The following is a 139,770-nucleotide window of genomic DNA, read 5'->3' as shown; positions in this document are numbered from 1 at the left end:
GACAGTCTAACGAACGGTTGGACGAACAAGGACATGTTTGCTCTATCTTTACCTAGGACAGTCTAACGAAAGGTTGAACGGACAAGGACATGCTTGCTTTATCTTAACCTAGGACAGTCTAACGAACGGTTGAACGGACAAGGACATGCATGCTTTATCTTTACCTAGGACAGTCTAACGAAAGGTTGAACGGACAAGGACATGCTTGCTTTATCTTTACCTAGGACAGTCTAACGTACGGTTGGACGAACAAGGACATGTTTGCTCTATCTTTACCTAGGACAGTCTAACGAACGGTTGGACGAAAAAGGACATGTTTGCTCTATCTTCACATAGGACAGTCTAACGAACGGTTGGACAAACAAGGACATGCTTGCTTTATCTTTACCTAGGACAGTCTAACGTACGGTTGGACGAACAAGGACATGTTTGCTCTATCTTTACCTAGGACAGTCTAACGAACGGTTGGACGAAAAAGGACATGTTTGCTCTATCTTCACATAGGACAGTCTAACGAACGGTTGGACAAACAAGGACATGCTTGCTTTATCTTTACCTAGGACAGTCTAACGTACGGTTGGACGAACAAGGACATGTTTGCTCTATCTTTACCTAGGACAGTCTAACGAACGGTTGGACGAAAAAGGACATGTTTGCTCTATCTTCACATAGGACAATCTAACGAACGGTTGGACAAACAAGGACATGCTTGCTTTATCTTTACCTAGGACAGTCTAACGAAAGGTTGGGCTGACAAGGGCATGCGTGCTCTATCTTTACCTAGGACAGTCTAACGTACGGGTGGACGAACAAGGACATGTTTGCTCTGTCTTTACCTAGGACAGTCTAACGAACGGTTGGACGAAAAAGGACATGTTTGCTCTATCTTCACATAGGACAGTCTAACGAACGGTTGGACAAACAAGGACATGCTTGCTTTATCTTTACCTAGGACAGTCTAACGAATGGTTGGGCGGACAAGGGCATGCGTGCTCTATCTTTACCTAGGACAGTCTAACGTACGGGTGGACGAACAAGGACATGATTGCTCTATCTTTACTTAGGAGGGGCCAACGTACGGTTGAACGAACAAGGACATGGCATGCTTGCTCTATCTTTACATAGGAGGGGCTAACGTACGGTTGAACGAACAAGAACATACTTGCTCTATCTTTACCTAGGAGGGGCTAACGTACGGTTGAACGAACAGGGACATGCTTGCTCTATCTTTACTAAGTAGGGGCTAACGTACGGTTGAACGAACAAGGACTACTTGCTCTATCTTTTCCTAGGAGTGGATAATGTACGGTTGGACGTACAAGGACATGCTTTTTTTCTTTACCTAGGAGGAGCTACTCACGATTGAACGAACAAGGACATGCTCACTCAATCGTGTTGTGTACAAGTAGTGTTAAACGGACCAGACCCTGCTTGCCCTAACATGATTTTATCAAGGAGTGGTAAACGTAGGGTTAAACGGACCAGAACATGCTTGCCCTAACGTGCTTTTATTAAGGAGTGGTAACGTAGAGTTACACGGACCAGACCCTGCTTGCCCTAACATGTTTTTATCAAGGAGTGGTAAACGTAGGGTTAAACGGACCAGAACATGCTTGCTCTAACATGCTCTTATCAAGGAGTGGTAACGTAGGTTTAAACGGACCAGAACATGCTTGCTCTAACGTGTCTTTATTAAGGAGTGGTAAACGTAGGGTTAAACGGACCAGACCCTGCTTGCCCTAACGTGCTTTTATCAAGGAGTGGTAAACGTAGGGTTTAACGGACCAGACCCTGCTTGCTGTAACATGCTTTTATCAAGAAGTGGTAAACGAAGGGTTAAACGGACCAGAACTTGCTTGCTCTAACATGCTCTTATCAAGGAGTGGTAACGTAGTGTTAAACGGACCAGAACATGCTTGCTCTAACGTGCTCTTATCAAGGAGTGGTAACGTAGGTTTAAACGGACCAGAACATGCTTGCTCTAACGTGTCAATATTAAGGAGTGGTAAACGTAGGGTTAAACGGACCAGACACTGCTTGCCCTAACGTGCTTTTATCAAGGAGTGGTAAACGTAGGGTTAAACGGACAAGACACTGCTTGCTCTAACATGCTTTTATCAAGGAGTGGTAAACGTAGGGTTAAACGGACCAGAACATGCTTGCTCTAACATGCTTTTATCAAGGAGTGGTAAACGTAGGGTTAAACGGACCAGAACATGCTTGCTCTAACATGCTCTTATCAAGGAGTGGTAACGTAGGGTTAAACGGACCAAAACATGCTTGCTCTAACGTGCTTTTATCAAGGAGTGGTAACTTAGGGTTACACGGACCAGAACATGCTTGCTCTAACGTGCTTTTATCAAGGAGTGGTAACGTAGGGTTAAACGGACCAGAACATGCTTGCTCTAACGTGCTTTTATCAAGGAGTGGTAACGTAGGGTTAAACGGACCAGAACATGCTTGCTCTAACGTGCTTTTATCAAGGAGTGGTAACGTAGGGTTAAACGGACCAGACCCTGCTTGCTCTAACATGCTTTTATCAAGGAGTGGTAAACGTAGGGTTAAACGGACCAGAACATGCTTGCCCTAACGTGCTTTTATCAAGGAGTGGTAAACGTAGGGTTAAACGGACAAGACACTGCTTGCTCTAACATGCTTTTATCAAGGAGTGGTAAACGTAGGGTTAAACGGACCAGAACATGCTTGCTCTAACGTGCTCTTATCAAGGAGTGGTAAACGTAGGGTTAAACGGACCAGAACATGCTTGCTCTAACATGCTCTTATCAAGGAGTGGTAACGTAGGGTTAAACGGACCAAAACATGCTTGCTCTAACGTGCTTTTATCAAGGAGTGGTAACGTAGGGTTACACGGACCAGAACATGCTTGCTCTAACGTGCTTTTATCAAGGAGTGGTAACGTAGGGTTAAACGGACCAGAACATGCTTGCTCTAACGTGCTTTTATCAAGGAGTGGTAACGTAGGGTTAAACGGACCAGAACATGCTTGCTCTAACGTGCTTTTATCAAGGAGTGGTAACGTAGGGTTAAACGGACCAGACCCTGCTTGCTCTAACATGCTTTATCAAGGAGTGGTAAACGTAGGGTTAAACGGACAAGACACTGCTTGCTCTAACATGCTTTTATCAAGGAGTGGTAAACGTAGGGTTAAACGGACCAGAACATGCTTGCTCTAACATGCTTTTATCAAGGAGTGGTAAACGTAGGGTTAAACGGACCAGAACATGCTTGCTCTAACATGCTCTTATCAAGGAGTGGTAACGTAGGGTTAAACGGACCAGAACATGCTTGCTCTAACGTGCTCTTATCAAGGAGTGGTAACGTAGGTTTAAACGGACCAGAACATGCTTGCTCTAACGTGTCTTTATTAAGGAGTGGTAAACGTAGGGTTAAACGGACCAGACCCTGCTTGCCCTAACGTGCTTTTATCAAGGAGTGGTAAACGTGGGGTTAAACAGACCAGACCCTGCTTGCTCTAACATGCTCTTATCAAGAAGTTGTAAATGAAGGGTTAAACGGACCAGAACTTGCTTGCTCTAACATGCTCTTATGAAGGAGTGGTAACGTAGTGTTAAACGGACCAGAACATGCTTGCTCTAACGTGCTCTTATCAAGGAGTGGTAACGTAAGTTTAAACGGACCAGAACATGCTTGCTCTAACGTGTCAATATTAAAGAGTGGTAAACATAGGGTTAAACGGACCAGACACTGCTTGCCCTAACGTGCTTTTATCAAGGAGTGGTAAACGTAGGGTTAAACGGACAAGACACTGCTTGCTCTAACATGCTTTTATCAAGGAGTGGTAAACGTAGGGTTAAACGGACCAGAACATGCTTGCTCTAACATGCTTTTATCAAGGAGTGGTAAACGTAGGGTTAAACGGACCAGAACATGCTTGCTCTAACATGCTCTTATCAAGGAGTGGTAACGTAGGGTTAAACGGACCAGAACATGCTTGCTCTAACGTGCTTTTATCAAGGAGTGGTAACGTAGGGTTAAACGGACCAGAACATGCTTGCTCTAACGTGCTTTTATCAAGGAGTGGTAACGTAGGGTTAAACGGACCAGAACATGCTTGCTCTAACGTGCTTTTATCAAGGAGTGGTAACGTAGGGTTAAACGGACCAGAACATGCTTGCTCTAACGTGCTTTTATCAAGGAGTGGTAACGTAGGGTTAAACGGACCAGACCCTGCTTGCTCTAACATGCTTTTATCAAGGAGTGGTAACGTAGGGTTAAACGGACCAGAACATGCTTGCTCTAACGTGCTTTTATCAAGTAGTGGTAACGTAGGGTTAAACGGACCAGAACATGCTTGCTCTAACGTGCTTTTATCAAGGAGTGGTAACGTAGGGTTAAACGGACCAGAACATGCTTGCTCTAACGTGCTTTTATCAAGGAGTGGTAACGTAGGGTTAAACGGACAAGAACATGCTTGCTCTAACGTGCTTTTATCAAGAAGTGGTAACGTAGGGTTAAACGGACCAGAAGATGCTTGCTCTAACGTGCTCTTATCAAGGAGTGGTAACGTAGGTTTAAACGGACCAGAACATGCTTGCTCTAACGTGTTTATATTAAGGAGTGGTAAACGTAGGGTTAAACGGACCAGACACTGCTTGCCCTAACGTGCTTTTATCAAGGAGTGGTAAACGTAGGGTTAAACGGACAAGACACTGCTTGCTCTAACATGCTTTTATCAAGGAGTGGTAAACGTAGGGTTAAACGGACCAGAACATGCTTGCTCTAACATGCTTTTATCAAGGAGTGGTAAACGTAGGGTTAAACGGACCAGAACATGCTTGCTCTAACGTGCTCTTATCAAGGAGTGGTAACGTAGGGTTAAACGGACCAAAACATGCTTGCTCTAACGTGCTTTTATCAAGGAGTGGTAACGTAGGGTTCAACGGACCAGACCCTGCTTGCTCTAACATGCTTTTATCAAGTAGTGGTAACGTAGGGTTAAACGGACCAGAACATGCTTGCTCTAACGTGCTTTTATCAATGAGTGGTAACGTAGGGTTAAACGGACCAGAACATGCTTGCTCTAACGTGCTTTTATCAAGGAGTGGTAATGTAGGGTTAAACGGACCAGAACCTGCTTGCTCTAACGTGCTTTTATCAAGGAGTGGTAACGTAGGGTTAAACGGACCTGAATATGCTTGCTCTAACGTGCTTTTATCAAGGAATGGTAACGTAGGGTTAAACGGACCAGAACATGCTTGCTCTAACGTGCTTTTATCAAGGAGTGGTAACGTAGGGTTAAACGGACCAGAACATGCTTGCTCTAACGTGCTTTTATCAAGGAGTGGTAACGTAGGGTTAAACGGACCAGAACATGCTTGCTCTAACGTGCTTTTATCAAGGAGTGGTAACGTAGGTTTAAACGGACCAGAACATGCTTGCTCTAACGTGCATTTATCAAGGAGTGGTAACGTAGGTTTAAACGGACCAGAACATGCTTGCTCTAACGTGCTTTTATCAAGGAGTGGTAACGTAGGGTTAAACGGACCAGAACATGCTTTCTCTAACGTGCTCTTATCAAGGAGTGGTAAACGTAGGTTTAAACAGACCAGAACATGCTTGCTCTAACGTGTCTTTATTAAGGAGTGGTAAACGTAGGTATAAACGGACCAGAACATGCTTGCTCTAACGTGTCTTTATTAAGGAGTGGTTAACGTAGGGTTAAACGGACCAGAACGTGCTTGCTCTTTCGTTTCTTTATCAAGGGGAGGAAACAAACAACTGAATGGACAAGGACATGCTTATTCTACCCTGTCTTTCCCAAGGAGCGGTAAACCTACTGTTAAACGGATAGGGACAACCTCGCTTTTTCGTAAATTAACGGGGCATGAATGTACTTTTGTGTATTAAACAAGGTGGTGGGAACATACGTGCTTTTACCAAAAAAGGTTTATAAAACGGTTAAACAGACAAGGCAGCCTTGATCTATCTCCTTCTGGGGCATGTTTGCTCTGCTGTATATTTACTTAGACGAGACAACAAACGGTTCCTTGGACTTATCAAGACAGGGCAAGCGTACGGCCCCAAGAGCTGGAACATGCTTGTTCTACCGTGTCTTTACCAAGGTTTGGCAAACGTACGGTTCCATGGACATGGACATGCTTACTCTATCGTGTTTATACCTAGTAGAAGCAAATATAGGCTACCATTAACGTGTCTGAATGAAGATGGAGCAGCTCATGCGTGTTCCAACGTGAATTTACCTAGATTGTTCAACCTTTATGTTCCGCGGACAATGACTTGCCTATCCTTTTGCATGCATATCTTAGGCAAGCATGCTCAAATTATAAAAAAAACAAAACAATTGCTTTACCACTTCTTGTGAACTGTTAAGTTATGTTTTATGTCTGAAGTAGTTTCCGTTTGTCTTTAGGTTATGGCATGACTGAAGTAGGTGTGACCCATTTGAACGGTCGAGGGGAGTTACGGTACAAATCTGTAGGCAAGCTGCTTCCCCTCACAGAGATGAAGGTATGACCGTCGTTTATGCTACAGTTTACAAACTTTTATTTTGTTTTGCCTTTTTACCCATCAGTTTTGAGTTTTCTTTAATGAATTAGTCGGTTAGCGTTAAGCACAAGTTTTAAGTGGTAGGCTGAAGGCAATAGCGAAATAGTGTAATGGGCGAAAGTGCAATAGTGCGATGGGCAATAGAGCAGTGGGCAAAAGTTTCATAGTACAATAAAGCAATAGTGCAATGGGCAATAGTGCAATGGGCAATAGAGCAATGGGCAATAGTGCAATGGGCAATAGAGCAGTGGGCAATAATGCAATGGGCAATAGTGCGATGGGCAATAATGCGATGGGCAATAGAGCAGTGGGCAATAGTGCAATGGGCAATAGTGCGATGGGCAATAGAGCAGTGGGAAATAGTGCAATGGGCAATAGTGCAATGGGCAATAGTGCGATGGGCAATAGAGCAGTGGGCAATAGTGCAATGGGCAATAGTGCGATGGGCAATAGAGCAGTGGGCAAAAGTGCAATGGGCAATAGAGCAGTGGGCAATAATGCAATGGGCAATAGTGCAATGGGCAATAGTGCGATGGGCAATAGAGCAGTGGGCAAAAGTGTCATAGTAAAATAAAGCAATAGTGCAATGGGCAATAGTGCAATGGGCAAAAGTGTTATAGTAAAATCCAAAGCTCCATTGGATTCGCGAGTAATAATGTGTGAGTTTGAACTAATACAGTATTTTTTTCATTGAGACAACTAAATGTTTAAGTTGATACGAATCATGGTTTTACAGATTGTGGATGTGGAGACAGGGAAGCGCGTAGGACCAGGACAGGAAGGAGAGATCTGGATCCGCGGACCGCAGGTATGTGGAGGCTACCTGGGGCTTCCCGAGCAGACACGTGAACTCTTCACCAATGACGGTTGGGTGAAAACCGGTAAGTGGAATTAACAAAGTCTCTGACTGAGTGGTTTATAACTTCAGCATAATAAAAAAATATTATGTGCAACGCCTGCGTTAGAGAATGGTAGGTTCAATAAAACGTTTTTTTCCAATTTATTTCAATCTTAGTAAAGTGACACGCTTATTCAAAATCAATAGATACACATGTATAACAAACATCATTTTTGACTGTTAAGCCTTCAACTACTTACTAGATAATGCTTTTATGGAAAATATTAATTATTGATAACAAGATTGTAAACGTGTATTTAATAGCAGAAAGCGCAAACATATTAAATGATTGGTAATTAACTGTAATCTACTTTAGTCTCATAAGGTAGAAATACTTTCTTTCAAATAAGACTCGGTTTCCTTCATAAGAACCATTGTTTTCGATGATTATTCATCCTTTTTGGAATACTAAAGCAATATTATTAATTGTGGTAAATCTTATTTGGGAATAAGAGTACATCTTTATGCAAAAATCGTCTACTTGAACGGGACCACTTAAGTAAACATGTTCTGATACCCCTGTTTAAGTTCCTAGTCAGTTTTCTTTGCAGAAATAAAGTTGTATTCACCAAATTTAGTATCTGTATTTGTATAAGTGCAGTGCAGACTCAACACTCTGTAAACCGTCCGATAATAGTATTTTGCACATACTTTTTACCCTGACAAACTTAATCTCCGCACGACTTCTGTACCAGGTGATATCGGGTATGAGGACGAGGACGGGTACCTGTTTGTGGTGGACAGACTCAAAGAGCTCATCAAGTACAAAGCCTTCCAGGTCGCCCCGGCAACCCTTGAAGATATCCTGCTACGCCATGACGCAATCGCTGACGTAGGCGTCGTCGGGATGCCGGATGTCGAGGCAGGTGAGCTCCCGCGTGCGTACGTCGTCAGGAAACAAGGCAGGGAAGCCAGTGAAGAGGAGATTAGGAAATTCGTTGATGGTGAGATGAGTTTAAATATAAATCATATTTTATATCTTAAAAACACATCCTTACGAATTTATTGACACTCTTTCTATAAAGTTATAAGTTAATTTTTGTTCAGTTTTAATAAAACATCAAAGTTAAAATATAATTTTACTTATATTTTATGAAATAAAGGTCCTTGCCATCGATTTAGGAGAACGATGAAGTAAGGGTGTGATTATCCAGTAGAACAAACGTCCACCCTTCACCCTAGTGTTCACATACTCGAGGTATCATGGTCAAGGTCAATCACAATGTCGAGGTCACTTGGTCGAGATCAGTGACATGGTTGGGGTCACATGGTCGTGATTACAGGGTCGAGGTCAATCACATGGTGGAGGTAAATCACATGGTCGATATCATATTGTCGAGGTCAGTCACATGTTCGACATAATAGGGTCGAGGTCAATCCCATGATCAGGGTCAAATGGTCGAGATTACAGGGTCGAGGTCAACAACATGGTGGAGGTAAATCACATGGTCGATATTATATGGTCGAGGTCAGTCACATGGTCGATATCACAGGGTCGAGGTCAATCACATGATCGGGGTCAAATGGTCGATATAACAGGGTCAAGGTAAATCACATGGTCGAGATCAATCACATGGTCAACTGTAACAATAAAGTAGAAATACCACCGTTGTTAGGCAGTGATGGAACCTACGCACAAACAGACGAAGAAAAAGCAAACTAAATAACTTCTTTTCATCTATATCTAATGTAAATGACTCAAGAAGTACATTACCTCGTTCTAATTTAAAAAACAAATTATTGTTTAAATGAACTACCATTAACGAACAGGATTTCATTGACATTTTAGAAAACTTCGACGTATACAAATCAACTGGTCCAGATCAAATAAGTCAAAGAATGTTAATAGAAACGCCAAAAACGCTGTGCTTTCCCCTCTGTATGCTCTTCAATCGTTCGATAAATACTGGGGTTTATCCAGAAATTTGGAAACTTGCACATGTAATGCCGTTATTCAAAAAGGGCAATAAAGAAGAGCCTGTCAATTATAGACCTATATCACTTATAAGTTGTGTCAGAAAAGTCATGGAACGAATAATTTTTAAACACGTTTATAATTTCCTGCATTTTAACAGTCTTATTTACTCAAAAAAGTCTGGTTTTTTACCAGGTCACTCGACAGTTTATCAGCTAATCGATATATACAATCAAATATGTACATCATTTGACAAAAAAGAATCTACATGTATTGTATTTTGCGACATTTCTAAGGCTTTTGATAGAGTCTGGCACAGAGGACTGTTGTTTAAACTCAAAGAAAATGGAATCGGCGGGAAAATTACGTTTGGTTAGAACAATACATAACAAACCGTAAGCAAAAGGTCTTTATCAACAATTCTTTTTCTGTCGCCAAAATATTACACGGCGGGGTCCCTCAGGGTTCGGTGTTAGGCCCTTTATTATTTTTGGTATATGTAAACGATATAGCGGAGTCGCTCAATAGCGTTACCAGACTCTTTGCTGACGATAGCTCTTTAGCAGTATCAAGTAAAGATACTCAGTTAATTCAAGAGACATTAAATCATGATCTTGATATTATTCTTCAATGGTCCAATCATCGAGAAAATTCAATACGAAGCCGCAAGAATTGTTACGGGCTTAACGCGATCCGTCTCCATCAATAACTTGCTTAAAGAAATCGGGTGGGTTTCATTAACGGACAGAAGGAAACTCCAAAAGCTTATTTTAGTTTATAAGGAGAAAAACAATATGCTACCTTCATATTTAAGTCAACTTTTCCCGCAGACAGTTCAAAATACTAGCAACAATTCATATTGGTTAAGGAATTCCAACAATTATCAGTCATTAGTTCGAAGAACAGAAATATATGCCACATCAGTTATTCCCTCAGCTTTAAGTATTTGGAATGATCTTGATCAGGCAACGAGAGACTCGGATTCCTTAGCAGAATTCCAAACAAAAGTATTATATAAAGCACCAACAATACCAACATATTACACCAAAGGTGAACGATTTGCTTCTGTTCACCATGCACGTATGCGAAACAAATGTAGCAATCTTAACGCTGACTTCCATTATAATCACTTAAAGCAAACTCCTTCATGTGAATGTGGAGCTGATATTGAAGACGCCGAACACTTCCTGTTCCAGTGCAAAAAACATTTAATAGAACGTTTAATAATGTTTAGGGAAACCCGTGCCTTCCATCCACTTAATGTCGACAAACTATTGTTTGGCCTCGACAATCTAATCGATGAACATAATGAGTTTATTTTTATACAAGTTCAAAAATACATAAAGAATACTAAACGATTTTCGTTAGAGCTGTCATTCCAGCAAATTAAAAAGGGGGTAATGGCGACAAACTTTTTCTTTCTTTTTTCCCTTTTCTCTTGCATTCTTTCATTAACATCGTATCATCGTTGAACTAAGCTCATTTAAATATAATTTGTATACACCAGAATTTTCTAAACATAGCAGTTTGTATCACAGTGACAATTTCAAACTGTTATGCCATTTCTTTTGTTGATATAAGCCTGACAAAACGGGGAGGGCCGATTTCTAACGTTGTAATAACTTGTGGCCCAACCCTTTTGTATATTTATACATATGTGCTGAAATGTTTGCATTTAAATGTGCTATGTAAACTTGTTTATATGCAATAAAATATGATTAAACTAAACATGGTCGAGGTCAATAACTTGGTCGAGGTCAATGGTCAATCACATGGTCGATATCACATGGTCGAGTTCAATCACATGGTCGAAGTCAGTCGCATGGTCGAGGTCAATCACATGGTCGAGGTAACAATGTAGAGATCAGTCACATGCATGAGGTCACTGTTGAGGCTGACACTGACTTCTACCCAGGAGTCTCGTCAGGAAATCAAGGCTCTCATTTATGGAGGGCCCGTATCATTGGTGGTTGGGATTCGTTCGGGACGATTAGTTGCAGCGATGCAACATAGCCAGAAGGTCATCAACCTTTATGTTAAGTGTTGATACCTGGTGATCTCATGTAATTTGGTGACATCGTGCTGAAATTTGGTGAAATGTCCGAAAGTATGACATACATATTTTTTATTTCCGAATGTATATTGGCTCTTAATTTCTGAAATCGAGCAAAAATGACACACTTTACAAGCTTTGAAGGTCAATTAAACTTGTTTGCTTTATTTTTTACGGTTGCTATTTTACATTTTCATTTCTTCAAACAATATTCTCACAAATTATTCCAAAATAAAATTGACTCACTTGGCATCTACAGTTCGTGTATTTTGGGGTCGGATATCTTTATGCTAAAGTCGATTTATGTCTTTGAATAATTAATTAAACTACTACATAAACTCAAAGTTTTCCATTTTGGGGTTTTGTTGGCTTTTTGTCGTTTGTTTTAACATTTTGAAATTTGTTTAACATTTCAGACCAGGTGGCTCCCCACATGAAGCTGCGGGGCGGGGTGGAGTTTATACAGGAAATACCCAGGACCGCCTCCGGTAAAATCCTCCGGAAATCACTTCGGGAACTCGCGCGGGCGCTTGCAGCAAAACGACCGCCTGCTTGATCATGCTATTTATTGGGCACTACGTTTTGAAACATTTCCATGTGTCAATTAACCCTTTCCCAAATCTTGATTATCAAAAACATAAATTCCTTACAGAGTCCAAAACCCTTTCGGAGAACATTGTACATATGTTATGGTTATATACTTGCATGTTTTAAGACGTTTTCAAAAAACGTACGTTTCCATAGACTGTGTATGACCAGCAATAATTTAGAATAAAGTAAGATAATCAGCTCTTGTTTATTGCTTGTTTATTTCTTTCAGTTATCCTGTAATATGTGTGCGAGAATGCACCAACCAAATTGACAAACATAATGAAAATGTGAAAAAGTAAAGTTAAATATGTAAAGATACTGAACTGGTAACAAGTGGCGGATCCGTGGTTTAGTGGTAACACACTTGACTTTTAATCCAGGGGTCGCAGGTTCGATTCCCCGTCGCATCACTAAAAAATACTAATCGTCTTCCGAAAAGGACGTTAAATGGGGGTCCCGTGTGAAAGTGCTGTACACTGGTACACGTTATTGACCGAGGGTAGCTCTAACCAGGGTTGCAGTCTGCCTGTGCACTATGCTCCAAAAGCCTAAAATGACTAACACTCTTAATGGAACACTCACCGAATGGGCAAAGCCCGCGAGGGAGTATAAATATGCTTTAGTAACTGTTTGGAATTCATTGTTGTGTCTTGTTACAGGATCTTGTACAGGTTCGGTATTGTATTGAGTTTCTTTCATGTCATTAAGTTTTCGGTATTGTATTGAGTTTCTTTCATGTCATTAAGTTTTCCTGCATTTCGGTTTATCATTATGATAAATCTGTGTTTGGTATAGTAGTTTTATATCTTTCAATAAAATCATAAGAATAAAACAATTTATTACCTCATTAAGACATTCTTTAAGATGTTTAGAATATAACCAATGTATTCACTCAGCTAAATGAAATATAACGTCATAACGTCATCAAAACAAATGTGACGTCACCATTTGGCAAATTGTTTTTATATTCTACTGTTTATGTTGTGACGTTGCAGAATTTCATCTCAATATTTATTGTTTCAACGTTAAAAAATATGTAAATATGTAATTCGTTTTAAACTTTAATGTCATGGTTCTTTATCTATACAATGAATGCTGTTTGGTAAAAGGCATCGCTGTGTAGTGGTCGTCCCTCGGCGGTGCAGGTGTAGACAGGTTAGTGTATTCGTTATTTCTAACCGAAAGAAAATATACATGTATGAGAAAAAGAAATCTTCAGCATGTAATCTACAATATGATTCAACTCGCCATGTCCTATATATAAATATATATTACTGTTGTCCCGTCGTGATGCAGTAGCCTGACTCGGAGACATTTCTGTTCAAGTCCACAAGTAATGACAGAGGCAATTATAACTTTATTTTGCTGATGAAAAAATTATATTTTACTACAGTGATCCTCGTTGGCTAGACTGGTTCCCTGCTTACTAATATTCCATACAGTACCGATAACGATAGTGTTAGGGGAAGGAACTCCAGACTACCCGTTGGCTCGCTTAGCTTGAATTTATCGTTAGCTCGAACTGAATGTAAAGGACCGATTTATTCATACTGAAGGTAAGCCTTTCCGCTTGACTCGAATTCCTCGTTGCCTCGAACTGCATTGAAGGACCGATTTATTCATACTGAAGGTAAGCCTTCCCGCTTGACTCGAATTTTCCGAGGCTCGAAGTAAATTCGCCGGTCCTTCGAATTCGAGCCAACGGGGTTCGACTGTGTATTTCTTCTAACTCCCTTTAATAGAAGCGATATCAAAAGATATTTATCAAAGTTGACATAATTTTATACGATTTATGTTTTATATGCATAACTGTGATAAAAGTGTTTTTGTTTAGAGAGAGACGCCTTCTGGATACAGAAATATGCCTATAGGATATCATAATACAATGTTTACCATGTAACGACCTTTAAAACAAACCAGCAACAAACTTTAAATAACAACATCATTTATTAACGAACAGCTCTACAAAAGAAATTTCAAAGAAGTAATGCTAAAATTTAGATACCTAGAATAAATAATGTGAAAACATTCATAAAATATCTTCATTGATCCGGGTATTTTGAATGTCCGCATGATGAAATCCACCTTGAATATTGAACACACTGCATGCTCACATTTTAAATCCAACAGTTTTTTCAAACTAATTCCCTCAAAAGGTTGAAACGTTATGCTCATAGAATAACTAAACTAAATCCAATATTTCAGATATATTTAGAATCTTTAAGTTTACTCAAGCACAAAACATCCTTAAGAAAGTTCTCTCAAATCTTCTCGAATCTTGTTGATTCTAAAACTTCTATGCATTGAATGAATTCTAAGCAAATCCTGATTAATGCATTAAAATCACCAAAAAGGGAACAACAGTCTATTTATATGAATCTAGTTCACCTAACAATAAAACTAGTCAATTAAACAATGCAGCAATATATCTAATATGAATACAGTACACAAATAACAACAAGGGCAGGGATGGACAAACATTAGCCACAAAAGGTTATGAGGTGACGCATCCAACACTTCGCGCACAACCCAAGCACCGTTTGACGTTGTTTTTTTCCGAACACCTTTTAGGAGAGTAAATGTGTTGATCAAGATCAGATCACTAGAGGAAAAAAATATTGAAAGAGTTCAGGAAGCAATAGGGGCTCCTTAATATTTCGCTTAATTTATTTTATCTTTAGTATATTTTAACCGTTTGTTAATTTGCCTTTTTGATCAATTTAATCTGAAGGGATACTATTGTAACGAATGCATTTGTTTTGCAAACTAAGGTTATCACCAAATAATTTGCTGGAGAATTTAGGTTCTTTCAGTGGATGTTGATAATGGATAATCGCAGAATAAGGTAAGCGTAATTTACATCCTAGATTATAACGTAACTTTTACAAAACAAGTTAATTTACATATGTTGTCAAAGTAAAACTATTTCTTTTATGCAATGAGTGTCGTAATAGTTTCAATACAACAAATACAAACTATTAGAAAAGCAAATAACCGGCACCATGTATTTAGGGCATGCAGTTCAACAACTACAAGACACAAGTTTCTGTGTGAATTTTGACGAATTGTTTCGATGCTGATCTCTTTTTGCTCAAAATACATTGAGCAAGGGTTTGTATCATGAAAACATCACTGGTAAGAACTCATAGTGATAGAAATCAATAGCTGATAATTTAGAAGGAGATATGATTTGTTTTAAGGATATTCAATAATACTTGACTACTGAGATTTTCCCTGTAGTTTACATTATAATAGTTATATTAGATTTGTCTAACTAAATCTTCACTTTTTTTCAAAAAATCAAAATCAATATGATGCTTTGAGAATGCGAGCCCTAAGTTTTAATGGTTGAGTCCTTTGTCGGTTAACGTATGCAACTTGGACGTAGTTTTTTGAGTTTTGTATTATTTTTTTTATAATACATAGAAAGTGCTTTGAAGCAACATTCTTGATGCCAGATGTTTTGGAGTTTTTGTCACATATAGTCAAACTTAAGGTACAAACTTAACCAACAGACAACACATACTGTCACCACAGAAAGACACACACCCAGCAATTCTAAATACAATATTCGTACAAAGAAAGTCCCTATCGCGATAAGCAAGCACGCGAGTGATATGGAAATGTGTGAAATAGTTGAATGTCGTTGACACTAAACTCACTTTAGAGATATAGCACAAACAAATTCATTAACGTTGTACTTAAAGCATGTTGTGTTCCATGTTTAACTCGTTTCCAGCTATCAAGATATGTTTTGATTCTTGAAAAATACAAGTTTATTCTTTCCGCTTGATCTGAATATCTCAGAGCTTGTGATCTATAGTGTTGTTGACATTGTTTTGGCTATTGTACATACTCGCATTACGAATCAGGCATATTGCAAAGGTCTGCATGGGTAACAGGTTATACTAAAGACATACTACATACAGTCTGAGTTTTAAAGCAGTCTATGTTTGTAATTACGCCTGGTTATCCGAGGTATGGTCATTATCCGCTCAACTAGTTGTACTATCGAATCTAAAATAGTATTCTTGTTTTCCTGGTTAGCCGAAGTAACTATTATGTATTCTCTTTGCTAGTCGTACATTCTGATCTTAGATAATGTGCGTTTGTTTTCTTGGTTTTTGGAGGTATGGTCATTATCCGTTTTGCTAGTCGTACTATCGGATCTATAATAATGTGTGTTTGATTTCGTTATTATCCGAGGTACGATCATTATCTGCCATACTAGTCGTGTTACTCGGTTACAGAATGATTGAATCAAATATCCGAGTAGAACTTTTTTTAAAGTAGTCCATATTTATTCCTTCTACTGATAATCCGAAGTATGGCCATTGTCCGCCATGCTAGTCGTACTATCAGTTTTAGAACGGTGTGTGTTTGTTTTCCTGATTATCCAAGGTTTGGTAATATTCAACAATTATACTAGTTTTGATATCCCAATTAAATAATAATTAAATTAAATGCCAGACAAACTTTTGATTTTTAAAGTGGTCCAGTTTTGTTCCTTTTACTAGTTTGTTTGTGGTATGGTTATTCACCGCTATACTATATGTGTTATTCGATTCCAGAATAATTAAATGAAATGCCCGACCAACGTTTGTTTTACCTAACAATCCTTGATAAACATACTTAGTTTTTTATATATAGTATGTATGCACTGTGCTGTTTGTAGGGTTTTGTGCTGTTCTTTCATGTTTCTTGTTTGTGATTTTTTGATTTTGTGTTCTATGTCTTTGACGTTTAACCCAGTGCCATTAAACCTGCTAGTCGTGAAATTCGTTGCCTTCATGTTTAAATGAAATGCCCTAAATGTTTGTTTTTAAAGTTGTCAATGCTTTTTCTTCAACTGGTTATCCGAGGTAAGGCCATTATCCGACATGCTAATCGTGTTATCCTCTCCCAAAATTATTAAATAAAATGCTCGACGAACATGCGTTTCTTAAATAGTCCATTTGTGTTTCTTTTACTCGTTATGGTCATTAACCGCCCGGCTAGTCCTGGTATCCTGTTCCTTAATGATTAATTGAAATGCCCGTCCAACTTTTGTTTCTAAACTAGTCATTGTGTGTTACTTCTACTTGTTATACGAGGCATGGTCGTCCCCACTCTTAGTGTTAGTTGCCGATCTCGACCTGGTATTCGATGCGGACATGCCGGTATTTTGTACTTCGATTTCCACCTTTGAGTGAACGGCATGTATCTGAAACAATAATAAATGTTTTAATTTTCAGTTTGATAGCAGGCTATTTTGAAACAATCAACATGCTTAAACGAAACATGTGACATAGTCGACAGCCAGGTGTTATTGCTATACTTCACAAATTTATGGAATTGGTTATACAATTACGGGAAATAATTTACTAAAAACTTTATTATTCTTATGCTCATCTTAATAAGGCACTGACATTCGATTATAAAAGTTAACTCTATACAAATTCAACTCCATTTTTCAAACGTTCGTGAAGTGAATGGGATGGGATATTTATGGTCATCTTAATAAATGCCTGACAAATAGCTTTTGCTTATTTGTAGACAATAATACAACTTCACAAAATCCTTTCCATTAAGAATACAACGTGAAACATCAGATACCAATTTTAACGAATTAATAATTGAATGAATAATCAGTAATCTTCCTAACAAAAATATAATTCAATGGCTATGCTAATGTCAGCCGTTATCCAATGATATCGCTTACCTTTGGTAGAAACACCACGTGCAGTGTGACTGTAGTTCCAATGATATCGCTTACCTTTGGTAGCAACACCACGAGCGGTGTGACTGTAGTTCCAATGATATCGCTTACCTTTGGTAGAAACACCACGAGCTGTGTGACTGTAGTGCCAATGATATCGCTTACCTTTGGTAGAAACACCACGAGCTGTGTGACTGTAGTTCCAATGATATCGCTCACCTTTGGTAGAAACACCACGAGCTGTGTGACTGTAGTGCCAATGATATCGCTTACCTTTGGTAGAAACACCACGAGCTGTGTGACTGTAGTGCCAATGATGAGACATCCGGACGTGATCCCATAAAGCATGACAACCTCATTCTCCAGGAGAAGAGACAAGGTGAGGCCAACCGCGCTCAGGACGACCACGTTGTACAGACAGAGGCCAATCTGGTGAGAGTCGTTCAGGGCCTCGATCTTTACCTGAAATTTTACAAAATGTTAGAACCCGAATAACAAAGGTCCCGTGTTTGGAATGCCAAACTGCTAACGAATTAATATACACACCACAAATTGCTGAGCTTATGTTTTTCACTGAGTGAGCACCAACGCCATATTTCACAAGTGGTGGAGCCATGAGTAAAGTATTTACTTTTCGTGATCACGAGGTGTAATATGTGCGATCGAACACTGAAACTAACATATTTGTTTATGATAAGCCTAAGGGATATTAAATGGCATTTAATTGCAGGTTGTAAAAGAAATCGCGCCAAATTGTATGCGATAGTAACATCATTTAAGAAATGACGTCGTTGAAATTTGATCCCAGCCCTGTGCGTGCTGATGTTTGATTTAGACGTGAAAACTGTTTAGAACACTGAAATATCAATTTTGTGTCTCTGTTTACCCCTTTAAACCATCTGAAAGCGTATAATAGATATTGTTTCTCACATCCATTGTTGTTTAATACGAAATTTATTTAACTTGTATACTGCAATTGGTATAAATAAGACATGGCTCGTTTCCATTATTTAAGGGCCTTCCACAGTGCAAAAGTGGGTAGGGAAGGGAAACAATGAAACGTTTTAAAAAGTCATGTTTTATTTAGTTTTGAGGGACGATCTTTTTAAGGAGTAAAACATACAATCTTGGTGACATGTTTTGGGGTAGCAAGGTGTTGAACAAATTTACAAAAGAATTTTATTAACAGATTTGGGATAAAAAAAACCCATTTACATTCTTTCGGAAAAGTCTGTCGACATTATTACTTTGTTTTTGTGTCAAAATGCCCCAGACTACCTAATCAAAGCTGTCTTGAGAGTTCTTGATGATATCGTTTCAAATAAAAAAGTAATTCAAAAACATAATGGAAAATAGTGGATGTTTTTAAACATTTTAAATTTTGGTCCTTCGATCGACGTTTGCATTGTGGCCGACCCTTAATGACTCGTTTAATTAATAAATATCACCTTGAATGACGACTCATGTTATATTTTCTAATTATGAAATTTATATCTCATGACACTTTTTTGCCAAAAAAAGAAGTTTTTACTTATTTTTTTAAATAAAGGTTTGATATATATATGACGCTTAATTGTTAGGGCAAAATCACGTCATTTTCAAAAATACGTAAAATATGTTATACACCAGAGAGAAGACACATTTCGAAATAAAACATATACTGAACTGGACTAGACCAAAGAAATAATGTCGTGTAATAATGTGCCCTCGGCACATCATCTCAATATGGTGATTATTTGTTGCAAGTTGTAAAATCCTTCAAGCGGTTCAAGAGATATAGAGCGAACACACAATATAGTCATATGCTGGTTGTAACATGCGCTCTTCACGTAGTCGAAATATGGGGAAATATTTCAAGCGGTTCAAGAGATCTAGAGCGGACACAATTGGTGGTGGAAAGACGGAAGGACAGACGCCCCCCCCCCCCCAGATAATTAGAACAAAAACAATATGTCTCCCCGCTTTTTTTTTCTTCTTTTTTTTTTTTTGGGGGGGGGGGTGGGGGTGGGGGGCATTAGGTGTAAAAAAAGAACTCTCGCTGCGGTATACACCTGAAACAAATATATATGTATTACCAAGATCCGGTTAACTTGCAAGAGGTGGGTTTGTTATTGAAAGTATTTCAATTAAAAACACCATCATTTGTAGTTTGTTTTTAAAAGTATTTCTATTCGATGTCAGTTATATGTAAAATATTAGTTTAACAATTAATTTCAACAATTATAACCTTTCCATTTACATACACCGAGCTGGTTTATAAAAAATGACTATCATAAGAAATTGTTTGCGTCCCAAACCATCTCTGCAATACAAAGCTGATATGCTAGCCCGGTCGAAACTTTGCCTGCTCATATCTCCGCCGACGGCAGTCCGATCGGGCCAAACGAGGTACCGTTTGAAATAGCCGTCACGTTTGCGTGTCCAACCCGGGGAGCCCGGCCTTGGAACGTGGTCTAAGTTCCGGCCGGCCGGGCTTCTTTAAGTAAATACCGCTGTCAACCCCGAGAAATTATACTCCGTCTTTAAACTGTCTTGTACCAGCTGAGGAACCGGGGAACTTATTTTATTCTATGTAGCTACAAACTGTGTGACCTATACGAACCAATTTTAAATCACTTTTAATTATCCTAATAGCTTTTCTTTTCAAAAAGCTAATTCCTTTAACGTACAACTCGTGCAAAGCTTTAAAGATACAATAATTTCTCCCATTGAACACAAATACTAATAAATCAATTAATGCCCCATACTGGCAAAGCCTACATTCCCTTTTCTTATACCTTTTTTAAGTAATTGATATAACTCAGTTATATCAAAATAACTGTTTCAGACCTGGATTTATTAATTATAGTTCATGACACATATAATACAGATACTCATTGGCGCAGAGCATGTTCTTTGTTTGCTGTTATGTTCTAAGATGTTGCATCCTCGACACCCGACTCATACATATTTTCTTAAATGGCATATCATTTACTCCTAACCTATTTGTACGTTCTATAAAAATGCTTCCCGGATACCCGACTTGTATACATGGTCTTAAATGGCACCTCCTTGACACCGGACTTATACGTATGGTCTAAGATGGCACCTCCTTGACACCCGACTAATAAAATGGACTAAGATGGCACCTCCTTGACACCAGACTAATACATATGGTCTAAGATGGCACCTCCTTGACATCCGACTAATACGTATGGTCTAAGATGGCAACTCCTTGACACCCGACTAATACATATGGACTAAGATGGCACCTTCTTGACACCCGACTAATACATATGGTCTAAGATGGCACCTCCTTGACACCCGACTAATACATATGGACTAAGATGGCACCTCCTTGACACCCGACTAATACATATGGTCTAAGATGGCCCCTCCTTGACATCCGACTAATACGTATAGTTTAAGATGGCAACTCCTTGACACCCGACTAATACGTAGGGTCTAAGATGGCACCTTCTTGACACCCGACTAATACATATGGACTAAAATGGCACCTCCTTGACACCCGACTAATACATATGGTCTAAGATGGCACCTCCTTGACATCCGACTAATACGTATGGACTAAGATGGCAACTCCTTGACACCCGACTAATACGTATGGTCTAAGATGGCACCTCCTTGACACCCGACTAATACGTATGGACTAAGATGGCACCTCCTTGACACCCGACTAATACGTATGGTCTAAGATGGCAACTCCTTGACACCCGACTAATACATATGGTCTAAGATGGCACTTCCTTGACACCCGACTAGTACATATGGACTAAGATGGTACCTCCTTGACACCCGACTAGCACCTCCTTGACACCCGACTAATACATATGGACTAAGATGGCACCTCCTTGACACCCGACTAATACATATGGACTAAGATGGCACCTTCTTGACACCAGACTAATACGTATGGTCTAAGATGACACATCCTTGACACATGACTAATACGTATGGACTAAGATGGCACCTTCTTGACACCCGACTAATACGTATGGTCTAAGATGACACCTCCTTGACACCTGACTAATACGTATGGACTAAGATGGCACCTTCTTGACACCCGACTAATACGTATGGTCTAAGATGACACCTCCTTGACACCCGACTAATACGTATGGTCTAAGATGGCACCTCCTTGACACCTGACTAATACGTATGGTCTAAGATGGCACCTCCTTGACACCTGACTAATACGTATGGTCTAAGATGGCACCTCCTTGACACCTGACTAATACGTATGGTCTAAGATGGCACCTCCTTGACACCCGACTAATACGTATGGTCTAAGATGGCACCTCCTTGACACCCGACTAATACATATGGACTAAGATGGCACCTTCTTGACACCCGACTAATACGTATGGTCTAAGATGACACCTCCTTGACACCCGACTAATACGTATGGACTAAGATGACACCTCCTTGACACCTGACTAATACGTATGGTCTAAGATGGCACCTCCTTGACACCCAACTAATACGTATGGACTAAGATGACACCTCCTTGACACCTGACTAATACGTATGGTCTAAGATGGCACCTCCTTGACACCCAACTAATACGTATGGTCTAAGATGACACCTCCTAGACACCTGACTAATACGTATGGACTAAGATGACACCTCCTTGACACCCAACTAATACGTATGGACTAAGATGACACCTCCTTGACACCCAACTAATACGTATGGACTAAGATGGCACCTCCTTGACACCAGACTAATACGTATGGTCTAAGATGGCACTTCCTTGACACCCGACTAATACATATGGACTAAGATGGCACCTCCTTGACACCCGACTAATACATATGGTCTAAGATGGCACCTGGTCTAAGATGGCACCTTCTTGACATCCGACTAATACGTATGGACTAAGATGGCAACTCCTTGACACCCGACTAATACATATGGACTAAGATGGCACCTTCTTGACACCCGACTAATATGTATGGTCTAAGATGACACCTCCTTGACACCCGACTAATACGTATGGACTAAGATGGCACCTTCTTGACACCCGACTAATACGTATGGTCTAAGATGGCACCTCCTTGACACCCGACTAGCACCTCCTTGACACCCAACTAATACATATGGACTAAGATGGCACCTCCTTGACGTCCGACTAATACGTATGGTCTAAGATGGCAATTCCTTGACACCCAACTAATACATATGGTCTAAGATGGCACCTCCTTGACACCCGACTAATACGTATGGACTAAGATGGCACCTCCTTGACACCCAACTAAGACATATGGTCTAAGATGGCACCTCCTTGACACCCGACTAATACGTATGGTCTAAGATGGCACCTCTTTGACACCCGACTAGCACCTCCTTGACACCCAACTAATACATATGGTCTAAGATGGCACCTCCTTGACACCCGACGAATACGTATGGTCTAAGATGGCAACTCCTTGACACCCAACTAATACATATGGTCTAAGATGGCACCTCCTTGACACCCGACTAATACATATGGTCTAAGATGGCACCTCATTGACACCCGACTAATACATATGGTCTAAGATGGCACCTCCCTAACACCGAACTTACGTATGGTCTTAGTTGGCGTCCCCTTGACACCGGGCACATACGTATGGTCTTAATTGGCGTCTCCTTGACACCGGGCACATACGTATGGTCTTAAATGGCGCCTGATTTAACCTCGACTCATAAGTGAGGACTAACATTGTGTCTCCTTAACATCCAGCTCAAGTTTATGGTCGGAAAATGCGCCTTAATGATACCCGACTCATGTAAACAGGGTGTTTAATTATAGCTGTCCCCTATAGAAACTACGTTTATGACGTATGGTTTCAAGATGGCATCATCCAGAGAACAGTCTAAAAAATTAAAATATTATTTAATAAAAGGAAATCACCAATAACAGTTATCAGAACCTCGAAAATAAGTGTTCAGATTTAGTGAAATTGAACAAGAAACAGATAGTCCAAAATATTGAAAGGTTTGAAGATACAGGGTCGGAAGACGACAGACCGGCTGCCTAACAACCTTTGACGTCTACGATCCGTGCTAAAATAAGGTGTGCATGGAACAGATGAAGACTATGCAATGTTAAACCTGACAGGTCGGTTATTCGGTTGGTAATTGACATAAGCATCTCTACAAGTCCTAGCAGTGTTTTATAATGTTTATAAATTGTAAGAATGCTTTAAAGCACACACCATACACTGTTTCCATGACATTCATCATTTGAAACGTAAGGGCATTACAAGCAGACAGTCATTTGCAAAATGAATGATTGCAAAAAGCCACATTGTTGAAAATGTATGGCTTTTAGACGAAGCCCATTTTAATGCCCAGGAAAACAAGATGATATTGTAAAACTAAAAACACAAACTATTACACTGAGAAATCCTTGCACGTTGAAATAGTTGCAGTCTGGGTAGCCGGGAATAATAGGGTCTTTCTATTTGAGAATGATGATAACAATGCAGACACCATTTACAAATGTCGTTACATGAGTGATTTGAAGGATATTATTTGCAAAGGAGCATTGCGAAGGCAATCTAAACTAATTTATTGAAATCATTTAATTGCAGACAAATTGTGAATGGCGATCCCACTTTCCCGATATGATCTCACTTGAGAGTGTTTCCTTTGCTGATATATTAGAAACAAGGTATACATACCAGAAACTATCTTCGAATATAAACTAAAAGCTTTTATCAAAAAATAATTGTGTATCATTTGTAGTACTGGTGACATAAGCAAGTTTCAACGAAGACTTGCCATCGTAATTGCAGAATATGGACGTCATGTATAGCATATCTAGTAAACTGACTTATTAACAAATAATAATGTAACGGACGTTGTAATGGTAAATTATATGAAATACACATAACACAAAACTGGTTTATTTCTGATATAAGGGTAGAAAAACTGATTTGTACTGTGTTTGGCTGTATTAAAGATACTAGTGCTACATTACAAATAGGGTCAGAAATTATGAAACGCACATTTATGGTTTAGCGCCCACCTCACATGATTTTTTCTTTGTTTTAAGAATCGGCCCTACCTATCAACTCTCAGAAAGTGTTTGGGTCATGCTTTAAACGTGAGAAGGCATTGTAAAAGAAGACCTTACGTGTCGTGTTTCCCAGGCAAGGAATGCTCCAAACGACAGAAGTGCGCCCTCTATAATGTAGACGGACCAGCCGAAGTACGCCGAATTATCAGACCTGCACATGCGCACAAACGGTCGAATTTCGGCGTCGTTTTCATCCATATGTATCTGAAACAAAAATAAAATCAGTTCTCATGTCTGTATCTTGACGCTGGGTATATGAAGCTAATTAATCAGTACTTCGCTTATGCTGAAGATGTCTTTGTTGTTTATGTTGTTAGTTAGTTTTTTTATATGTTGTGCTAACTAAATATTATAATGAGCATGTCCCTGTTGTTTTAATTTCAATATATGTCATAATAATTACAATATTAGAGATTGCAAAGTATTACACGACGGTCACCTCTTTTTCCAGGTACTGCACAACTACTGAATGAGGCCCAACTGCCTCCCATGCAATAAGGACGCCGGTAATCACAGCAACTAGGATACCGATTATTGCAAGAAGTTGGTAGTCTTTAATTGTCTGGAAATGTTTTGAACAAGTGTTGAGTAAATGTGTTTTTATAAGCATGGTTTAGGGGTAATTTAGCAAGTAAGAGTGAACTAAGTCGAAATTGAATAATAGATGCGGATAAAAATGTGGTTTAATAATGTTGACACCTGAGTCAGATGGAAACGAAAGTGGTCAGAGTGTTTCTTGTTAAAAGTAGATTTTGTCAAATTCTTAACAATTGAAAGGAAGGTATAACGAGTCTTTAAAAATAAGAAGCTGTTTATGCTTTTTGAGTAGTTGCAATACAATACCATTTAGATGATGATTAAAACTCTTACCATTCTAAGAAGTTTCTTGTTGGTGAAGATTCTGTAGACTCGCCATGTTTTAGAGAATAACGCACCAAATGTCACTGTAAACCCGATACAGAAGAGGCAGACGCGAGCCTAAACAAGTAGAAAAGGATAAACTTACAGTACCAAACATTAACAAAGTTAAAGAAATTAAACACTATAATAAAGTCCCGTCAATTCCAACATCAACTTATTCGTGGATGTGTAGTAGTTCCTACGTTTGTGTCTCTCATTATGAGTCGTTTTGACTTTACCTTGTACATTTTAACTGCATTTACTTTTTTGTTTATTGGTTTATCCCAATAGTTATTAGTGCATAATTGTGACTTAGTTGTTTGAATTGTTTTACAAATATACACAGTAAATTTCAATATTATATATTAAAATTTCATTTTACATGTGGTTAAATCAAAATGATATTTGAAAATTAAAATAACACTTATCCATGGATGCTTTAAAAAGAACTACAGTGCTGCTTTAGACAAGAATTAAATACCCACGGAGCAATGCAAGTTTATAAATAAAATGGCAAACAAAGCTTAAATAGAAATTGCAACAATTCCATACGAATGACATTTTGTGATCACATATTTTCAGAGGCGGTATGTGACATTTCATTGACAATGCTTTAAGTGGAACAGAATCAATCATCCTTCGCACTACCCTACGTGGTGTTCTGGACAAGAAGTACATTAAAAAATAAACATAAAAGTACCGTAACTCTGCATAAAGCCACATTGCCTAAACATAGCTAAACCGTATTTTCTGTAGATTCGATGTGAACGGTATCGGTTTGATTGGGACTGTTCATTATTAAATAATATGTGTAACGATGTAAACGATCTATTCATATTTTACATTTACAATAATCATAAGAACCAGCAGAATTTTTAAAAAGTAATACAAGTGCGCCGCATAGAGAGCGCAAATTCTTGTACGTTGTGTTTCTTAGTTGAACGTGAGGCAAAGCCGAATGCTTAAATTATTATCTCCAGAAATATGGTCCTCCCTAGAAATATAAAATGGTCACATGCATCGCATGTACCAAGGTTTGAATGAAAATATTGAATTGGTTTTAAGTAATGTGCAAGAATAATGTGTTTGCATTGTTTTTCTCAGACAAACTAAAACGGACCACAACATCACCTTGCAAACAGATCCATGCGTCGTTTCTGTCGGTTTCAGAAACACAGTTGAGTAGCACATCATACATCCAAACAGTAACATGTTGTTAATGTTCGGGGAGGACATCTTCACTGTTCTAGAAAAAAAGAGTGAACGAAATGTCGACTACTGGTTGACAGGTAAGATTTACTTGAATTAATCATATAAAATGATACTAAAACAATTATGAATATACGGTCTTTTAATGTTTTAACACGCATGATCGTCAGAAGATACAAATAAATATTACACTTTTTCAATGTACAATTCACATACTACAAAACTTTTTGGAATTGCTCTTTAAAATGGTTATGTACTTATAAACTTACACATCTCAAAGAACGATATCATGATTTTTTCCCATACATAAAAATACATATTTTTAAATACACCCAAAATGCCCACATATGTTTATAAAATTACATACTGACGTTGATCATAATGTAAAGAAATAAACTAGCTGGCGTGTGTTTGTACTTGACACTAGACATCATGGAATTCTATGACTTAAACTCTTGTTCATTGTCCATTCTAGAGCAAAGGAAATAGTGTTACACCTGTTTTTTATGAATACGTGTTTTACACTGTGGGTCTCTCGTGAAGGGACTGTTTGGCATTTATCGGTGTTTATCTAAACAGGATCTTTGTTTAATTTTGGACTATGGTGCCTACCCCTGAGGTTTCAATTAACACATTTGTATCCTTGCGTATTTTCAAGACATAGTGTATTGTTTTAAAATACTTGTTGTTCCTGAACACAATGTTGAACCCAAACAAGGAGAGAGCCAGGATGATCCCACAGGCTGCCAAGGTGCACAAGGTTATGTACATTACTGGAGGGATGGTGATCTCTCGGTAGGTCACGTATGTCGAGTCACGTGGTATTTTGTTGTCTGAAAGGAACAAGTGTACACTCTTTTTAAAGGGCCGTCTTGTTAATACAAATGAGTAAAGGGGTTCGTTATAAGCTTTTCTCCTCATTCCTATACTTTTATATGTACTGTTATATAAATATTACAAAATAAATATTGCGCTGTTTAAACCAAATGAGTAATTACAAAGACAGTTATCTACAGCCATGACGTAAGAATGATTTTAAACTGAAAAAGTTACACGCATCCGCATGTGGGCGATATAATTGTTTAACATGTAGTAAATGACATCAAACAAGCCAATCAAAACGAAGTATTTTTGGCCTACGTGGCCAAATATATTTAAAATGTAATTTGGTAATGACGTCAAACCTAATGCTCTCTTTAAGATATTCAGTGTACAAATCAACTTGCCATCTCATCAAGCGATTAGCAATAATGTTACATTTGGATGCCCCTTAGTCAATTGATATTATTTTAACAGGAATTTCTCGCTTAGTACTTCTATGTAAATTGACCGTTCTAATAATAACAATTATTTGTAACATTTTAGTATGACATTTACATAAACCTTTTCAAAGCATTAACAATTTAAAATGACACAAAATAATCTGGGATTAATAGGCATCCCAAATCAACATACTTGTAAATAGAAAACCTTACGTTAATTTCAACGATAATATATGGGTCGGTTATAGCTCATGTAACTATAAGAAGTTAAATGAATTTATTACCGCGGTCGCTATCATTCCCTTGGAATGAATTCGTTTATTGTTTAATGCATGAACTACATCCATTTTATGCTCATTATTCCAACAGAAATGTTATACGGTGAGTAGAAATGCTATAACTAAGTTTTGAAAGTGTTAGTAGGACACGCACTTTTTCAACAAATCTTTTTATTTCACATTAATTATATTTTCATACCTAGGTTTAACAATAATTATTTACAATAAAAACATTTTCACTTTCCAGATATGCAAAGACTGAGCGCATAACAGAAGGATGCCTCTGGCAATAATACGTGAAACGTAGAGAGTCAATTGATGTATGTTCAAAGCATAACAATCAAAACAGACTTGAAAAAGAATCTTTGAAGCTTATGTTATGTTCTGTCAGTAGTTCAAACTGCTTGTACTGGTGAAAGAAATGTTAGTATTTGTTGACTATTGTACTGGTAATAATGTGGTGGATAGGTTCAACAATGACATGCCTTTCCATTTCAGCACTCCGTCAAACCAGTTACTTTGCTTGTCAATGGTATTCCGTGTCACATAGCCGACTGTCACTCTTTGGCCTCCTGAAATAGATGGTCGAAGGATTTTTTTTCATTAAGACAAAGGTAATTGATCAAACGACGATGCATTGTATTATAAGTAGGAACAGTTATTCAAATATAATTGTAAATATAAAGCGTTTTACTCTTTGCAGTGACTGTTCAAAATATTAAATTTTCGTAAATTAAGCATACGCAAACATTTGTTTTTATTTTGAATCCAGACGTTGTTTTTTTTAATTGAATCGGATGACCTAAAACTGAAACAGCAAGATATACAAAGAAGAAGTTATTTTCATGAATGTCTGGTCTGTTTATGGTGTTTGTATTTGTGTATGTGGTGTTTGTATTTGTGTATGTGGTGTTTATATGTTTGTGTCCCTAGTTCATTGTCGTTTGGGCCCTTGCATTATGGGTAATATAGATGCTTTCACTGGTCTATCGGCCAAAATGTGAAATGTTTTCCCCGAGGCGTGATACAAACTCCTTTGGAAAGGGCATTTGGTAATTTTAGCTAAAAACTTTTGATAAGTATACGAGTGTTTTGATTGAACTGTAAACTAAGTTGGTCAATTGATTTAATGGAATCCCTGAGGCATGTCTTAGGACAAGGATAATACTTATATTTAATACGGTACACGTTGAAGCGAAAATCAACATAATTACTAAGTACCTTGTATGCGTTGTACCACCATACTCTTGTCAGGATCAGCGCCTCCTTCTGCGAATGAGAGGCGGCCAGATATTCCGACGAGTGACGAGTCGGCCATACAGTTGAATATGATTTCGTTAATGTCGCCGTCGGCGTATGTAAACTCGCCGAGCGTTTTCTCGTAGCCTGTTGAAAAATATGAATGATACACCATGACAATGATCATTCACAGAGACTTATTTGAGCACAATGTTTTGTTTCAATTGTGCAATGTAATTACAGTCAAATGCATGGATTAGCCAAGTACAAGCTCACTCTGCGAATTTATTGCAAACAGAAACCTTTAACTAAAACATTAGCCAAACAAAAAGTTTATAAATTGTGAAACAGTTCTTTGTAATGGTAAGACATGAAGTAAACTCTAAATGATTAAGAATGGGCGGAGTGAGCGTAGCCCTTCCTTATTATTTAGATTTTAACTTCAAGTCATCTAACAGACTTAGAACACATCCTTATTGACTGACGCATCGTGAACGCAACATCTGACGCAGAGCGTGTGTATCGGATGAGAGGCAGTAGGCGAATCTTAAACACCCGCAAAAGGTTAAAATTCTTATTGATTAACCTTGGTACTATTTACACTTTCGATGGCTGAAATGTAGGTTGTATTCTACATCATATTAGCCTTTAGATAACATTGAAGAAACGCAAAGTATAACGAAAGAAAAACATATAGTTATAGACATTGGTCTACTTAATGCAATGTCCATGTGTGTCGTGTCCTGGTTGGTAATTCCGTCCTTCAACCTGGGCGCAAACATTGCTCTATTACCTCTACGTCTTAGTTCAGTGTCGGTGCAGTGCAGTGCTAAGGCGGCAATCCAGATGTGGTCGTACGACTGGCCGAAGGCAACTTTGTATATTTCAAGGTCTGGGTTATAATCTGGGTCTTTGTAGTAGCGGTCCAAGAATTCTGAAACTGTAAATATTTGTTTTTTGAAGGTGACTATCACATTTATCTACATAATTGTTTAACATCATGGGACATCACAATCATATTATGTACATGTTCATGAAAATAATTCAGGCCTGTTTTTTATAAATGTTGTTTGATAATGAAATTTGAAGAGCCGTAAACTAAACTAGCTGTTTTACCTATTAGTAAATGGACACAGGTCGCATTTACAATATATCCTATACTAGAGTTTCAAAAGTTTTGCTTCATTATTACGGTTCATGAAGTGTTCCAAATTGTAAGAACTTGGTTGATTTACAAAGAAATGTGATAAGATCCCTTAAAAAGTGGCTTTCAAGCAAATATTCAAATTCATCACCAATTGAATAAGTATTTCGAACATTAAAAAAGAGACGTCTTTCAATAGGTATTTTGTGGTTTAAAGCTCAATATTTTAGCAATACAAGTGGTAAGTCTTTATAATTAATAGATTTAAGTTACATATAATAATTTTGACAAAATTACTATTTGTTTGATTCTTACGTTGTACCTTGCTTCCCTTTGTTCTGTTAACGATATAAAGCAGGTTTTAAAAATGAATTGTGTGTAATCAGCATTTATACGGCATTTCAGTGAAATCATTAGTCAAGAAGCTTATCTAAAGTCAGACGTTTTGGGAGAGTCAATCGTTTATCATAGGTTATGGAATTTGGTAACGATCTTTATGAGATTAAGTCCAGGGCCAGTATTACAGGACCAGCTTAAGAACAAATAACGTATTTTAATTAAATTGTAAACTTTGTAATTGTTATTTTGGTGTTTTCATTTGTTAAAACTTATTGTAACATTTTTACAACAGAATACACACATAGCAAAACACATGTACCAATACAATTAATGTTTAAATTGAAATTTTATTTTGTCTCGGTTACCTTTGGTAAAACATTACGGAAAATACAATTAAGGCAATTTTGCCACCGGTTACAGTGACAAAATTTTAACAGGATATTAACATGATAACGATAATTTGTGTATCACAAAGGTATTTCCATGTATAAAATTAGTTTATTTGCTATCAGATTGGTCATAATAACAATTCCTTTAAAGTTGCCTCGGTGTAATTCAGTGTGTGTATACCACGTGATAAATTGCGTCATAAATGCTACGTCGGAAGGCAATATTTTGCTTCGAATGAAGACTTAAAACAAAGATAACCTCACTATTTCTTCACTATATTAGATGAAACATATCGCAGTCGACACCGCTTACTAAGCCCCGCCTTCGGTCTTTCACCATAGTTTGATTGAGAGTTCAGTTTCTTAAAACACTTCGACAAACCTTTTCACAATACGACCGTCTGACGGAGCACTGTCAAAAGGTTATTTTGGAAACAGGTTTGTCGAAGTGTTTGATGAAACTAATCAACTTATCAAACTTCGGTTAAAAACGAAGGCGGGGCTCCTTAAGGGGCATAGACTGCCCTTTGTTTTATTTAAAATGGTGTAGTAAAAGAAAAGTTATCTTTGATTTAAGTCTTTATTTTAAGCAAAATGTTGCCTTCCGACGTAGCATATATGACGTAATTTATCACGTGGTATACACACACTGTAATTGATCAATGGAAAGTTGTCGCATTTATTTGGCTGGTAGTAAAATAGCACCTGCAGGAACCTTTGAATGGTGAAGATTATGTAGTATTTACTAGTTAGGCATAGCGGACGTTATATCATCTATTGAATATATTTTCAAATCGCCTTACTTTGATACGACTTCCCGGTAAAGCAGACACTAATTTTCTAAAAATACACGTTTAACTGTCAGAAAATCGTGTTCTTCACTATTAATCTGGAAAATGACCCGTCTACAAGCGAATCAGGCTGATTATTGATATAAAAGATGATTGAACACCCATATATCTTGACAACATGTTCAATGAAACAAACCCAAAACTGGAAAAAAATATTTTAATACAATGTTAATCCTCATCCTGTCGTGCATTGTATGTTATTATTTTGGACGTAAATGCGTTTATGAAAAGATCTTGATGAATGTTTATTAACTGTTTGCAGTAAAACACTATCATATAATTAATTAAAAAAAAATTGGAACTATTTATCCACATGTCGGCGAATGAACGAAAGCCTACCTCCTCGACGATGTGTGAGGGGCATGAAAAGAGCGGCAAAGGGGTATATAAAAGGGCGTATTAAGGATAATTTGCGGGGTAAGTAGGTGACCCCCGTAAGGTATATATCACGTCGATAACCTGTTTACATGTTTCAATGTTTCTTTTATTCATCAGAATATTCATCGGAATCGGAAAATAGACGCCATTATGATAAGATATAAATTTGGTGACCCAATATGGAAAAATATAGGGTCACCGCGTGACCAGTCCTGGACCAATGGCGTTGCGTCATTTATGATAGTGTAAGGTCTTATTCATTTTAATTGAGTAAATGAAGATTTTGTGTGGCCTGAAAATCGTTGGCATAGTTTTGACGTGACACTATTGATGTAAATTCAGCTATTACCACAACGTGAATTACATTAACCATTCCAGTAGCCAACAGGTTTACAAAGTCCCTTTAAACAGTACAAGACTAATGCATAAAAGCTATAAAACAACCGAAATGTTCAAAAGGTCAGTGATTCTGAAACTCTCTGAAGGGTCGTGTTGAGCTATATTAGTTGAGAGCTCTCAACTTTGCATTTGTCCGAACCAATACACATTATTGAAATATTAAAATATAAGCCTAATCAGCGCCAGTCTATGGGGTTATAATTTACGACTGACGTTTAGAAGGCACCCTTTCCTACCAAGCCCACCTTACACTTTTCCAAACCATTACACGTAATTTTAAAATAAGCAGTGTTAGTGTTATAGGAGCCAGTCAATGAGAAAACAGCCGGAGCAAGCGAACATGTGTTGCTCTTACAACCAGATAGAAGACAAGTGTGATCTGAAATGAGTGAACAAATTAAAAAGCAATTGTTACTAGTATAAAAAAATACCAAACTTATTAGAAAAAACAGCGTTTTTTTTCAGAATGACTGAACCAATTAAAAAACCCAAGTGTCATCGGAAAACACTGAACCAATTAGAAAACAATTGTCATCAGATATTGCTGAACCAATTTTTACGAGGTATTTTGAAGCAATACACGTGTATGTGTATACATGTACTTCTGCTTATCTTCTTTTATAAATATTAATGTTATCGAAAACGACCTTAAGGTTAAATACACATTGTTTACTTATTACATACTGACATCAGTCTCATTTACAGACACAAACATGAGCGCATAAATTACATATATATAAATATTGCATAAAGAAACAACATAAATATACCCGTCATTCCGTGAATACCCCTCTCTTCTATGGGGTTAAAATGCACGGCTGAAGTAAAGAAGGCACCCTCTGCAACCAAGGCCATCTGCTCCGGAGTACAGTCAATGTCATCCTGTTTCACCAGCCAGAAAGTTCTGGAGAACCAGCCCGCGAACACCCACACGATCTTGGCGCCGTACAACCCCACCTTGTATGCCTTTGATAGACAAACAATTAATTTATTGGATCTAACGTTGACAGAGACGTTGAATGTGCTAGTCAAAAAATCAGTTGAAACTTTGAGATTAATCAGATATTTGAGGAATTTTAAGAGTTAAGTAAGGATGATTATTACCCTTGTGTTTTCGGCTGAGTATTTCTTTCAGAATTATTAAATGGATATGGAATAAAATATTTGTGGAAAATACAAACTAATACTGCCATTAATGCAATAAACTTCCAAAATCATGCTGTGATGAAAAAAATTGCTGATATTCTAGTAGTTTTTTTGCTGTAAAAAAGGAAAACGGGACAATGCTACAAAACATGTTTGTCTCGATAGGTGTCTGAACATCGCGTTTGAAACTATATACATAAAAAGTAAGGTACAGGGTAAACGCCAATGACATAGAACACCAAAACAAAAAGTCACCAACAAGGAACATGGAAGAACAGCACAAAACTCCACAAACAGCACATTAATTCACGTTCTAAAATATCCTGACAAACATTAAGTTTAAATGCATTCTAGTTAACTGTATCGTCTTTGATATCGTAAAGATAGAAGAACAATTAAAAGTATTGTTTTAAAAAGAAATATTGGAAGACGTTTCAAATACACATTGATGAAAAAGTGGTCATGCTATTCTAGAATGTTACTGCATTGGACCGGGTTCGCGCCCCGGTCTGGCTGCACATTTTTCTCACCCTGTGACACAATGATGCAACCTTGATGATGCAATGATGCGACCTTGATGATGCTTGGTGCAATCTTGATGATGCAATGATGCAACCTTAATGTGATGATGCAATGATGTAACATTGATAATGCAAGGATGAAATCATGATGATGCAGTGATGCAATCTTGAAAATGAAAAAAACCTTAATGATGATATGATGGAACTTGGTGATGCGATGATGAAATCATGATGATGCAGTGAAACAACCTTGAAAATGAATCAACCTTAATGATGATATGATGCAATCTTGATGATACAATGATGCAAGCCTGATGATGCAATGATGGAACCTTGATAATGCAATGATGGAACCTTGATGATGCAATGATGGAACCCTGATAAAGTAGTGATGCAATCTTGATGATGCAATGGTTTTAAACCTGTATACGGAAGTCGGAATGTTATAACTGAACAATTTTCTTTGTAGAAGTGGTAAGAACGTTTTTAAGAAGTGTTATTTACGACATATTTGTATATTATTCTTACGGCACACAGCACTGCTCTCGCTCTGTCCTCATACATCGCTGTCATGATGATCCTGGCATCATGCTCCTGAAAAATACAAAGAAGATTTATATTAAGAATAATAGTATAGCAATGCATGCATACAAAACAGCAGTATGCAATGAAAAGTGTATGGTTATACATGCGTTAGAAACAACAACTATGGTTTTGGTTTAGAGTTTATGGGCAATCGGCGTAGCCTACCATTGGGCATGTGCATGCATGATTATTATTTTTATTCTAAGACATATATCATACATTAATACTGCAAAACAATTATACCTCAGGTATATTAATGTCATAAGTATATAAGTATGAAAGTACTGAATTATATCCATTCATAAAAAGTAATATGAAAATCCTTACAAACATGTTTATAGGGAAACAATTTAATTATGCCAAGTTAAAATTTAGCAGAACGAATCTATTTACTTTTTAGCAGAAAGGTCTTTCTTAAAGCAGCTAAACTATTTGAATTTATCCTATCTGATTTTCATATTTTATAATGCTCTAATGCTCTCACTGATTTACACCACACATGAAGTATTGTTATTTCACCAGTGTCAGCCACGCATATCTTATACAAATATTATTTCTGCGACATACATTATAGCATTATTATATATATTTAAACATCGATGATGTGAGTTTCAAATACAAATCAGTTTCAAACAAACGATAACCATCATTTTTTTGATTAGATAAAAACTCATACCATGTTTTACATACTGATATTTTTATTTTCTGCGTTAACAGTAGTTTGATTTATTATGAGGTATAAAAAATATTGAACAAAATCCAAGACCAAAATTATTAATAGAAATCACCAATAAAACATAGCAAGCGTGATCATGACGAGTGCTATTTACTTCTATATATATTTGGTTAACAAGGACTTAGCGCAGCCAGCCTTTTTACACCCATTAATTTAGTACTCGCTCCTCGCATGACAATGATATATCGGAGAACTACCGCCATTTTTCATCGAAAACAACCTTGGATGTAAATGGATGCTTTACAATATCAGAATTCTTTACACGTAACTATGCTGCATATAATCGCGTAGTCATTTCAATTTATCAGTAAAGCCTAGGGAATTTTACTCTAATACTCTAAGGAAAAATAATTATCTATGCAATTAGACACTTCACTGGCAATTTATTTGAAATCAATGATACAAATAACACCTTAAAATGCTATAATTAATCAATAGATTTACTATTAATTTTACGAACTACTTCTACTAGTGTAACGGCTTACATCCGAGGTTCTTTCGATGGAAAATGAACGAGGTGTTCCGATTGAATAACACATCATGTACGTCCACGTTGCAACGTTAGAGGTCTGCAGAGTTAAATCAAGCAATACCTCTTTGAAATCGAAAGACTTATTAATTATTAAAAGGTTGTTCACCTAATATTTTGACCGCTTATAAGGCATATTTACAACAACTCATACGAAGCAATCCTTTATATTTTTCTAATTTTAAAGCCATAGGAGGTCATAAATAGTTTTCAGTCTTTTCAAATTTACGTATTTTGCTATATGCACATTGTTAACAGACCAAATTTGCACGAATACCAATACACACATTCTCATTGAGTTTGTAAAGTTACCTGTTTTTATGGAAAATATATAATCAGCAAACATCAGCATACAAATGATAACAAGTTAAATCTGACTCAGTCAGATTAGTAAGATTTATTGCATCTTTAATGTCAATTATAACAGTGGAAAAAGAGTTGACCCTTGTTTAACAACTATTATAGTATCAAAGTAGTCTCTGTGATACCAGTCTTATCATTTCTGTTAATTGACTTCATTTTAGTAATATTTTTAGAACTAATACAAGACTGCACTAGTTTTATCCATCAAACATTGTGAATGGCAACATCAAAAGCTTCCTCAAACAGGACAAAAAATATTAGCCAACATTAAATGAATAAGAGGGTCCCTCAACTATGGATATACCCTCTACCCGTAATACAAAAGTACAAAGGGTCAATACAGACCGCATTAGGCCGAATTTTTTATCTTTATAAAAGCAATTTTGCAAGATGCATGTTTATAATGGTAAAATTAAAATTAAATGCTGCAGACACACACTTACACTGGTCTGGGCCAGTCGTTGATCCAAGATGACTCACACTTCCATTATTATGCTTAAAAAAAGTAAAATATCATGTTACCTAGTATTCTGGCTAATTTCCTGAAGATCAGATAAAAAAACTGTTGTTTTTATAACACGAAATAAATCTTCAATGTCAACTGTGAAAGATACCGGGACGCCAATCTATAACCCGGAATTTTTACATTAAAAAAACTAGAAAAAAGGACACAAGACAACAGGAGATCATTGTATGATCATAACTAAAGTTATGGTTAGGTTAAGGGTTAGGGTTGAGTCAAATGCGCAATCTTTGATATTCTATTGAGGCCCTATAGACGTAATTGAAAAATTAAAATGTTCTACTTTTAACGGAACTAAAGGTTCTGTACCCTAGGTTTGATTAACATATCAGAGAAGACACAACGATAACTAGTTGTAACTGACCATCGTACTATGAACCGTAGACATGTTAAGCGTTGTCGATAATATATAATTAAAACTATATGTTACTAGTTTTTACTGACCTTGAGGTTCTGTTATATAGACCTGTGTAACGAAACCGCGAGTGTGAAATTATTATTTCTAGTTGCAACTGACCTAACGGTTATGCACGTTAGACTTGTCAAACGAAGCCGAAAATGTACCAGATTACTCAATATAAAACGTACTGTAAGGTTATGTGCCCAGACGTGTTAAGCGTAGTCGGGAAAATGCATGGACTACTACTTACTACTGATATTACAGTTTTGCGCCCTTAACTGTAATCTTAACCGATGAAGTACAATGATAACTAGTTGTTACTGACCTTTAAGTTATCTACTCAAGAGCCAAGAAAAATATAATGATAACTAGTTGTTATTGACCTTAAGATTCTCTACCCAAGAACTGTTAAATGGAACCGAGAAAGTCGAATGACTACTCGTTATTACTGACCTTCAGGTTCTTGACCCTTGACATGGGATCGTGGACAAAAATCTCCTGGGTAATTATAGTGACATTCAGATCCGAAGCTCTCCGAACAAAGTCGTCCGTGACCTATTCAAAAGAAAAGGAAGACCGTACTAATTGATATTAAAGACGAGATCTGTTTAAGGAAAATGCCGTCCAGGCAAAGGCTTACAACCAAGCATTATTAACGCACAGTTGATTCTTTTTTCATGGTTTGAAGATAATGCATGTTCGCTGCGCGGAGGAAAACACTCGGAAATATAAAGGATTATAAATACTTGTTTATGATGTAAACCAATTTCGTTATTAAACAAAAAAACTCATGAAATAAAGTTATTATTATTATTATTATTATTATTATTATTATTATTATTATTATTATTATTATTATTATTATTATTTTTAGTATTAGTATTAGTATTAGTATTTGCAATCTGTCTTATGTGTTTACATTTGACTTGAGCTTAAATTGATTTTTTAACATCTAATTTGTATTATATAATCATAATGTTCAACAAAAGGTTATTTTAATAAGTATGTAGTAGTATTACTTTATTTTTGATTAACTAACCTATTGATTCGGGATAAGACTGGCGGATTATTAACGAAGTCTCGATTATAGCCAGCGTTCAACCGCTTAGCAACCCAATTAATAAAACCAATTTAAAGACTTCATGCAAATCTGGGGTTTGCCGTCAGAAACTTTCTAAATTATTTCTAAATCAGACTCTAGACGGCAATCCAGTTGGCGGAAGCATGATCGTAAGTATTAAGACAGTTTAATTATATGATGGTTACGGCCCTCGAAACAGCAAAGAAACTGACTATTACCGCATCATTAGGCAATAGTGCTAATGTAATGTTAAAAATGCCTGAAGTGCACGAATTTGCAAAGCGGCATTGTAACGCGATTCAGCAAAAGACTGTAGCGCATTGACATCATCACCTGATGCTACCAATGTGTTCAATAAAGGTTAAAATATCCGTCGGCATATTTATGAGTCCTTTAGGACGAATGAACATAGTATCAGTTTTCTAATTTTGCCTTGACTGTACAAGCGTGGGTTTGCTCCAACCCCCAAACCAGGTTTTTTTTTTTAATATTGGGTATCAGAGTGTAAAATATATACTATAAGGGAGTTCAGATGCATTACCGTGAAAACTCATATTAGGTGCTGACTAAACATGAACGAGTTCCTTTGATATGATAAACTATATAGTTTTTTATTTTAAATTCAATGAATCGAAGAACAATCCTTTTGTACCACAAAGTATTTATAAAAAGGTGAGTAGTTTTAGAATGCTTAAAACGAAGCGAATACGTTTTGCCTTCCTTCATTCTTATTTGACAATGTCTTCATGACCTAAGATAAAGTTTCCAGAATTGATATATAAAGTGTAAACAAATATTGCGAGTGAAACCATCACCACAATGTATTTCATATGTAAGATCGACTGTACAAACCACGGAGAAAAATTCGAGTGCTTGATGGATTGTGGCGACCTTGTTCCAGTCAAATTTCCGCATCAGTTGGATCCTTGCCTCGTTCACCTTCTGCTCCGGAGTCACTATCCGAAAGAACTTTGGGAATCTTTTACGGTCTGAAAGGATGGGCGAAGAGGAGCCGTATGATAACTGAAATAGAAATGTTTGAAAGCTTGTTGTTATTAAAATTAAGGGTTATAACCTCCTAGTCAACTTCTGTTTCACTGACCCTTCTAGGGCGGTAACCCCAACATTTGCTAATATGTTTACGTTTTTTTGTCGTATGTCCGTGTTTTGTACTCTCTGCATCTCTCGTTTAGTGTTTGTTCGGCTTTGGCATTGTGCCTTAACCAGAGTCATTTGCCCAGTAGATAACACTGAATTATTGATGAAAAAAATATGTTCGACATACCTTACCTGAAATGCATTCATAAAGTCATTAAATGCTTTAGTTCATATGTTTCCTTGTGTAGTGCAAGAATATCATAGAAGTGAGTGAAAGAACTTAATTTGGATGACATATAACTGACGAACAAAATACAAAAGAGTAAATAAGTAATATCTTATTATGACTTTCAAGTAAATGTAATATAACATTTTAATGTTAAAATAAAAATTTAGTTCGACAACACTGCGGATATACGCTTCTTTAATTCAAATTTAAAAACATTTAAATTCACAGAAACCAGTTCCCATGTGTTGACATTACAGAGGACATTTTCTCCCACCTCAGATAAGTAGATCCAATAATTTAACCATGCTAGAAATTCTTATCTTGCCCACGGGCGAAGATAAAATGCCCGTATGGAACTCCTTTTTTATGGTCATCACATTGTAATTACCCCCCTTGTTTAAGACTGTCGTCTGTAGCATCATGGAAACCTTGTCTTGTGGCAATATTTAGAACGCTAAATAATTATTTCTCCCTTCAAATGTTTCCATAAATTAGTTTCCACGCACCTTTCAAGAAATAATGCGTCACTCTCCTAAGAACTATTTGAAGACCGGTTTGACTATTCACATAATCGAAATCACTGCGCGCATATCCATGACAACCACGAATTATCGCATATCCATACGCAATTATTTTCACTAAGCACAAAAGAGTTCCAGCAAAAAATATATTTTTACTTAGTTTTGTTTAACTGAGGTAGGAGAAAAAGCATCTACCATAGCCGCTCGTGAAAGATAGGTTCATCCGGACCCTCGCGCATGGTGTCTTGCGGAAACTCGGTAAACCTCGTTTCCGCAAAACACCCTACGCTCGGGTCGGAATGAACCTTTCTTACATTCTCGGCCATGGAAGATACTTATAATAACGAGCACTATAATCTGGATCAAAGAGAGAATGGGCTGAAAGACGTTCTGTGAACACGTATATGAGTATTGCGAATATAACTCGAACGATCGGAATGGGTATAGGGCACTTGAGGATTTTATCATTTTTTTCATTTAAAAAGTAGGTTTTTGTGTAATTTAGAAATGCTTTTTTTTGCTGTCATTGTTTTCTTTAATAACTGCTTGCGTGTGATTACATATTATTATTAACTAAAAATAAAACTCTGCCAAAGGCTGAGAGCCTTATGACCCATACTAGACGAGGAAAGTGAATATCTGTTTATGCTGTCTGGTATAATGTTGTCCATGTCAAAGTCGCTCTATCGCTCTTTTTCCAGTCGTCGCCATTGTTATTGAATTTTGTAATTAAACACCATAGGCGCTTCAAGCAAACCGGCGGTTACTCGCCCGCCATTTGTCGTCATTCCCCGTCGCCGTTGTCAACTCCCTCATCACCGGTAATTTTAAATCTTTTGTCGACGTTGTAAGTATAGCTCCTGTCGCCATATCCAGTCCTTTGGTTGATGATACGACTAAGTACTATGTCGATCCATCATGTACGAAAGTGGCCTTCACCTCCATATGCCCACCCTTTTACGGAGTAATTATTACGGATGAGGGTAGCATACAGAAACCCAATCATACTCCATTATTTGTAACCTAATCATACTGCCTTGTTAGTAACGCAGAATATAATCAAATGACTGAAAGTCCAAACATCACGAAATGCATTTAGGAAGGATTTTTATGACGCGGGTAAAAAGTATATAGTTGAAACAAACGTGTAGTTAAAAAGGAGACTGACTTCTAACGAAAATGAGCAGAGAAAAAAACTTGACAAATGATCAAACGGGTTTATTTTGATTTTTCTATCCTAATTTAAGGATTGATAATATTAAAATTCCTGAAATTATATTTCGTTTATTTATTTTTTAAATTCTATTCTATGAATAAATATAATGAAGGATGTTTACACATATTTACAATTCACGAGCGTTCAACACAAAGGAATATTTTGCATTACGTAACACTTATTTTTCAAATTGATAAGAAAGTAGTAGAACCTTTCGCCAGATAATGGATATTATGGCAAAGAGAAGATTGTTATAAGTTGATATATTCATAGATGTGAACGCTGTTTAGTGGGTCCTACCAACTCCCACTGAGTTTCGAGCACATCCAAATATTTAGCGCCTCCAGCATAATGCAATATACCCCTCCCGAATCACGGATACCCTTAAACCAGACTAATAAGTTAATTCAAGTACACTGTAAGATAAATCTTGTATACAAATATATTGCAATGTATAACCTATAAATCGCTTCTGAAAGTATTTCGTTGTATAATTATGTTTTGTAAACATACATTCATATCATTTATTTCATTTCAGGAAGAATTTGTTTGAAAAATAACGACTTTCAAAATTCAGAGCCTATCATATAGTTGTTTTCCTCGGTAAGGATAACCTATGTGGTCACTAGTATGTAGAAACTATTAAAAAAAGGTTTTGTATAGAACTATGTTTCATTTACTTTTGTAAGTGTGAACTTGTAAATACATGTTATAAAATGTTGCAAAATAAACATGAAAACACATGATGTCAATATCAAATTTAGACGATGTCATTAAGCAATCGACATATAACTCTGATATAAATGTTTATAACCAATGTAGATATCTCCAAGTCACATGAAATTCTTGGACAAAGGAACGCTCGCGGCCTTGTATCTAATATATTTTTTGTTAAGGAGAATCTCTCACGATTCATAGGGTTATAAATAATGAATAAGTGTGAAATGTGATCAAAATGTTTGTTACTATGACAGAACATAATCAAAAGTTCAAAATAGAGCCTTTTTTGCAAACCCAAGAGATCTAAAAGCAGTATTCAAGTAAAATTCTTGATCGTACAAGGTTTGGCCCTACGCTCTTCGATAAGATGTCCTCTCAGTTTAAGTGCACTTGCACTGCCGTTAAGCTGCAACCAATATAACCATACGATTTGAGTGTTGAATAGGAATTGTTTATGGCGGAATGCTGAGTCAACAGTCAAAATAAATGTACAAGTAATATATGGCCTAATCTCAGTAAGGTTCTAGAAGGAATTAGCAAAGTATGGCCTAACCTGAGTAAGATTCCTGAAGGATTTAGTTATATATGGCTTCTCCAGAGAGTGGTTCCAGAAGGAATAAGTTATACATGGCCAAACTGAGTAAGGTTCAAGAAGGAATTGTTATATATTACCTTCCTTAAGTAGGATTCAAAAAGGGATTAGCAATATATGGCCTAAACTGAGTAAGGTTCCAGAAGGAACTTGTAATATATCACCTTCCTTTATGGCCTAAGCTTAGTAAGTTCCAACACATAATTAAATTAGTAATACATGGGCTTATCTAATAAGATTCCAGTGAATTAGTTATATTTGGGACTCTAGAAGGGTTTAGCAATAAATGGTTTAAGCTGAGTAAGATTCAATAAATAATTTGTAATATATGGACTCACCTGAGTAAGGTTCCAGAGATATGAAACTTGTGCGGTGGCCGCGGAGCATGTTGAGCAGCCGTCCCCGAGCACCATGTGATATGGCAGACCCGCTTGTAGCTCCCGGAACATCCGATACACGGCTACGCCCTCTGTGCACTGAAGTATTGAAATTAATGCTTTATACTTAGATAAACGACGTTTCGTCATGATCTTTGAAGACAAATTTCAAAACAAGTTGACGTATTTATATTATTATAGACAGGATGACATCAATACGTTTTTTTTTAATATTGCATGATAAAAGTTTTTTAATACATTAATCGTTTGATGGGAAGACAACATCGGAAACCATGTCTCGCTTTGTCTGAACACAGGAATTATATGCGTGTTAAATGTCTCACAGACATGGCCGAATAGCCAAAGTCATCCCCATAATCAATTACAATAAAGGCACAAATGAACGGTTTTTTAAATAATCAATGTGGAACTGCAACAAAAACTGTGGCTAATCACAAAAAGGTAGTTTCAATACATTATCAATATATAATACAGACAGGTAGGTGAATAGCCCGTATAGATATCGTGAGTACCTTGTTCCAGGGGCAATAACTACGTCAAATCACAACCAAGCATAATAACTTTTTTGAACTCGTTTAGAACCTAAACCTTGACGTTCCAGTTTCCCTCAAATACCACCTCAAGTTATCCAGACTTAAACGTATGATTAACGAATCAACTCGCGTACCGTAAACAAACACCTTAAATGAAACAAAATGACTGTCCGTTAAATCTTTTTTATTGGTCAGATTTTCAATTTTCAATTGTGATTTGTAAAATTCATCTCGCTCCTCAGATCACCATATACTATGAACTGATTGACTCATTTACTTCTAAATTCATCCCCTAAGTTGGCTTTTTCTAAGCATACGTTTTTCCACAAATATATTTGTTTTACCTGTCAAACGGTTGTGTACACTTTGGTTAAACTTTTTTCAGTGAGCAAAAGAACACAAGACAACATGCCAATATCATTGCACAATATCTGCATGATTGAAACCAATAAAGCTCTTCTTCTTTTATTTTAATCACATTTGAAATTACAGGCAGGCAGTCTATATGATATACAAAAAAATATCTTTAAAAAATTCATTTTAAAGCTTTGTCCTAACTATAGTGTCACATAAATAACAATGACATATTATATCAATATATATATATAAAGTAATCATTCACGCCTGGTTCTAATCAAGTAAAGTGGAGATATCGATTCACAAAATGTTGTTTATTTTGAAGGTCTACGAGCACATGTTCATGTCTGCCTTCGAGAATCCAATCAAGATTTAATTCCGGATATCAACCATTGAAAACGATTATTAGCTGACATTTTGCTGGATGGTACTGATTACTTGGTCATGGAATTAAACGAAGACGACGAGAGACTAAATTACAGAGATAAAAATAGATGTCGTGAAATTGGTATTAAAATAGCCTTTCGTTCAGTAATGATGTTTGCGGCAAACGTTTGCCATTTTGTTCCCCTTTGCAATGAATGCACTGTATATCAATAGGGATACAAAACAAACAGTTTGCTAACGTTAGCCATCGTGAGCGACTGTTAGCCTTAATTCAACCATGTTTGTATTGCATAAATCAACTTTGCTTTTCAGTAGATCATTTCCAAGATGTAAAGAACCAATGCATTTTGAAGGTTTTTGCAGATCCAGTTACTCAGCTATGTTTTTCTTTCATTTACAGAACGGGGTGGGGACTAAGCGAAACAGTCTTTGCAACGCCTTTATAGCCCCTTCTATAGCGTAGGCTACAGATTCTTTACGTAAACGCTATCTCCCTCTTCAATTTTTGTAACCGAACAATTTAATTAAAAATCAACTCTCTGTTAAGTCAACTGAATAATGCGAAAGTGATGTTTCAGCTTTGGAAACCATAAAATTCTTTCCGCTATTGAGACAACGGATGTATTTGGAGGTGATTTTCAGCTTCGGAATGCTTTGTAATCATTCCTGAGTGAAAAAAAAGCTCATGCTAAACAATACAAATATGGATTAAATTAATCTGTTTTGGAGGTAAATACAACTCGTAAATTTACATTACAATGTGTATTTATATTGGGAACAAATATGAAATTATGGAACATTAGAGGTTTTTCGTTAAAAGATCGTAACGATCTGCTATCTGGAAATCGAGACAATGATCATTTGTTTTTTACCAGCGTTTGTGAGTTATAATACTAGTGACGACATGAAAACATGTATGAATATGATAGAATGACATCTCCTATGAATTCAAGAACCCTTTCTTTTCTTTTTGTAATTGTCAATTTATGACTTTTCTTTTTGGACACAGAGCATATACAAATATTACCCACAATACATACAAAGAGCTGTCAACAACAATAGTTAAAAATTGTGCTTAGTAGATTTTGTACACGTTGCTTAACCAATTTTATAAGTAACATAATTAATAGAACAAAAGACTATATAGAAATACTTTCATTTTTCAAATGAGCTGTAATTTTATCAAACCGTAATATGAATGGTACATACTATTCATCGGTTTTAATCTGCTTGCGCAAATAAATAATGTCATAAAAATAAATATAAATATGGTGAGTTTTGACCCTATCCAAATGCCATGTATTTTTGTTTTATTAAATTTAAAACCTTAATTATTTTAAACCTGCGTATCACACTTTTAGTAGGGCTTGTATAATGACTCATCAACTTAAACGAAAAGTAAAACAGAAAGAGGGCAACCGTGCCGAATACCACGTTATAGAAAAGATCCAGAGATCAATCCAATATTTGCGATTTCGGATGTTATATTAGAATGAAGGGTCTTCACACATTTTGAACAAAAAAAAAAAAAAAAAAAAAGAAAACTATGAAGCGCAACTATTAAAATATTTTTCCATTCCACTGTATCAAAAGATTTTAGAAATCCTTAAATTGTAATTTCTTTGCTGAAAATACCAGTATTATCGACAGCGTCACCAGTTAATCTAATGTTAAATATATATACACTTAAATATATTACTTTTTTGATTGAGATGTTTAAGAATCGGTAAAACTGATAGCAGACGTACTGCTTTAACAATACTGCTAATAGATAATGGATATTAAAAATAAATATAGGTCGCCTATTTTCATGATTTTAGGGTCCTCCTTTTTTGTACAACAACGCAAGAACCTCTTGCATTTGAGTGGAAGACAATTAACACTTTCAGAGAGACAATCAGATCGCAGATAATATCCCAAACTGCTTTAGCATTTTTGCAAACGTAAACGTAGTTATGTATAGACTTTGATAGGAAGTATATATTTGTATATTCATCCGATCTAAGAAATTCGCAAAAAATAGGAAGTATTGTATTGGAAACATTTATATATTTTGTTTAATTTGCTTTGAGCGATGTTAAAAGTCTACGTTCGATATTTGTTTATATGAAATATTGAGGCTATTTATAAATTAATTGTTTGTCCTTTACAAGCAGTAACTGTTAGTTAGGTATGATTGTCTTAAAAATACTATTTTTCCATTTCGTATTGTAGTTATTGTCAATCACCCAGATAATGGCATGTACGAAATAGGAGTATAATTGCTTTAACTTTTACTGCCAGTAGAATTATCAAAAAGGGGAACATAAAATTAAGCACATAAAACATATCTATAGCTAGGTATTAACATTGCTACCGTCATTCCCGGAGATATTAAAGCTACACGACTAGTACAATAACAATAAAAAAATGTGTACGACTCAAGTTGTACAAAATAAGCAAGCCTTCCTATGCTAAAGAATTGCTTGAATTTCATTAAGTGATTCACTCACCATTGAGTCTATGTAATTGTACGTCAGGTTGTATCCAGGCAAGATGTGAGGATCATTGTTGATGTCATGGAGCGCCATTTTGACCGGAAGTAGCACCGCCTCGCCCCCGATCCATCCTTGACCACTCATTGGCAGCAATCCGAGCAACCGCAACGTTGTGTTAGCCTCGCTCCCATAGCAAATGTTCATGCATATTATAGATATCGCGTAAAACATAAATTTCGTCATATTTTTTAAAAAAATTATATATATTTTGTTTGTTTTTGTTTTTTCTAATTCATGGTGTGATTATTACAAAACATTATCTACAAGTAGAATCACAATCCTTTTAATCGGAACGCTTCTCTGAGAACCTTCATTCAATTGAAACACATTGCTTCTTATTATAAAATGATCTGAAATGTTATTGATTAGCTTTGACTATATTTCGCATGATCTTACGACAAATTTATTTCCTTAGAAATAGATCGTGCGTTAAACTACATACAAATAATTTTCCACTAATCTGTCACAATCTTAGACTTAATGAAATTAATAAAACAAATGACAATTAAGAATCCTTGGCAGTATTAGGCATGTAATTATAATTTAATTTAATTAAAATTATGTTAACGACATAGATAACTACATCACCATTTGAAGTGACTCGTTTACTGATTTTATGTTGGCAACTTTTTTTTTAACTCTTATATATGTTTATATTCCTGAATACGAATATTGAATCCTATTGATGATTAACTAGATTTATGAAAACAAGTGATGAGGAAGAATGATAATCTTATGAAATATTTTAGCACTCACCAATCGTTTTATATTTTAGCGTCTTCAGCTTTTAAATTCATGGTTACAACCTTGTTATCAGTAATTCATATTTTCCATAAACGCATTATGTGGTAAGTGGTTAAAGGTTTATCACTCAAAATGTATGTTTGTTATACAAGTGAATGTATTGATTTTGAATACAAGTGTATCTTTATATTAGTTGAAGTTGTAATATCTATTATCCCACGGGTGATGAACAAAAAAGGACACGTGACCACACATGCAAACGCAAGTAGTATTTTGGCTCGATTGATCGTCATCCCAGGTAAGTTTCTTATCAATATTTTTGTTATACGCGAGAGTTCGTTAAAGAGACATAACGCAAAAAAAGAATGCATTGTTTTGTCTTTCGATCGGTGTATTGGTCACCATTCATGTTTGCATAGTTTCCAAGAACACTTCGAAACAAATAGCGTCCCGGAATGCAAACACACGTATCTAGTGTTAAAATGTCATAGCTTTAGACAAAAAGCCACATTGTGGTCACGTGACATTTTTGTTCATCACCCGTGTATCCGGTTATAAAGCATTTGGCAACTTGTTAGTGATAATTTCTTTTATATTCACTTGAGATTATATGTTTAACTTTGAGTCCAGTACTTCCAGTCATGTTGAGAGTGTAAATGCTCTATCATATTATGAGTTTGTTATCAATTTATTCTAGGCAGGGACTGATTGTGATTCATCATGATTCATTGAATATTCAGTTTTCTGACCCTACATTAAATTCACACACAACTTATCTAATATTTGTGATTGTTTTGTTGACAATTTGACATATCTGTGCTTCTCAGTTTGTTGAAAAAAGATACAAATTTACAGACTACATTATTATTTTGCTTCTTTATTTTATTTGATTCCTAATCCATTAAATAAGTGTGAGTTAGTTTACATGCACCTACTAACGCGATGCGAAATGACACTAAATAAAAACATTCAAACTTTCAATTTATCCGATTAATTCATCGGTTTGTCTGTCCGAGCAATCGATAATAAACATCCAGCCGATTGCTCATCTCTAGTAATAATGGGAAAACAATAATACTATTCAGGGGAAAAAAGTAAGATGAAAACTTTTACAGCTATATTGACAGAGTTATGTATTCATCTCCCGAATGAAATATTGTGAAGATTGATTAATATACCTATACATGTTGTTCGACCTAATATAAATAAAGAGAAAGGCAGTTGGCAAAGTATTCAGCTGTGGTGCGCGGAGAGTAAGGAAAATCAACTTACAAATTTGATAATTGTTGCCTTTTGAATTTACATGATTTATGATTATGCTGTTGTTATTAGAACACTTAGTTGGCCAGTTTATATTGAAAGATGTTCAGTCATGTAATCGATTTTAAGCCTATTCTTAGTAAATTAAAATTAATTGTAGATGCAAGTTAAAAAAAGCCCCATGCAATGTAATGCTGAGACATGCGTTTTGAATTTGCGATCCTATATGTCTTTTGAAATTAATACTTAATAGTTGGGAAAGATCGCCCCTTAAGTGCAATAATGCTGCAAGTGATTTTATCATGTTTTCAAAAAAGTCGCATTTAAGTTTTTTACTTACTAAAATAAATACGTTACATTAGAATATTTCAATTGTATGCACATTGTGCTGTTTCTATTTTTATAGCAAAGAAGTGTGACATGACTATTCTTATTAGTTAGGCACCTTTCAATATAGTGGTACAATACTTTTAATTTGTTTCTAAAAATTATAGTGGAAATAAGGTAACCTTTGAGATATGGTACCCTTATAATCAAAGCTGAATTTTATTTACTGAATGCTTATAGGTGGCACATGATATCTGATACATACTAAGAGATTTCATCGTTCCACAAACATATTGTTCATTGGAAAATGGTGCCATAATTTTATCATGGTACCTTTTTAGCAATATTTTTATTCCCTATAATTTTTACTTCATTTGTTATTTCAGGTATCATATATAGTTAATTATATAATTTATGTCATCTGTAGAAACAGAGTAACTGTTATACCAATATAAACGCTGTAAGCGAGTCGCTTAAAATTTAGGAGACATAATCTTTGGTGTAAACATCCCTAAAATTGATCAAAATTATTTCTAATGCCCTATTCCCCGTCCCAAATAAGCGAGCAAAACTCGGTGTTAAACAGTGTTTAACCTATGTTAAACACGATGGTATTGGTACCAGGTTTAAGCGGGTCTTTTAGCTTACCAAGAGCCATATCACGATGAAAAAAACCCCGCATATTTGACTCCCTTTAAGATCAAAGAAAACAAACTTTTAACCCATTGATAGATGAAAAAAACGCACATAACTTTTAGAAGCGAGCTTTAAAATTAAAAGCAACAACAAACCATTCTTTTCCTTAAAAGTGAGTTTGAATACTCACTTTTACCTACATACTTGTAAGTGAGCAAAACGTATCGAAAGCCGCGCACTACGAGGCCGATGAAATAATTTTTCATTAAATCAGACAACCGCTTTAGCCGTTCGGCACAGACCGGTCGGTTACCGGAAATTTCCACTTTTTCTTAATTTTTTTTTTTAACATTATCAAAAAATGGTTCATCAGTGAAATAAAAAGTTGAAATAAACCCCAAATCGCCCAGGGAGAGAACATTATCGAAAGGTCGTAGTGCATTCTCTGATCTATGTCAACCAATGAAACACCCGGATTTTATTATATATATTACCTAAAATCGGTCTTGTCTGATTAGTTACTTTAGAAGATCCCCTAATTTGGCTTAACGTTCAACCGATTTCATAAAACCAAACATGGTGTCCTCAAATAAGGACATTTTTTTGAAGATATCGCTCTTCTTGAGTACATAAGAACAGATGCTACGAGAAAAATTAGAAATTGTACTGTTTTGCATTTGTTGACTTTGATGAAAAGCCTACTTGTTGTTCGTGATAATTAAAATATCACACTATCTTAGATCATTTCCTAACAAATATATTTCTTAATGATGTTATTCTGATCTTGTGTCTTTTTCATAAATAATAGTTAAAAAGGGAAGGAAATCAACACTAAAGAATGTTTGAATTCTCTAAAAGTCAGCATAGCAAAAATACACGCTTTAAAAAGCGGGTGTAATTTGAATCTGATTATAGTGTCTTCTTCTGCGAAAAACTCACTAATTATGAAAAGACGCATTTTTTTTAATCATCCAATTTGAAAGACTCACTTCTGTGTCTGAAAACTCATTTTTTAGAGTAAAAACCCCGCTTCAGGGACATAAAGTCTCACTTCAATTGTAAAAGGCATGCTTTTTGCTCACTTTTGTCGAAAAGATATCTACTTAAGCCTACTTGTTTTGTGCATAAAATTCACATATGCTGTCGAAAACCTCCGCTAAAAACTAACATATTTAAACCAAAAAAAAAAAAAAAAAAAACCCGCGTAAAACACATTTTATAGAAATAAAAAAAAACACAAACACAAACGCGTTTAAGTGGGTTAAAGCCCATTTTTCATTTGGGAAGAGAATACTGTCATGGATTCTTAATTGCCAATTTATTGTACTAAATGAGATATGTAATGAGATATGTAATCGACTTCAATAAGTCCATGATTGTTGTGGAATGTTTCGTTTCAGATTACAGGCAATGTTTCGTATTTAGTTTAATGCACAATTCAGGTCTTTGAAACAAAATTGTCGTTAGCTGATGAGAAATAATACGTCAAAGCAAACCAATAACATATCCGATAAATTTAAAATAAGAAGCAATGTGTTTCAATTATATGAAAGCTTTTAGAGAAGCGTGTAGCACAAGGACTTAAGCATGAGTTCCGTATAAAAGGATTGTTATTCTCTTCATGAATACATTTTGTAATTATCGCAACATAAATAAGAAAAACAGTACAACATTTGTTCATAAATTTGAACAAAAATGATGAAAGTTATGTATTTTGCGATATTCCTTTTATGCATGAACAGTTGCTATGGGAACGAGGCTAACACTACATTGCGGTTACTCGGGTTGCTGCCAATGAGCGGTCAAGGATGGGTCGGGGGTGGGGCGGTGCTTCTTCCGGTCAAGATGGCGCTCCATGACATCAACAATGATCCTCGGATCTTACCCGGATACAATCTAACGTACACTTACATAGACTCGATGGTGAGTGTCATTTAATGATTCAACTCTGAAACTTAGGAAGACAATTAATTTCATTTAAGGATTGATCGCATTTTCGTGCGTTTATGCTGTATTACGCAGTAGGACACGCGAGCAAATTCCATGAACGTGCTAGCGCTTCTTGGTCAATTGCTCGCATGCCCTATTGCGTTTCAAATCGATAAAATCAAGTATATTTGGCACATATAATAATCAATCAAAGAAATGGATACAAATCGTAACATAATAACGCATGGATTCGAACTTGTTGTCATTTATAAATACTTCTGTTTGGCCATTTTCGCACTAATATATATTTTTCATTATGCTTTCTATTATTTTTCTATCCATACAATCAAATTATGGCCTCACGGACTCAGTTTTGAAAATAAACGTCATATTTACCTGGTGAAAGAAGTGGTTTTTTTGCATCATAGTTAACAACTTTTCGTTAAAAGACCTATAAAATAATAAATGTTTGTCTACTTTAAGATTCGAAATACTATATATTTTTTTTTCAAAATGCAAGAAGCAATATCCTAAGAAAGAAATACAACCGGCCGTTAAGTCAGTATGCTTTATTGTTTTATCAACGTTAGCCCAAAAAGGCACGTGCACTTCTAGGGGTGGCTGTATCTCAATAAATTAAAATCTCCTTATTCTAAACATACATTGATAAAGTAGAGGTACGTTGATTGAGAAGTAATTGTACCAAGTTCCATGAAAATCGGCCAGCTTTCATTTTTCCGGACAAACAATTTCATGTACCATAAGATAAGTATGCCAGCGTATAGGATTTTATTAAAGAACTATCTTCTTGATAATAAGTATAAAACTAAACTCATCAGTCTTCTAGACACAATTATTCAACAAATCATTACACTTAAAGGTAATAACATTTAGAAATAGAATGGTTGACCTTTCAAAATACACTCCACAAACTCGCCATAGCCGTCTTAATGAATTCGAAAATAAATACAATAAATTATTCTTATATGAATCGTTATACAACAATCCGGACGATATAATTTTCGTTAATATTACCGTAGTTAAAGGCAAGTTGAATTATGATTCAGAAAAAAACAAAACAAAGGTAGTTTTTTTAATAGGGAAACCGTATTCAAAATTGTAAAAATATTGAAAAATAAAATCCTGAAAATATAGACGTTGTTAGGATTTCATTTATTCAGTTAAGATGGACGGAACCTGAATACTTTAAACTTTAGATACAAAAATTTAATGAGGAGGTGAAATTTTATAAACTTTTAGATTAATAAACATAAAACTTTAAAGACGAGGATCATAATAACCAATATAAAATGCTATTGACTTTGACTATAACGTGTATTCTAATAAGCCTAAAACAATTCGGGGGCATTTTTATGAAAACAAAAACACTACAAGAGTGTTTTAATGATTTAAGAAGAACAAGTCCTTGACTTGATGGTATTACGGTAGAGTTTTATCAAACGTTCTGACATAACATTTTAGACTTAATTGGATAATCATTTGATAACAAGTATGAATAATCAAAATCAAAGTTAAAATGTTTGCATACATATAGAAAAGGTGACGATAATATATTAACAACTTGTGACCTATTTCCCCATTGGATTATGTGTATAAAGTATAAGCAAATATTTTAAGAAAAATGTTTTCATACCTTTATATCAAGCAATATAAGTGCACATCAACAACCCTCATTGAAAATAGAATATATGTTTTAACATTACGAATAAACTTGCTCCAAAAGTTGTAATTCTAGTTGCTGACAATGTCATAACGCCTGATAATGAAGACAATAAACTTTATGATTTTGTAATTTCTTTGGAGTTGAAATAGAAATACAATTAAGCGTAAAACAGTTATTGGGAACACGCTGTAAGGTTTTGAATTTTTGGATATAATCATATGTCGCGGGGTCAATTTGCCCTGCTCTATATGTTTGTGTTAGTGTCATATGTCTACATGTATGTTTATCCAGTACACATACCTCCCAAGTCCATCTTTCTTGTGATAATCCATTTTCCTATTCTTTCATTCCTTTCAGGCATTTCAATCATTCCTATCATCCACTAATTCATATACTAATTTCACTTTCATTTTCGCTTTCACTTTCTATATTTACTAGTTAGCCTCGTGCACAACTGGTCGCGGTATTTTCCTCGTGCACAGCGCACTCATATTTTGTCGATGGAGACGTAAACATCGTTTGATAAATTTGGAAACTTTATTGTTTTATTTCTTTATAAAAATGTATTTGGATAAGTCCAGGTATGATTTATTACTATAATATACATGTTGGCATTGTGTGAATTTGTCTTGTGTGTAATTTGATGAATTTGCACTCATATGTTTTCGATGGAGACGTAAACATCGTTTGATAAATTTGGAAACTTTATTGTTTTATTTCTTCATGAAAGTGTATTTGGATTATTCCAGTCGCCCTGAGAGACGAACCATTTTCATTCGCGACACATATACAATGCAACTACATGAATTTACTATGTTGGGAAGAATTGTATCCTATTCCATATTAATTTCAATGTATAATACAAAAAATGTTCTGTTATTATTATTTATGGATTCAGTTTAAACACCACCAGTCATTCAAACAAAACACCCAAAGCTACTACAGGATAAGGAAATAAATCATATAGGGAAATACATTAATAGGAATAGTTAAATAAAGGTACTCTAATAAAGAACTATTAAAGAACCTTACATAAACGATATTTCGTCGAATTCGGTGAACATGTACTGTATTCTTAACACACTCAACAATAAACCGAATTGGATAGCGGAAGTAATTATTTTAAAACAAGCAATACCTTATTTCTGGAAAGAAACTTCTAGGTCGGATGAATATACCAATATTAAAGTCAATACAAAACTAAAAATAGTTTTACAAAAAAATAAAGTCGTTTTAGATTATATCCGCCCCTTGTTGTTTTGCCTTAAATAAAAGTTACATACACGTTAATTGTTTTTTTTCACTTATAATAAATACAATATTTTTCGTTACTGTTCAAAAACGGAGAGCACGATGACCTTGAAAATTGGCATTTTAAATATTCATAATATATAAGCAGCAAGTTTTTAGCAATAAGTATGCAATAAGTTTTACCCGAAATAATAGTTCGCAATCAAGAAGGTTATTTATATGGGAATTCACTTATTTGCGTAAATTGGCAATGTTCTCGATTATACTGATCTTTCAACAAATAATGTGGAGTTCCAAGCTTTTAAAAAGCATTTAATACAGTTGAATACCATATTTATTATTTTGACTAAATTTCGTTTTAGTGTTTCCTTTAATAAAATGAGTGAGGACCCTTTCTTTCATGCTTTTCGATGAAATATGGAGTTTTATCAGTGAAATAACAACAGTGAATTTGATATTTTCACTGCAAAACAAGGATTGAAAATATCCACTTTCAGAACTACTTTTAAAGTCCATTGTAGTTTCTTCCCCTTTATCAAAACAGAACACTTAACTTTGAACCAGAAAATGTATGCACAACTATTTTAAGAAATGTTTCACAAGTAAAAGTAAAGATATATTTGGAAATTAACAATTCTTTATTAGAAAAATAGTTATCTCGTTTTTCAAACGTTTCCTTGATCTTGAAGCTGAATGTTCGAACACTTGTTTTCAAACCAAACAAATTACAGACGAACACAACTGTTCGGACATAAATAGAATGTTATATCATCGTTCAAATGTATTTTGAAATGTTTGGCGTTGTAACACGTAATTCACACAATTTACAGATTAACTGATTTTTTTTACGCCACCCACGCCTCAAAATTTGTCAACAACCTAGCGTTTTCCTCATCATTACGTGGAAAACGACCTGTCTTCAAGCGAAACAGACTGGTCTTTGACAGTAATATGACTGAATATCCATGTACCATGAAACACATTCTAAAACTAAGAAAAATGTTTGATATCCAATGATCATCCGCAATTGTTTTGCTAACACATTCAAACTTTAAAATTTTCATTCAATAAATGGCGGCGGAGTAAGTTGGTTACGTACTCATGCTCAGCTTAAAATAAAAATGTTCTCGTACATTTTTTGAAAATAAGTGCACTTAAAAAAACTTCATTGATAACCGTTGATTATATCTTTGCACTAAAAATGATCTCTTGATCTTGTAAATCTACAGATTAGGCACGGTTGTTCTCTTTCGGTTCCAATTATTATTGTCGTTGTAGGCGTTATATAACCCCAAAATCGACTGAAATTCGTGATATATATGCAGGTATTAAAGTACAAGAAGAGTACATAAAAGAAGTGCACGAAACTGTCAAGTGGTATAAGGGTCTACCTCTCCAAGAGGTCCTGGGTTCATCCCCCATTAGGGGTAAGTTCTCGTGATCTCTCAAAATGGATATTCAGCACTGGTCTATTCCAAGGAAACGGCCTCGATCGTGATTCTTAAATCTGTCAGCTTGCGTTATAATCAGTACAAGAAAGACCATTGATGCAAAGCACCAAAGGGCGCCGTTTAATAGTTTATGCATTTGTTATATGTTGCAAAACAAGGAATGTCAAGGCCAACAAGCATATTATGGTGCATTGAACCGCATCCATGAAATTCTCACAATATTTGTAGTACTCTGCTTGACAACATAGGCAAAAGGATTGAAATTGAAGAGTTTCAAGTTGAACATTGCATTAGGGGTGGGGTACATTAATGAACACGACAGAATTAGGTTGCTTGTGCACTGTACTTTTTGTCATTGCCACCTACCCATATACCAAGTTTTATTTCAATACCATAAGTAGTTTTAAAGTAATGCTCTGGTCAAGAAAAAGCGGCAAAGGGCAATAATTATGTAATTAGCTTAAAAAGAGCTATAGTCATTGTCCACTGCACTTCCTCTCGTTGTGCTAAATACCATTGAATGATGTTTAATGAAATTCCAAAAAAGTAGTTTTCTAGTTATGCGCCGGACTGGAAAAGATACAAAGGGAATAACTCTTGCACTACGCTGAAATAGAGTTATTGTTCATGTACACTGCAGTTCTAATCATATAGGGGTCGGGGGGAACGTCACCATGCTGGAATGACAACTTGTAGGGTAGAAAAAGTTACCTCATTCATCATAAGGAAATGATATAAAATAACAATTTAACAATTTTTGTAGTACTTTAATAAACATTATCATTTCGTCTGAAAGTTGCAAACATAAATAGAACATAATTATTGAACTAAAAAGTGAACATTGTTTACTAGATGAAATGCATTTATAACATAACATGCCTTGTTTTCAGCTGTTTAATAATACTAAAATGTAATGTAAAATTGCATTAAAATCTGGTCAATGGAGTTATTATGTTAACTTCTTCATTTACATAGTAAAGAAGAGTTGAAAAATGGATGTTTTTAGTTGATATTAACACAAAAACAGCATGTGTCTTATTGGACAATGGCAAATTTTTTAAATATGATAAAAATAACGCATTCAAACTGAATATGTATCAGACTATGTATGAAAGAAATAATACTGTTTCTATTGTTCACAAAGGTTTTGAAATACAACAATGCACATATATAAGCATAAATAGGCCAAATATGCAAAAATATAATAGTAAACAATGTGTGAAAGTGATACTGAACACTTAAAATAATTTCTTTGTGCATTAAATGAATATATACCAAAAAAGCAATACTAAATCAAGTCCAAAATGTATAATAACATGAAGAACACCCCTTTATGAATATCTTCATAACAAATCAGAGTACATGTAAACAATAATCATTTATATCATTAGTATCAAATGTGTCTAGTTTAAAGTGTGTTTTCATTTGCATTAAATTACATTGTAATATATACCAGAAAAGCAATTATAAAAATCCTTAAATGTATAAGAAACTGAAGACAATAAAGAATAACACCCATTTATGAATATCTCTAAAACAAATCAGAGGTCACCTAAACAATAATCATTCATATAATTAGTATCAAATGTGTCTAGTTTTTGTGTGTCTATTCATTATCTTTAAATGAGCATCTTTAAAGTGAAACTCTTATTTGAAATTAATACATATAATTGTATTTATAACACACATCAAATTGAATGATAAAACAATAACTACTTACTAAATAATGCATTTACTGAAATATTGTTTACTGATAACAAGCTTGTGACCCTGTTTATAATAACAGAAAGCATGACAAATATAAAATGATTGGTGATTGCTAAAAGATTTACTGTGGTCTACTATAGTATCACAAGGCAGAAATACCATGTTTTATGTTCATTCTTATTAGCAAATTGAACTCAAGATCCTTCATTAGAAACATTGTTGTTGACATATATCAACCCATTAAAAAAATCAAAACAATAATACTATAATATTAATTGTGATAAGTCTTATATGGGAGTAAGAGTGCATCTTTAAAAATAGTGTGTGTTTTTTTTCTCATTTAAATAGGTAACAATTCAATTTGACAAATGAGACAAAAGTTAGGAAATAGAAGTAGTAATTGTACATAATACAAAACAACAACAAAAATTGACAAAGCTCAATATAACAGGAAATCTATATGAAAACACAAATCCTTAAAGGCCATAATTATTTAAACTGAATTAAGGTATAAGTAATACACACTTTTATAAAGCTTTTACCAACAACATAGTCTTTATCATGGAACACTATGGGACTTTTATCCAAATTTTGAAGATTTTTTTACCGTGAATTAAAAATACTTTGTCTATTATTATATTTGATTTTTTTTCCACATTATCAGAGATTATGAAATAAACACAACAGTTTCTGGTAAAATAAACTTCAGTTAACAGAAAAATTAAGCTCAACCGAACATGTTATTGATATACATGGAAAAAATCATTTTGATTGATCTTGTGAGTCTTCGGAACAGAGCAGTATTTCGATGATTGAAAATATATAGCAGTTTTATAAATTCATAAAAAATAGTTAATAATAAGACAACCTGCTGAAATCATTTTATATATTTTCTATGATGTCTAATGAACAATTAAAAAGACAATTTACCGTTCAGTTTGAAGAACATATACATAATGTCATGTAACTATACATTTTTATAACTAACAAAATGCTTTTTCTTGTTAAAATTGATAAAGCTTAATTGGACTAATTCATAAATGTAATCATTCAAATAAATGAATTTTACTAATATAATACTAACTCAGAATTCAGATTTAAAAACAATGAATGTACTTTTAAATGAATATATATATATATATATATATATATATATGTAAAGAAAGAAGAACACTAAGTAGGCAGTAATGCCCCTCCAAAAATGTCAGAGTGAAAGATCTCAACTAATGTCTTTTTAATATTATAACATGTAAACAGACTCTGTTGGTAATCGATGTCTATTTGTTTTATTTAGTCAATGGTATTCTAACATTTAGAATTTTTCACAATAATTCTTCACTCTTCAACATTTGAAGTTTGGTTTGTTCCCATGCGTTTGTACTTGTAGTGTGTGCACAGATGATAATTACTCAATGCTGAGTCAATGCTGATTTGGTTTTCATGCCCCTTCAGGTTCTTTACCCATCTAGAATGTTTAGTGCTGTAAAATAAAATAAAAAGTACTTTCTAACTAATTTGTATAGATAATAATACTGCCATACATATATACAAAATAAAATATAAACAGTTTAATATTTCTCAACATTATTTAAAAACAACAACAATAAGCTGATACATACATGTATATAATATAAAGAAAATTACTAAATTTATCAATAAAATTCATCATCACCACCACCATCACCACCTTCACCACTGGATTATTGAATACAGTGAGTTTATAAAACAACAACCACCAACTCAAATATGTTTTATATGAAATACTCACATCATCTCTATCAGATGTGACTGCCTTGTGGATAGACATGGATGTCAAATCTATCTCAATGATCCAACAAAGTATTTAATGCAGGCTGGAATTTTTCATATAATAGTAATATTCAGTCATTTTCCTGCCTGAAAGAAATTAGACTTCTGATTATCAACCAACAGAAACTACAACCGTAAAATACAAATGCACATGTATTAATTATACATTCTGCACTAATATTCGTTTTAGCCAAGAGTAAGGGCTGGTAGGCACAAATGTGTAGTTGTTGTGCATATGGTTGATAATGATTCACAACAGTATGGCGTTCAACAAGACCTACACCAAGCAAATGAATGTCGCTTGTGTCCAAGCTGTCGTGGCTTACAGCCCGAAACCATACATCATCTTTTAATACAGGTTTATTTTGAAAATATGCAGTTTATTAACAAATAATGGGTATTTTTAAGTCTAATATTTTTCTAAGATAAAACAATCAAATAAAAGATTACATACTCATATCATTTACATAAATGATCTACATAAGTACATTTAATAATATGTAACATTTATATAATGCACTAGTCAATTGTAACCACGGCCCCCCAGGATTGGGGATATGCCGGGGATAGCCGGGGGAATGGGCTGTGTTTTTACCTTTCAGGTGGCCTCGCAGTGCCGGGTGAATGCGGTGGTTTTGTCTTTGAGCAGGGAGTATGCCTAACCTATAGGCTCTCTGGGGTACGGGGGCATATGGCGAGGATTTGACCATCAGTTTGTCCCCGCAGGACGAGGATTTTACCTGGGGTTGGCTGGACCGAAAGTCAAAGTCCTAGCTATTCCTCGGACCTGGGGGGGGGGGGGCGTGGTTACAATTGACTGGTGCATTTTAAGTAGATGTAAAGTACATGTATGTAACAAGTATATTTATAGTACATGTACTGGCTAAGGTCACAAATCCGAACACTTTTTGAGGGTTTTCACAATTATCTTGGAGAGTTTTTGTTCAAGTAAGTTTAAATTGCGTATGAAACATCTTTGGTTAATGTGACAACATCTGTCGAAGTACAGTTTCACGATCTCATCAATTTCATGTCGAAAATCCTTAAATCACCCTTAAATTTATGCTTTGGAGGACACAAATACCGAACACTTGAAAAGCGCAAATACATGGTCATACAATTATAATTAATAAGTACGCTATATTAAATAAACACTTAACTGCAAAGTTAATTATTGTTTCCAATGTTTTTTAAAACATGCAATTCAAATGTAAAGCGTGATTTCTATTTATAAATACCTTGAATGTAGGTCAACATAACTGCAAAACCTAAAGATGCGCGTGCGCCCTCTGACGTCATTCGCCCATGTACTACATTTTGATCTTTAAGGTATAAACATTAAATGGCATTTTTTTAGAAAAATACTTAATAAAACAAGATGAAACTTCACAAGTGTAGTCAAGGCAAGCCTCTGTATTGATCTTGATCATCGAATAATCGATCACGGTAAACAAACGCGTGTTTTAGCCGGTGTTCGGGATGTGTGCCCTGTTCGGAAATGTACCGTCAACCAGTAGAAATATTAAAACGCTGTCTTTACATTTAGCAAATAAAAATGATTTAAGAATTCCAAAGATAAATTAAAAAACAAACATTTTTGAACACATAAACGTACACAACTACTCAAGGATACTTACATGAATAGCCCTTTGATACGAATATCCCAGTTCCATGCTGATTGTTGACATTAGTTTTTTCGACAGAAAATCTTCTCTTACGCGTATAATTCACTTATAATCCATGTTTTACTGTAATGACTCAAATTGTTAGATCGTAATCAACTGTCAGTGTGCACTTTTAATGTTTACTTATTTTAAACGTATATTCATGAAAAAACTTCACCGAATTTCCAACTATTAATCGACGATGTAGAAATTCCATTATTGACCTATGAATAGCGGGGAAATACCTTCTGGTTCTAAAAATAGCAACATCCGGATATGTGTAATGTTCTAAAAATAAAACAACTCGGGGGCAATCGTAATAAAATTTTACTAATGTCACCTTCAACACATTAACAAATAAAGTTATGTGAACATTTAATTCCAATATCGATTAAATTAAAGAAAACAGCTTACCTCATGGTTTATTAATGCAGTAAACATAACAAAACAACATGAAACATAATTATTCCCATTCACATAATTACCGGTCCACACATTTTACATTTCATTCGGAACTCCTCCGAATATTTACATTTTCGGCACATGATATTACAGGTAACCAATCGGAAAACGTAAACGAATCGGGAACAGTTATTAAACTTATTTGTCGTTCTTCCGATATAATGTTTTGAAGATAAATTGAAGACAATCTATTCAACCATAAATAGCATTTTTAACACCCATGCAATCGCCATCAATTTGCATTTTTTAATCATAATAAAATAACAGTAAAACCAAACTGTCAATCAACTTAAAAACCGCTCCTACCACTAACTAAAATAAATTCCCATTCCATAATAGGCGCGCACTTCAGTGCGGCGCCAATAAAATTAATGTTTTAAGCTGAAAGTAACCGAACTTGCATATCACACTACCAGTTTTCGAAAACAAAAATACCCTTGTTCTAGAAATAAGATAGTTTACAAGTCATTTCAAGTTTCGAGAAATTCCGTTTTGAAAGCAGCGAGTTAACTATTAATTAAATAGTTTGGGAACAAAAACTCGAAGAGGGGAGATTTCTTTCACTTCATCAATAGAGGCTAAGGCAGTAAATGATATATAAGGCGTTGAGATGACTGTTTCAGCTAATGAGTCCCTTCCCGATCTTTAAAAATAGAAAAGCAAAAAACACCGTTTGTACAAAGCTGTGTAATTGTATTTGCAAAATAGAACAAATAATATTGGTCTTTAACTTCTTGAAAACAAATATACTTAAGCCGAGTTAAGCGCAAAAATGATTTGCTCAATACAAACATAGTCCTGCCCTGAATTCAATTAAGATTTACAGTCGCTCACGTTGTCACACAATTTTGTTTTGAATCTCTGTTGCTATGAATCTCATTATCTTCAAGTTGGAACCAAATCGCATACGGTTGCTGCAATCTTTATTACTGAACGAAGGGCTAATTTAAATGTCAGTTTCATGACATTAATTCTATCTCAGTAAATTAGAACTTCGTATTCTTTGTTTCATTCTATTCTATTTCTAATTAAGTACTCTTTGACACCAATCAAAACATTCGCGAATAATCGTTATCAATAGTTGTTATCCGAAATTCAATCTTTATGGGGTTCTTGAATGCTGAGGAGTACACATCACGGCATACCTGCAAAAATACACCATTCTGAGATTTGATTTTAATATCATATTTAAAAAGCACTTGTTCATGAATTATAACATAATTGTATACATATATAGCTACGTTAACCATCACTGCAGTGACAAATCATTCAAATAAATTGTCACGTGGTCCGCTCAAATATGTATTTCCATAACTATTATTTTACAACCTTTTACTGAATTTAACTGTTGGCAACTGTGCTTGTTTTGGTAGTTTTTCATATAAATATAAATCTATATATTCAATTAATTCACAAAAACAACTATATTTCAAAAGCAATTAAATAATGTGTCCAGAGCAGCAGAAATAGTTGAATCGAAAATATTATAAATCTTAAATAATGAGTGTCTTTCCCATATCAAAATAATCAATATAAAATAAAAAAACAAAATAACTTTAACTGTTTTCTACCACGGAAAAGACATTTATGTAAGGAAATTAGTCTTTTGATATTTCTTTTTGTCGCAACTTAGAGAAACAAAAAACATTTGTAGAAAGCATTTTGCTCTGGTAATTGTATTTAAGCATGTGAAATATGGAACTATATAGGGGATCAGTTTTTCCATATTTATTTATTTTATTCATCAATATGTATCAGTTTATTTATTTTAAAATGTTTTTGACAATTACTATGATGTCATCCTACTTGAGTCATGGACGGATCTAACCGGTCTGTCCTTTAACCATTTCAAATAAACAGGCAAAACAAAATAGCGCTGTTATACTTTTTTATCATGATTATTGTATCGTGAAAACCTAATAGTGTTTGAAGTATTATAAATTGGAAACCATTATGACAATTAAATAAGGAATAAACTTATTGATTTTTTTTCAAAATTCCATATTCCTTCATTTCACAAACACACTACCTGTCTGTATTAGCAAGAATTATATAAATATCAGGAGAAGTGCGCTATTAATTTTAATCATGCATATTTAGTTTATGCAATAACATTGGCCTCAATAGTATAACCGGACACAACGTTGTGACAAGTAAGCTTTGAAAATACTACTTTATAAGAAATAATAAGTCCAATCGGTCCCCAGTGTTATAGGTGAGTGGAGGAGTGAGGTGCTGTTTTGAAAATTGTTATTGGAAAGGTAACTAATTAAATGATTTCAGTGGGATAGGTATCTTGGTCAATATAAGGTGTTCGGCTACGGCACTCGAGTTGAATCGTTGATTTTTTTAAACTGTTTTAATCTGGATAACTTAAGATGGGTTTTGGGGGTAACTGGGCCGTAGATATTAGTTCGGCTGTAAACGAGTTCAAAACGTAATTAAGTTTGGTTGTGATTTGGCCTAGTTGTCGCCTCTCAAAAAGGAAGATGACAAAACCTAGATGAGATAGACATGTCCTTGTGTGTAGGGTAAACTGATACATATTGATGATACCATAACTTTGATTTAGCACTACTAACAGTTCCCTCATGGCTATCAAAACAACCCTAGGTGTGCTTTGCCTTTATTGTTTTTGCCTTAAAAGAGTTGACCTTGACCTTATTGATGTGGATTTATCACGTACCTAGTCCTGTAGTCGTACCGAGCTTTACATGTATCCAAATGTTGTCTTCCCTACAAACGAGCAATGCACTTGAAGCTTTTAACTAATGTTAGATGAACACGAATGTATTAGTATGTATCCTGTTCATAATTATATAAATATGCCAAACAGTTAACCGAAATTGTGAGAAGTCAACACACGTCCTTAGCATATCTAAGGTATAAGCTTTTATTTCATTATTTCAGTGCAGCGAGGGTGTAGCCGTGTATCGGATGTTCCGGGAGCTAATAGCCGGTCTGCCATATCACATGGTGCTCGGGGACGGCTGCTCAACGTGCTCCGCGGCCACCGCACAAGTTTCATATCTTTGGAACCTTACTCAGGTAAGACTTTATATTACTAGTAATTTATTGAAGCTTACCTAACTCACCATATATTGCTAAATCATTTTAGCATCCTTCTCATGTATGGAACCATATATTGCTAGTTCCTTTTTGTAACTCCAATCTGTTAAGACCATAAATTAATAATTCCTTCTGGAACCTTACTCAGCTTAGGCCATATATAGCTTATCTCTTCTTAAATCCTACCAAAGCGAAATAATATTTGAGGAATTTCATCTGGAATCCTACTCAGATAAGGCCATGAATTAATATTTTCTTCTGAAACCTTACTCAGGTATAGCAATATATGTTATAGTTTCTGGTACTTACTCAGATAAAGGTCTTATGGGTGATAATTAAAAAGAAATTGATATGTTTATTTTACACATGTATACGGTATTAAATGTAAGACAAAAATAGAGCATGTGGTCTCATGTTATGTAATAGTAACTTGTAAACACGTAAAGATGGTTGCGTTTTGAATAAATAATGCCATTTATACAAAGAAATCTACAAACAATATTGTCAGGGAACATTGGTGCTTAAAACTGATGCATGTACTGTATCTATATGCCTTAACTACTATGATCAAAGGTTATTAATTATTGATCAAATCGATTAATAATCGATCATTGATCGGTATCAGAAACCGATTATCGATAGCTATGTTTCTGTCCAATTCCCAACACTAGCCACAATGGACGCCATGCGATCGTTATACAAGGTTCGAGATTAATGACGGAAACAAATCATATTGAAGATATTTACAACGATGGCAGTATTATATTTACATCTCCCTTTCAGAGTTATCAATTAAACATCTTGCAACAATCAATAAGATGCTGTTCAAATAAATATAGAAATACATGATTATATATATATTTAAAAAAAAAATTCTTGTCTTTAGATTACGCCATCAATTGTAAAAATCAACAAAATTTGTTTATTCCACTTTAGTGTATTATTGAGTCAAATATGTCAACCTGTCACTCATCCCACGTGTTAACTCATATAATGTTATACTGAAGAGGGCTCACAAAAAGCATAAATGCTTACTACTCAGTTCTGTATATGTGTATTTTAATTGCTAGTTTGACTTATTCCTGCTATCTCATGCTTACAAAAATCAACTATCAGGATAACTTTGTGATTACCTGTATAATTGCAGTTATATGTGTATTGAACGTATAATATAATCAAAATGAATACTGGCTCGACCTAATGACCTGTGAATTTGAACTTTTGATGATCTGATCATGGAAACAAGCATTTTTTCACATTTTATACGAACCATTAATTTTGCACGATGAATCGTGAAATATTTTCTATAACAAAAAACAGTGGATATTAGTCACAATGAGTGCGTTTGTACATGATTATAATGTGACTAGAATATGATAATGGCAACATTTGTTTTCTTTTAAACTTGCAACATTTGACCAATTTCGGCCATTTATACGAAGCATACACAAGATTGACAGATAATGTATTAGATCTTTCTATTTTTAGTCTGGTTTAAGGGTATCAGTGATTCCAGTGAGGCATTTTGCATGAATTAAAAACTCAGGAGGGGGCCCTGGGGGTCCGTTACATTGATGCAGCGTTCAAATAAATTCATATATCCATTCATACCGATATTCTTATTGCGAAATGTTCTACCACTTTATTGTCTATTTGAAAATTAATGCTCCGAAATGTACCCATTGAAAAGATGGCTTTCTTCCTTTAATATATTCCTCATAGAATACAATATCAACAGTATTATTTTATGAATATTTATTTATACATAAATCGTTCTGAAGTTTAGATTAAAATTCCAAAAAAATCTTTTGTACACTTGTCAAGTTGTTTTTTTCTCTGCACAGTTTCGTTAAAATTTATGCGAAAACTACAGAAACAAGCCCCGTAGCAAAAAGTTTAAACCCGGTTAAATAGCACTGGGTAAACGCCAAAGATATAGAACATAGAAACAAACAAGAGGCCACAAAGGGCCTATGCTTGTCTGGCTGGGATTTGTGTGGTCAACATCACTATTTTCGAAAAGAACCAACCTCTTACGGATATCTGAATACTGTACAAGTTTCATCGAGATAAAGTCAAAACTGAAGGCTGTATCATATTTGCAAACATGTTTTACACAATAGCATATTTTATACTATCAATGCCCATAAGCTAATCATTACAAGGCCCATTATCTATGCATGCATGGGCAGATCTGGATGGTTTTCGAAAGGAACCGAGCTCTAAAGGATATGTAGATACCCTACAAGTTTCATCAAGAAACAATCGAACCGTAGGCTGTATCGAAATTAACAAGGAAGTGTTTACAGACGCACTGATTTTTATACTATCAAGGCCCATAATCTAGGCATGCGTGGGCGAATCTGGTTTTCAAAAGGAACCAAGCTCTAATGGATATGTAGATACTGTACAAGTTTCATCGAGATTCAATCAAAACTGAAGGCTGTATCGTGTTAACAAGGAATTGTTAACAGACGCACGGACGCACATACTACATAAACATTACCTTTGGCCTTTGACCAGTAGAGCTAAAATTCACAAACAAGAAACATGGAAGCACAAAACCCCACAAACAGCACAGTGCATACATACTATTTTAAACCAGTTTGTGTGCACAAACTCACTCATATCCCTACAATCCCAAATAAATCAATAATGTAAACGTTTGAACGTAATCATATTTCCAGGTATTTCATCCAACATTTGCCCCTCAAGTTACTGCCATAATCTCGTTTAAATTAGTAAATCTTAAAATTTCTATTCAAATTTAAAAACGCTAGGTGTGTTTATCAAGGATTGTTAGGTATTGCCTTGGAGCTGTCAGTAAAATGTAAATTTACCGGGGGATTAAACCAGTGCACAAACCTCACTCTTATCCCAACAATCCCAAATAAAGAAAAAACGTAAAAGGTTAATCTTATCATAGTAAGTATGCATTTACTCGAGGAAGCTTAAAAATAAATCAATTAATAATAAACTTATAGGTAAACCCCAAGTTCTTCAATGATTAGAGGTCTAACTTTATCTGCAGACGGAGGAATACAATTCAGAGGACCTAATGCAAAAACTTTTCAAAGATACGATGCATTCAATGTTTGAAACTATGAGCATCACACACAGTAAATACATTTAAAGGTTTAAAACTGTGTGATTATAGAGTTTCATAATAAAAAGCATCATTGTACTAAGGCCGGGAACAAATAAAGAAAACATTATTAAAAGAAAAGCGACATATATTAGCCAATCTTTTCTTCCAAATAATTACCCATATACAATATTTGACGTCACATGCCAAAACACTCCGAGTCAGCCAAAAATGGTTTTAAAGATGAACATGAATTAAAAAATGTTCATAAAATCAAAGGACTGAAAGCTTATTCATGTAAGGATGCTATATTCAACCCTATATTTTGTTTCAAGAACTCATCTTTAAAGAAGTCATTTTCCTTGTTTAATTTCACGTTTTTTAACTGATATAATTTTGTATGGATTATTAAAAAGTTATGAAGCATAAACTTGTTCGTCAGAAACAGAAATTTCATAATATTTTTTCGGATTAACATGTCAATTTTATGTCACCTTAGTTTACTCCGGTCAATCCAGAAGAAATATTTCAAATAGCTTTCATGACTTTGTGAGTGCACTATAAGCAAAATGTGAAGGTTTTTAAGCCCAGCAGCCAAACAATTTACAATGACCCTGTTTAAGGAACAATACCATAACCCAATAGCCGCTAAACGAGGACACAAACATACAAAACATGCCAGATGCAAACACTAGAACATATCGTAACCATGTAAGCAAACATTGGTTTACCGCCTTGGAACGGTCAGTAAAACAGAGTTAAGTAGGGGGTTACAAACCAAAATGAACAACCGCCCTTCAAACCTTTTCATTTTAGTTATCTTACGGCTCCTCCTCGCCCATCCTATCAGACCGGAAGCGGTTCCCCAAGTTCTTTCGGATAGCGACCCCGGACCAGATGGTGAACGAGGCGAGGATTCAACTAATGCGGGAATTTAATTGGAAGAAGGTCGCCACAATCCATCAAGCGCTTGAGGTCTTCTCCGTGGTAGGTACCGTTACTTTAGTATGACATATATCGTGATGATGGCTTATCATGTTAACTTAATTTAATGTGTATTGGCACTTCCTATTACTCACTAAGAACATTTTCTGTGGTAACGCGAACATTTCGGTAATTTTCGTTTTTTTTTATATGATTGATCTCCTGTGTTAACATCAAATTAAATATACAAATAAACAATCACACGAATAGAACAAATGGGATAGACTACAAGTTATTACAAAATTAGTTTCAGCACATTCTTGAGAACGTGGAAATGAAGACATTGAATGTCAAGAACAAAGTAACAAGGAATAAAAGAAACCTGGTTGTAGTGGGAGCGGCAACGATAATTTAGAACTTATTTTGGAAACTGATAACATATCCATTCGTCCACAATAACTCATACATAAGATAATTGATATTTCAACCTTGATTGAATGTATTGGTAGCCTCTTTTTTACTAACGCTTTTCAAATTTGGGGTATTTAGTCAATACAAGACAATATTTGAGCATGTACCAACATTTTTGAAAGGTTCAACCAGTCACGTACATAGTTTAAACACGTCTTATGGCATTATTTCGTAATAATAATATATTCGTCAAAAGAACATATTATAAACCATAAATAAGACTTTTTAAATGTGTACTTTATAGAGAATATTGCTCCGCTTCCGCGAACTTAAATACAAAAATACCGGTTATACTGTCATAAAGCCGATATAAACCGAGTTACATAACACTTATTCGCAATATAGAGCATAATGATTTGGCAATAATGAGCATCATCGCTGCAATTAAACCATCTTAGTACTAACACTCATGCACTCGCAGACGACAACCGACAGATTGCATTAAGTCTTTGATAGTTTTAGGATTAAGCGCTACGAGCATGCACTCTGGCTCGAATTGAGGCCTTTGCTCAAACTATTTACCGTTTTATGTAGAAATTATATGATGTATTATAAGCAAGAAACTACAACAATTATAACTATGTACATAAGAAACTATCATTTTGTTGAAAATTATGATTATATATTTTAGGTTCAAGTTCAAAATAAGGAGTTCAAAAGTAGACGTAGTTTTATGATAAGAAATGAAACCTGGACGATACTTTGATCAAAAGTAACATTTCCTCATGATGAGAACACGAAATAGTTAATCGATCACACTAGAAGGTACTAATCAATACTTCAATGACGTAATTGGTTGGGATCATTTACGGGTGTTTTTAAAATGCTGTGCGAAAATGCTTCGAAACCAAAAAAATAAGGAACAACTGTGCGTTGAAAATGCTTGGTGGAAAAAGGTTGCATTTACTGAATGTTCCTTAAAAGAACCTCGTATTACAACTATAACGATCTTCTTTTTCTTTTGACCTAGGTCACGGACGACTTTTTCCATAGAGCTTCGGACATGAATGCCATCATAATTACCCAGGAGATTTTTGTGCACGATCCCATGTCTAGGGTCGAGAACCTGAAGGTGAGCTTCAACGAGTAGTCATTCGTCTTTCTCGATTGCATTTAACAGGTCTGGTGTAAACAGATCAGTAACAAATATTAATCATTGTATACGGGTTTTCGGTCATCAGTTGTAGGGAACATAGCCGTAGGTCAATTATCACTGTACCTTCTAGTAATAACTAAATATTACTGACCTAAGATGGTAGTGTTTAAGTTTCTTATACTATTCACAAATTAAAGCAAGTGGGAAATGGATGGAACAAAAAGGTTTCAATACAAAAAACTTCTAAAATGACGCTTTACACAATTTTTAATCATGTTGACTTTGGCAAGTAATCGTGTCGAAGAAACAATAAACATTATTACATATAGATACAGATTTTAAGCGGAAGTACTCCAATCCTGGTCTAAAAAAAGCAAATATATCGAAAAAACACACAATATTATGGCATTATCTCGACATCAAAGTAAATATACGAACATTGCATGATAAAAAATCGTAAGAAAGTAAGGACGATTGCCAAACAACAGCTAATTAAAACCTTTTTTTTTGTTTAACAAACGAATATGTAACTGTTCGCATAATAGTACATACTGGTGTTTGGAATACAAACATATATTGTAGTATTCATCATAATTATATAGATATCTTCTTTAAATGGACAGAAACGTGATGCCAGGATAATCATGACAGCGATGTATGAAGACGGAGCGAGATCATTGCTGTGTGCCGTAAGAATAGTATTATATTATGTCTTAAATTGCCGTTCATTAAAAAGGTCTTACCATTTCTTCATAATAAATGTTCAGCTTCAACAGTCGGACTTCAGAACACAGATTAAAAAAAATATTGCATTTTCAAGGTTACATCATTACATTTTCAGTATTTAACAAACCGCATAATCAAGACTTCATCAATGCGTAATCAAGGTTGCTTCATTGCAACATCAAGGTTGCATCATTGCATCATCAAGGTTGCATCATTGCATCATCAAGGTTACATCATTGCATTATGAACATCAGTATCTGAGCATCTCAGTAATAATTCAATATTTCGGATAACAGTTAATGAATCAAACGGTATGTATTTATTAAAACCAGGTGAAGAACAGCCAATCAACGTGAAAATACTTTTTTGTTGTATGAATTGTCCGTGTTGGCAATGTATTCAGAGTGAAATATAACTACTAAAATATTGAATCATTAAATACTTGCTTCCATGCATAATATTGAAAGTTCAATGCAAAATTGTTTTTTTTTTCAGTAAATGATCCGTTCTATATACAATTCTGAGAGTAATACACAGCCGGAAAAAAGTAATCAACCTTTAAGTTGCTTAACTGCAATCATTCCTCAAAAAATCTTATTTAATTCCCCATTTTATCTTGTTTTTGACTAGCTCATTCACCAAAATTGTTAACCTTTAATTGAATAAATTTAATATTTTGCCTATTAAAGGCATACAAGGTAGGTCTGTACGGCGCCAAGATCGTATGGGTGTTTGCGGGCTGGTACTCCAGTACTTTCTGGCTGGTGAAACAGGATGACATTGACTGTACTCAGGAGCAGATGGCCTTGGTTGCAGAGGGTGCCTTCTTAACTTCAGCCGTTAATTTTAACCCAAGAGAAGAGAGGGGTATTCACGGAATGACGGGTAAATTTATGTTGTTTCTTTATGCAATATATATGTAAATTATGCGCTCTGTAAATAAGACAGATGTAAGAATGTAATAAGTTAATGTGTATTTTACCACATCGTTGTTTTTTCTTCAAGCTTAATACTAATAAAAAGTAGTGTGTAAATACCACGTGATAAATTACGTCATACATGCTTCCTGTAAAAGCTATATTTTGCTTCAAATGAAGACTTTAAACAAAGTTAACTTTCCTTTTAATACACCATTTTAAATGAAACAAAGGGCAGTCTTTGCAGCTTAAAGGGCCCCGTCATAGTTTTATACCGGTGTTTGATAAGGTGATTAGTTCCATCAAACACTTCAACAAACCTGTTTCGAGGTTAATCAAATTATTATGTAATTATATCTGTTACAATAAATAAAAGTCTAAAAATGTAACAGTGACAGCCCTTTATACCTTAGACTATTTGTTCACCATTTTAAATAAAACCTACGCTACTTACAGAGTCCCGCATTTGGTAGTTTAGTTTCTTAAAACACTTCGACAAACCTTTTCACAAAACCGCCGCCTGAGGGAAAACAGTCGAAACATTATTTTGAAAACTGGTTTGTCGAAGTGTTTGAGGAAATATATCAAAATGGTGAAGAAAAAGAAAAGTTGTCTTTTTTATGTCTTCATGCGAAGCACATATTGCCATTCGATGTAGCATTTATGACGTATTTACCACGTGGTATACATACACACACTAAAAACGAGGATAAAAAGAATAACATGTATACTTATACACGGGGTTTTCCTCCGAAGTAATTCATTCAACCATACGCGATTCAATTCTAATTCTAATTCTAATTGGTTCAGTAATTTCTAATGACACTTGTTTTCATATTGGTTCAGTTGTTTCTGATAAAACATGATTTCTAATTAGTTCAGTTATTTCTTATAGCTCTTGTTTTATATTGGTTTAGTCGTTTCTGATAAAACATGATTTCTAATTAGTTCAGTTATTTCTTATAGTTCTTGTTTTATATTGGTTTAGTTGTTTCTGAAACAACATGATTTCTTATTAGTTCAGTTATTTCATATGGCTCTTGTTTTATATTGGTTTAGTCGTTTCTGATAAAACATGATTTTTAATTAGTTCAGTTATTTCTTATGGCACTTGTTTTCATATTGGTTCAGTCGTTTCTGATAAAACATAATTTCTAATTAGTTCAGTTATTTCTTATGGCACTTGTTTTATATTGGTTTAGTCGTTTCTGATAAAACATGATTTCTTATTAGTTCAGTTATTTCATATGGCTCTTGTTTTATATTGGTTTAGTCGTTTCTGATAAAACATAATTTCTAATTAGTTCAGTTATTTCATATGGCTCTTGTTTTATATTGGTTCAGTCGTTTCTGATAAAACATAATTTCTAATTAGTTCAGTTATTTCTTATGGCACTTGCTTTATATTGGTTTAGTCGTTTCTGATAAAACATGATTTCTTATTAGTTCAGTTATTTCATATGGCTCTTGTTTTATATTGGTTCAGTCGTTTCTGATAAAACATAATTTCTAATTAGTTCAGTTATTTCTTATGGCACTTGTTTTATATTGGTTTAGTCGTTTCTGATAAAACATGATTTCTAATTAGTTCAGTTATTTCTTATGGCACTTGTTTTATATTGGTTTAGTCGTTTCTGATAAAACATGATTTTTAATTAGTTCAGTTATTTCTTATGACACTTGTTTTTTTATTAGTTAAGTAACTTCTCATGACACCTTATTGTTAAGCAATAAATGTCCGCTTGCTCCGGCTTTTAGTTTTCTATAAGACCTATACTACTAATTAACAATTATGTGAACTTGATTGGACAAGAACAAGGATGCCTTGGCAGGAGACGGCGCCTTTTTAACTTCAGTCGTAAATTATAGCAGACTAGCCTGGCTCAAATCAGGCTAATATTTTTAATGTCTCAATATTGTGTAATGGTTTGGAAAAATACAACGTTGAGAGCTCTGAGTATAGGTTAGAGTTTATAAAATGTTTTTTTTTGTCGAGAAAAAGAAATCTAAGAAAGCGACCGTGGTTTCTTATTTTCAGCCGTTTTGTAGACCGTTATTCAGTCGTTTTGTTGGAACTGTTTCAGGTCGTAATGATTGACTGTATATTTGATTTAAATATATACGTCTTAAGACCTAGCTGATCTATGCTGTATTTTGTTTAAGACCACTTGTGCTCTGGTTTGGAGGGTACCTGGTACATAGAGAGCCAAATCAGTTGATATTTCAATTCTATTGATTTTACATTACTAGTGAATATATATGAAAACAATAATGAATGAATTGGCAGTTTCTGGTCAATGAACACTGATAATCTGTATTTATAAAATAGTATATTTTATTATAAAACTCGCTTAGCATAGTTGAGAGGTACCTAACAAAAAGGGAATTTGTTCAAACTTAAATGTGTTCATTAGCCAGAGTAACATGCCAGTAATGAATTTAAATGATAATGAAACATGGCTTGTTTTTAAACCAAGACAGTATATATATATTCGAAACCCTGACGTTGTTGCATAAGAAAGTAGTTAACCATCACTGAATGTTATATAGTCTTATACAATAACTGTCTGGACCAGAAATGAACTATTTGTACATAAATAATTTTAAAATACATGTTCAGGCCAGGTGGTCAGTCAGACCTTTCAGTTGTTAAGTATATTTGCTATGAAATTAAGCGTATTGAAAATATTGGTTAATACTAGACAGTATTTATGTAACTATAAGATTGTACATGAAGATGGTTGTATATACTGTTAAACAAAAATCTAAAATCAGAAACAATATGAAATTCTATAAGCATGAGAACAACATGAAGCAATATAAAATTATGAAATAATGAGATTGAATAAAAATTCTAACCGACTTAGTGTTAGCCCTTCAAATTGCAAAAATCCGCTTTACAATTAATCCGTGCGCATGTCAAAAAAATCTGTCAATCACTGCAAAATAGTGTGACGTCAATTAAATCAGCATTGACACTGAAATCGCGCCTTTGACTATGCAAACAGTAGGCGTGACTATATACGCATGCGCAGTTATATCAATTAACTTATTCATGAAAAGTCTTCAGCAATAAGTAACGATTCTTCACAAATAAGAAACTGGACATTTTAAAAATATATCGCCCCTGATTGGCTGACAATGTAGGGCAAACACTAAGCTGTTATACCTCAACTTTGGCATATTGAGTAACAGTATCACTGACCTTTTTTATCGTTAAAAAGGTCATTGTAAACTTATTGGCTACTAAGCTAGTTAATATCATTTCCAATGTAATAATTGCTGAATTTGCATAAATATTTTTTATTTCAAAACCCTGCAAACATTTTTCAGGCAACAAAACATTTTCACTGACTTCACTGAAACACATCGTGGAATGCGTCTATTTTAAATGAAATGGCATGGGATGTTCATATTTGTTTATACTAATAATCCTCGATTTCGTAAACGTTTCTTGATTTTAGAGATAAGGTTAATGCTCACTAGTTTTGTTACAAAAGCACAAGAAAAATCATTCGCTAATCATTCATTTTATGAAAGAATGTCTTAACAAAACAATATATCGTTAAATCGTGAAATTGTGAGGTGCAATTAATGAGACCACTAATAATGACTCATGCTATTCTTCTTGCCAAGAACATTTAACAATGTAGAAAATGGCTGTCTCGGAGGGAAATCGTTTGATATTCATCAAGTGAGCACTGAAAGTGATTTATTAAACACTTATCTTTATTTTAACATATGCAATTTTTCTTTTATAACAACGGTATATGTTTTACATTATGTACTGTTTCAAGCGTATGGTACTCATTCTTGATCATAATGTATTTACTATAATATATTTTAAAGCCTTTTTGAAAGATGATAGTCTTCACTGTTGTAATTACACTGATAATTGTTCGAATTGCACCAAAAAGCTTGAAAGCAAGTCATATAAGAACAATCCCCGAATGGCAGTGGTTCATAGCTAATATCAGCATAAAAATCGGCAACGGGATAACTGACAAATCTCTGTTATTAACTAATACATTTCTCCATTTTAAAAAAAAGCTTTCGATTCTGTTAATAGCGTTATGACATACGTTGTAACAACACCATGGATGGAAAATGTATTACAATAATATGTGACTGTTATTAAGGGACAAAATCATGTGTAAGGGTAAACGATATTTAAACCTCGATAAGTTAGTTACCAAACAAAGTGTAAGACAAGGTGAACATTGCCTCCTAGTTTGTTACATACATTTCCAAACGCCTTGGAACTGTCAGTAAAATGCTAACTAACTGCTCCAACGATATTGGAAGACTTATTAAGACTCTTATTATGCCCGTAATGCTTAATCAATTGGTCATGAATTTAACTATTTACTTGAATGCCTCTTTTCATGAGATGTTATCGCATTTCTTTGAAAATCAACCAAGCTCTAACAAATTATCCGTGTATCTTCAACAAATGAGTACGCCAGTATGTATATTCTCACATCGCGTGATAACGTTCCTTTATATGTTTACCCTATCCTGTTTTGTTTTTATGTCACATGGTTGAATAGCTATAAACATAAAACTTAAACATAAGTAATTTATGTATGAAATAATGAATGATAAGCTGCATGATATGGTGAAAGTGGTTATATAGTATTGGGTATACTGTGAATGATAACTATGTGTCCATTTATTTAAAATAGTTGTTGCTCGATTAGTTTTAAGCTCTGGATATTTTATGGAAAATCTACAATTTCCGTCATGTTAAAACAATCTTCAAACAACATGCCAATGAGCTTGTAAACAATATGACTTGATGTCACATGATGTAGAACAGGAATATTTAGGAAAAAATGTGTCATTCACCTTCAAAAAACAAATATTTACAGTTTCAGAATTCTTGGACCGCTACTTCAACGACCCAGGCTATAATACAGACCTTGATATGTACAAAAGTGTTGTCGGCCAGTCGTACGACCACATCTGGATTGCCGCCTTAGCACTGAACTGCACCGACTCTGAATTAACGCGTAGAGGTAATAGAGCAATGTTGGGCAAGAAGGACACGACATAAATGCATTTAGTTAACCAATGTTTATACTTATATTCAGATTTTTTTAAGTTATGCTTAGCGTTTCTTTGGTGTGACCTCAAGGCTGATACGGTTTAGAATATAACCTACATTTTCATCCAATGAAATTGCAGATGGTACTAAGCTTAATCGTTAAGATTTTCAACTTTCGCGGGTCCGTCTTCTGCCTCTCATCCAATACACACTCCTTGAGTCAGATGATGCATGGCCAATGTGTCAGTCAATGAGGGTCTATTCTTAGTCAGTTAGATTATCTGAAATAAAATACGGTCACTACGCCCATACCTAAGTTTTTACTTCAGGTAATCTAACTAATACGACAGAAGACAAAATAAAACTATAAGTATCTCCCATGGCCGAGAGTGTGGGATGTTTAGCAGAAACGAGGTTTACCGAGTTTTTCCGCTTAACAATCTGCGCGTGGGTTGGGGTGAACCTTTGTCACACGTGCGGCTATGGTATATGCTTTTTCTCCCACCTCAGTTTAAGAAAATTAAGAAAAAAATTTTTTTTTGCTAGAATTCTTTTGTGCGTAGTGGAAATAAATGCGTATGGATATGTGATAATTCGTGGTTGTCATGGATATGCGCGCAGTGATTCAGATTATGTTAATAGTCAGATCGGTCTTTAAGTAGTTCTGAGGAGAGTGAAACATTATTTATTGAAAGATGCGTGAAAACTTTTTTATGGGGACAACTGAAGCGAGAATTGATTAATAAGCATTCTAAATATTGCCACAAGACAATGTTTCTATGATGCTACAGACGACAGTCTTCAACAAAGGAGGTAATTACAATGTGATGACCATTAAAAAGGAGTTCCATACGGGTACTTGTTTTAGCATTGTCCGAGGGCAAGATAAGAATTACTAGCATGGTTAAATTTTTGGATCTACTTATCTGAGTTGGGGGAAAAATTAATCAATTTATAGACTTTCTGTGTAGCTAAATTATTAGTTTAAGGTTTCTGGTTGCAATACACCGCATTATGAGTTTGTATTTTTCTTATCCCTGGATTTTCCTTAAATTACGTAACACATGTGATACAAAATATTTAAGAAAGTGCTCAAATTAACCTCAAGGAATTTAAAATGCCACGTTGTATTATGATTTTCAAACAGGTTATGAGAAAACGCTCGGCGAGTTTACATACGCCGACGGCGACATTAACGAAATCATATTTAACTGTATGGCGGACTCGTCACTCGTCGGAATATCCGGCCGCATCTCATTTAAAGATGGGGGCGCTGATCCTGACAAGAGCATGGTGTTACAACGTATTCAAGGTACTTTTGTAATTGTCAAGGGTCGGTTTTACAGATCCGGGATTCAAAATAGTTAGTATCCTTATCGTTGGCAATACTATATATAACTAACATAATATTACCTCAACTGCTATTTAGAAAACCAATTGTGTTTTATGGTACCCGTAAAGTCATTTGCATCATGGTTTGCGTCGTGCAATTGTTTTTGCAATTGCCATAACTGACAAATCGGTGGAGCTATAATAATGTAACTTGGAACACTTGTTATAGGAGACAATTTGCATGTGTTTTGCATGTCAATCAACGAGACGCTGTATAATTGCTGTTTTAATGATATTATTAATATGTGTTATGGAATCATCTTTATTATCCACAAGGCATCTCGAAAGCTGTATATGTCTTAATGCATCCGCGTTGCCTAAACAAAGGAAAGAAACAAACAACTGAGATTACACACAACTAATCATTTCGTCATACAGGTTTATTCACTAAACCGTTGCTTTTCTAGTTACCCTTTCCTTGCTATTATATATAGCATTATGTGTCATAACATACTAAGCAAACACTTAATATAGTACAACTACTAATTAAGGAATGAATTGCGGAGTTAATGCCATTATCGGGGTATGAACGCAGTTGGGTTGGTCAATGTGTGTGGAGTCCGAAGGAATGGAAGTTGAGGTGTAAATATTGATGTATGAACGTATGTATTCAATTTCCAAATATATCTGTTGTGGTTTTGTGTTCTTAAAATGTTGACAATTATATGGATAGTGATATTAAGAGTATATATTTTAAATATTATGTCTGTATTGATACGGTAATTTATAAAGGTTGCAATGTAGGATTATGATTCCAGTCTTAGAATACTGATTCATTTTAGGGTTCATTATACAAGGAAGAAGGAGACAATACATGTAAAGTTATTGAATTGAATGTCTTTAATGTTTTAGAACATGCCTTAATTTTGATTATATTATGTTTGAAACGTTCGTTTTTATCCTGCCATTAAACAAACTGACTACCGGATTCAAATGAAACTGTTAACGCTGTTGCCTATTTTACGAATTTTAAACATTTTGAACTGTCACTGCAAAAAGTATACCACTTTATGTTTATAATTCTACTCGTATAACCGTTCCTTCTAATAATACAATTTATCGTCGTTTGATCAATTACTGTTTCTAATGAAAAGAAAATTTATTCCTTGAAGTTCTATTTATTTCAGGAGGAAAAAGGGTGAATGTCGGTTATGTTACACAGGCGACTAATACCAAGCAAATAAATTGGCTGAAAGGAGTATTGAAATGGAAAGGTATAACACCTTCAGGGCTTTTTCACCTTCTTTGCTAGGGGCCGAAATTACGCTACTTCACAATTGGGAAAAATGGCATATTTTCCCAATTTCCAGATATTTTTTTCACAATTCCCAGATATTTTTCCCAAAAAGGAAGATCTTACTTCAAAAATTTACAATAAAAATTCATTCTGTTTGAGCAAATTATTCTTTTTATCTTTTAAGTTAACATCAGAAGAATGCTGTATAATTTAAATGTTATTTGAGGACCAATTAGTCCATATATTGTTATCAATTCTTTCCCTCGATTTAGAATCAACTCTCTGAAGATTAAAACTAATCTCTCTCCCTCCCTTGTCATTGCGTCATGTTAAAAAAGTGCAATCAAAGTCTCCCCCAATAAGATCTGCATGTGTATCAATTGGAAGTCAATACATTTTAGACCTTTCAAACTTGACCCTGTGTAGTGTTTGTACACATTTCATATTAAAAAGGTCATACATTTTATGAAAAAAATCAGCTAGGAGTTTCATATGGATACCTTGACCTGTGTTTAAAAGGTGTCTTCAATCCTCATATGTGGAATTTCCCATTTTGAGACGTTTACGCATTTAAATTTCCCAATTTGCAGAATTTCACGCGTTTAAATTTCCCAAAATGAAAAGGCTAGGCCTCTTCACAATTTTTGGTGAATAAGCCCTGGGAACTTTCAACCTATCAACCATATTATAACCAGTTAAATAGTTTAAATCATTGCGTCTTTTTCACCGTGGCACAAGCAAATTGAATTACTGACGTAACAGATCATTAGCTTTAAAGCTTCCTTTTCGATCCTGTCTTGAGTACTCTGTTTTGTACATATATCAATTGACTGTCTACATTCCGAGTATTATTGCCACAAAAATCCTTATACCCTGCTCAAACTTGGCATATTATCTGGAAAGTGAAAATGTTTTTTTTTTTAAATAAATATTGTAAGACATATAGTATTACAGATAGGACTGTAAACTAAAAGTAGTGTGAAATAAACAAATATGTTAAAATCGTGCACGTCCTACTATCATTATTGAAAATTAGTTATAGTATTTCTACTCACCGTATAACATTTCTGTTTAAAAACAATTGAGCATGAAAAGGGTTTAGTTCATATATTACAAATTATACGATTGATTCAAAGTGAGCCACAGCGACCGTGATAATTTACGGAAATTATTTGTAATAACAATAACCGACCTATATATTATCGTTTAAACGCACATAAGATATTTTATTTACAAGTATGTTGATTTTGGGTGCCTAGCAAACAATGTTTATTTTGTGTCATTTGAAATTGTTTTTTTAAATGCTTTGAAAAGGTTTTTGAAAATGTCACTCAAAATTATTAACCGATGCCCTATTTAAATGTAATTCACTATTTTTGACTGTTTTACAAATAGTAAATAACATTACAATGTTTTGAACTATTGACAGTTTGAACTGTTAAACGCGCGTGAGACACCATCATAGGTAAATATAAACTGCATATCGTTTAAACTCGTGAATTTCCGGTATTTGTAATTAAAATCAATATGTGAAACTTCAATATATTCGCTTTACAAAGGTATTTGTCTCTTTCGTGTTTAAACAAAATATATAATCAGGTAATAAAACAGTTGTTGCATGGGCATTTGTGTAACAGCCAAAACATTTGCCCCTCGGTGTCGGGGATGACATTCTGAACTGTTGCCTTCGGCCTATCTGGCTCGGGGCTTCAGTTCAAAAGTCATCCTCTCCACCTCGGGACAACAGTTTTGACTGTTACACAAATGCCCATGCAACAACTGTATAATGTTACAAATAATTATTTCTAGAACGGACATTGAATTTACATAGTAGTTCCCAGCGAGCAATACCTGTTAAGATAATACCAATTGACTATGGTTTGTTTGTACATTGAATATCTTAAGGTGATCATTAGGTTTGACGTCACTACCAAATAAATAAATCGACTTGTTTACGGAGGCAAAAATCGCTACGCTTTGATTGGCTAGTTTGATGTCATTTACATTAAGTTGCTTGAACAATTATATCGTTCACATGTGGATGTATATAACTTTGTCGGTTTAAGATGGTTATAGCAGACAAATTGTCACTCCTCGAAGAAGATCTTTAACTCTATTATATTTCTTTTTCATCCGGATCATTTATGCGTTACCAGACATTGTTAGAAGACTATACATTTAAAATCAATGAAAAATACCAGTTTAATTAAAAATAACTTAATTTTATTTGCATTGTAAATGAATGCATTATAAGCATTTATATTCACCTTATATAATAATACTTATAGTACTTAGTTATAAATAGCAAGTATTGTCGTTGGGTCTGTTCGTACATACCAGTCCCGAAACTTACTGAACATCATTCTTATGTGTCTTTGCTCATTAATTGTGAGTGTTGATGAATGTGATATATCTGTCTATGCATGTTTGTACATGTAGGCTCCTTGCCTGTTGGTTTATAATAAGAGTATATAAAGATTACATTTTTCACACGTTTTGGAGTAAACAGTTTGGATTTAAGTCTTTGAATATGGTGGGATTTCTTAGAGTTTGTTTTTAAAGATAACGCTATAAACGAAGTACAAGGCGACGTTTTATAGACGCTAAAACAATCCGTAAAAATACTAGACAACACTTCAGACTTGCTTGGTATAAAAAAAGAAAATGCTCCTATCCAACATGGCTTAAGACTAATGTCTTTGTTCTTACTTACTTGTATAAACACGACGGCCATTACAAATTGAGACTACACATATTTCTTCCAGACAACAAAATACCACGTGACTCTACATACGTGACCTACCGAGAGATCACCATCCCTCCAGTAATGTACATACCCTTGTGCACCTTGGCAGCCTGTGGGATTATCCTGGCTCTCTCCTTGTTTGGGTTCAACATTGTGTTCAGGAGCAACAGGTACGTTAAAACAATACAAACTTTCTTGAAAAGGGGTAGGCACAATAGTCCAGAACTAAGCAGAGGTCCTGTTTAAACTTACAGCCATTAAGACTTTACTAATATTACACGAGAGACCCCCAATGTAAAAGTCGTGTTAATGGGCAATAGGTCTAACACAAGACAAAAGCTGACCACGTGACATAACGATTCGAACGAGTCAACATCATGTTCGGTAAAAAGAAACACGTGTATACACAACAATTGTTCTTTCACGGTTTAAATTGGTACACAACTTATGTGAACTATTTCGCATTACAAAGCGACCGACGACGCAATACCTCTACTTTTTTGTCAAAAACAGACGACGTGCATCGTGTTGATAGGACGACTTTCCTGATAAATAAATTCTGTGACTTACTAAGCAGTATGATTGTGGTATTTATTTGTCATATATAAACATGTATATGTATTTCTAATGCTGTAAGACAACATTTATCGGAAAACATGTTTCAATTGTGCTCGCGGAAAAAATGAGAGAGGTTGGCCATTGTAACTTTCTAAACTTCTTTTTCCTATAACCAAATTACTTTGGCTTGTCTTAATAACAGAATACAAAAATTGCATATTTCTATAGAATTTTAGCGTCATGTGTAGGAATATATATACCCTGTGGATAGAATTTACATTCTGGAACTTCCGTTTGATAGGCGTACGTTGTAAGGCCTAAAAAATAAATTGTGTGGTTCGGGTCATCCGACCCTACATGGAAAATACAGCCGACCCTACTTTTTTGGTGGGACTTGCGAAAAAACATCGCCGTGTTGTGCTCGGTACGGTACTGTACGGGCGTTATGCTCAGCGCGTCGCAAAATATTGAGTTGTGCAAAACGCTACAGGAAAAAAATAATAAGTTGTGCGAATCGCTACACAAGAAAAACATGGCGACCAATTCCGCCGTCATAAACATCGTAAAAACGGCGTGTTGTCGCCATAACACTCCAGAACGTCGGGACTTTAAGCTCATAACACCCGAGATGATTTTCCAAGATGTAGAGATAATGTTTCTTAAGAGCCGGGGTCTATATTCGAGATTGACATGTCAACTTCCGACAAGGGGCCATGGACCCGTTTGTATGTTTGTATAAAGAACAGCTATACGACATTTCTGTCGTACAGTTCATCGGGAAATTCTCCGACTTTTCATTCTTTAGAGTAACCTATATACAATTGTACAAAATGTCTCTGGATAATAGTATAAGTTTTCCCAAACATAAGATTGAATTCCGACTTATTTTAATATACCCCGACCACCACTGCGGGACAAGCATGACTCTTTTCACTTGTCATTTTTTTATCCAATGATGCAATCATAAAAAAATAGTTTAAATAAAATAGCATCAGGGCAAACATTCTACTAGTATAGAAAGGAAATACAAAACTCGGCTAACTCAGTTGGGAGAGCGCCGGTCTATCAATCTAAGGGTCTAATTATCCAGGAAAATCATAGTTACCGAATGTTTAGCCCCAGCAATGTCCTAATATAACTGAAATACTGTTGAGAAAGGACAAAAACAGAGAAAACAAACCTGTACCAAACTAAAAACCTAAAATTTAAATAAAAAAACCCTACCTATTCTTGGGGGCCATGTTACCCTAACCACACAATTTTTTTTAGGCCTAACTATACATATAAGCATATTTTTGGACCAGAAAAGTTATTTATTTTTTCACTTACAAAAAATATTTTATACATTCTGAGCATTTGCCCCCGTTTATGGATAAAAATATAAATTGCTCAACATATCGCTCAGGAACAAGGAATAGTGTTCAATTGTACTCAAAGTTTGCCCTATGTATTGTAAAAATGATATGGAAATATCAAACTTACAGTGATTTTCCAATCTGAAGCGAAAAATATTTTGCCACGTGGTATGTCTACATTGTAATGTGCGGTCATTTCATATTCATATTTCGAGTCCTGCTTTTAAAGTATCTACTGAAGAGAATGCTTACACGATACATGTATGAACGTTTTATTCATAATTGTTTTATGGATCAGACCAATGTTGAAGAGCATGTCGAGGGGTGAAAGCGAAAAGGTTCTATCTGCTTCTTTATTTAATGTCACTTAGAACCTTTTCGCATTCACCCCTCGATGTCATGCTTTGTGTTACCTCACACACTTGTACAAGACACAGCAGGGCGTCAATATGAAACGGTTTTTAAATATGTATATGATTAATTTAATTTAATCCTATGTGTCAACCAGTAGTCGACATATCGTTTACTATTTATTTCTAGATCAGTGAAGATGTCCTCTCCGAACATTAACAACGTGTTACTGTTTGGATGTATGATGTGCTACTCAACTGTCTTTCTCAAACCGACAGAGACGACGTATGGAGCAGTTTGCAAGGTGATGTCGTGGTCCTTTTAAGCTTGTCTGTGTGTCGAAGAAAAAATGCAAACACATCATCCTTGCACAATATAAAACCAATTCAAGATTTTCATTCAAATCTTGGGAACTGCTTTGCATGTGACAATTTTTGCATTTATAGGAAGAACCATCATAGTTATCAGGAAGAAACCATTAGGAACAACATACACGTATTTGTGATCACTACGGGACGCTCTTGTTTGTTACTTAAGTACTATTTCTACTGATGATTATGGAAAATGTAAACTATGGAATAGTTTGTTTACAACGTAACACATATCATTTTATAATAAACAGTTTCAATTAAACCGATACGTTTACATCAAATATTCAGAAAATACGGCTGTAATAAGTGAAGGCAATGTGGTTTCATGCAAAGTTACGGTCCTTTAATGTTAGATTTTTAATGTACTTATTGTCCAGAATACCACGTAGGCTTGTGCGAGATATGATGGTACTGTTTAAAGCATTGTCAATGAATTGTGAAATATCGACACTGTCAATGTCCTGAAAAAATATGTTCCCCAAAACTCACTTGTATATAATAAATGCGTATTCCATTTTTGTTGTGTTTGCCATTTTGTTTATAAACTTGCACTGTTACATGGGTATTCAATTTTTGTTTTAAACAGCAATGTTTCTTTTCATAATTAGTATACATGTATATGGGGTTTTCATGCATTTCAAATACAACTTTAATTAGACCGACATGGAAAAGGTAAAATTAATATATTATCTTTGAAATATGCATTTTTCACATACATATAAGCAACAAGGCTACAATAAAACACTATTAACTTCAGGGACAAACCCAGTAGTATTTTTTATAAATCCTTAGAGACAAAAGGTAAGGGCCAAAATATAACAAGAGATACAAACGTACGAACACCACAAATCCACGTAAAATTTGATGTTGGAATGGACAAAACTGTATTCGATGGTGTTTTACATCTTTCCTTTTGTAAATGTTTGGTTCTGTTAGTTTATCCTTTTCTACTTGTATAGGCTCGCGTCTGCCTCTTCTGTATCGGGTTTACAGTGACATTTGGTGCGCTATTCACTAAAACATGGCGAGTTCACAGAATTTTCACCAACAAAAAACTTAAAATGGTAAGAGTTTTAATCAACATCTTAATGGTATCGTGTTGCAACAAATCAAAACGCATGAACGGTCTCTAAATATTTGTATTAATGTACGTAATATCTGGTTTCAAATTTTAATAATTTATAAAACCCACTTTTTACGAGAAACACAACGGCCAAGGCTCTTTTGGCTTTCATCTGAATCATGTGTCGACATTATTATCGACAAGCATTTTTATTTGCATCTTTTGTTTAATTTCGACTAAGTTCCCTGTAAATTGCCCCTAAACCGAGTTTATAAAAAACAAATTTACTTAACAATTGTTTTAAACATTTCTAGACAATTAAAGACTACCAACTTCTTGCAATAATCGGTATCCTAGTTGCTGTGATTACCGGCGTCCTTATTGCATGGGAGGCAGTTGGGCCGCATTCGGTGGTAGTGCAGTACCTAGAAAAAGAGGTTCGTGTTATACTGTTTGTATAAAGGTGTTCTTAGAGAAGTCAAACTCTAACATTGTAATCATAATGATATAAAGACATTAAAACGACAGGGACAAGCTCAATATAGTATTTAGTATGTTTAGAAGTCGATATGCAGATATTAACTATTATTTGATTTTTGTTTTCAGGTGCATATGGAAGGAAACGACGCTGAAATTCGACCGTTTGTGCGCATGTGCAGGTCTGATTATTCGGTGTACTTCGGCTGGGCCATCTACATTATAGAGGGCGCCCTTCTGTCGTTTGGAGCATTCCTTGCCTGGGAAACACGACACGTAAGGTCATCCTTTACAATGCCTTATCATATTTAAAACATGACCCGAACACCATCTGTGAGTCGGTACTTAGGGGTATTTGATGAAAATCATATGCTCCGACATGTATTGCTTCGCTTTAAAACATTGGTCGGAAAACCACACTTAAAATCATTCAACGTATTCATTACGACAGAGAAAAAAGGCACGAAATGGAAATCGTCTGTGAAGGACCTAATTAGTCAGGTAATATGTCATCGAATTCGCCCAACTGTAATGTTTGCTTAGCAGTAACTGCTGAAAAGCTTATTAAGAAGACACTATCTTAGACCGTTAACATGCGTCTGGAATCAATGCCGTACATTTCTTTTACCATGAATATGAGTCTGGTAAATGGATTGCGAAATTTGAGACCATAATTACAGCCGGCAATTAGGGAGGCGCTATTTTAAACCATTCATATGCGTAATGTATCACAAAGGCGCTAATTTAGACCATAAATACGAATCGAGTATCAAGAAGGCGCTATCGAATACAAAACACATGAGTCGGTCATGACAAGTAGGCTAATTAAGACCCTATATGTGTGTGGGTACAGCGGAGGCGCTATTTTGGACAATAATTACGGTTCCAGTGGCAAGGAGGCACTATTTAGACCATAGGTATCACGGACGCGCTAAATTACGAGTCGAGTATCAAGGCGCTATGTAAGACCACTAACATGAGTTTGTTATAAAAGAGGCGCTATTTTAGAGCATACATGTGGAGGATATGACGGAGGCGCTATTTTAGAATATAATTACGATTCGGGTATATAAGGAGTTTGGTATCAAGGAGGCGCCAGTTCACCCATAAACATCCCTCCGATGTTCAGGTGTTGCTAATCAAAACCATATACATGATTCCATTATTAATATGATGTTATTTCAGATATATTTCTAGATAAAGCGTTACAATAAAGCTTCTATTATTATTGGATCAATATTGTCGTTTGTAAACACGGAATATTTCAAAGGACCTTTTTATAATATACCTATAAATATTATCCCAAATATATTCTGTTTTATACAGAAAATGTTAAATATTAATATTAATATTAAAAATAATAATAATAATAATAATAATAATAATAATAATAATGATAAAATTAATAATAATAATGATGATAATAATAATAATAATAATAATAATAATAATAATAATAATAATAATAATAATAATAATAATAATGATAAAATTAATAATAATAATGATGATAATAATAATAATAATAATAATAATAATAATAATAATAATAATAATAATAATAATTATACTAATTTTAATAATAATATAATAATAATAATAATAATAAAAATAATAATAATAATAATAATGATAATATGACTTTCGAAGCTGTGTACTCGTCTAAATATATATCCGTATTGTACAGAACAATGTTAAATAACCTATAATTTCATCTACGTTACAGTATGCTTTGTTAATAAGTCAGTTTACAACATTTGTTCCACATGACGTCCTTATTCTGCATTTACGATTGCAAGTCTTCGTTGAAAGTTTCTTATGACACCAGTGTTTTTCTACAAATGGCTCCGTCTTACGTTAACAACAGAGATAGTATATAAATAGCTTTCCTTAGCAATGCTTGCAAAATATATTTTTCCAAACATTCAGGTAACGACATTTGTTGCCATCATCATTCTTAATAAGAAAAACTCTATAATTCGTACAACACTTCAAGGCTACCCAGACTGTAACTTTTTCAGCGTTCAAGAATATCTCATTATAATAATTTCAATTCTACAATACCTACAGTTCTTTTTATTTACGTGGACATTGAGAGGGAAATAGGCTTCGTCTAAATCATCCATTTTACAAATGACTGCTTGAAATGTTTTTACGTTTCAAATGATAAATGCTATGAAAACAGTTTATGGTGTATGCTTTAAATCCTTCTTTAGAAGTCTAAAAACACTGGTAGAACTTGCAGCGTTGTCAATGTCAACTAACACCCGAAGAACAGACTTTTCAGATGTTTTACATATCGTATATCTTCTTTAGTTCCACATACTTCTCATTTTAAAACGGGACGTAGACATCAATGGTTGTTAGGCCGCCGGTCTGTCTCTTGGCCCTCTTCAAACCTCTTTTGTTTCATATTCAACACTGAATCTAAATATTTATTGTTATGGTTCTGATATTAACTGTAATTGATGATGTGCTTTCGTTGAATGATTTTACCACTTCTGGACAATTCCCTGGAGTGTGCCATATTAAAAGCCCGGCCAACAGGAAATTAGGAAAAACGTTTTTTTTTAAAGGGGACATATATTATGAAACACCCTATTTATATGAGTCGGGTATTTTTGAGGCGCTTTTTCAGGCTCGAAACATGGTTCGGGGGTCAAGAAGGGACCATTTTAGTCGGCTCTTATGGGTCGGGTTTGGTGCCAAGGATAAGGCGTTTTAAAACATATGTACGAGTCAGGTGTCAAGCAGGCGCAATTTAAGACAATGCGTACGAGTTTGTATCCAGTGTCAAGGAGACGCCAATAAAAACCATACGTAAAAGAAGAGTGTCAAGTAGGCGCCATTTAAGACCAAACATACAAGTCGGGTATCCAGAAGGCGCTATTATAATAAATAAAGAATGAGTCAGCTCTAAATGATGCACCATTTAAGAAAACTTAAACGAATGAGTCGGGTGTCAAGGATGTGACATTTTAGAACATAACAGCAAACAACGATCATGCTCTACACTAACGAGTATATTTATTATATGTGTCATGAAATATACTTAATCTTTCCAGATCTGAAACAGTTAATTTAGCTGTATTATATAATTTAACTAATATCAATTTAGAAAAAAAAACTATTGGTACTTGTATACGGAATGTAGGCTTTGCCAGTATGGGGCATTTGATTGATTTATTACTATTTGTTCAATGGAAAGCTTTAAAAGCTGTGCTCGAGTTGTACATTAAGATAATTAGGTTTTTGAAAAGAAAAGCTGTAAGGATGATTTAAAATGGTTCGTATTAGTCCCACAGCTTGTAGATATACAGATTTCAATAACACACATATATCTGACACGGCTCGTCTAAGTGAAAAAAATAAGCAAACACTTCGCTGTGCTTCATCAGTTATGCAATGCGTTGTACACAGCGGTATCAATTTTATGCATTTTTAAAAACAAATAATCTTGCAGTTGTATCTGGTGTCTTGACATGTAAAGCATGTTTGCACAATATAACAACTACTAATAAAACAATGTAAACTACTTGTACAAGGCCAGTAGTCATTAATTCAAAAACCGTTTTTAGAGGCACTAGTTAAGGACCCAAACGACACTAACAGAGAAACACAAACGTACACACACCATAAACAGACCATATCGCATCAAAGTAGCCTTTCCCGATAAATGATGAGTATTTTTAAAAATTGTGTACGTTCCGAACCGCTGTTTGCAAATTTAAGTCCAATCAGTTTATATTATGTGAGGACGCTGTTCCACAATGACGCTGGTTATCTTTCGACTGTTATCCTTAAACCAATTAAATATGAAATACCATAACGACATTAAAAGAGACTCAAACACTTACACACAACACAAACAGACCAAGACAGGAATCGAAAAACCCTTTCCTGATAAATGATAGCATTTTCGCTTTGAAACGGTCAGTCAAACTCGAGTTCACTGCACGATCCTTTAATAATATATTGTAAATTGGAACTCAATCGATTTATTATTGTGTACGTTCCGCACCGCTGTTTGCAAATGTAAGTAGAACATATCGTGTGAGGACGCTGTTCCCCAATGACGCTCCTTATATTTTGATTGCCGTCCGTGGATCATCTAAATATTTCATGACCTGCCTGTAAATAAGTAGTTAAGAGCAATATTTTTTTGCGGCGTAGTAACTTTTCCGATGTGTTTAAAGTATATCTAATGAAACACTACAAATTAAGATGTCCATTAATGCCATATGAATAAAGATAAACACAAAGTCCTTCTTGACGAAATTCTCAATAAAATAAAATAAGACATAACAAACCCTGTTAATAGGACCATTTAGTCCATTAGTTAAGCAAAACATCCAGAAGTTCTCAAATTTTCTTTTAGGAAGTCTCCCAAAAATCCGGATGATAAATTCCCTGAACGCTTACGAACATGAAACTTTAATGACAATTACATTGCAGTTTGTTACGACGCACAAGACAATGACCAATAAGACATTGAACTAGAAACACAAATGTGTGAACACCACTCAGACTACACTCATATTTGTTGAATGTGTTGAATACGTATTTTAAAGGCTACAAATGTAAAAGCATTTAATGCAGAAAAAACAGTTCGATATGTTATGTTATGTTATTTAAACCGTATATCAACATTGTAACTTAATAGCGAGAACAAGTTGTTGTTTTTTATTTGTCGTACGTTAAATCATGAGCAGTTCAGTTGCCAAAATATTGGAACTAAATTTATTTAGGTTCTATTTTCCATGAACATTTTCAGGTAAAGATCGAGGCCCTGAACGACTCTCAACAGATTGGCCTCTGTCTGTACAACGTGGTCGTCCTGAGCGCGGTTGGCCTCACCTTGTCTCTTCTCCTGGAGAATGAGGTTGTCATGCTGTATGGGATCACGTCCGGATGTATCATCATTGGAACTACAGTCACACAGCTTGTGGTATTTCTACCAAAGGTATACGACATCATTGGATAACGGTTTGCATTAGCATGGCTATTAAATCTTATTTTGTAACAATACATTTTTTTATTCCTAGAAAGGAAGATAAGTGAGTATTCAATCAATTATTAATTCGTTAACACATTTAAACATATATAGTGTTCCACGTTGTATTCTAAATGGCGTGGAGTATGTAAAGTTTTATCTTTGTTCGTAATTAAGTGGATGCTACTTGTCACCTAATTGAATATCCAATCCCATTTACTTCACGAACTTATAACAAGTCGATTTGACATTGTATAGTCTAGAGTTAAGATTGTTTGTTGTAAACGAATGTCAGTCCCTTATTATAATGGCCATAAGAATACAAAAAAGTAAAATATTCCTCGTTATCGAATATCCCCATATACTTCGCACACTTATTGCAAACAAGACAAGACACTTAGGCATAGCTAGCGAATATGATAAATGTTTGGTTAAAGACATGTTGATTGTATATAACCATACCCTGTTATGAAATGTTAAACATTTAATTGTTTCAGATACATGCTGTTCACTCAAAGGTTGAAACTGCAGTACAAAATAACGGCGCCATGTTCAAATCAAATACCAGATCAGGGCCGGCAACCAACACTAAGGCTACGGATGACCATACATCGGATAAACACTAAAATAAACAAACAATGCCAAGTAAAGAAAAACGCTGATCGGGCATTTTATTCAACCATTAGGGAAAATGACCAGACCTAGCTAAGCAGTTCGTTTAGGCATTTTTTTTTATAGTTTTTTTTTGAAGAGGATAACACAACTAGCATGGCTGATGATGGATTTACCTCGGATAACCTGTAAAGGTTAAAATATGGACAACTTTAAAAACAAACGTTGGTCAGGTATTTCATTTAACCAATGGGGAAACGAATCTCACGACAAGCATGTCGGATAATGGCCTTTCCTCGGATAACCTGTAAAAGTTAAAACATAGACTACTTTTAAAACAGCATTGGTCGGGCATTCCATTCCATTAATAAGGAAACGAATAACATAACTAGCAGGGCGGATAAGAGCCTTACTTCGGATAACCTTTAGAAATTAAAACATTGGCAACTTTTTAAACAAACAATTGTCAGGCATTTCAGTTTAATAATAAGGAGACGAATAACACGACTAATAGGACGGATAAGAGCCTTACTTCGGATAAACTGTAGATGTTAAAACATGGATCTCTTTAAAAACCAAACATTGATCGGGCACATCATTCAACTACTTTGGAATCCGACTTACACAAATAGTATGGCGGAGAATTACCATACCAGAAATTACTTGCAGAGGAAACAAAAAATGACCTCTTGTTTCGCATTCAATTTAATTATTCTGTATTGAAATATCAAACCTATTACGGCGGAAAATACTGACATCTTGGATAATCAGGAAAGCAAAACACACTATTCTAGAACCGATAGGACGAATATGGCAGATAATGACCATACATCAGATACCCAGTAGAAGAAACAAACATTGACTTCTTAAAAAAAACGTGCTGCTTGGATTTTTCTATTCATTTATTCTGGACGAAACCTCGCAAAATAAGGAAAACAAACACACATAGTACGACTAGCATGGCGATAAAGAATATGCCTCGTATAACCAAGAAAACAAACACACATTATTTAAGATTAATACGGCTAGCAAAGCAATAAAGACGATTCTAGGATAACCAGGAAAACAAACACACATTATTTTATATTAGTACCTGTTACCCATGCCGACCTTTTCAAGTATGCCTGATTCATAATGCGAGTATGTACAAATGTTAGTATTGTCGACTATACTGTAGATCACAAGCTCTCAAGCGACTAAAATAAATAATACAATAAAAAAATCAAGAATCAAAACTTATCTTGATAGCTACAAACGAAATAAACCTTGTAACAACATGCTTTAAGTACAACGTTAATGAATTTGTGTGTGTTATATCTCCAAAGTGAGTTTAGTGTCAATGACTTTTCACTACTTTACACCTTGCCATAACGCTCGCGTGCATTTTTATGGTGATAGTGAGTTTCGGCTGAGATAACGGACAAGAACTTTCTTTGAGTTATGTAACTAGAATTCCTTCCCCGGTAATGTTGAGGTGCAAAATTGCAATAACAGGAAGGAAGTGTATTAAAACAAAAAAGTTTCAAAGACATAACTATCATTTCACAGGTTGTCCAGTTTAAGAGTTTTCAATAGTTATTGAATATATGAGAATGAGTGACTTGTTCTATAGAACAAATGAGAATGAATTGCTTGAAACTTTCCAACCTTTTGTGGGAATCATTATGAACGTAGTGTTTGCTTTAAATAGTGCGCATATAGTGTATTGCTTGTATATTTATTAATGTCGACATTGAAATACCATTATCAATGAAAATTGTTTGGGAGCTTTTTTATTTAGGACATTGATCCTTATTCTAGGTATCTAACTTCTAACATGACTTATTGGAATTTTTTTTTTTTAAACTGTTCGTGAATAAAAAATGTTTTTGTTTATTTTTTTGTTTCTTTTGTGGTCGTGGCACCGTTAACTTTGTATGTGTTAGGCAAACGTCTGTACCATGTTGACTTTCTTGTCTTTACAAATCAACTTTAATCGCAGTTATGCATGTTAAACATCAAACGTATCACATTATATATTCTTTGATATAGCTCGTTTGATATTCAATGCATACGTCAAGAAGTTCCTTCATTATCACGTCTTTTAAGGGTTATTTTGTTTTGTTTTGAAGGTATATTTTTGTAAAGTTAATGTTTATGGAACTTATCTATTGAAATCGCATAATAATGGTTACATAAAGTGTGTAATAAAATAAATAAAAAGTATTACGTCACAGCGCGTGACTCTTCTGGCATAGGGGGTTGCCAGATGGAATTTTCCAGCACGGCTGAATTCACCGGAAATGCCTATCCGGTGTGCTAGAAATAAATATATAACATAATATAACCATTAACAAGCATCGATACAAATATAATTTATTCATTACATGATTTACGATCGAGCTAAGCGAGCGCAAAAAAAACTTCAGAATACGACCCAAAGTGTGTAAACATTACAAGCAAACATAAAGCACTTTGCATGTGAATGATTTCAGAACTGTGCGAACCTCCATACCATACCATACCGACAAGGTTATCAATTCATAAACTGCAAAGACTGCTTTTGGTATTTTCCAAGTTACACTATAAAATGGTGAGAACAATGTGTATTAAAAATGAATACTTTAATTGATAAAGTTTTAAATTATATTTACCCTTAATATTGTTTCTTTTTAAATATTGACTAAAAGTACTAACTTCCCCCCGAATCAAAATGAATTAACGTGCTCCAACGCCTGTGTCGCCTCCTGTATTTTAGAAAAGAGAAATGATACGGTGAATATATTTGGAGTAATTACACAATACTAACATGATACACTCTTATGACAGATACCTTTGATGAGCTCGAACCCCTGTGTCGCCTGTTGACAAACAAATGCCACAATGAACATATCTGGAGTACTCAAATTGAACTACACTAGCATAATTCGATACTATGATTGATGTCTTTATGAGCTCGAACCTGTACTTTGGGCAAAAGAGCAGACACAGGAACTTGGTGTTGCATTCTCGGAGAACTTTGGTCAAGTCGTATGCGGTAGGGCGAGCAAATGGAGAACAGCTTCACATTGTGAGGAAACTACCAATCCATTTATTTCATTATAATAAAGGTGTAAGTATCAATGTCATCTGTTTGCACAATTCACGGTCTGTAATCAACGACAGTCACGGGTCCATCTCCGTTAAGGTGCTCGAGGTGTCTTATGTTCCGTCATTGCTTTATTCGTGTCTTCCGATGATATGATTGATATATATTTATAGCACACCGGAGAAGCATTTCCGGAGAATTCAGCCGTGCTGGAAAACTACATCTGGCACCTCCATGCCAGATAAGTCACGCGCTGTGACGAAATACTTTCTACTTCGTTCCTTATACATTTTATGTGAAATTATACTTATGAGATTTCAATAGATGAGTTCCATTAACATTTTCTTTACAAAAATATACATTAAAAACAAAAAATAATAACCCTTAAAAGACGTGATATCGTGATATTGAAGTTTCCACTGATAACTGCGCGTCATGACGCCAGTAAACATCATCGCACACGCTCTTTGGTGAAGTATTCAAAAGTGCGCTTTTTATGTATTTTCTTCACAAAAAAAGAAATACATAAATGTATGCTAGAAAAATATATATCATGTGTTTCCGTTCCGGATAGAAAATCCGACCCTCGGGCACGCTGCGTAGCCGGTAACTCGGCAAGCCTCGTAACATGGCAACGCATGTTCCCTCGGGTCGGATTTTTCTTTTTGGAAAAGAAACACATGACAGAAATTATTATTCATAATTTTGTTTTTGTTTTTGTGTACTATGCCTTTGGCGTTTACCCAGTGCCATAAAAGAGGGGTTTTGCTACTGAGCTCGTTTCTGTAGTGTTTTCACATAAGTATCGACCTTAAAATAATATAAAAGCATTTTGAATAAAGAATTGTTTACAGTAGGAGGTCAAGTCAAATATTCAAATGTTAAGATACACAATACATAAACCAAAACATCAATGAACTAGAGAAACATACGTTTAAACAAAGTATACGCAAAAACAAATACTTCAAAGAGGCCTAACACACATCAGCACAGTTTAACCGGTCAATGATTGGTATACTCCCTTAGAACGGCCAGTGAAACATGAGCTCACTTGTTGTTAAAACTATTTTGTAACTCCAAAACTTCACTTGTCCCAACAAATAATTACAAAACTATAAAATGTAAACCTCATCAGACCCAGCATTTACTTTAACCTATATATAATGAAAAAATAGCATGTACATTGAAATATTCAACGACCGAATACAAACACTATGTTTTGCTTAAACATGTAAGATTAAGTGTGGAAAAGTTCATGATAGACTTTCAGCATTCATAGCTTTTCTAAGGTGCGTAAGTGGAGCAGAATATTTTATCTATCAAAATGCACAGAAGTTTACAAGCGTGTATTGTAACCATATTCAAAGGATCTTTTCATGAAACGTTTATAACATTATGTACGTCAGTAAAATGAATATTAACATTTAAGATATACCTGTATCTACAAACGTTTATATGATAAATTGACGACAATTTTATACTATAACTTTAGTTGTTTCATCATTTTTTGAACGTCAAAAGTTTTGCGAAACACTCTAACTCTCCTTTTAAAATCCCTTAGAAAACTTTTAATAGCTAATTTATAATGGTATAATTTAACTTTTGGTATTTCAAATGAACTGGTATTTTTTATTCTTGAATGTTTAGAAAATCAGGCAGGATCTGATTCAAAACTTATTATTTTTTGCTTCAGTGGCGTATGCTTTGACAACAACTTGTTAAGTTGCTTACATCAAAACATCCATTGCTCCTAACTCAGATAAGTAAATCCAATAATTTAACCATGATAGCAATTCTTATCTTGCCCACGGGCGAAGATAAAATGCCCGTATGGAACTCCTTTTTTAATGGTCACTACATTGTAAGACAGTCGTCTGTAGCATCATGGAAACCTTGTATTGTGGCAATATTTAGAATGCTTATTAATTATTTCTCGCTTCAAATTTCACAATAGAACAGTTTTCAAGCATCTTTCAAGAAATAATGCTTCATTCTCCATAAAACTTTTTAAAGACCGATTTGACAAAATCTGAATCACTGCGCGCATATCAATGACAACCACGACTTATCGCATATCCATACGAAATTATTTTCACTAAGCACCAAAGAGTTCCAGTTTTACTTAATTCTGTTTAACTCTGGTGGGTGAAAAGCATCTACCATAGCCGATCGTGTAAGATAGGTTCATCCCGACCCTCGCGCAGGGTGTAAACCTCGGTAAACCTCGTTTCCGCAAAACACCCTACGCTCGAGTCGGAATGAACCTATCTTAAACTCTCGGCCATGGAAGATACTTATTCTCTACATTAGGATAATGGATTTCTTTCAATGGCAATTACTTGCTCTCAGGAATTCACAGTTTTATCTTTTTCCCGATCTGTGCAGCAACTCTTTAACGAGATGTCCTTAACGCCATTCGCGGTAAAGCCCCTTTCAGCGAATTTCTCTCCGATTGAACAAATAATTTCTAGCAAATGATCTCCTAAGTATAAGTCGGTTTCCTTTCCTTGAATAGACATTTAGTTTCATAGCTTACAATGATAATATAACAGTGGAACGTAGACTGTAACAACACAATAGCCATATTAATAGCATACAATGATATACAGTGTTACTAATATGATGAAAATACTTTGGGTATTGGTACCAACAATATTTAAAGCTATGTGTCAAAACACGTTGTCCAGAAGTCAAAAACTATTGAAGATAATCAAAGAAAACTAAGTACAAACAGGTTGTTTGTTAGAGGAAATACACATATGCAAGGCAAATCAATATTTAACTTTAATGAGTTAAGGTACTCCAGTTTTTAGACTAGTGAAAAAATAATACAAAAGTTCGTTGAAGTTGACTCTACAGCCCCCTGTGTTCATTTTCAATTGAAAAGTTTAGTGCCCATCTGTTATTCATAATGTATAGTGGGTAAAGGTTGATTTTGAATGTTTTTACATTTATCTGTTAATGGGAAAATGTTTCATGGAACTAGGATAGCCTTGGTGTTATTGTTGACGTTGTGCCATAACTTAAACATTGACCCTTGTCGACAAGAACAACAGATAAACGTCGGCGTTTGCTCAGCGGCGCCCTTGTTGATGTATTCGCATATGTTTTGAATATGTCCAATTTTTTTACATATCATTATCGGGATTCCCCATGGTTGGCCACGCGAGGTCATGTACCGGTTCTTTTCTGTTGTGGCCACTAACCTTTTGAAAATGAATAATACTACTCAACCAAGTTTGTTTATTCATTGAGTGGTGTAACGTCTCAACCACTCTTTATCGTGCACATGGAAGCTTACAGACGAATCAATATGTAAATGAGTCGTACGGATCTCCGCACTAAAATTCAAGATAATCAAAAGCCTTGCATAATGCAAAGGATAAACTATGGTGCTAAGACATAAAGAGTGGACAATTGATATATGTACAACACAAAACATTCACGACAGAATTGAGAAGGAAATTGAAGCTTATACTATATCTCGTTTCTATTAAATACTTTATTTCGTAAAATGAATGAAGATACTTTGATTACGTCCTTTCAATGTAGCAAATTTAGCATCACATTTGTAATTTGATCAAATCCAAAACAATATCAGGCTTTTCCAGAATTTTACAATTTAATTCAACTGTAAAATAAGAGAAAGATTTAATATTTACCGAAGATAAATGGTTGAATCATTCTCTAGTGATCTACTTTCGTTTTTTTAATTGACGTTGGGTTGTTTGTCGTATTCATGTACTTTATAATTTTCGTTCATAAAATGTAAGTGTTCGATTAAAACAGAGTTCCTTGTTGCTTCCCACTTTAAGCCAAACTTATAGAAACAAGTATATGTACGTATGATTTCAATTCAGTCTTAATATGATCTTATAACTGTAACGAATTCTTATTGAATAACATTTAACAAGCACTATAATGATTTATGTTATTTGTAATATGGCTTAGCCTTTAAATATATTTTTTATTAATCTTTTTTTCCTGAACCTCAAATTGGTTGCTTTGGTTTGCATTTCTTCACTTGTCTGTACCAAAAAAAATGCACCTTATATATGATAATATGAACACTAAAAATGAAATTAAAAGAAATGTTACAATTTTACAATTACATTTTGTCTATAAATGTATAGTGACAAAAACTTTACCAGCTTTCATATTTAGTACTTCTAAATTAATGCTGTACGCTGGTTTGTTAACATTTATCAGTGAAATAAAATTGTGACGAATTCTACCTAAGTCGTGTTAAACTATTGATTGTGACGCAAAAGATGTTCCACATTTTAATTTGATTGCCAAAACGTTTGCAGTCTTACTCGAAAAAACATATACTGGACTGAAGTACTTTTCTTATGGTATGAATTAAATTTGTTTACTTGTTCTTAAGTGTGTTTATAGTCGATTACTTTAAAATGAAATGCATAGCGAATATTGCAAGCCGGATTCCTCTTTGATAGTTATTTATATCAGGAATGTTTTGACCAATAAAACTGCCGATTGCGACCAATCAAAGTGCATGCTTTTTGACCAAACAACCAATTTAAATTGCACAACCTTTTATCCTGGATGTTGATACGAGTGATCTAGCAATGAACTTTGTGTTTTCGTAGAAAATAGATGGACAGAAACGTGTATAATTTTGTGCACGTCGTTTATTAAGTAGAATAGAAATAGTGTCATTCGCAAGGAATTACTTAATCGAATTTACTTTGTGAAGTATTTTTAGGATAAAGAAAAGGCGATATCGAAGATAACTACGGTGGTTGCATGCAAAATAGGACCAGGGCCACAATTGTTCCTTAACAATGAATGTTTTGATTGAAATATAAATCTTGTTTTCTTCATTTTAGTACCCAGCATGTAGCTGTAGTTTACTTAAAGGTAGTAAACCAACTGATGCATTAATTAATAATTGTATATTGTTATAATGTTCTATATCTTTTAATTGCATTTGTTGACGCATAGTTTTCTTATCCAGCCACAAAATTGAGTATTTCTTGTCCAAACTTGGTATTAATTGTATACATCATTTTGTTAACCAACCATTTTGAGCTGTTGACTTCGGTTATGTGATCATTTAACAAAATATTGACCATTTCACAAAATATACCATATAATGCATTTTTTACCAAACTCGGTCGGGTATTTATGAGCATAACTAATATCTGTTACAGTGTCGCTCAAACCTAATTCACTTCTGTTATATAGTATATCAATTCATATGGCCCATTGATTTTGGGATATAAATAATTAGTCGTTAAACAGGTATGACATCATAAAGCCCTAAATTTTCAAGTATATTTTAAAGGGCCTAACAGTTTTGGATATGAAACAGTCAATTTTGTCTTTTAGTTTGTGTTATAATCCATCAGTGCCATAGCGAGAGACATATTTAAACCAAGGCAATCTATGAGATTCTGGAGATATGATCCCCAGATTTTTTTCTAGGACTTCTCTTGTGCGTCCTGGTTGACACTTCGGTCATGGTGTACTGCCATAAATTTCGTACTACTGGCACTATATATACACTTTCATTCTAACGAGCTAGCGAAAATAAAATATTTTCTTAAAATCATATATTGGGTTTAAGGGGCATGGACAAGTTCGCTAAAATGAAGTGAGATTGAATTGGTTTTCAACAATTTTCTGATCATTGCAAGACAACTGAAGTAAACAAACAATGATTTCAGATATACCAAATACATTTTCAATGAATTTTGGTTATCTGAATCAAAAGACAAAACAAATCTTCTATGTCTGAGAAAATCCCAAAATCGCAGAGTATTCCTTTGGAGTTGGAATGTTTTTTATGAACGAGGGTCTATCATGGTTGATTGTGTTCATGTTTGAGTGTTTTTGAAGCGCTAATGCTGCGTTCACACGCACGTTCAGGAACCAACAGGTAAACATATAATTGATTTTAAATTGCATGAATGTTAGGAAATTAGTTTTCAATTATTTGCTCTGCAAATTTGAACCAAGGAAGCTGCCTCGATGTGCCACAAGGTGGCTACGGTGTTGTGGGCATTTCAACCATAAGGAAATTTTTGATTCTTTGATTTTTCTCAAATATGGGCAGTATCGTCTGTTAACTTCAGTCAATGGTATTGACGTGGATTAGTCCAAACCAGTGGTTATCGTTTGATTATCACCCTCGTTTTGTCAAGTTATTCGAAAACCAATTGTATAGAAATTAAGTTATTCTCACCAGCGAATGATGCAAGCTTTTTCGGAAAAACTTGAACCGACTTCTGTGAGTACAGTTTAAAGACGCATTCATGTTACCATTGATGATGTACTGGCGTTTGGGTATCTTACAAACATAGGCGTAAGACTATGATGTGTCACCAAAAAACTGTCAAAGAAAATCATTCAAAATAAGAAGCAAATAATTGTAGATGCAAAAGACATGTAAAAAGTAGTTAAATGGTTGTATTCTTCTTAATATTTTGATTACATATCTAAGGCAGTGGGCGGTTTTCAATATGCAACTAAAGTCCATCTTATGAGCATACAGCATTGACTTCGTTCAGTCTATTGGTCAGTTATTAATGACATGTTAGCCGATTAGGTAACAGTTGAATGGACGATACCTTAACATTTGAATAAAAGTGATATTTATATTTCGGGTTAGCATTATAATATCTTGGCAGCTGGTATTTACTTTAAAAAATTTGCGAAACATTGGTGAATATTATATCAATGGTGTTCGCATGCTCATGCATTATAAATTGATGCAAGATCAACAGATGTGTGCAAAGTAACAGTTCAACACCTCTTTTTCAGAAATGAGCTAATCCCCTGAGGTGAATTGCGTGTGTATTATTATCAAACTATCAGTGAACAAAGGAGATTAAACATTGAAAACAATTTTCAGATATTTGGTTGAATACCTACCATTATAAGATGTTTGGCAGGTTTAATTAAGTTTGTCATTAATTAACTAGCTGCCGATGCACAGAATTCAATAAAAAAGGAAATAAGCACTTGAAACAGGTAAGGGCATTTTTTAACTTATACTACTGAACTAATAGTATTAGCAGTAGTCAGAACAATGACATTTTAGCCACAGACTTGTCAAATTTCAGTATTAAAGATAAACCATAGGCCCTATATATTGGTATATAATTAATAAACAGGTACATCTTTACGCTAATATGGTAATAAAAGCGCTAATGGACTTGTTTGTTATTTTTGTTTCATTAAAAACAGCGATTTTTAATATCGTGGTATTTGCCGAAAAAAGGTAACAATGTTTACAGAAAAAAGCGGTAAACACGCACTGACCGGAACCATGTTTTTAGTGCATTGTGAGATGTTTCGTTAGCAGTGGTTATGTTAAAATGCCAAAGTAGGTTACCTTAGCCGCTGCATTTTTATGCGTTTATACAAACGGATTTAATGACCCGAATTAAATTACTAACTAGGTTTAAGTTTACCACAGAACAACTTTAACCAGCGATAAAATGGACTAGACACCGGATGACACAAAAACTGCAAGACAAAAAATAGATTTCCAAAAACTAACGTAATATTGATAATATGGTAAACAAAGCCTTGAATCTTACTTACTGATGTATCACATCTCTTACGACACATACTTTTTGTAGCTTTTGCGCATTTGTCCAGTTTGAACATCTGCTTGGTTTATCTATTCAGCACAGTCCAGTTAGTTTAATAATAGAGTCGATTTATTTATCAATAATACTAACGTGACTTTTACATACTAAATATGCACACTTTATGCCTTCCCAAACGGACGAACAGTGCAAGGTTACGCGAAATTGCTAAAAAAAACACCGACACAGAGCCTGACATGAAAACATCTGTGTTAAAAATGACCGATGGAAACCTTTGAAAGAGATTAACACTGCTGAAAATGACAGCGATTGGTGGAGCGTAAGCTTATTTTTACTCGCACTCGGGTTGTCCATTCGGCGAGTGCTCCGATAAGATTGTTAGTCTTTTTATTTTATTTTTGCAGCACAGTGCACATACAGAATGTAACCCTGGTTCTTAAATGTGCACTCGTGTATACCGACCCCTGGATTGACAGTCAAGTGTGTTTCCATTACACCACGGATCCGCCACAAAAATAATAGCGAGTTGGCATAAACGCATTATACATATTAGTGTGTGAAACGATGACGTGACTTGGAATGTGTTCGAAAAAATGATATAGAGCTTTTTTGAATTGTGGAAACCATTCCGCGCAATTTTTAAACGGAGAACTTTAGCTTAAAATGCGTGTGGGTCGACAAGATTGTTGCGTTTATCATTGTCAGGAAAAATAAAATATGATCGGCCACAAACGGACTTGTTCTATGCTTGTTTTGAGGAAAGCTCTTTTGGCGATATTCGAACCATTTGGTTCTGGTCCCTTGCAATCTAGCCAACGTATAGATACTTGACTTGTTTATTATTGGCTGCTGGTCTTTATTATCTTGCAATCGGTCCACCAATCTGATCCGTATCATATCAACTTTATTATCAGACTGTTTCATATTTCCAATGCATATTGATGAAATGCATAACTATAAAACCAATTGTTTACAAGTGTTTAATAATTTCGTTTTGTCCAAATTAGTCGAAACGTTTACTGATTGGTCTATATGCATCCAAACTTTGCTATAAACCAATCATATCATTCAAATATGCAATAAGTAGGAGAACATTGTTAGTACAACCTTCAATATTTACATGAAAAAACTACAGAAACAAACGAATTTAAGATAGTCTCCGAGATATACTTTTCTGACACACGCCAGGTATTAAGAGCAATGTCTCAAGTTTGTAAACACGTGGATCTGGTCTTGTAAAAGTTCTTATTGTTCATGGTTTCTATGGATACCGGCAAGGCCAAATTTGATTTTTGAAAATTCCGCAAAAAACATCACATGTGTATGTTGTTGTTTTTAGTAATTCTGATTGATGTATTCCGTATGGATAACTTTTTCTGCTGAATTTGTTGTTTTATGTACTTCCTGTTCATATATGTAGCTCTAGGTTATATTGCCCATTAAATTTCAATTTAAGGTAATTGCGAAATTAAAGCTTAAGTATATAATGAAAAGGAAAGACAGACTTATAACATTATGTAATAACACTTTAAGCAAATTACTCAATGTATACAAGTTTACTTTTATGTAGTTTTATTTTATATTTAGCTGGTAAAGTCTCTTTCGTAAATTCTCTCAAAAAACACGGAATAATTAAGTGGGATGTAAAAGTAATTGTGTTTGTGATTTGTGCTGAAATTAAATCTTGGTATAATTAGTTAATTGGTTCTTTCTACATAGTAGCATCAAACTTAATTTAGAGCACATGGTTCTCGTTGTTTAACAAATTTACTATTAAATTGTAAAATACACGGAGATATTCAGGGTCAAATATCCCCACCAACTCATCGCATTACTTTATATATGAATTTATATTGAATAATTTACGCCATAAATCAGTTTAATATTATCATATCTGTTAATGATAAGCCTTTTTAAGTAAACTAAGGTAAAAGGATGCCTGTGTTTTAAATATTTTGAGTGAAAAGTTGTTGTTTTCGAAATTGGTTTCCTAAACCTTTTCCAACCCAATGGAATACCAAACAGAACAAAAAACTGCTTGGAGGTTGAGTCAGAGAAACATTAAATATATGTAAATAAAAGTCATTTATTCAGGTTTTTTGCTTTAGTTTTAATAGATGTTGAATGTACTGAAAACATTTTTTCGATATTTGATATTTATGTTTCTTCAAAAATAATCAGATTGATCAGTCTTGTAGTCTCGTTAAAATCTGGTTATGCATTGTTCATAATATGTAAGTCATATAAAACATATTTTTAATGTGGAATTATCGCTTTTTATATTTAAACCATTCAAGCTGATTTTTTCTTCTGAGATTTCTCCCGTAAATAATCCATTAAAAGTTATGGAGTTATTAAACTATAATTTAAGAACTGAGTATGAAATCAATAAAAATGAAAGTTTAAAATAACGTTTTAATTTAAGTCGCATTATTGATAAAATTGATTTATTTAATCCCACATGAGAAAAACCTCGTTCTAAAAACTGTAAAAAAAAAATTCACTTCCGGTGTCTGAGCAATTCCTAATGCAAATCTTTATAACAAAGTTTTCATGTTCATAACCAAAAGTGGTTTTAAAGTCTTTATACAAAAACAAGACTGGACTATCAAGAGAGCCATACCACTCTTGCCTAAAACAATCAATTATTCTAGTTTTTAACTCACACAAAAAATACTTTTCATTTGGTACACTGGCATTATCAAATCATATCCAAAGCCAAACTCGCTCAAAAGCTTTCTAACATTTGATACCCAATTATTCTTTCCTATTACACAGTCTGATAATGCATACCTATATACAGTGCGCATTATGATATTATCACTTCTTACAACCTTAAGCCAATATTGTATAATTCTAACAAATCTATGTAAATAAAGAGGATATATGCCAAGCTCACCGTAAACACTTGCTGTACATGTATTTTTTTCTAACATTTAATAGAAGTTTACAAAATTTAAATGAATTCTTTCAATTTCTTTAGACTTGGTATAACCCCATATTTCCGAAGCATAATTTAGAACAGGGGCTACAAAAGCATCAAATAGTTGACATAGAATCTTTGGTTTCAGGTCATATTCCCTTCATTTTCATAATAATACATTTAGTGCTTTTAAAGCTTTACCAGTTAAATGTTCTTGGTTTAAAGCATAATTACCAGTATAGTTGAAAACAGTTCCTAAGTAATTAAAATCATTCACAACTTCAATAGACTGGCCATTGTAGGTCCAATGTTCTGATGGCAATAGCCCTCCCCTTTTACGAAAAACCATATTTTTTGTTTTAAGTATATTTACAGATAAACCCCAGTTATTACAGTATTCTAAAAGTCAATCCAAATGTTGTTGTATTTCTTCAGATGATTTTCCTACGATAGCCATGTCATCTGCAAATAACAACAATGTAAGGACAATATCATCAATTAGAAGTCCAGAATATACATCATTCTGTAAAAATAATTCTAAGTCTTCAACAAAGAGAGAAAATAGTAAAGGAGACATAACTTCCCCTTGACGGAGGCCTACAGCATAGTCGAAGTAATTAGAATATGTAAAACATGATTTAACACAAGATTTAACTTTTTGATACATATCTCGTACTATCCTAAGTAGTTTTCCTTGAATACCGCATTTGTACAGTTTCAACCATAAAGCATTTCTATAAATAGAATCAAAACATTTCATCATATCAACATAAACAACATAAAGTCTTTTATTGTCATTCAAATATTTTTGCACTAATGACGTAAGAATAAAAATAGCATCTACAGTTGATCGCCCTTTCCGAAATCCGAACTGAGCGTCCGAAATTATGTTATGTTCATTACAAAATGTATCGATGCGTTTATTAAGTACAGTTGTTAAAAGCTTAGACAGGTAACTAACGAGTGTAATTCCCCTATAATTATTAACGTCATCTAAATTTCCCTTTTTATGCAATGGTATAATAACACCTTCCATCCACTTATCGGGAAAAAATCCTGAGTTTAAAATACCGTTAAAAATATCACATACATGCGAAGGCAAAATATCGAACGTCTCTATAAAGTATTCATTCATCAGAATGTCACTCCCAGAAGATTTATTATGCTTCAATGATTTAATAGCAATATGTGTTTCATTGACAGTTATAGGCTAATCTAATTCGGAAAATGAAACATCAACATTATCAAAATCATGCGTGTTGCAAAAAAATTCAGACTCTTCGTTAAAACATTCAAAGACACTACTACCTAATGCTGAAAAATATTCCCTAAATGTTTCATTTGGTATACTGTCAGCCGTTGGTTTGGATTTTGGTTTAAAATATTTCCAAAAATCTCTAGGCTTACTTTTTTTTAATTGTTCTATTTCTTGCATTTTTAATCTGTATGCATTATTTTTCTTTCTACTAACAATATTGTTATACACACGTTTATGTTCTACTAATAACAATCTATTTTCATGCGATTTATCGTTATTAAACAAACGTAATGACTGTAAATACACGTTATGCGCTTCAATACATTCAGCGTCAAACCAATCATTATTTCTAATACATGTGTCCACATGGAAATATGCTTTATTATTGACATTATGACATTATGAGAATAAAGGGTCAGCAACAGAACGTATTACATTCGTAAATTCATTAACAGCGTCATTTACAGATTGTCTAGTGTTATTAATATTATTAACAATGTTATTGAATCGTGGCAAACAGCCATTAATGCCCTTGCGAAACTGTTCTCTATAATCATTACTCCATCTATATTTCATCTCTGATCTTTCTTGTTCATCATGAGTGACATAATTACAAAATAGCTTAAATTGCAAGGGAGAGTGAATGCACAAATATACAAGACATAGGTTGCCTTACTTGCTCATTTAATTGTTGCTATATATGTCACTATGAACTACAAAACATAGGTTGCCTTACTTGCTCATTTTAGTGTTGCTATATATGTCACTATTGAACTACATGGCATTAGTTGCCTGACTTGCTCATTTTAGTATTGTGCTATACATGTCACTATTAAACAACACGTACATGACATTTGTTCCCTTACTTGCTCATTTAAGAGTTGCTAAACATGTCACAATTGAACTACAAGACATAGGTTGCCTTACTTGCTTATTTTATTGTTGCTATATATGTCGCTATTGAACAACATGGCATTAGTTGCCTTACTTGCTCATTTAAGTGTTGCTATATATATCACTGTTGAATTTCAAGAGATAGGTTGCCTTACTTGCTCATTTAAGTGTTGCTATATATGTCACTGTTGAACTTTAAAACATAGGTTGCCTTACTTGCTCATTTTAGTGTTGTGCTATACATGTCACTATCGAACTCCATGGCATTAGTTGCCTTACTTGCACATTTTAGTATCGCGATATATGTCACTATTGAACTACAGGGCATTAGTTGCCCTACTTGCTCATTTTGCTGTTGCTATATATGACACTATTGAACTACATGACATTAGTTGCCTTACTTGCTCATTTTAGGGTTGCTATAAATGTCACTATTGAACTACATGACAAAATTTGTCTTACTTGCTCATTTTGCTGTTGCTATATATGACACTATTGAACTACATGGCATTAGTTGCCCTACTTGCTCATTTTAGTGTTGCTATATATGTCACTATTGAACTACATGACATTAGTTGCCTTACTTGCACATTTTAGTATCGCGATATATGTCACTATTGAACTACAGGGCATTAGTTGCCCTACTTGCTCATTTTGCTGTTGCTATATATGACACTATTGAACTACATGACATTAGTTGCCTTACTTGCTCATTTTAGTGTTGCTATATATGTCACTATTGAACTACATGGCATTAGTTGCCTTACTTGCTCATTTTGCTGTTGCTATATATGACACTATTGAACTACATGGCATTAGTTGCCCTACTTGCTCATTTTGCTGTTGCTATATATGACACTATTGAACTACATGACATTAGTTGCCTTACTTGCTCATTTTAGTGTTGCTATATATATGACACTATTGAACTACATGACATTAGTTGCCTTACTTGCACATTTTAGTATCGCGATATATGTCACTATTGAACTACATGGCATTAGTTGCCTTACTTGCACATTTTAGTGTTGCTATATATGACACTATTGAACTACATGGCATTAGTTGCCTTACTTGCACATTTTAGTGTTGCTATATATGACACTATTGAACTACATGACATTAGTTGCCCTACTTGCTCATTTTGCTGTTTCTATATATGTCACTATTGAACTACATGGCATTAGTTGCCTTACTTGCTCATTTTAGTGTTGCTATATATGTCACTATTGAACTACATGGAATTAGTTGCCTTACTTGCTCATTTTAGTGTTGCTATATAGGACACTATTGAACTACATGGCATTAGTTGCCTTACTTGCACATTTTAGTGTTGCTATATATGTCACTATTGAACTACATGACATTAGTTGCCTTACTTGCTCATTTTAGTGTTGTGCTATATATGTCACTATTGAACAACATGGCATAAGTTGCCTTACTTGCTCATTTTAGTGTTGCTATATATGTCACTATTGAACTACATGGCATTAGTTGCCTTACTTGCACATTTTAGTGTTGCTATATATGTCACTATTGAACTACATGACATTAGTTGCCTTACTTGCACATTTTAGTATCGCGATATATGTCACTATTGAACTACATGGCATTAGTTGCCCTACGTGGTCATTTTAGTGTTGCGATATATGTCACTATTGAACTACATGGCATTAGTTGCCTTACTTGCACATTTTAGTGTTGCGATATATGTCACTATTGAACTACATGACATTAGTTGCCCTACTTGGTCATTTTAGTGTTGCGATATATGTCGCTATTGAACTACATGACATTAGTTGCTTTACTTGCTCATTTTAGTGTTGCTATATATGTCGCTATTGAACTACATGACATTAGTTGCCTTACTTGGTCATTTTAGTGTTGCGATATATGTCACTATTGAACTACATGACATTAGTTGCCTTACTTGCACATTTTAGTGTTGCTATATATGTCACTATTGAACTACATGGCATTAGTTGCCTTACTTGCACATTTTAGTGTTGCGATATATGTCACTATTGAACTACATGGCATTAGTTGCCCTACTTGGTCATTTTAGTATCGCTATATATGTCACTATTGAACTACATGGCATTAGTTGCCTTACTTGCTCATTTTAGTGTTGCTATATATGTCACTATTGAACTACATGACATTAGTTGCTTTACTTGCTCATTTTAGTGTTGCTATATATGTCACTATTGAACTACATGGCATTAGTTGCCCTACTAGATCATTTTAGTGTCGCTATATATGTCACTATTGAACTACATGGCATTAGTTGCCTTACTTGCTCATTTTAGTATCGCGATATATGTCACTATTGAACTACATGGCATTAGTTGCCTTACTTGCTCATTTAAGTGTTGCTATATATGACACTATTGAACTACATGGCATTAGTTGCTTTACTTGCTCATTTTAGTATCGCTATATATGTCACTATTGAACTACATGACATTAGTTGCCTTACTTGCACATTTTAGTGTTGCTATATATGTCACTATTGAACTACATGGCATTAGTTGCCTTACTTGCACATTTTAGTGTTGCTATATATGTCACTATTGAACTACATGACATTAGTTGCCCTACTTGGTCATTTTAGTGTTGCGATATATGTCGCTATTGAACTACATGACATTAGTTGCTTTACTTGCTCATTTTAGTGTTGCTATATATGTCGCTATTGAACTACATGACATTAGTTGCCTTACTTGGTCATTTAAGTGTTGCGATATATGTCACTATTGAACTACATGACATTAGTTGCCTTACTTGCACATTTTAGTGTTGCTATATATGTCACTATTGAACTACATGGCATTAGTTGCCTTACTTGCACATTTTAGTGTTGCGATATATGTCACTATTGAACTACATGGCATTAGTTGCCCTACTTGGTCATTTTAGTATCGCTATATATGTCACTATTGAACTACATGGCATTAGTTGCCTTACTTGCTCATTTTAGTGTTGCTATTTATGTCACTATTGAACTACATGACATTAGTTGCTTTACTTGCTCATTTTAGTGTTGCTATATATGTCACTATTGAACTACATGGCATTAGTTGCCCTACTAGATCATTTTAGTGTCGCTATATATGTCACTATTGAACTACATGGCATTAGTTGCCTTACTTGCTCATTTTAGTATCGCGATATATGTCACTATTGAACTACATGGCATTAGTTGCCTTACTTGCTCATTTAAGTGTTGCTATATATGACACTATTGAACTACATGGCATTAGTTGCTTTACTTGCACATTTTAGTGTTGCTATATATGTCACTATTGAACTACATGGCATTAGTTGCCTTACTTGCACATTTTAGTGTTGCTATATATGACACTATTGAACTACATGGCATTAGTTGCTTTACTTGCTCATTTTAGTATCGCTATATATGTCACTATTGAACTACATGACATTAGTTGCCTTACTTGCACATTTTAGTGTTGCTATATATGTCACTATTGAACTACATGGCATTAGTTGCCTTACTTGCTCATTTTAGTGTTGCTATATATGACACTATTGAACAACATGGGATTAGTTGCCTTACTTGCACATTTTAGTGTTGCTATATATGTCACTATTGAACTACATGGCATTAGTTGCCCTACTTGCACATTTTAGTATCGCTATATATGTCACTATTGAACTACATGGCATTAGTTGCCTTACTTGCTCATTTTAGTGTTGCTATATATGACACTATTGAACAACATGGGATTAGTTGCCTTACTTGCACATTTTAGTGTTGCTATATATGACACTATTGAACAACATGGGATTAGTTGCCTTACTAGATCATTTTAGTATCGCTATATATATCACTATTGAACTACATGGCATTAGTTGCCTTACTTGCACATTTTAGTGTTGCTATATATGTCACTATTGAACTACATGACATTAGTTGCCTTACTTGCTCATTTTAGTATCGCGATATATGTCACTATTGAACTACATGGCATTAGTTGCCTTACTTGCTCATTTTGCTGTTGCTATATATGACACTATTGAACTACATGACATTAGTTGCCTTACTTGCTCATTTTAGTGTTGCTATATATATGACACTATTGAACTACATGACATAAGTTGCCTTACTTGCACATTTTAGTATCGCGATATATGTCACTATTGAACTACATGGCATTAGTTGCCTTACTTGCAAATTTTAGTGTTGCTATATATGACACTATTGAACTACATGGCATTAGTTGCCTTACTTGCACATTTTAGTATCGCGATATATGACACTATTGAACTACATGGCATTAGTTGCCTTACTTGCTCATTTTAGTGTTGCTTTATATGACACTATTGAACAACATGGCATTAGTTGCCCTACTTGCACATTTTAGTGTTGCTATATATGACACTATTGAACTACATGGCATTAGCTGCCTTACTTGCACATTTTAGTGTTGCTATATATGACACTATTGAACTACAGGGCATTAGTTGCCTTACTTGCTCATTTTAGTGTTGCTATATATGACACTATTGAACTACAGGGCATTAGTTGCCTTACTTGCACATTTTAGTGTTGCTATATATGACACTATTGAACTACATGGCATTAGTTGCCTTACTTGCTCATTTTAGTGTTGCTATATATGATACTATTGAACTACATGGCATTAGTTGCCTTACTAGATCATTTTAGTGTTGCTATAAATGTCACTATTGAACTACATGACAAAATTTGTCTTACTTGCTCATTTTGCTGTTGCTATATATGACACTATTGAACTACATGGCATTAGTTGCCCTACTTGCACATTTTAGTGTTGCTATATATGACACTACTGAACTACATGACATTAGTTGCCTTACTTGCACATTTTAGTGTTGCTATATATGACACTATTGAACAACATGGCATTAGTTGCCCTACTTGCACATTTTAGTGTTGTTATATATGTCACTATTGAACTACATGACATTAGTTGCCTTACTTGCACATTTTAGTGTTGCTATATATATGTCACTATTGAACTACATAGAATTAGTTGCCTTACTTGCACATTTTAGTGTTGCTATATATGACACTATTGAACTACATGGCATTAGTTGCCTTACTTGCACATTTTAGTGTTGCTATATATGACACTATTGAACTACATGGCATTAGTTGCCTTACTTTCTCATTTTAGTGTTGCTATATATGACACTATTGAACTACATGGCATTAGTTGCTTTACTAGATCATTTTGCTGTTGCTATATATGACACTATTGAACTACATGGCATTAGCTGCCTACCTTGCACATTTTAGTATCGCTATATATGACACTATTGAACTACATGGCATTAGTTGCCTTACTTGCACATTTTAGTGTTGCTATATATGTCACTATTGAACTACATGGCATTAGTTGCCTTACTTGCACATTTTAATGTTGCTGTATATGACACTATTGAACAACATGGCATTAGTTGCCTTACTAGATCATTTTAGTGTTGCTATATATGACACTATTGAACTACATGGCATTAGTTGCCTTACTAGATCATTTTGCTGTTTCTATATATGTCACTATTGAACTACATGTCATTAGCTGCCTAACTTGCACATTTTAGTGTTGCTATATATGACACTATTGAACTACATGGCATTAGTTGCCTTACTAGATCATTTTGTTGTTGCTATATATGACACTATTGAACTACATGGCAATAGTTGCCCTACTTGCTCATTTTAGTGTTGCTATATAGAACACTATTGAACTACATGGCATTAGTTGCCTTACTTGCACATTTTAGTGTTGCTATATATGTCACTATTGAACAACATGGGATTAGATGCCTTACTTGCACATTTTAGTGTTGCTATATCTTTCACTATTGAACAACATGGCATTAGTTGCCTTACTTGCACATTTTAGTGTTGCTATATATGACACTATTGAACTACATGGCATTAGTTGCCTTACTTGCACATTTTAGTGTTGCTATATATGACACCATTGAACTACATGGCATTAGTTGCCTTACTTGCTCATTTTAGTGTTGCTATATATGTCACTATTGAACAACATGGCATTAGTTGCCTTACTTGCACATTTTAGTGTTGCTGTATATGTCACTATTGAACTACATGGCATTAGTTGCCTTACTTGCACATTTTAGTGTTGCTATATATGACACTTTTGAACTACATGGCATTAGTTGCCTTACTAGATCATTTTGCTGTTTCTATATATGTCACTATTGAACTACATGTCATTAGCTGCCTAACTTGCCCATTTTAGTGTTGCTATATATGACACTATTGAACTACATGGCATTAGTTGCCTTACTAGATCATTTTGTTGTTGCTATATATGACACTTTTGAACTACATGGCATTAGTTGCCCTACTTGCTCATTTTAGTGTTGCTATATAGAACACTATTGAACTACATGGCATTAGTTGCCCTACTTGCTCATTTTAGTGTTGCTATATATGTCACTATTGAACTACATGTCATTAGCTGCCTAACTTGCCCATTTTAGTGTTGCTATATATGACACTATTGAACTACATGGCATTAGTTGCCTTACTTGCACATTTTAATGTTGCTATATATGACACCATTGAACTACATGGCATTAGTTGCTTTACTTGCTCATTTTAGTGTTGCTATATATGTCACTATTGAACAACATGGCATTAGTTGCCCTACTTGCTCATTTTAGTGTTGCTATATATGTCAATATTGAACTACATGGCATTAGTTGCCTTACTTGCTCATTTTAGTGTTGCAATATATGACACTTTTGAACTACATGGCATTAGTTGCCTTACTAGATCATTTTAGTGTTGCTATATTTGACACTATTGAACTACATGGCATTAGTTGCCTTACTTGCACATTTTAGTGTTGCTATATATGACACTATTGAACTACATGGCATTAGTTTCCTTACTTGCACATTTTAGTGTTGCTATATATGACACTATTGAACTACATGGCATTAGTTGCCTTACTTGCTCATTTTAGTGTTGCTATATATGTCACTATTGAACTACATGGCATTAGTTGCCCTACTTGGTCATTTTAGTGTTGCTATATATGTCACTATTGAACTACATGGCATTAGTTGCCTTACTTGCACATTTTAGTGTTGCTTTATATGACACTATTGAACACCATGGCATTAGTTGCCTTACTAGATCATTTTAGTGTTGCTATATATGACACTATTGAACTACATGGCATTAGTTGCCTTACTTGCACATTTAAGTGTTGCTTTATATGACAATATTGAACTACATGGCATTAGTTGCCCTACTTGCACATTTTAGTGTTGCTATATATGACACTATTGAACTACATGGCATTAGTTGCCTTACTTGCACATTTTAGTGTTGCTATATATGACACTATTGAACTACATGACATCAGTTGCCTTACTAGATCATTTTAATGTTGCTTTATAGATTACTATTGAACTTCAATGTACTTCACATACGTTGCCTTACTCGTTTAAAATCATTTCGTGGCTTTAAATTACTTTGCGTCAATAAAATAAGTCTCGTTACCTACAATACCGTTCTCCCAGCTCTCAGCACTTTCAGCGTTTTGATTTATCTTAATGTGTTTCCAGCATATCTACTTATCTGAGGTGGAAGAACAAGATCTGAGGTTATGTACACATATTGTTATTTTTTTTAAACCATCGGCGATATGAAAACAGAAGTGTTTATGAAAATTATGGGTTTTATTTAGATTTTGGTCGATATTTACAAAATGTAGTTATGTAGCAGCGAACTAATTTAATTTAGTATAATTTTTCCTGAAATTTTATCTTTATCATTATTGTTTTCAAATGATCTTGACTATACAAAACAAGATGTGTTTCATTGAACGAGCTATGCAAGATGTGTTTCAGTGAACGACCTATAATGCTTGATAGTTTACGCTCTACTTCTTATAAATAACACTGAAATCTATATTCATTTTTCCCAGATGGCTATAAATAGAACTAGTATAATAGTGCAACCGAAGTTATGTTATGAAAATTTGATTTGTGTTTTGCCTTAATTGTTTTAGCTAAATTAGTGTCCTTCTAAAGATTCTTATTTATCATAAATACTACATATGGAGCTAGTGCATGGCGATTATAACAGGATCTTAGTGACTAATGCAAGCTGTGACAACATTTAAATGTAACTGAACTAACTTAACTTAATACCATTGTGTCGAGGACATGTCGGTTGACAGGGATTCGACATAGTTGGAAAGCTTTAACGTGTTATTAAATTGCAACTGACAGTTACTATTCAGAAACAATACTTTGATCGGGTGCCATATTTGAATACCAATATATGAAATATCGTATTGTGAGCTAAAAGCTAGGCTGTGATCAGACTTGTATCATCGTACATTTTGCACATTATTCCACGCATTTGCCAACATGTCGGACAAGCCGCCTCTCCGCCTAGAAGACATTCCTGTGACAAACATGACCGCATACCTGCTTGACAAAATCCGGCTCTATGGGGACAAGGTTGCCATGGTAAGAATAACACAACATTTATTTCTGGCATCTTGATGGGCCATTTAAATTACTGATTTCTCCGAGCCTCGTCGGGTAGTAGGGGCGAGGGCCTTGCCTGGTAGTATGTTTGCATTTCACATTTGGCCCACATATTGGTTGGTTCAAAATAGATTGCAAATTTAGCGGCTTATACATGTAACCCGGAGTTCACATAAATGGGTTTTCCAATGGCGGTACAAATAAAAAGGTGAAATTCAAGCTATATTGAATTTAATGTAGCGGATAAATAATTCGGTTGTTTCCATAGTAGTGTGTGAATATTAAAACGGTACACTTTTGTTTGTACCGGGGAATTAGCTTGTGAAACCAGAATATTTATAATCCCGGATTTTAGCTTTCGTTTTTCGTTGTTCGTCAAGGTGGATAACTGCGTAGGCGATTGAGGAGATCGTATATCGAGTTATGTAATGGTCGATGATAGGTTTTTCTACTTGAATCATGTGAAGCAAATACAACGTAGCTATTTTGATGATCTGAGTAACGAATTAGGCCAACCTATGAGTGTTCAGCCTCCTTAATCGGATAGTAGAGTTTCTTTTTAACACAATGTAAGCAATTATGCCTGTTCTTATTTCTGATGAATGTATCATTTAAAGCTGCACTCTCACAGATTTTCCGTTTTGACAACTTATTTTTCTTCTTTTTTTGTGTGTCTTGGAATGAGCAAATTTTCGCATAAATGTCTGCAAGCCAGTGGTATAAGACTTTCCGTTCGAAAATTAATGTTTTATGGGTAAAAGGGTTACTAACGGTTTAAGAAAAATGCATAAAACATCAATTTTTCGACTTAAATATGAAAATCTGCGACCTGATATTTTATCACCAATCTTATATCACTGGTTTCCATGCATTTTCGTATAAATTGGCTCGTTCCAAGACAAAAAAAAATAAAAAAAAGTTGTCAAAGGTCAATCTGTGAGAGTGCAGCTTTAAATGTTTTAGTATATTTTGCCATACATCATTGTGTTAATTTTTGGTACATATTTGTTATAACACTAATGCCCACATGAGCCTAGTACTTGAAAATACAGCTGAAACTAAAATTGGACAACGTACATTTTTTTCCAATTAACATCATATTATAATGGCTGGTTTCGTTACAAAACTTGAAACACTTAATATACAATTACACTTTTTAATTTTAGACAGTTGTAACCGGATATTATTGTTGGTTATCAAAGCTAGCATTAACTCGAAAACGAGTCAATATAAAAAATAAATGTTATGTAAATGTATAGCTGTTATTTGTATTTATATCATATTTTATCATTCTTTATTGAAATTGCAGCATTCACCTTACATTATGTTCAACATTTTGTATTTTGTAAGGACTTTTCACAATGATTGATATTTAACTGAACTATTTGATAGTCATGCATTAACAATAACAAACAGCAATATAATAATACTGATATTAGTCATCCGCGTGATGTATGAGCTCATCATTGCTATTATATGTAGCTATCAAGTAGCGGCATACTTAGATATCAGTGAAATAGCATACATACATGCATTTACATAATTTGCCGCTCTGCACTTTAGTCTCCAATCCTTTGATATAAAATTGACCATCTGCAAACACAGTGGCTTGATGACAATCTCTGTAATATTATTGTTTTGTCAAATCTCATTTTTATGTTAAAGGCAATGTATTATATTGATGATATACATGTTCAAGTATGTGTAAAATATCATTTTGGCTAGTTGAACTGATTATTATGACTTTATAGAGCCTTTGTCATGACTTTAAAGCTGCACTCTCACAGATTGAACATTTTGACAACTATTTTTATTTTTTGTCTTGGAAAGAGCATTTTTTTGCGAAAATCCATGGAAACCAGTTATAAATGACTGCTGACAAAAAAATAAGATCTCAGATTTTTACATTTATGTTCAAAAATTGATGTTTGATGCATTTTTTTTAAACCGTTAGTAAAGGTTTAAGCCATAAAACATCAATTTTCGAACGGAAATATGACAATCTACAATCTGATTTTTGTCAGCAATCACATATCATTAGTTTGCAGATATTTACGCAAAAATTTGCTCTTTCCAAGACAAAAATTAAAAAAGTTGTAAAAATTGTAAATCTGTGAGAGTGCAGCTTTAATAAGTCTTTGTCATCAAGTCACGGTGTCTGCAAATATACATGAGCTCTCAGTAGCCTGAAAGAAAATATAGATATCCGACATCCTCATGCATTACGACAAAACGTCATAGTCTAGATGCGTTTTAATTATGTCAAGGTCGATGCCACAACCGAGAAAACCACAACATATTCAGAGCTAGTCACGCGCATTGAACGGGCAACTTCCGGTCTGCAGGCGATAGGTGTGATGAAAGATGACGCCATCGGCGTGTTGTCACCGAATCATCCTGACTATCTGGTCACGTTCTACGCATGCGCACTGGTGGGAGCCACACTTCAACCAATCAGCCCGATGTATACCAAGGGTGAGTCAATTTTAATAATAATATAAGCCGCTTAAAGAGACCTACCTTCGTTTAATTACTGGAATTTGATTATTTTTGTTTAAATTCTTCATTTAGGACAAAATGTTGCCTTCCGACGTAGCATTTATGACGTAATTTATCACGTTGTACACACGCACACACAAGCACGCACGCACCCCCCCCCACGCACACACACACACACACACACACACTGAATATAGTGTCTGATTATGAGACACCACGAGCATGTGCACCTGGTCGGAGATGGAACCGTGAATTTCGTGGAAGACAGGCTGAGACCTGAACAATCAGATTATATTTATTCTGATACATGTTTTCTTAGCATTGTTTATTATTATATAAACGTTTTGTTCTTTTTCCTTTCTCCTGCTGTACGACAGACGACTTGGCCAAAGGTCTCCGAGACTGCAACACCAAGTTCCTGTTTACCGTGTCTGCTCTTTTGCCCAAAGTACAGGAAGCGACACAGGGGTTGGAACACATTAAGGTATTAATGCATCACAGTATTGTTTCATGTTAGTATAGTGCAAAGGATAACGGCATTCCAAGACAACTATTTATGGAAGATTATCAAATACAATTACAGCTGAATAATGTCCCGGCTAAAGTGCAGCTGTGCTTTCCATATGTCGGATGGATGGTTGGATGGATGGATGGACGGACATGTCGCAAAGTTTGTCCGAGCGAAACTTCCAAAACTGCAGAAACTTCACAGGAATTATAAGAACCAAGCATAGTTGTTCATTAACATCGCTATGTTTTGCGCGAGTAAGTTTCACTGATTTACAATCATTGTTAGTGTGGCATATTTTGATGAAATTTCACAGAACTGATACGTACCAAGCCATAACGTTATGGATCGAACTACATCTTCATGTTATTCTTATTTTGTTACAACTCCACATTAATAACTGTCATGAACACTAGCGGTGCTCGATATGGATATTTTCTCGCTCGAATTTAAGATGGCCGACTGGCGGCCATGTTAGAACTTGCCTTAAAGGAATGACGTCACCATTACGTCATATGTACTTCCGTTGTGTGGAAAATTCTCAATAAAAAAAATGTTCTTATGATTGATAGACATGTTTCCACATGCTCAATACACTGTAAATCAAAACTATCATTATTCCTGAAACTTTTATACCTTAAGTATCTATTCTTGCTTGATTTTTCATTTAGAGTAGAGATTAAAGCATAAACCGCTGCCCTATAGTTGAAAGGTCATTTTGGAAGATCTGTCATGGCGGACGGTGCAATTTTAAGATTTTGTTTTTCAAGTGGAGTGATTTTTCTTAGGAATAACTTGACCCCCCTTTAATATTGGCTTAAAAGGTAATTTAAAGCTTGTACTGTGGTTATCATAGCCTGCATTCGTTCGAAATGCCTTAAAATGTTGTCTAAAAATTATTATTTTACATTGAATTATATAGGGAATAATAATGGTGGTGTGTAACCTTAAACAATATTAGCCATTCCGTACCGTTCAAGCCAATTTTAACATTTACAGTAATTGTAACATGAATTCAGTTTGAATTATATCCCTATGTTATTGATTTGTTCGCCGCACTGTTTCTCAATGACACGTCAGTGGGTGGTGTTAGTAGTGTATACTCCGGGTCCCGGCGTGAGCACATTGAAGGGTCCCAGAGTGACAGTTCAACCACCGCACACCTATCCTAGGCGGTGAACCAGTACTAGGTGCCTTCACTTCTGCAAGGAACTGACAACTTCTGTACATGCCAGGGGCAGTGGTACAGTGCGAATGGTCGTAGAAAGGATTTCATAACCAATCACAACAGAAGTGACCTGGTCCGCCCGGGAATCGAACCCGGGTTGTCCGATTAACAGTCCAACGCTCTACCGACTGAGCTAACCGGGCGGACCTGACACGTCAGTGTTTGGTATTAAATGTAGTTATGTATATCGTCGGCACGCTTGGATGGTTTTACATTGAGTTTTATACATATAAAATACACACATATTTAGTATTTACTTGTTAAAAAAACATCATTTAGAATTGTTATGCGTCGTTTAATCTGCATAATCGTTATCAACCAGACAACCAGTAAACCCTTTCAAAACTATACCAATATTATCATGAGTTACCTTGCATCGCAATTTAATACCATTACCATGTGCATATATGAGAAACATTTGCCCCTGGGGTAAATATGTCCACGGGTTAATCTCGTCATATAGACATGATATTATATTATAAGCTACTGCAGAAAGAATTGCTTCGTGACTTTCGTATGTTTATGGTCTTCCAAGCAACAGCCTGCACACGTTTTTACTCCTTTTATAACTTCTTCGAAACCGCTTTGTTAAAACATCGTAAGATAAATTGTTCGTACTGGTCAAGATTTTTTTTTAGAAAACCAAACAAATAAAAGCTTATTTTTGTATATACATGTAGTATACTTTTATTATATTTTCATAAAGGAAATAATTTTATCACAAAATTGGATGAATGGATTTACAAAAAAAAACACATTTAAAATAGGTGTTACTGTATGGAGAAGCCGGGGGTGATTACGAGACATTCGAGTCCCTCCTGGATCCGGGTCACGCCCCCTACCGGACACCGGAATTGGATCCGAGGACGTCTGTAGCGGCCCTTATGTCGTCTTCCGGTACGACGGGATTCCCTAAGGCCGTCTGTATTTCACACTACGCTATTGTCGCCAACACAATCCAGCAGATGTAAGTACCGGTCACGGTCCCCATCATTCGGAGCTCCTCGGCCATTTTTGTCGAAAATAACGAAAAAATGGCCGAGGAGTTCCGAATGGGTTCCCATAAGAGAACATAGGGGCCTGAACACGCAAAACAGTTTCGATAACATGTAAAGACCAACATTTAAGAAGAAAAAAAAACATCGTCGGGAAGGAAAACATAAGTTTTAAGTTCAGGGGATTTTTAGCCGAAATATTTGGAAAACATTACAGTCGAACTCAGAATTGGTCAAAGTATATGGATATGCAACTAACTCAATTTCTTTAAGAACTCGGAAGTTTGAATGTGAATATGCCAGTCGCAAACTGTAGAATATGTTGCAATAAAAATATCATGAACAATGATGGTGACTTACCAATGTTGCAAACATCTTGGTGACACTAATCAGCTATTTAAACGTCTGATGACGTAGATCGTGATAATGTCTCTTTGAATCTTCTACATGTCCATGCTGGGACAGACATGACATGCACTCATTGTGTGGAAACAACAGACTCAATATATTCATCGACATCAGGATTAATCGTAAATGCAACATTTTTCATCTAAACGAAATTGGGTTTGAACCCTATTATCTTCTAATCTCTTCCCACAGTTCTATGGAAAGAAAACTTATTACCTTTGGAAATTAATTACTGTTGTTATACATTGGGTAAATGCTAGGTTAATTTCGCAATGTTTTAAATGATTTTAACATTCTTGCTCATAATATATTTTAAACCAAAAATATTAACAGATATATTTTTGGTTTAAAATATATTATGAGCAAGAATGTTAAAATCATTTAAAGCATTGCGAAATTAACCTAGCATTTACTCAATGTATAACAACAGTTATTAATTTCAAGTTTTCGATCTGTACTTTGCCGTACAGCTTTGTAAAACATTATTTTTCATCTGTATGATCTGCATTACAAATGTTAGTTGTATAACATGTTACATGTTTACACTTCCTTAGCATATTGTGTTGTTTTTTCAAGAGTAAAAATAAAACTGAACACTAACACCAGTGGTATGCGCAACCCTGTCAACGCCTTAGCCATCGCCTTCGCTTTATTTACAGGTGTGCTGGTTTGAACAGCGATAAGGACACATTTGTGACGTTTTTCCCGTTTTTCCACGCGCTTGGACTCTACATGGTGTGTTTCGTCGGCCACTCTCTAGGCGCCCGCATCGTGATCATGCCGCGCTTTGATTTTGAAACCTTTCTTCGGCTAATAGAGAAATATAAGGTTGGTTTGAAATTAATTAACTATGGTAATGCTGTTGACCGAGTTATTGAGTGGCTAGGGTCTACTATTTCTTCTATAACTGCTCCTTCTCCTGCTGCTGCTACTGCTGCTACTGCTACTGCTACTGCTACTGCTGCTACTACTACTACTACTACTACTACTACTACTACTACTACTACTACTACTACTACTACTACTACTACTACTACTACTACTACTACTACTACTACTACTACTACTACTACTACTACTACTACTACTACCACTTCTACTACTACCACTACTACTACCACCACCACCACCACCACCACCACCACCACTACCACTACCACTACCACTACTACTACTACTACTACTACTACTACTACTACTACTTCTACTACTACTTCTACTACTACAACTACCACCACTAGCACCACCAGCACCACCACCACCACCACCACCACCACCACCACTACTACTACTACTACTACTACTACTTCTACTACTACCACTACCACAACTACCACCCACCACCACCACCACCACCACCACCACCACTACCACTACCACTACTACTACTACTACTACTACTACTACTACTACTACTACTAGTAGTACTACTTCTACTACTACTACTACTTATAATTATAATAATAGTATTGCTGCTAGTGCTGCTGCTGCTGCCGCCGCCGCTACTACTTCTACTACTACGACTACTACTACTACTACGACTACTACTACTACTACTACTAGTAGTACTAGTACTGGTACTAGTACTACTACTACTACTACTACTACTACTACTACTACTACTACTACTACTACTACTACTACTACTACTACTACTACTACTACTACTACTACTACGACTACTACTACTACTACTACTACTACTACTACTACTACTACTACTACTACTACTACTACTACTACTACTACTACTACTGCTACTACTACTATTACTACTACTATTACTACTACTTTTTATCACGGACAATATTCCTGATATACACTGTTTACTGTACACAGATGATGTGGCAAATTGTGCTGATACTGCCATAAACCTTCAACGACAATTAAACGCTATCTCCAACTTTTGTAATGAATATGGGATGCAGATTAATCTGAAAAAAACTGAAATTATTGTATTTAGAAACGGAGGCCCATTACGCCAGTATGAAAATTGGACACTTAATGGTAACATCGTCAGAATTACATCGATGTACAAATATATGGGTTTATTGTTTACTCCAACATTATCTTGGTCTGCAGCGAAATCCAAATTAGCAGCTCAGGCAAGGAAAGCCATTTTTTCAATTAAAAACTATCAGTTGTCATTTGGTACGTTTAATCATAATGAATTTTTTAAACTTTTTGATACAATGGTCTCCCCGATACTGACATTTGGCTCAGAAATTTGGGGATTCAAGGAATGTAATGAGATTGAAAAAGTACAGCTTTTCTTTTGTAAATATTTTCTCGGAGTTAAGAGTTCTGTAAATAATTGTTTGGCTTTAGGTGAATGTGGTAGATTACCAATGTTAACTATTTATGTCTCGAAATGTGTAAAATATTGGTGCAAAGTATTACAAATGCCTGAAAATAGATTCCCTAGAAATTCATATATTATGATAAAAAAATCTGGATAGTTTAGGTAGGCGTACTTGGGCAACTTATATAAAAGAAATATTGTTTACATATGGCTTTGGGTATGCTTGGATTGCCCAAGATGTGGGAGATATACATATATTTATGTGTCATTTTAAAATAAGAATTGCTGATTGTTGTAGACAAACATGGCTTGGTGATGTAAATAATTCCTCACGTTGTGATACTTATAAATGCTTTAAGTCTTTATTGAATGTTGAAAGATACCTTAATATCAGTTTACCGTTTCCTGTACGAAAATCATTGGCAAGATTTAGAACATCTAGTCATAAACTTCATATTGAAATTGGTCGATTTTTTTGTATTGATAGAAATGATCGCTTTTGTACTTATTGTTTATTGGATAAAGACATACTTGTTATTGAAGATGAATATCATGTGTTTTTTAAGTGTTCAAGATTTAATGACATCCGGGAAAATTATTTGTTCTCTTGGTATCGTGGAAATACTGACATTTTTCACTTCTATAATATGATGACATCGGAAAATGTTACCCATATTAAATCCATTGCTCTTTACATTCATAAACTCATGTTAGCTATAGATAACACTTAACTTATTAACCAAGAGACACAACTCTTATTTAGTACATATTTGCATTTTGTTATATTTGATTTGCATTGTAACATGTATTATGGGCTGGGGGCCTTTCATTGAAATAAACTTTCGTTCGTTCGTACTAACACCACAACCATCACCGCCAAATCCACTACAACCACCACCTCAAATAAAAACACTACACTACCTCCACTACTACCAGTACAGCACCACCACAACCATCACTACAACTACCACCTTGACCATCTCCACTACCACTTCCACCACCGTCACCACCCTCACCACAACTGGTGGTTTTATTTACTCGCTCTCTATGAGATCCAAACAGATTTGACCAAATCGGTGTACAAGAGCGTTATTTTACGTTCTTTATATTATTTCCAATAAATAGGTTATACATGTTGCTTACTACACTACTGTTTCCACGTTTTACAGCCAACAAATCTGCAACTAGTTCCTCCCATCATGGTGCTGTTAGCGAAAAGTCCGAAGGTTTCCGAGTACGACCTATCGTCTGTTTCCCAGATAGCGTGCGGAGCTGCGCCACTCAGTAAGGAGGTAGAGGACTTAGTGAAAGAGAAACTAAAACTGCCGTGCATTTTTCAAGGTGAGAACATGAACAGTTTCGTTCACATTGCACATTGTGGTATAGTATGCTTATGCTTTGTTAAGAACCTTACATGCATATCAAAAGAGAATCTTGCATATAAACCGGTGCTTAGGAGCATTGCCAATCTTCCTCGGTTACGTTTTTACAATATTAGACCAGCAGACTGTTACGAATTGTCAACGAAAATTGCATTTACAAGGTCCAGTATTTATAACTGTGTATTGAGCAAGGCAGGAAACCATTTTACAGGGAGAAGGAAATATTCGCACTATCGTGTATTAACCAAAGTTGGGAAACAAGGTTTAACGAAGAAGGAAATGCTCGCACTCTCGTGTATCTACCAAGGAAGGGCAGCGGGACGGTTGAATGGCCAAGGACATGATTGCCTTACCGTCTTTTAACCAAGCTGGGGTAAAACGTTTGAATAGACAAGCACATGCATACTCTATTTTTACCTAGGACAGTCTAACGAACGGTTGAACGGACAAGGACATGCTTGCTTTATCTTTACTGAGGAGGGGCTAACTAACGGTTGAACGGACAAGGACATGCTTGCTTTATCTTTACTGAGGAGGGGCTAACTAACGCTTGAACGGACAAGGACATGCTTGCTCTATCTTTACTGAGGAGGGGCTAACTAACGGTTGAACGGACAAGGACATGCTTGCTTTATCTTTACCTAGGACAGTCTAACGAACGGTTGAACGGACAAGGACATGCTTGCTTTATCTTTACCTAGGACAGTCAAACGTACGGTTGGACGAACAAGGACATGTTTGCTCTATCTTTACTGAGGAGGGGCTTACTAACGGTTGGACAAACAAGGACATGCATGCTTTATCTTTACTTAGGACAGTCTAACGAACGGTTGGACGAACAAGGACCTGTTTGCTCTATCTTTACCTAGGACAGTCTAACGTACGGTTGGACGAACAAGGACATGTTTGCTCTATCTTTACCTAGGACAGCCTAACGAACGGTTGGACGAACAAGGACATGTTTGCTCTATCTTTACCTAGGACAGCCTAACGAACGGTTGGACGAACAAGGACATGCTTGCTCTATCTTTAAAAAGTAGGGGCTAATGTACGGTTGAACGAACAAGGACATGCTTGCTCTATCTTTACTAAGTAGGGGCTAATGTACGGTTGAACGAACAAGGACATGCTTGCTTTATCTTAACCTAGGACAGTCTAACGAACGGTTGGACAAACAAGGACATGTTTGCTCTATCTTTACCTAGGACAGTCTAACGTACGGTTGGACGAACAAGGACATGTTTGCTCTATCTTTACCTAGGGCAGCCTAACGAACGGTTGGACGAACAAGGACATGTTTGCTCTATCTTTACCTAGGACAGCCTAACGAACGGTTGGACGAACAAGGACATGTTTGCTCTATCTTTACCTAGGACAGCCTAACGAACGGTTGGACGAACAAGGACATGTTTGCTCTATCTTTACCTAGTAGTGGCTTCCTAACGGTTGAACGGACAAGGACATGCTTGCTTTATCTTAACCTAGGACAGTCTAACGAACGGTTGGACAAACAAGGACATGTTTGCTCTATCTTTACCTAGTAGTGGCTTCCTAACGGTTAAACGGACAAGGAAATGCTTGCTTTATCTTAACCTAGGACAGTCTAACGAACGGTTGAACTGACAAGGGCATGTTTGCTCTATCTTTACCTAGGACAGTCTAACGAATGGTTGAACTGACAAGGGCATGCGTGCTCTATCTTTACCTAGGACAGTCTAACGAACGGTTGGACAAACAAGGACATGTTTGCTCTATCTTTACCTAGTAGTGGCTTCCTAACGGTTAAACGGACAAGGACATGTTTGCTCTATCTTTACCTAGGACAGTCTAACGAATGGTTGAACTGACAAGGGCATGCGTGCTCTATCTTTACCTAGGACAGTCTAACGTACGGTTGAACGAACAAGGACATGGCATGTTTGCTCTATCTTTAGCTAGGAGTGGCTTACTAACGGTTGAACGGACAAGGACATGCTTGCTTTATCTTTACTTAGGATGGGCTAATGTACGGTTGAACGAACAAGGACATGTTTGCTCTACCTTTACCTAGGAGGGGCTAACGTACGGTTGAACGAACAAGGACATGCTTGCTCTATCTTTACCTAGGATGGGCTAATGTACGGTTGAACGAACAAGGACATGTTTGCTCTATATTTACCTAGGAGGGGCTAACGTACGGTTGAACAAACAAGGACATGCTTGCTCTATCTATACCTAGGAGGGGCTAACGTTCGGTTGAACGAACAAGAACATGTTTGCTCTATCTTTATTTAGGATGGGCTAATGTACGGTTGAACGAACAAGGACATGCTTGCTCTATCTTTACTAAGTAGGGGCTAATGTACGGTTGAACGAACAAGGATATGCTTGCTCTATCTTTACTAAGTAGGGGCTAATGTACGGTTGAACGAACAAGGACATGCTTGCTCTATCTTTACTAAGTAGGGGCTAATGTACGGTTGAACGAACAAGGACATGCTTGCTCTATCTTTACTAAGTAGGGGCTAATGTACGGTTGAACGAACAAGGACATGCTTGCTCTATCTTTACTAAGTAGGGGCTAATGTACGGTTGAACGAACAAGGACATGCTTGCTCTATCTTTACTAAGTAGGGGCTAATGTACGGTTGAACGAACAAGGACATGCTTGCTCTATCTTTACTAAGTAGGGGCTAACGTACGGTTGAACGAACAAGGACTACTTGCTCTATCTTTACCTAGGAGGGGCTAATGTACGGTTTGACGTACAAGGACGTGCTTTTTTTCTTTACCTAGGAGGAGCTACTTACGGTTGAACGAACAAGGACATGCTTACTCGATCGTGTTGTGTACAAGTAGGGTTAAACGGACCAGACCTTGCTTGCTCTTACATGCTTTTATCAAGGAGTGGAAAACGTAGGGTTAAACGGACCAGAACCTGCTTGCTCTAACGTGCTTTTATCAAGGAGTGGTAAACGTAGGGTTAAACGGACCAGACCCTGCTTGCCCTAACGTGCTTTTATCAAGGAGTGGTAAACGTAGGGTTAAACGGACCAGACCCTGCTTGCCCTAACGTGCTTTTATCAAGGAGTGGAAAACGTAGGGTTAAACGGACCAGAACCTGCTTGCTCTAACGTGCTCTTATCAAGGAGTGGTAAACGTAGGGTTAAACGGACCAGACCCTGCTTGCCCTAACGTGCTTTTATCAAGGAGTGGTAAACGTAGGGTTAAACGGACCAGACCCTGCTTGCCCTAACGTGCTTTTATCAAGGAGTGGTAAACGTAGGGTTTAACGGACCAGACCCTGCTTGCTCTAACGTGCTTTTATCAAGGAGTGGTAAACGTAGGGTTAAACGGACCAGACCCTGCATGCTTTAACATGCTCTTATCAAGGAGTGGTAACGTAGGGTTAAACGGAGCAGACCCTGCTTGTTCTAACGTGCTTTTATCAAGGAGTGGTAAACGTAGGGTTAAACGGACCAGACCCTGCTTGCTCTAACGAGCTTTTATCAAGGAGTGGTAAACGTAGGGTTAAACGGACCAGACCCTGCTTGCTCTAACGTGCTCTTATCAAGGAATGGTAACGTAGGGTTAAACGGACCAGACCATGCTTGCTCTAACGTGTCTTTATTAAGGAGTGGTAAACGTAGGGTTAAACGGACCAGAACATGCTTGCTCTTTCGTTTCTTTATCAAGGGGAGGAAACAAACAACTGAATGGACAAGGACATGCTTGTTCTACCCTGTCTTTCCCAAGGAGCGGTAAACGTACTGTTAAACGGATAGGGACAACCTCGCTTTACCGTAAATTAACGGTGCATGAATGTACTTTTGTGTATTAAACAAGGTGGTGGGAACATACGTGCTTTTACCAAAGAAGGTTAATAAAACGGTTAAACAGACAAGGCAGCCTTGATCTATCTCCTTCTGGGGCATGCTTGCTCTGCTGTATATTTACTTAGACGAGCCAACAAACGGTTCCTTGGACTTATCAAGACAGGGCAAGCGTACGGCCCCACGAGCTGGAACATGCTTGTTCTACCGTGTCTTTACCAAGGTTTGGCAAACGTACGGTTCCATGGACATGGACATGCTTACTCTATCGTGTTTATACCTAGTAGAAGCAAATATAGGCTACCATGAACGTGTCTGAATGAAGATGGGGCAGCTCATGCGTGTTCCAACGTGAATTTACCTAGATTGTTCAACCTTTATGTTCCGCGGACAATGACTTGCCTATCCTTTTGCATGCATATCTTAGGCAAGCATGCTCAAATTATAAAAAAAAAAAACAATTGCTTTACCACTTCTTGTGAACTGTTATGTTTTATGTCTGAAGTAGTTTCCGTTTGTCTTTAGGTTATGGCATGACTGAAGTAGGTGTGACCCATTTGAACGGTCGAGGGGAGTTTCGGTACAAATCTGTAGGCAAGCTGCTTCCCCTCACAGAGATGAAGGTATGACCGTTGTAATATTTCGTTTGAGCTACAGTTTACAAACTTTTATATTGTTTTGCCTTTTTACCCATCAATTTTGAGTTTTCTTTAATGAATTAGTCGGTTAGCGTTAAGCACAAGTTTTAAGTGGTAGGCTGAAGGCAATAGCGAAATAGTGTAATGGGCAAAAGTGCAATAGTGCGATGGGCAATAGAGCAGTGGGCAAAAGTTTCATAGTGCAATAAAGCAATAGTGCAATGGGCAATAGTGCGATGGGCAAAAGTGTCATAGTACAATAAAGCAATAGTGCGATGGGCAATAGAGCAGTGGGCAAAAGTGTCATAGTACAATAAAGCAATAGTGCGATGGGCAATAGTGCAATGGGCAAAAGTGTCATAGTACAATAAAGCAATAGTGCAATGGGCAATAGTGCAATGGGCAAAAGTGTCATATTACAATAAAGCAATAGTGCAATGGGCAATAGTGCAATGGGCAATAGTGCAATGGGCAATAGTGCAATAGTGCGATGGGCAATAGAGCAGTGGGCAAAAGTTTCATAGTGCAATAAAGCAATAGTGCAATGGGCAATAGTGCGATGGGCAAAAGTGTCATAGTACAATAAAGCAATAGTGCGATGGGCAATAGAGCAGTGGGCAAAAGTGTCATAGTACAATAAAGCAATAGTGCGATGGGCAATAGTGCAATGGGCAAAAGTGTCATAGTACAATAAAGCAATAGTGCAATGGGCAAAAGTGTCATAGTACAATAAAGCAATAATGCAATGGGCAATAGTGCAATGGGCAAAAGTGTCATATTACAATAAAGCAATAGTGCAATGGGCAATAGTGCAATGGGCAAAAGTGTCATAGTACAATAAAGCAATAGTGCAATGGGCAATAGTGCAATGGGCAATAGTGCAATGGGCAATAGTGTCATAGTAAAATCCAAAGCTCCATTGGATTCGCGAGTAATAAATAATGTGTGAGTTTGAACTAATACAGTATTTTTTTCATTGAGACAACTAAATGTATAAGTTGATACGAATCATGGTTTTACAGATTGTGGATGTGGAGACAGGGAAGCCCGTAGGACCAGGACAGGAAGGAGAGATCTGGATCCGCGGACCGCAGGTATGTGGAGGCTACCTAGGGCTTCCCGAGCAGACACGTGAACTCTTCACCAATGACGGTTGGGTGAAAACCGGTAAGTGGAATTAACAAAGTCTCTGACTAAGTGGTTTATAACTTCAGCATAATAAAAAAATTTTATGTGCAACGCCTGCGTTAGAGAATGGTAGGTTCAATAAAAAGTTTTTTCCAATTTATTTCAATCTTAGTAAAGTGACACTCTTATTCAAAATCAATACATACACATGTATAACAAACATCATTTTTGACTGTTAAGCCTTCAACCTCTTAGTAAATAATGCTGCAAAATATCAATTATTGATAACAAGATTGTAAACGTGTATTTAATAGCAGAACGCGCAAAAATATTAAATTATTGGTGATTAACTGTAATCTGCTATAGTCTCATAAGGTAGAAATACTTTCGTTCAAATTAGACTCGGTTTCCTTCATAAGAACCATTGTTTTCGATGTCTATGCATCCTTTTTGGAATATTAAAGCAATATTATTAATTGTGGTAAATCTTATATGGGAATAAGAGTGCATCTTTATGCAAAAATCGTCTACTTGAACGGGACCACTTAAGTTAACATTTTCTGATACACCTGTTGAAGTTCTTAGTCAGTTTTCTTTGCAGAAATAAAGTTGTATTTACCAAATTTAGTATCGATATTTGTATAAGTGCAGTGCAGACTCAACACCCTGTAAACCGTCCGATAATAGTATTTTGCACATACTTTTTACCCTGACAAACTTAATCTCCGCACGACTTCTGTACCAGGTGATATCGGGTATGAGGACGAGGACGGGTACCTGTTTGTGGTGGACAGACTCAAAGAGCTCATCAAGTACAAAGCCTTCCAGGTCGCCCCGGCAACCCTTGAAGATATCCTGCTACGCCATGACGCAATCGCTGACGTAGGTGTCGTCGGGATGCCGGATGTGGAGGCAGGTGAGCTCCCGCGTGCGTACGTCGTCAGGAAACAAGGCAGGGAAGCCAGTGAAGAGGAGATTCGGAAATTCGTTGATGGTGAGATGAGTTTAAATTTAAATCATTTTTTATATCTTAAAAACACATCTTTACGAATTTATTGACACTCTTTCTATGAAGTTATAAGTTAATTTTTGTTCAGTTTCAATAAAACATCAAAGTTAAGAAATAAATTTACTTACATTTTATGAAATAAAGGTCCTTGCCATCGATTTAGGAGAACGATGAAGTAAGGGTGTGATTATCCAGTAGAACAAATGTCCACCCTTCACCCTAGTGTTCACATACTCGAGGTATCATGGTCAAGGTCAATCACAATGTCGAGGTCACTTGGTCGAGATCAGTATGTCACTGGTTGGGGTCACATGGTCGAGATAACAGGGTCGAGGTCAATCACATGGTGGAGGTAAATTACATGGTCGATATCATATTGTCGAGGTCAGTCACATGTTCGACATAACAGGGTCGAGGTCAATCCCATGATCGGGGTCAAATGGTCGAGATTACAGGGTCAAGGTCAATAACATGGTGGAGGTAAATCACATGGTCGATATTATATGGTCGAGGTCAGTCACATGGTCGATATCACAGGGTAGAGGTCAATCACATGATCGGGGTCAAATGGTCGATATAACAGGGTCAAGTTCAATCACATGGTCGAGATCAATCACATGGTCGAGGTCAATAACTTGGTCGAGGTCAATGGTCAATCACATGGTCGAAATCACATGGTCGAGTTCAATCACATGGTCGAAGTCAGTCGCATGGTCGATGTCAATCACATGGTCGAGGTAACAATGTAGAGATCAGTCACATGCATGAGGTCACTGTTGAGGCTGACACTGACTTCTACCCAGGAGTCTCGTCAGGAAATCAAGGCTCTCATTTATGGAGGGCCCGTATCATTGGTGGTTGGGATTCGTTCGGGACGATTAGTTGCAGCGATGCAACATAGCCAGAAGGTCATCAACCTTTATGTTAAGTGTTGATACCTGGTGATCTCATGTAATTTGGTGACATCGTGCTGAAATTTGGTGACATGTCCGAAAGTATGACATACATATTTTTTATTTCCGAATGTATATTGTCTCTTAATTTCTGAAATCGAGCAAAAATGACACACTTTACAAGCTTTGAAGGTCAATTAAACTTGTTTGCTTTATTTTTTACGGTTACTATTTTACATTTTCATTTCTTCAAACAATATTCTCACAAATTATTCCAAAATAAAATTGACTCACTAGGCATCTACATTTCGTGTATTTTGGGGTCGGATATCTTTATGCTAAAGTCGATTTATGTCTTTGAATAATTAATTAAACTACTACATAAACTCAAAGTTTTCCATTTGGGTTTTTGTTGGCTTTTTGTCGTTTGTTTTAACATTTTGAAATTTGTTTAACATTTCAGACCAGGTGGCTCCCCACATGAAGCTGCGGGGCGGGGTGGAGTTTTAAAGGAAATACCCAGGACCGCCTCCGGTAAAATCCTCCGGAAATCACTTCGGGAACTCGCGCGGGCGCTTGCAGCAAAACAAGCGCCTGCTTGATCATGCTATTTATTGGGCACTACGTTTTGAAACATTTCCATGTGTCAATTAACCCTTTCCCAAATCTTAATTATCAAAAACATAAATTCCTTACAGAGTCCAAAACCCTTTCGGAGAACATTGTACATATGTTATGGTTATATACTTGCATGTTTTAAGACTTTTTCAAAAAACGTACGTTTCCATAGACTGTGTATGACCAGCAATAATTTAGAATAAAGTAAGATAATCAGCTTTTGTTTATTGCTCGTTGATTCTATCAGTTATCCTATAATATGTATGTGAGAATGCATTGCACAAACCAAATTGACAAACATAATGAAAATGTGAAAAAGTAAAGTTAAATATGTAAAGGTACTGGACTGGTAACAAGTGGCGGATCCGTGGTTTAGTGGTAACACACTTGACTATTAATCCAGGGGTCGCAGGATCGATTCCCCGTCGCATCACTAAAAAATACTAATCGTCTTCCGGGAGGGACGTTAAATGGGGGTCCCGTGTGAAAGTGCTGTACACTGGTACACGTTATTGACCGAGGGTAGCTCTAACCAGGGTTGCAGTCTGTTTGTGCACTATGCTCCAAAAGCCTAAAATGACTAACACTCTTAATGGAACACTCGCCGAATGGGCAAAGCCCGTGAGGGAGTATAAATATGCTTTAGTAACTGTTTGGAATTCATTGTTGTGTCTTGTAACAGGATCTTGTACAGGTTCGGTATTGTATTGAGTTTCTTTCATGTGCTCGAGTGAATCAAAGTATAAGGACTACGACAAAAATAAATATTTTGAACACTATGACAAACATTCACTACTCATTACTTGAGCTGAAAAGTTTTTATCACGTAAAACACATTGATTCCGGTCAAATTGAACCATTATGGGTTTTTTTATTTGACACATGTGTAATAACACAATGCTCTATTTCAAAAAAAGAGTCAGGGAATATGTCGCTTCGCATATTTGTCAATAAGTTTTCCGAAACAGACATCTTCCTAATAGGTATAATTCCTGCATTTCGGTTTATCATTATGATCAATCTGTGTTTGGTATAGTAGTTTTATATCTTTCAATAACATCATAAGAATAAAACAATTTATTACCTCATTAAGACATTCTTTAAGATGTTTAGAATATAACCAATGTATTCACTTATAGCTAAATGAAATATAACATCATAACGTCATCAAAACAAATGTGACGTAACCATTTGGCAAATTGTTTTTATATTCTACTGTTTATGTTGTGACGTTGCAGAATTTCATCTCAATATTTATTCTTTTCAACGTTAAAAAGTATGTAAATATGTAATTCGTTTTAAACTTTAATATCATGGTTCTACATCTATACAATGAATGCTGTTTGGTAAAAGGCATCGCTGTGTAGTGGTCGTCCCTCGGCGGTGCAGGTGTAGACAGGTTAGTGTATTCGTTATTTCTAACCGAAAGAAAATATACATGTATGAGAAAAAGAAATCTTCAGCATGTAATCTACAATATGATTTAACTCGCCATGTCATATATTTAAATATATATTACTGTTGTCCCGCCGTGATGCAGTAGCCTGACTCGGAGACATTTCTGTTCAAGTCCACAAGTAATGACAGAGGCAATTATAACTTTATTTTGCTGATGAAATAATAATATTTTACTACAGTAGATCCACATTGGCTAGACTGGTTCCCTGCTTACTGATATTCCATACAGTACCGATAACGATAGTGTTAGGGGAAGGAGCTCAAGACTTCCCGTTGGCTCGCTTGGCTCGAATTTATCGTTGGCTCGAACTGAATGAAAAGGATCGATTTATTCATACTGATGGTAAGCCTTTCCGCTTGACTCGAATTCCTCGTTGGCTCGAACTGCATTGAAGGACCGATTTATTCATACTGAAGGTAAGCCTTCCCGCTTGACTCGAATTTTCCGAGGCTCGAAGTTAATTCGCCGGTCCTTCGAATTCGAGCCAACGGGGTTCGACTGTGTATTTCTTCTACCTTCCTTTAATAGAAGCGATATCAAAAGATATTTATCAAAGTTGACATAATTTTATACGATTTATGTTTTATATGCATAACTTTGATAAAAAGTGTTTTTGTTTAGAGAGAGACGCCTTCTGGATACAGAAATATGCCTAGAGGATATCATAATACAATGTTTACCATGTAACGACCTTTAAAACAAACCAGCAACAAACTTTAAATAACAACAGCATTTATTTACGAACAGTTTTACAAAAGAATTTCAAGAAGTAATGCTTAAATTTAGATACTTAGAATAAATAATATGAAAACATTCATAAAATATCTTCTTTGTTCCTGGTATTTTGAATGTACCCATGATGAAATCCATATTGAATATTGAACACACTGCATGCTCACATTTTAAATCCAACAGTATTTTCAAAATAATTCCCTCAAAAGGTTGAAACGTTATGCTCATAGAATAACTAAACTAAATCCAATATTTCAGATATATTTAGAATCTTTAAGTTTACCCAAGCACAAAACATCCTTAAGAAAGTTCTCTCAAATCTTCTCGATTCTTGTTGATTCTAAAACTTCTATGCATTCAATGAATAGAAAATTCTATAACACTCTACGCAAATCCTGATTAATGCATTAAAATCACCAAAAAGGGAACAACAGTCTATTTATATGGATCTAGGTCAACTAACAATACAACTAGTCAATTAAACAATGCAGCAATATATTAAATATAAATACAGTACACAAATAACAACAAGGGCAGGGATGGACAAACATTAGCCACAATAGGTTATGATGTGACGCATCCAACACTTGGCGCACAACCCAAGCACCGTTTGACGTTTTTTTCCGAACACCTTTTAGGAGAGTAAATGTGTTGATCAAGATCAGATCACTAGAGGAAAAAAATATTGAAAGAGTTCAGGAAGCAATAGGGGCTCCTTAATATTTCGCTTAATTTATTTTATCTTTAGTATATTTTAACCGTTTGTTAATTTGCCTTTTTGATCAATTCAATCTGAAGGGATACTATTGTAACGAATGCATTTGTTTTGCAAACTAAGTTATCACCAAATAATTTGCTGGAGAATTTAGGTTCTTTCAGTGGATGTTGATAATGGATAATCGCAGAATAAGGTAAGCGTAATTTACATGCTAGATTATAACGTAACTTTTACAAAACAAGTTTATTTATATATGTTGTCAAAGTAAAACTATTTCTTTTATGCAATGAGTGTCGTAATAGTTTCAATACAACAAATACACACCATTAGAAAAGCAAATAACCGGCACCATGTATTTAGGGCATGCAGTTCAACAACTACAAGACACAAGTTTCTGTGTGAATTTCGACGAATTGTTTCGATGCTGATCTCTTTTTGCTCAAAATACTTTGAGCAAGGGTTTGCATCATGAAAACATCAACTGGTAAGAACTCATAGTGATAGAAATTTATAGCTGATAATTTAGAAGGAGATATGATTTGTTTTAAGGATATTCAATAATACTTGACTACTGAGATTTTCACTGTAGTTTACATTATAATAGTTATATTAGATTTGTTTAACTAAATCTTCACTTTTTTCAAAAAATCAAAATCAATATGATGCTTTGAGAATGCGGGCCCTGAGTTTTAATGGTTGAGTCCTTTGTCGGTTAACGTATGCTACGTGGACGTAGTTTTGTGAGTTTTGTATTATTTTTTTGAATACATAGAAAGTGCTTTGAAGCAACATTCTTGATGCTAGATGTTTTGGAGTTTTTGTCACATATAGTCAAAGGTACAAACTTAACCAACAGACAACACATACTGTCACCACAGAAAGACACACACACAGCAATTCTAATTACAATACTCGTACAAAGAAAGTCACTATCACGATAAGCAAGCACGCGAGTGATATGGAAATGTGTGAAATAGTTGAATGTCGTTGACACTAAACTCACTTTAGAGATATATAGCACAAACAAATTCATTAACGTTGTACTTAAAGCATGTTGTGTTCCATGTTTAACTCGTTTCCAGCTATCAAGATATGTTTTGATTCTTGAAAAATACAAGTTTATTCTTTCCGCTTGATCTGAATATCTCAGAGCTTGTGATCTATAGTGTTGTCGACATTGTTTTGGCTATTGTACATACTCGCAGTATGAATCAGGCATATTGCAAAGGTCCGCATGGGTAACAGGTTATACTAAAGACGTACTACATACAGTCTGAGTTTTAAAGCAGTCTATGTTTGTTATTACGCCTGGTTATCCGAGGTATGGTCATTATCCGCTCAACTAGTTGTACTATCGAATCTAATATAATATTCTTGTTTTCCTGGTTAGCCGAGGTAACTATTATGTATTCTCTTTGGTAGTCGTGCATTCTGATCTTAGATAATGTGCGTTTGTTTTCTTGCTTTTTGGAGGTATGGTCATTATCCGTTTCGCTAGTCGTACTATCGGATCTATAATAATGTGTGTTTGATTTCGTTATTATCCGAGGTACGATCATTATCTGCCATACTAGTCGTGTTAATCGGTGACATAATGATTGAATCAAATATCCGAGTAGAACTTTTTTTTAAAGTAGGCCATATTTATTTCTTCTACTGTTAATCCGAAGTATGGCCATTGTCCGCCATGCTAGTCGTACTATCAGTTTTAGAACGGTGTGTGTTTGTTTTCCTGATTATCCAAGGTTTGGTAATATTCAACAATTATACTAGTTTTGATATCCCAATTAAATAATAATTAAATTAAATGCCAGACAAACTTTTGAGTTTTAAAGTGGTCCAGTTTTGTTCCTTTTACTAGTTTTGTTTGTGGTATGGTTATTCACCGCTATACTATATGTGTTATTCGATTCCAGAATAATTAAATTAAATGCCCGACCAACGTTTGTTTTACCTAACAATCCTTGATAAACATACTTAGTTTTTTTTATATATAGTATGTATGCACTGTGATGTTTGTAGAGTTTTGTGCTGTTCTTTCATGTTTCTTGTTTGTGATTTTTTGATATTGTGTTCTATGTCTTTGACGTTTAACCCAGTGCCATTAAACCGGGTTAATGTTTAA

General features: G+C 35.2%; 5 protein-coding genes, 1 non-coding gene and 1 pseudogene across 6 annotated transcripts in view; 4 read left to right on the top strand and 3 right to left on the bottom strand.

Moving 5' to 3' along the window:
• Positions 1 to 12,151, top strand: part of LOC128237001 (uncharacterized) — a 21,207-nt gene extending 9,056 nt beyond the window's left edge. Inside the window, exons 7-10 of the mRNA XM_052952208.1 lie at positions 6,413 to 6,510; positions 7,286 to 7,430; positions 8,143 to 8,391; positions 11,832 to 12,151. Coding sequence (XP_052808168.1) covers positions 6,413 to 6,510; positions 7,286 to 7,430; positions 8,143 to 8,391; positions 11,832 to 11,971 — 632 coding nt within the window. The 3' untranslated portion in view covers positions 11,972 to 12,151. The remainder of the gene's footprint in view (positions 1 to 6,412; positions 6,511 to 7,285; positions 7,431 to 8,142; positions 8,392 to 11,831) is intronic.
• A 4,932-nt stretch (positions 12,152 to 17,083) lies between these two features.
• Positions 17,084 to 29,737, bottom strand: LOC128227205 (gamma-aminobutyric acid type B receptor subunit 2-like). Its single transcript, XM_052937510.1, has 9 exons — positions 29,641 to 29,737; positions 28,905 to 28,991; positions 27,562 to 27,712; positions 26,802 to 26,916; positions 25,641 to 25,748; positions 25,210 to 25,332; positions 24,828 to 24,974; positions 17,978 to 18,166; positions 17,084 to 17,209 (listed from the first exon to the last, which is right to left on the bottom strand). The coding sequence occupies exons 1-9, from the start codon at positions 29,735 to 29,737 to the stop codon at positions 17,084 to 17,086; spliced, it is 1,143 nt and encodes a 380-aa protein (XP_052793470.1).
• A 381-nt stretch (positions 29,738 to 30,118) lies between these two features.
• LOC128227196 (gamma-aminobutyric acid type B receptor subunit 1-like) lies at positions 30,119 to 47,774 on the bottom strand. Its single transcript, XM_052937499.1, has 8 exons — positions 47,586 to 47,774; positions 43,757 to 43,894; positions 39,895 to 40,065; positions 38,415 to 38,516; positions 35,354 to 35,419; positions 33,929 to 34,124; positions 30,452 to 30,598; positions 30,119 to 30,204 (listed from the first exon to the last, which is right to left on the bottom strand). The coding sequence occupies exons 1-8, from the start codon at positions 47,772 to 47,774 to the stop codon at positions 30,119 to 30,121; spliced, it is 1,095 nt and encodes a 364-aa protein (XP_052793459.1).
• Positions 47,775 to 64,932: 17,158 nt separating this feature from the next.
• On the top strand, positions 64,933 to 77,898 carry LOC128227191 (gamma-aminobutyric acid type B receptor subunit 1-like). Its single transcript, XM_052937486.1, has 6 exons — positions 64,933 to 64,974; positions 65,465 to 65,602; positions 69,525 to 69,695; positions 71,074 to 71,175; positions 72,615 to 72,810; positions 77,714 to 77,898. The coding sequence occupies exons 1-6, from the start codon at positions 64,933 to 64,935 to the stop codon at positions 77,896 to 77,898; spliced, it is 834 nt and encodes a 277-aa protein (XP_052793446.1).
• Positions 77,899 to 79,104: 1,206 nt separating this feature from the next.
• On the top strand, positions 79,105 to 93,058 carry LOC128227186 (gamma-aminobutyric acid type B receptor subunit 2-like). Its single transcript, XM_052937472.1, has 9 exons — positions 79,105 to 79,201; positions 80,409 to 80,495; positions 83,284 to 83,434; positions 85,718 to 85,832; positions 86,859 to 86,969; positions 87,277 to 87,399; positions 87,569 to 87,715; positions 92,214 to 92,402; positions 92,930 to 93,058. The coding sequence occupies exons 1-9, from the start codon at positions 79,105 to 79,107 to the stop codon at positions 93,056 to 93,058; spliced, it is 1,149 nt and encodes a 382-aa protein (XP_052793432.1).
• Positions 93,059 to 116,785: 23,727 nt separating this feature from the next.
• Positions 116,786 to 134,939, top strand: LOC128236919 (uncharacterized; annotated as a pseudogene).
• Positions 121,623 to 121,699, bottom strand: Trnan-guu (transfer RNA asparagine (anticodon GUU)). Its single transcript has one exon. It is a non-coding gene; the product is annotated as a tRNA-Asn (tRNA).
• Positions 134,940 to 139,770: the final 4,831 nt, after the last annotated feature.

Source organism: Mya arenaria, chromosome 1, assembly GCF_026914265.1.
Source record: "Mya arenaria isolate MELC-2E11 chromosome 1, ASM2691426v1".
In the NCBI taxonomy this organism is placed as follows: domain Eukaryota; kingdom Metazoa; phylum Mollusca; class Bivalvia; order Myida; family Myidae; genus Mya; species Mya arenaria.
Note: the sequence above shows the minus strand (reverse complement) of the source record. Positions and strands in the feature narration are given on the sequence as shown.

Excerpts from the sequence above, each read along its gene's own strand:
- LOC128227196 (XM_052937499.1), bottom strand. The coding sequence starts at position 47,774 with ATGAACATTTGCTATGGGAGCGAGGCTAACACAACGTTGCGGTTGCTC. Across the intron at positions 38,517-39,894 it reads CACTCGAATTTTTCTCCGTG|GTCACGGACGACTTTGTTCG; the intron begins GTTTGTACAGTC and ends TCTTTTGAATAG. Across the intron at positions 30,599-33,928 it reads GGGTATTCACGGAATGACGG|TTTCAGAATTCTTGGACCGC; the intron begins GTATATTTATGT and ends AAATATTTACAG.
- LOC128227205 (XM_052937510.1), bottom strand. The coding sequence starts at position 29,737 with ATGGCCGACTCGTCACTCGTCGGAATATCTGGCCGCCTCTCATTCGCA. Across the intron at positions 26,917-27,561 it reads ATTGTGTTCAGGAACAACAA|AACAGTGAAGATGTCCTCCC; the intron begins GTATTTTAAAAC and ends CTTTTTTTCTAG. Across the intron at positions 18,167-24,827 it reads TTGCCTGGGAAACACGACAC|GTAAAGATCGAGGCCCTGAA; the intron begins GTAAGGTCTTCT and ends GTAAAATTTCAG.
- LOC128227186 (XM_052937472.1), top strand. The coding sequence starts at position 79,105 with ATGGCGGACTCGTCACTCGTCGGAATATCCGGCCGCATCTCATTTAAA. Across the intron at positions 85,833-86,858 it reads CGTATGGAGCAGTTTGCAAG|GCTCGCGTCTGCCTCTTCTG; the intron begins GTGATGTCGTGG and ends CTACTTGTATAG. Across the intron at positions 87,716-92,213 it reads TTGCCTGGGAAACACGACAC|GTAAAGATCGAGGCCCTGAA; the intron begins GTAAGGTCATCC and ends GAACATTTTCAG.
- LOC128227191 (XM_052937486.1), top strand. The coding sequence starts at position 64,933 with ATGGGTTTTGGGGGTAACTGGGCCGTAGATATTAGTTCGGCT. Across the intron at positions 71,176-72,614 it reads CTAGGGTCGAGAACCTGAAG|GCATACAAGGTAGGTCTGTA; the intron begins GTGAGCTTCAAC and ends TGCCTATTAAAG. Across the intron at positions 72,811-77,713 it reads GGGTATTCACGGAATGACGG|TTTCAGAATTCTTGGACCGC; the intron begins GTAAATTTATGT and ends AAATATTTACAG.